General features: G+C 49.4%; 4 protein-coding genes across 18 annotated transcripts; all 4 read left to right on the forward strand.

Moving 5' to 3' along the window:
* Positions 1-2,323: 2,323 nt before the first annotated feature.
* Positions 2,324-14,206, forward strand: RASAL3 (RAS protein activator like 3). 4 transcript variants are annotated; one of them, XM_036241987.1, is made up of 18 exons: positions 2,324-2,400; positions 2,530-2,861; positions 5,309-5,439; positions 5,585-5,669; positions 5,780-5,853; positions 6,223-6,293; positions 6,914-7,040; positions 7,127-7,225; positions 7,654-8,196; positions 8,553-8,697; positions 8,972-9,116; positions 9,919-10,155; positions 10,244-10,445; positions 10,553-10,671; positions 11,789-12,179; positions 12,481-12,638; positions 13,157-13,220; positions 13,327-14,206. In XM_036241987.1, exons 2-18 carry the CDS (start codon positions 2,543-2,545, stop codon positions 13,456-13,458), a joined length of 3,042 nt encoding a protein of 1,013 aa, XP_036097880.1. In that variant the 5' UTR covers positions 2,324-2,400; positions 2,530-2,542; the 3' UTR covers positions 13,459-14,206. The 4 variants fall into 4 exon arrangements, with proteins under 4 accessions (XP_036097880.1, XP_036097882.1, XP_036097881.1 ...); XM_036241989.1 differs by having other exon boundaries at positions 5,780-5,841; XM_036241988.1 differs by having other exon boundaries at positions 5,591-5,669.
* A 1,288-nt stretch (positions 14,207-15,494) lies between these two features.
* WIZ (WIZ zinc finger) lies at positions 15,495-40,361 on the forward strand. 5 transcript variants are annotated; one of them, XM_036241078.1, is made up of 13 exons: positions 15,495-15,558; positions 16,878-17,141; positions 21,920-21,992; positions 23,607-25,750; positions 26,784-27,107; positions 31,026-31,196; positions 32,152-32,655; positions 33,695-34,093; positions 34,672-35,223; positions 36,573-37,100; positions 37,297-37,716; positions 38,013-38,208; positions 39,218-40,361. In XM_036241078.1, exons 2-13 carry the CDS (start codon positions 16,937-16,939, stop codon positions 39,375-39,377), a joined length of 5,676 nt encoding a protein of 1,891 aa, XP_036096971.1. In that variant the 5' UTR covers positions 15,495-15,558; positions 16,878-16,936; the 3' UTR covers positions 39,378-40,361. The 5 variants fall into 5 exon arrangements, with proteins under 5 accessions (XP_036096971.1, XP_036096974.1, XP_036096975.1 ...); XM_036241081.1 differs by lacking the exon at positions 31,026-31,196; XM_036241080.1 differs by lacking the exon at positions 15,495-15,558 and having other exon boundaries at positions 16,789-17,141.
* Positions 40,362-42,915: 2,554 nt separating this feature from the next.
* AKAP8L (A-kinase anchoring protein 8 like) lies at positions 42,916-74,212 on the forward strand. Of its 6 annotated transcripts, XM_036239724.1 has the most exons (15): positions 42,916-43,012; positions 48,046-48,120; positions 54,381-54,413; positions 54,653-54,710; positions 54,813-54,893; positions 56,762-57,215; positions 57,311-57,407; positions 57,491-57,561; positions 57,902-57,965; positions 58,873-58,981; positions 60,426-60,567; positions 60,658-60,763; positions 60,958-61,088; positions 73,650-73,745; positions 73,853-74,212. In XM_036239724.1, exons 1-15 carry the CDS (start codon positions 43,000-43,002, stop codon positions 74,141-74,143), a joined length of 1,821 nt encoding a protein of 606 aa, XP_036095617.1. In that variant the 5' UTR covers positions 42,916-42,999; the 3' UTR covers positions 74,144-74,212. The 6 variants fall into 6 exon arrangements, 5 of the variants coding, with proteins under 5 accessions (XP_036095617.1, XP_036095616.1, XP_036095618.1 ...); XR_004956396.1 differs by having other exon boundaries at positions 54,653-54,893; positions 61,035-61,088; positions 73,853-73,969; XM_036239723.1 differs by having other exon boundaries at positions 54,653-54,893.
* Positions 74,213-74,494: 282 nt separating this feature from the next.
* On the forward strand, positions 74,495-93,507 carry AKAP8 (A-kinase anchoring protein 8). Of its 3 annotated transcripts, none has more exons than XR_004956403.1 (15): positions 74,495-74,597; positions 77,029-77,067; positions 78,812-78,844; positions 79,364-79,640; positions 80,077-80,572; positions 81,073-81,199; positions 81,450-81,496; positions 82,646-82,679; positions 84,623-84,710; positions 86,834-86,975; positions 87,344-87,437; positions 87,872-88,002; positions 89,299-89,394; positions 91,591-92,118; positions 93,426-93,507. XR_004956403.1 is itself a non-coding variant. In XM_036239906.1 (15 exons), exons 1-15 carry the CDS (start codon positions 74,579-74,581, stop codon positions 93,440-93,442), a joined length of 1,704 nt encoding a protein of 567 aa, XP_036095799.1. In that variant the 5' UTR covers positions 74,495-74,578; the 3' UTR covers positions 93,443-93,506. The 3 variants fall into 3 exon arrangements, 2 of the variants coding, with proteins under 2 accessions (XP_036095799.1, XP_036095798.1); XM_036239906.1 differs by having other exon boundaries at positions 91,591-91,654; positions 93,426-93,506; XM_036239905.1 differs by lacking the exon at positions 93,426-93,507 and having other exon boundaries at positions 91,591-93,406.
* Positions 93,508-102,483: the final 8,976 nt, after the last annotated feature.

Consider the following 102,483-nt stretch of genomic DNA (forward strand, 5'->3'; position numbering starts at 1 on the left):
CCTGCATTTGTGTTCAGGATGCTTCCCTCACTAAACTGTGAGCTCCAGGAGGGCAGGAATCATGTTTATTTAGTTCCCCATGGCTTCTCCAGCACCTAGCACATGGTAGGAACTCAGGAAACATTTTTTTTTTAATAAAAGAAGGCTCCTATTATACACCTTCTGAAACTGATAATATCATTTTGTTGTACAAATATGGAAACCAAGGCTCAGAGAGAGGAAGTGACTTGCCTGAGGTTACACAGTGAGAGAAGGACCAGCTGGCACTGGAAGCCACTCCTGGGCCAAGATTCTACTGACTCTCATGTTGACTCACTTATTCCTCAGAATAGTATTTACCTACCTCTTTTTTTAAGAAAACATTTATTAGGAAAGTGCATCAATGAATTTTTACAACCAAACACAGCCATGTAACCAGCACCCAGCTTAAGAAATAGACACATTTGCCCAGCCATATGGCTCAGTTGGTGGACTGTCATCCTGTGCACTGAAGGATTGTTGGTGTGATTCCCAGTCAGGGCACATGCCTGAATTGTGGGTTCAATCCCTGGTCAGGCAATGTGTGGAAGGCAGCCAATCGATGTTGCTCTCTCTCTCTCTCCTTTCCTCTCTCTAAGCATGTCTTCAGGAGGGTTAAAAAATAATAGACATGTTTAATTTATGTTATGTAAATTTTGCCTCAATTTTAAAAGCAGAAATAGCACTGGCTGGTATGGTTCAGTTGCTTGGGCTTCGTCCCACGCACCAAAGAGTCATGGGTTCGATTCCCAGTCAAGGGCATGTACCTGAGTTGCAGGTTTGATCCCCGGCCCCGGTCAGGGTTATGCAGGAAGTAAGCAATTGATGTGTCTCTCTTATCTCTCTCTCTCTCTCTCTCTCTCTCTCTCTCTCTCTCTGTCTCTCTCTCTGTCTCTCTCTCTCTGTCTCTCTCTCTCTGTCTCTTTCCCTCCCTCCCTCCCTCCCTCCCTCCCTCCCTCCCTCCCTCTCTTCCACTCTATCTAAAAATAAATGGAACAATGTGTCTTCACCCTGCTGCATTGTGACTAACACCTATGGCCAAACAGCTAACATGGTGCATATCATGAAAGTCCAGGCACTTGGGGATAACTCTACAATGGGCTACATGATGGCCAAAAAGCACCTGGAGATCAACCCTGACCACCCCATTGTGAAGACTCTGAGAAAGAAGATGGAAGCAGACAGGAATGTCAAGGCTGTCAAGGATTTGGTGATGTTGCTGTTTGAGACTGCGCTACTCTCTTCTGGCTTCTCACTTGAGGATCTTCAGACCCACTCCAACCACATTTAGGCATGATCAAGCTAGGCTTAGCACCGATGAAGATGAAGTGACAGCAGAACCCAGTGCTGCTGCTCCTGATCAGATTCCCCGCCCACCCTTGAGGGTGATGAGGATGTCTCTGGCATGGGAGAAGTAGAATGGGAGCTTCTACCTGCAGACCTTGTGTCCTCTGTGGAGTTTCTTCATGGCTCTCCCAGCAGCCCTGAGTGGTCCTAGCCCACCTGGTTTCCTGTGCTGATGTTTAGTGGTTTTTTCCCTCTCCTGTATTTGCCTAAGGCAGGTGGACCTCAAGCGTTGTATTCTCATATTTGACATCAAATTTGGATGTTGTGTATTGTGGGGGGTTTTTTGTTGTTGTTCTGATACTTAAGTGTGCAAAATGAAGAAGATGGAGTTAAAAAAAATCAAAGCAGAAAAAAAAAACCATGGTTAGCTCCCTCATGCCCTGTTTCACTAGCCCTTCCAAAGGAAAATGTCATCCTGACTTATTGCACATAGTTTTATCTGCTTTGGACTTTATATAAATGAACAATACCATGTATAGTTATCTCTTTTTTCTTTTTATTTATTTTTTTGCTCAGCATTGTTTGTGATTCATCTGATTTCAAACATTCATTAGTTTTTTCATTCTCATTGCTGCATGGTATTCCACTGTGGGAACTGACCACAATTTATTCATTCTGTGGTATATGGACCCTTGGGTTGTTGCCAGTTTGGGGCTATTATGAACAGTGCCAGTGGGAATGTCTATTGGGTGAACTGCTGGATCAGAGGAGAGGTGTACAGTCAATGTTAGTCAATCAGACCAAACAGTTTCCAACTTGGGTGAATTGGTCTACACACGAACCAGAGGTGGATGACAGTTCCAGAGGCTCCATGTTCTCATCAGCATTTGGACAACTGAGGCCTCCTGGTCATTGAGAGATTCTGGTTTCTGCTCTGTCACCTCCTCTCCTCCTGCGTCCTGCCCTCACTGTGCCCTGCCAACCTTGTTGTGGGGTGGGGTGGGACAGACAGGGTCACGTGGAGTAGCGTTCAGCAGGAGGAAGTCAGGCAGTGTGCAGACGGCTGTTGCCTCTGGGGCTGATCAGGAAATCAAGGTAAGGGAGGGAGGGCGTGTGGCCACCAAGGGGATTTTCTGGGGGAAGAGTTGAGAGTGGGGAGGGGGCCTAGATGAGGGCAACATGTGGGTAGTCATGATACAGAACTGTCACCCTCTTGTTCCCCAGGAGAATCTCCACCATGGACCCACTATCAACAAGCCAGTCCTCTGAAGACCAGCCGGCAGCCCAATCCCCGCTAACCTCCTATCGCTGGCACATGGGAGGTGGAGAGAAGGGGGCTGGAGGGTTTCACTGGGGCCGCCTAGCTGGCTGGGGGAGGGCACTGAGCCACCAGGAATCCATGGTCAGCAGCCAACCTGCCCGTCGCTCGTTGTTCCGTCGTGTCCTCTCTGCGCCCCCCAAGGAGTCAGGCACCAGCCATCGCAGAATATCCAAGACCCTCTGGGGAAGGCATAAGAGCCCACCACTGGAGCCAGAGCCAGAGCCAGAGACCTCAGGTACATGGCTTCCCCACTCAGAACTTGGGCCAGGCTGGGAGACCGGATGCTTGGGTTTTGTCTGCCTCCAGAGCATCAGCCATACAGACACAGGAAGTTGTGGGGAGTTCAAAAGCCCAAAAGGAAGTGGCTGGGGCCCAGCTGCCCTCTTCCCTCTTTCCCCCTTACCCAGGGCTTGGGGGTCTGGGGTGTGGCCAAGAACCTGTGGGTAAAGGGGTCCAGCCTAGGGAAGAGACAGGCAATAGACTGATGATAGCACTATTCAGATGCCAAATGGTCCTTTGGCCCCAATTAGTCTGTTATAGCCAATGGCCCAGTCTCATTCTCTTGTGCCTGAATATCCATCTCAGCTTCCTCCAGCTCTCCTACCCTCCAGCTTCCATGTTTTCGTTTCTTTACTTTTTGGGGCCTCAGCTTCCCCATCAGTTAAATGGGAATATGATTCCTACCTTGAAGGGTATATAATTTCATTCATTCATTCATTCATTCATTCATTCATTCATTCATTCATTCAAGCAGAGGTCTGTTGAGCATTTACTATGTGCCAGGCCCTGATTTAGGCACCGATGATACAGCAGTAAACAAAAGAGATGTCGCTGGCTGCCCCATGAGGCACACAGTATAGTGGGCATGAATGACAGTAAACAAGTATAAACAATAAAATGACAGCCCTGGCCGGTTTTGCTCAGTGGTTAGAGCATCGGCCTGCAGTCCAGAGAGACCTGGGTTCAGTTCCCGCTAAGGGCACATACCTCGGTTGCAGTTTGTCTGGCTGGGTCATGCAGGTGGCAACCACTTGATGTGTCCCTTTCATGTCGATGTTTCTCTGTCTCTCTGTCTCTCTGTCTCTCTGTCTCTCTCTCCTTCCCACTCTATCTGAACAAAATATGGAAAAATGTCCTCGGGTGAGGATTTAAAAAAAAAAAGGAAAATGACAGATGGGGCTAAGTGTTGCACAGAGGGATCTAGAAGGGTATGAGGAGGATTGGAGCTCTAGAGCATGAAGCACTAGCCCAGTATCCAGTATATTTTAAGTGATCCATTAATAGGGGGAGTTATCATTTCTTCCCCTAATTGTAAAACAATAGGACAGCCCTGGCTGGTTTGGCTCAGCAATTAGAGCATCAGCCCATGGACCAAAAGATCATGGGTTCAATTCCCAGTCAAGGGCACATACCTGGCTTGCAGGTTCTATTCCTGGCCCTGGTCTGGGTCATGTGGGAGGTAACCAATCAATGTGTCTCTCTCACATTCGTCTCTCTCTCTCTCTCTCTCTCTCTCTTCCCCTCCTTCCCTCCCTGCCTTCCTTCCACTCTCTCTAAAAATCAATGAAAAAATATCTTTGGGTGAGGATTAACAATAAATAAATAAATAAATAAATAAATAAATAAATAACAAAATGGTTAACTTTAAAAAAAAAGTACAGACAGGTAATCTGGGAGAGTTGGTTCAGCCCTCCTATTTCTGGAAGCTCATTTAATTCTCACCATTCATATTCTCATTTTTCAAAAGCATCCCTTCAACCCCCTTTCAGGGTATCAGGTATTGTTTACTCCATAGTCTCCAGAGAGCTCTCTGACAAGCAGAACTGATCCTCATATGCTCAAACATGTCCCATGGCTCTTCACTACCTCCAGGATAAAACCCCCTCTAACTAGCACCCAAGGTCCTGAACCAATCTCTTCCTGGACCTTTTTCTCTAGCCTCTGAGCCCCCCAAATCTTTTTGCCCTTCACTTGACTTCCCTGGCCTTGCAATCTCTCAGCCTTGAATCAAGCTGTTCCTGCCAGCATCCCCTTCATCTCTTTCAAAAATCAAACCTGCTGTTCAAGTGCTAGCACAAACTTACTCTCTCTAGGAGGCCTTCTCCAGCCTGCTGCACTACCACCAACCCCAACGCTGACCTTTTTTTGTTCCTTTCTAAAATTTTGAATATAGTCCACCTTAGACTAGTTATTTATGCAAGGAACCAAGGCTGCTGTCCTGTTGTTTAACTTCTTGAACCTACCCACTGTCCTGTCAAGAGAAGAACGCTTGTGTCTGAGGCCCAGCTCAATCACTCACAGGCTGTGTGAACCTGGGCAATCTCAATCTCTCTAGGTTCCAGTTTCCTTCTTGGTAAATGGGGGTTATAATAGTACCTTCAGTGACTTTGGAGGATTAAATGAGAGAAGGCATATAGAGCAGTAAACACAATACAGGTCACATAGTAAGTGGTCTGAGTCCACTACCCAAGGCCAGTGGGGACAAGGCCCAGAAAGGAGCCATGCTCAACAACTACCTGACATGGCTGCTCAACAACTACCTGACATGCTCAACAACTACCTGACATGGTGAGGGGAGGAGGAGGCAAGTAGGAGGTACACCAGTGTGCCTTGGTGAATGGAAAGGGTGGTCCAAGGTTCAGGAAGAACTCTTAGGTTCCCAGCACTTCCTCCTCTAACCAGAGCCTGAGCCAGAGCCGCAGCCCCCTACCCCACAGATCCCCGAGGCTCCCACACCCAATGTGCCTGTCTGGAACATCGAAGCCTTCACTCTGCTAGATGGGAGGCTGGTGATGCTTGGGGGTGAGGAAGAGGTAAGAGAGGAACTATGGGCAAGGGGAAGGAAGGAGGGAAAGGGAGAGGGAAGGAGGAGAAGGGAGAGGGAATAATAAAAAGATGTCTGCCTGTCCCTTGGTCTGCCTGCCTGCCTTCTCTTTCTGACTACCCACTCCTATGGAGGAACAGGGTCCTCGCCAGTCCCGGGTGGGGAGTGCTAGCTCTGAGAGCAGCAGCCAGGTGGCCATGGGGAACCTCAGGGATCCAGGTAAGTAAGCATGAGATGTAGGGAGGGCTGGGGGATTTGGGAGCTTGTCAAGGTGGGGCAGAACCCAAGATGATCGCATCTCCTAACCTTCTACCCCTGAATACCCACAGACCGAATCTCTGGAAAGACTGAACCAGAGGCTGCTGGCCCCAACCAGGTTCACAACGTTCGGGTGAGGCATCCAGTAAGAGGGTAAAAGGGAGAGCAAAGACTTCCAGACCCTTAGAGGTTAAGGGGACCCTTTCTTGGTAATCCTGGGAAGGTCACTGGACCTCTCTGGGCCTCAGCGTCTCTATCTGTCAAATGGAGCTAATGGGAGAAACTCCCTCTCTGGGCTGTTTATGAGAAATCAATAAAGAATGCAGGAAAGCATACAATTGTTGCTTTAGAAATGGGAGCTTTTGTTGCCTTTATCTTGCTAATAAGGACTGAGTTTTTGGTCCCCAAAGCTTGTGGTCCCCGAGACTAGCAGATCCTCCAGGACACCCCAAGGGAAAAGGAGCTGAGGAGGGAGCAAAAGGGTTCTGTCCAGCTGATATCTCTCTCCCCATAGGGATTGCTCAAGCGGCTGAAAGAAAAGAAAAAGGCCAGGTCAGAGCTGGGAGCCAATGCCTCGCGGGATGGGTAAGAGTCTCTGAGAGGCTAGAGGGGCTGGGATTCAACATTGTCCCCTCCCCCTCCTCCTACCTATCATTCTGACCTTCACCACATAACTTCTATAGCCCTGTCTATGTCCTACCCTGTGTTAGGCCATGCTGGGGTCACTGAAAGACCCTAGCATGGAGTCAGTCCCCTATGGAAGAGCAGGAGCAGAGTCTGACACAGTAACTAAAAAAGAGCTATGTCAAAATCTTGGTCTGAGAGTGTCAGGGAAGAGAACTCAGCTGAGATCTGAAGAATGGAAGGAAATTAACTAGGCCAAGAAGGGCAGGGACAGCATTCCAGGCAGAGGGAACAGCATGTGCAAAGGCCAAGAGGTTTGATAAAGACACAAAAACAAGGCCAGTGTGACTGGAGTTCAGACAGCAAGGGATTAAGTGAAGAGAATTGAGGTCAAATGATGACAAGGGCTATACGATACAAGGTCATGCAGGCCATCATGAGAAGTTGGGTTGATCCTAAAAGTGATGGATTCAAGTCCAATTTAGGTTAAAGTCCATTTTGGCCTCTCTTTACCCTTCAGGCTGTAGTGGGTGGTGAGGGGAGAAGGTAGAAATGACACTTTGTCCCTGTCCCCTTCCCAGACCCCCCAGTGCTCTGGGCTCTCGGGAATCTCTGGCCACACTCTCTGAACTGGACCTAGGCGCCCAACGAGATGTGCGGGTCTGGCCACTGCACCCGAGCCTCCTAGAGGAGCCCCACTGCTTCCAGGTAAATGTAGGCAACTCTTCACTTCGTCTCGACCCTTTGGCTCCATGCTTGGTCTCAACCGCAACATGGAACCCTCTCCCCAACAGGTAACGTGGGTAGGTGGAAGCCGCTGCTTCTCCTGTCGCTCGGCTGCTGAGAGAGACCGCTGGATCGAGGACCTTCGTCGTCACTTTCAGCCCAGTCAGGTCAGTACTGCGTGAAGTCAGGGACCTTGAAGCCCCGCCTACAGCCAGAGCCCCACCCCTTTCACCAACTCGCACCACCCCAATCCTTAGACATTTCTGCCCGCCCACACCTGGGCAACCACTCCGAGACCCTCAACATCTAGTACCAGCCCCTTGCACAATCTGGACCTTATTTGCACCCGAAGCCCCACCTATGAGGTAGTAGCCAAGTTCCCACACCACGGCTTCTTCTCCCTACCCTGAAGTCCCCATCTAGCCGGTAGATTACAGAACAGCATGAGGGCTTCTGAGTGGCCATCTTGGGACCCCTGTGGCCTCACTCTTCCCCCAGGGTCCCAGCGATCTCCCTGGGGACATGGGCCCTACCCTTCACCTCTGGTGCCCACCATCGAGCACCCACTTCTCCCCCCTACTGCTCTGGTCCACAGGACAACATGGAACGCGAAGAGACATGGCTGAGCGTTTGGGTGCATGAAGTGAAGGGACTGCCCCGGGCGGTAGCGGGGCCGCCAGGAGTGCGCGTTGAGCTGTGGCTAGACGGCGCGCTGCTGGCGCGCACCGCTCCGCGGGCTGGACCGGGCTCACTGTTCTGGGCAGAGCGCTTCCACTTCGAGGCGCTTCCGCCAGCGCATCGTGTGTCATTGCGGCTGCGCGGAGCGGGCCCAGGGAGCACTGCGCTGGGCCATGCGACCCTGGCGCTAGAGGAGCTGGGCACCCCTCGTGCGCCAGCCACGGGCCTGGAGCGCTGGTTCCCGCTGCTCGGGGCACCAGCTGGCGCGGCGCTGCGGGCGCGCATCCGGGCACGGCGCCTGCGCGTGCTGCCTTCTCAGCGCTACAAGGAACTGGCGGAGTTTCTCACTTTCCACTACGCACGTCTCTGCAGAGCACTCGAGCCGGAGTTGTCCGCGCAAGCCAAGGAGGAGTTGGCGGCTGCCATGGTGCGCGTGATGCGAGCCACCGGCCGGGCGCAGGTGTGGCGCGGGGACCGGCAGGAACCGGGTGACCAGACCAAGTGGCACCTGCGAGGGGCGGGGAGGGGTCTGAGCTTCAGCTATGAAGGGTGGAGCACCTGCAGGGACAGGCCTGAGCTTTAGCTGCGAAGGACCGAGCCTGAGCTGAGCCTCAGTGCTAAAAAGTTTAAATTTCTGCCGTGAGGGGGTGAAGGTCCCCGGTTGTTAGGTGACCCAGCAGTGAAGGCCAGACCTGAGCTGTAGCTGTGGGGAGCGGGGCCTGTGCCCAGGTGAGAGGGATTTGGCAAGGGAAGGGATTCCCCCTGGCTCAGTCTGCATCCAGGCAACATGACACCCCCCCCCCCCCCCATGCCCAGGCACTGGTGACAGACCTGGGAACCGCAGAACTGGCTCGCAGTGGTGGCCGTGAGGCACTGCTGTTCCGGGAAAATACATTGGCCACCAAGGCTATTGATGAGTACATGAAGCTGGTGGCACAGGACTACCTCCAAGAGACGCTGGGTGAGCAGTGTGTGTGTGTGTGTGTGGTGGTGATGGTGGGGAAGCTGTTAGAAGCCTGCTGGGAGGACTAGGGGACCCCACGGGAAATCTGGGAGTCCCTGGGTAACCTCAGTTCTGGTAGTGGGGATGCCTTGGAGGCGGGGATCCTGGAGGGAACTGGGGACTCCCCAAGATGTTAGGTGCCTCCGGAGTAAAATGGAGATTGAGGTGGAAGTTGGGTATGGTGGGTCCTGGTGGTTATGGCCCTGGCCCGTCTGGCTGTGCTGGACTGCAGGGCAGGTCGTGCGGCGTCTTTGTGCCTCCACTGAGGACTGTGAGGTGGACCCCAGCAAGTGCCCAGCCTCAGAGCTGCCCCAGCACCAAGCCAGAGTGCAAAACAGATGTGAGGAGGTCTTCAAGAACATCATCCACTCCTATGAGTAAGAATCAGTACTCCAGCACCTGAGCCTGCCCCTGCCTCCTAGCCACTGCTAGTTGCCAGATAAAATACAGGGTGCCCAGTTAAATGTGATGCAATATTTGGGACATACTTATATTTTAAAATTATTTATTTGTTATCTGAAATTCAAGTTTAACTGTTAGCCTGTAGTTTTATTTGCTAACTCTGGTAACTCATTCCCAATGTTATGCCACCTAACCCTATGTGACTTGGGACACAATTCTTTGTCCTCTAACCATAGGTGACCTGATGTCCTAATTTCATGCCACCTGACCTCAGTTAACATAGGACCTCAATCCTATGATCTCTGATTTCAGGTGATGTGTCCTCTGGCCTTAAGTGACCCAACACCCCATGCAACTGATCACAGGAAACCTGGGATTCCAATTCCTTGACCTCTGACCCTAGGTTAACCTGTATGCCTAATCCCATGTCATCTGAGACATCAATACCATGATTTCTGAACCTAGGTGACCCCATGAGACCATTCAATTCATATCATGTACTCTGTCTGTCACTACAATCTTATGTTATAGCTAGATCTAAGGCTCATGGCCTCTGTTCCCATGTGACCCTGTACCCCCAGCTCCAAGATTACTGATTTCAGAGGTCACCACAGTAACACCACCATAAATCCTGACCCCAAGCATCATTATCCCTGATGTCTCTAATCTTGGAATTCAGAACGCAGGTGACTCCTGGTCCCTGACCTTAGGAGTTTGATCATCCATGAACTTTATGCCCATTCATTCCCCCTTTGACCATTGCCTATTCTGTCCCAGATGGTTCCCAGCAGAGCTGGGCACTGTGTTCTCAGGCTGGAGAGAAGCATGCAAAGCAAGAGGCTCCGAGGCACTGGGCCCCCGGCTGGTGTGTGCCTCTCTCTTCCTGCGGCTCCTGTGTCCGGCCATCCTGGCACCCAGCCTCTTTGGCCTAGCACCAGAGCACCCGGCACCTGCCCCAGCCCGTACCCTCACATTGATTGCCAAGGTCATCCAGAACCTCGCCAACCGTGCCCCGTAGGTGCTGGAAGGCAAGGAGGGGGCATGGTAGGGCCATGGGGGTGGCAGATGCCTGACCTGACCACCCAGTTGGATCCTGACCCAGGTTTGGTGAAAAGGAGGCCTACATGGACTTTATGAATGGTTTTCTGGAGAATCATGGACCTGCCATGCAACACTTCCTGGACCAAGTGGCCATAGTGGATGTGGATGCAGCACCCAGTGGTTACCAAGGCAGCAGTGACCTAGCCCTCCAGCTGGCAGTCCTGCATGCCCAGCTCTGTACTATCTTTGCTGAACTTAACCAGGTATGACCTGAACCTAGAGGTAGGACAAGGGGTAGGGAGGCAAGAGGGCAGGGAACTTCTGGCCCCAGAGAGCTTGCTCAGTATCCTCCCTACATGCCTCACTCTAGGCAACCCGTGACAGCCTGGAGCCCCTGCCCACCATCCTACAAGCCATTGAGGAAGGCCGGCCTGTACCTGTGTCTGTGCCGATGCGTCTTCCACCACCCACAGCCCAGGCCTGCTCCAGGTAACCTGTCTTCCTCCAGTCTGGTCCAGTTCTGATAGGTGGGAGCAGGGGCAGGGTCAAAGGCAAGCTCAGAGTTAGACTAGAATCAGAGGTGAAGGCAGGATTATGTGAAGGCTGGATTGTGTCAGGGGTCAGGGATGGGGTCACATTGGGGTCAGTGTCAGCAACAGTGTTGGATAGAGGTCAGAGGCTGGAGATGGAGTCTTAGGGCAGGCACAGGATCAGATTGAAGTCCAAGATGGGAATTGGTCATTGCATAGGTCAGGGAGAGGTCACATCTGGCATCAGAGAGAAAGTGACATCGTGGTCAGCATTGACGGTCAGGTTTCAATGAGAGGTTGAGGATTGGGTTAAAGGTACATTATCAAGGGTCAGGGACAGGTTCATATTGTATGCAAAGGTCAGGGTCAGATAGCTCAAGGGTATGGGAAGAGTCATGTTTGGGGTCAGAGGTCGGGGACCATGGTCTTTCAAGGGGCAGACAGGGTCAGTTTAATGTCAGAGGTTGGGGTAAGAGGAGATCAGTAAGGAAGGAAGAGGATACCCTTGTGAGCAGAGGTCGATCCCAAGGTTAGATTGGAATTGATGCTACAGAGAGGGTCAAGTCAAGGGTCACACTGTATCAGAGTTCAGGACAAGACTAGAGAAGAGACAAAGGTTAGATTGGGGTGGTGTCGAGGGTCATAGAGAGAACAGTATTCTCAGAAGTCTAGGACAGAGTCAGAAGTCAAAGTGTGACTGGGCCACATAGAAGTAAAAGGATCATGCCCTGGCTAGTTATTCCCAGTGGTTAGAGCACTGGTCCATGGACCAAAGAGTCTCGGGTTCGATTCCGGTCAAGGGCACATACCTCAGTTGCTGTTTGATCCCAGGTCCTAGTCAGGGTCCTGTAGGAGGCAACCAATCCATGTGTCTCTCTCACATCGATGTTTCTCTCTCTCCCTCCCTCCCTCCCTCTCTTCCTCTCTATCAAAAAATCAATGGGGAAAAAAATCGTCGGGTGAGGATTAAAATAAAATAAAAAGATCATGGGTGTGGTCATTTCGGGTCAGAGTTAGGGGTGGGGTCAGCTCAGTGGCCAGTCAAGGGTCTGAGCTCCTCTCCATCCCACCCCCAGCTTTTCGGCAGGGGAGAAACCCGGTTTCCTGCCCCCTCGGGACCTCCCCAAGCATACCCCTCTCATCTCCAAGAGCCAGTCGCTGCGCAGCGTTCATGGCTCAGGAAGCTGGGCCCGGCAGCGGCTAGATGAGGACCGGCCCCCACGGCAGCCCCGGCCAGTACAGCGCACGCAGAGCGTACCAGCTGGCCGCCCCGCTCGCCGCCGCCCGTCTGCAGGACCTCGGCCGAGACCAAAAGGCTCCCTACGCACTGGCCCCGCGCTCCGCGGCCGGCCCTGGACCGGGGCCTCGGCCTCGCTGCCTCGGAAGCCGTCAGTACCCTGGCAGCGCCAGCTGGACCAGCCGCGAGACAGAGACCAAGCGCTAAGCACGCACCGACCCGCGGGCAAGGTGAGGTCCAGCCCAGTTCCACGCATAGAGGGAAAAGACGACACTGGAGGCCAGACAGGTCTGGGTTTAAATACGAGCTCCCTGCGTTGTGTTAACCCGGGCCTAGTCCAATCCTCTCTGAGCCTCAGTTTCTTCCTCCGTACAAGAGAGCGATGTTCAAAAAAGAAAAAAAAAAAAAAGAGCGATGTTGCCCAAGAGTCAGGGCAGTGAGGAGGCAGCGCGCAAGGAACAGGAAGGTCAGGGTCTTCTGAAAGAAGAGGAGGGACGGCGGGTCAGATTACAGTGGCTCCCTCACTTACAGCTAGCAGAGCTGCAGTGCGAGGTGGCCGCCCTGCGCGAAGAACAGAAGATGCTGTCCCGCCTCGTGGAGTCGCTGGGCACCCACATCCGGGCCTTGACCGAGCAGCAGCAGCAGCTTCGCGGCCAACTGGAGGACCTGGACTCCAAGATTGGGGGAAGGTGAGCCCTGCCTCTCCATTAGATCTGTCCCCAGGTGAACCCGCTTACGTAATCAGATCGCCCAGGACCCACTTTCATTTAGGTCCTCCCTCTCAGTCGATCAGTCCCACTCAAATCTCGCCAGGCACGGCCACGCCCCCTAGCAACACCTGTCTAAGACCCATCTCTTGGTCAGCTCAGCCAGTCCCTAAGTGAGCCCACCCCCAGGTCCTTCGCAGGTCTTCTGGTCAGTCTCCATCCCTCAATCAGGCCTTCCCAAACAGACTGGGCCTGGCCCTTCAAGTCTGGGCACGCCCCCATCCCGGTCACTACCCCACCCAGCTCGGGCCAAGCCCCACCTCCAAGGGCTAAATCCTTTCATCCTAGGAGTTCCAGACTCGGATATAGCCTTTTCTAGTTTACCTAGGCCCCGCCCCCTAGTTGGGCAGGCCCGGCCTCCGGATCCCTAGCTCTCCAATCAGGGGCTGGAAGGGTGTTCCCCAACCTCTGAGCTCCTCCCTTGCCCCTGATTCCCACAGGACCTCGCATTTGGATCCAGTGCACAACCCTCCAATCAGTGAGGCCCACAAGATGAAAAGTCTGGTGAGAGTCCCCTGCCTGAACCCTGGGGCAGGTCTGTGCGGTGAGGAACTGAGGTTTGGGGTGAAACCCTCCCCTGGCTCTGAGCCCACTGCCGCTGCCTCCCCAGGAGCACCGCCTGGCTGAAATGGAGAGTTCTCAAGCCCAGCTGAGGGATGCCATCCAGAGCCTGCAGCACCTTCCAAGGACACCAGGGCCCGTGCTCCTCAAAGCACCCTGCATTAATGGAGACACCACCTGAGTTGCCCACTCTGCCCTGCGTGGTCTGAGAGCAGAGAGATAGCTGTTTTAGGGGCCCTGCCTCAGCCCTACATGGCCTACAGTGGAGCACTAGGTGGCAACCAGCCTGGCACTGTGAAGTTGCCCAGTAAAATCTTGATTTCAGTAAAATCGATGGTTTCTTTGTCCCTAACTGTTGCCAATCAGAAAGCACTACCCCAATTCAGCTCTCCCAAGTTCTCCCCTAATTGGAGGGCTCATGAAGGGGGAGATGTAAAGAGATTCGCACTAGCTGTGTGACTTCAGGCCTTCACTCTCTCAGAGCCTCATTGTTCTCATCTGTAAATTGGATCTAAAGGTCCTTACGTAGTACACGACCTGTAGTTTAAAGTACTCAAAAAAAGGTATTCATCATTTGTTAGGCCCAATACCTACTTCTTAATAAAGCTCAGATCCCACCTCCACCAACCCCCAGGCCCCAAGTCAGAGCATCTTCCAGGGCCCCTAAATCCCATACCAGTTCCCTCATGGTAGGGCAAACATGCGTTTGGGAAGCAGATGAAGGAAGGGGCAGGTAGGTGTGGAGATAGTTGAGCTCTATGGGTGTTGGTTGGGTAAATGAGTGAACATTTGAATTATGGGTGAGGGGTAGGGTAGGTGGGACATAGGTAAATGAGTAGGTTAGCATTTGCTAGATGTTTGCACCGGTAGGTGAGTCGTTAAGTAGGTGGCTGGCTGGGATAGGTATGTCTGCCTAGAAAAGGCCCATATCGTACTAGGAAATAAATATTTGAATTAATTGAGTATGTATATGAACATTTGTTGAAGTGTCCTGAGACTCTTGGGCTGAGCAGTGGGGAAATAGCAATGAATTAGACAGGACTCCTGTCCTCAGGGAACTTACACTCTAGGAGACAACCAAGTAAATATGCAATTGATGGATGGATGGATATTTGGGTAACTTGGTGAAAGGTTCTGTGCAGGGAAGAGAGTTGTATGGATAAGGAGGTATTTACTTGGGTGGTGAATGGATGGACAGGTAGCTAAGACATGGATGGGTAAATTGAGTGGATGTTCAGGTGGGTGGATGGGTGTGAGGATTTGGGAGGGTGGCTAGTTGGATAATGGGATCAGACATTGGTTATGTGGTGGATGGCTAAGTAGTAGATGGGAGGTGGGTGGGCATTTGGTTTGAGTGGGCGTTTGGATGGATGGATGGATGGATGGATGGATAGGTGTTGGAGAGGTGGCTGGATAAGTGGTTAGTTGATTGGGTGGGTAGATGTATGGTTGATTAACTGTGTGGATGAATGAGTGGGGAGATGAATGGGTGGTTAGACATGTGGATGGGTGGCTAGGAGAAGACAACAGGCCTATTTATGTGTGCATGATAGGGTAGTCCTGGAGGTTGCAATTCTAGGGGTTGGGTGGAGAAGGGGGGCTTAGCAGTGGGAACCTAGGGCAGGCTCTGGGGGCATGGAGGTGCTGAAGTTCAGTGTGGATAATGTGGAAGGAGGCAGTGAGCTTGTGGTTAGAAGGTAGCTGATAGGGGACTGAAGGCTAAGGATTGGCTGGGTGGAGTCCTCAATGATCTATGAGTGACCCATGGGGGAACTTCTCTGTCCTCTCCCCACTCTTCTGGTACTATTAGCCAGCATTGCATTGGAAGAACCCGTGGGGTGATGAAGAGCCACTGGGGACAGGAGGACAAGAGTGTTGTCATGGTAATAGAGCCTCTCCCTGGACTCTCAGGCCGGGGGCCCTTTAAGGGTGACCTGCCTGGCCACTCCCAATATGGCGCGAGCCCGCTGACCAATCCTCCTCCCGGGGCACCGCTGGGGCGGCAGAACGGCAGGGGAGGGCTGGCGGGGGACGCCCCGGACCTCCCCATCATGGCGGCGCGGCGGGGCTGTCGCGCTTAGGTCACGGCGGCGTGCCGGGGGGGCGGGGCAGCGGGGGGAGAGATTTAAAGGGACAATGTCCCCGGAGCGGTGGAGGCAGCGGCGGCTGCGGAGGCCGCGGCACCGGCACCGGTAGCGGCAGCGGCAGTAGCGGCAGCGACGGCCGCACCAAAGAGGGGAGCTCTGAGCCCCGGCGCCTGGCCGGCGGCGCCGCCTCCCCGGTGAGGCCCGGTCTGGCCTGGGGAGCCCGCGGGCGGGGCGGAGCCGACGCGGGGAGGGGGAGGCCTGGCCGGGCCAGGCGGGACCCCCCGGGGCGGGGGGCGGGGCGGGGCCTTCAGGGGCGGGGCCTAGTTAGGGGCGGGGCCGCGCAGGTGGTGAGAGGAGCGGGGGTCTTGGGGCAGGTGTCCCCCCCACCTCCGCGCGTCCCGCGGGGTCTCCCACCCCGAGATGCACGGGCGGAGGGCGCAGCTCCTGGACCTTGGTACCCCGAGGGGTGCGCTGGCGCGGTGCCACTCCCACCCCTGCGACTCCCGGGGGGCGTCTAGGCTGGAGCCCCCTTACCCACGCTGCCAAAGTGCTCCGAAGTTGCGGTCCCGCCGGTTCCCCGCCGGCATTGCCCACTCGGTGAGCACCCGCAGGTGCTTCCTCCAGGCCTGGGCAGGGACCCCCGCCACGTCTGCCGGTCCACGGACGGGCCCCTTGGGAGCCCCCAGGCCCCCAGGGCAGCGCCTGCAGTCAGGCCTGGAACCCCGGCCCCGCCCCGGTTGCCTGGGCCCGGCCTCCCCACCATCTCCCCAGGGAGGGCGCCTCATTCCTGCCCTTCACTTTCTGCCGTTACCTTGAAGGTATTTATAGGTGTAGAGGACAGCCCCCACCCTTGTGGCCTACTCAGGGTCCTCATTTCTGGACCAGGAGCCCATCCATCCCTATTGCCTGCAGACTAGAGAGACCTTGGGAGGGTGGAATGGAGGAACCCAGGCTGGGGTGTGCATGAGGGGTAATGTTGGGGGAAAGCAAAGGGGATAATCTTGAGACTGTTGTGAGGGTGAAGGTATTAATGCTAGAGAACCCTAAGATTGTATTGGGGGAGGGCTGGAGTGTGAGAAAAGTGCAGGGGTAATAATGGGGGCACTTTAGACAGGTTATAAAATCAGAGTGTAGAAGTGGCTGGCTTGCATGCCAAGGCATGAGCATAGGGTATATGTGTGCATGGAAGTGAGGACACAACTGGGGAAGGTGCAAAAGAGAAGCATCTGTGAGAAGTGATAGGATTAATGCTGGAATAAAACAAGGTGGCTGAGTGTGCATGTGTAAATAGGTAAACTGAGGCAGCACAGGATCTATGTAAAAGAGGTGTTCTCTGTACATGGTGGACAGGACAGGAGTTCTCTGTACTCAGCACAATTTATTTAGCTTACCTGGGCTGGGAGGTAAACTGAGGTACTGGGCTCCAAGGGTGAAGACTGGGGCTTCAAGGAAGGAGAAACTAAGGCAGAATCCCTTTCCTACCTCCCCTAAGCACGTGGCTCTCTGCCCCCAGATCTACAATGCCTCACTGAGCCATTCTGGCAGCTGAGTGGATCCAAGCAGAGAGCATCAATGGATGGACCCCTGGCAGGCGGCCTGGCTGCCCCAGACCGTCCTCGAGGCCCTGAAAGACTGCCTGGCCCAGCGCCGAGGGAGGACATCGAAGGTGGGGCTGAGGCAGCTGAGGGGGATGGTGGCATCTTCCGATCCACACATTACCTGCCTGTCACCAAGGAGGGCCCCCGAGACGTTCTGGATGGCAGAGGTGGCATTTCTGGTAAGAAAGTGGGCCCTGTGGCCCTGGGGTAGCATCCAGCCTAGTTCCCAAGGCTCAAAGAGGGCTAGGTCACCCAGCCCAGCAGAGGCTGAGTTGGGATACAGATTATTCTTGGGTCCAGAGCCTTCTTTTTGCACTCTGCTTAGCTTTGCATTTTACAGTTGTTAAAACAGAGGCCCTGCAAGCCAATGACCTGATGAAGGACCCACAGTGGATGGCAAGGAACTGGACTTAAACTCATATCTGCCTGGCTCCCTCCTCTGAGCTCACTAATTGGGTCCTTGTGTCCAGGTGCCCAGCTTAGAACTCCAAGCTCCCTGCCCTGAGCCCACTTATTCCCCATGGAACAATCTATCCTGGCTCTCTCTTGCTGTACTGTCTTGGCGAGTCCTGCTCCTGAGCCATGAGCCAAAACAGCTTGTGCCCTCTAGTGGCTGGGAGAGATTGGATAGTCAGGGATGCCATCCACCCCTTTGTGCCTCAGTTTACCCAGCAAAAGGGGATCTCATGCTGTCCCAACCTTAAGATTAGTTATTCATTAAATACTGAGCACCTACTGTGTGCCAGTCTCTGTTCTAGGCTAGGGATACAGCCATAAACAAAAGAGGCACAAGTCCTAGCCCTCAGGGGCCTGACATTCTAGTAGGGGAGACAACAAGCAATCAAATAAATAAGGACAGGTAGTGACAGATGCTGTGAAAGTATTCAATAGAGTTCCAGGCCTGTGCCTGGGGGACCTGGGGAAGCCTTTTTGAGGGGGTGGAATTTGAGTGGAGCTTGGAATGAATGGTGGAAAGGGCAAGCCAGGTGGAAGGGATGGCCGGTGTAAAGGCCCTGTGGTAAGGAGGAGCCTGGCATGGCTGGAGAGTGGTGGGGGCAGCACAGGCTGATGCACCAGACACATCTGTCTTCATCTCTTTGGCCTGCCCTGAAGACCTTGGTTTCCAGGAATTTGCAAGCACTCAGTTGGGGGTTTCCTACATGTCAAGCCCTTTATGTGATCATCTTATATCATTCTCAAAAGAACCCTGTGGAGTAGCCTCTGTTATTATTATCCCATGTTAGAGATAGGGAAACAGACCCTAAGGGTTTAAGTTGCCGAAGGCCATAAAGCTAGTCAGTAACCTGGCTTGACAGCCCTCATCCTTAACCTCATCATCCATCAAGGCAGGTGCCCCCACTCACCCTTAGCAATGCTCATGATGCTTAGTTATTTACAGAGCACCTTCTCAGGCTGGGCACTGGGGTTCAGCCAGTGACCAAGCACACACACCATCCTCACCCTCAAGGACCATGCCATCTAGGATCAGGGAGAAAGATCAACCACCAGATGCTATGACACAGTTGCTGGGGAAAGCCCAGTCTGGCCCAGCCTGGGGGGACATCCAGGAGTTGAGGATGAGGAACAGTGAGTTAGGCAGTGGATTCCATATGTGCAATGGCATGGAGGTGACTGGTGGCACCTGCAGGTATTATGCAGGTGGATGGCAGAGTGAGACCTGCAGGGTATCAGAGCTCAGGGAATCTTAGCAATCTCCTTTTCCAAACCCTTAGTAACAGAGGCTGAGAGAGAGGCGGGACTCCATCCCAGGCCACAGTGCTCCCCAACTTCCCTGTAGAGCAGGCTCAGGACCTGGACTGTGGGAGCCCCAGGGAACAGGCTCTGGGGTCCTGGGGTCCTTTCTCGGTCTGGTTCTGAGGTATTGGGTGCTTCCTCTCTACCTGGCAAAAGCCCCAGGTAAGTAGGTAGGTGTGTCCTCAGTCCACCCAGGGAATTAACCAGGATCAAGTGCATGTGCCTGGGGAGGAGGGGAATGTGGCTGCTGGGGATGGCTTTAAGTGGGGTCTCAGCCTGGAATTTGGAGGAGGACCTGGGCTTTGGACATGTTGTTCCCCCCCATCCCCTGCTGCCTTCGCAGCCTACTTTACCCCTCTTCCCTAGCACGGGCACCTGCCCCAGGAGTCTTGTGATGTCTATAAATAGGAATAGTTACTGAGGCTGCTGTTCCACTCTAAAACCTGGGCCCTCACCCAGCCCCACCCCGGGAATGGCTACCTCCAAACTTCTCCACCTGGATATAGATGTGTCCGTCCACTGCCTCCTCTGTCCTCTAGTATGGCTGTTGGCCTGGAGCCCCCCAACTTCCCTGCAGCTACTCACCAATGTTTGGTTTCTCTGGTTGGCCTCCAAGGTGCAGCCAAGGTTTGGGGGGCTAAGATGGTCCAAATGGATTGATGAAGAGTTTGGTGCATACTGGTATTGAGACCAGGGGGCAAGGGGATGAACAATGCATCTGCCCTTGTGGAGCCTCAGGCTGGAGAGTAAATCCGAGCATGGTTTGAGCAGGGGCCTGAGGCTCTGGGGCCAGCTTCCAGCTTCCAAACTGGGATATCTCCGAGCCAGCCCGAACCCCCTAGGCATTCCTACCTCCTTCCTTCCCCACTACTGCTGCCTCTGTGGATGGAACATTTACTGTGCTCTCCTTGGCACCAGTCGCCTGCTGTGTGAAACTGGGTGGGTGGCTATGCCCACTATACAGAGGAGGAAACTGAGGCTTGGAGTGGGAAAGGCATGCCCTTCTGGTCATCACTGGGCCTTTAACTAGGATCTGTCTGACTCCAAAGACTAGATTCTTGGCCACTCTGCCATGCTGCCTGGCTTGGGATTCAAGCTACTCATGGACACTCTTCATGTATTCCCTTTCTCCTTTTCAAACCTCTTGGGGATCCCAGAAGGCGGGAGTCCATGAGGGTCCCTTGGCATGGTGACTGCTGATGGCTGTGTCCTGGGTGCCTCGTCTGACCTACAGGGACTGCTGGATCCCTACTGGCTGGGTGGGCTCCTGGCCTCCAGATGTCTCCGATATGGGGCTCTGCCTGGCCTGCTTCCTTCAAAGTCACTGCCACTAAAAATAGGAACCTCACTGGAGCTTCTCAAAGAGGCCAATGCAGCCCCCTGGCTCATGGCATTCTTAGACAACGGCAATCGCAGAATCATCAAATCTGGGACGCCTAGAATCTCAGGAGCTTGAGGTCCCAGAATATCAGAAGCAGGACGCCTGGACCCTGAGACTGGTGGCTGTGCTTGAGCCTGCTGCCAGTGAACTGGTTGCCCCATCTTGAAAAGCTCATACCTCTGACACTTGTGATCTTGATCCCTTGGCTGGTTCAGGTCTGGCTTTCCCAACTATCACACCGTTTCCAACATCCCACCCATCCCATTTTCCCACCCTGACACTGGCCCTTGCATCCAAGCATACCCCTGGCCTGGCTCTGTTCCTCATCTGTCTACTCCAGGGGTTCTCAGAGGAGCGATTCTGGCCCCAGGGGACAGTTCGGCCATATCTGGAGACATATTTGGTTGTCATTACCGCAGGGGTTGGGGCAGAGATTACCGGCATCTCATGGGTAGAGACCAGGGATACTGTTCAATCAACATCCTACAATGCATAGAGCAGCCCCCACAAAAGAATAACTGGCCCCAAATATGAATAGCACCAAGGGTGATAAACTGCTCTGTACAATGAATTTCTATACCTCCATTAGCATCCTCACCCCTGGAAAGCTGCACAATAGTCATAGCCCTTCTCCCACGCTCAGCACAAAGACCCTCAGCAGTGATCACAACTTTCTGACCCCTCTACTCATCCTTCCCATACTTTACTTGGGTTCCTGACAGTCAGCTCTCACTGTCCTGAGCAAATTTGATGGTGGGGAGTTGGATAAAGATGAGCCCCAGTACTAGTCCTCTTTCTGGCCCTTCAAATTGATACTAATTCAGCAATTACATCTGTTGGGCTCTGGATGGGGTGCAAGTTCCTCCAGTGTGCTAACCATGGCCCGGGCCATTGGTGGGAGCCCCAATTGGCATGTTGTCAGACAGGGGTGGTGAGTAGAAGAGGTGCAGACCAGATCACTCCATGCATTGGCTCCACAGGCGGATAATGGAGAGTTGGCTCTATCTGTGTGAGGGGTCCCAGGAGGGGATTTGATTCTAGGATGTAGGTCTGAAAGGGGGTCTGGAAGTTAGGGATGGGATCTCCATAGCTCAGGCTAGAAGGATCCTCACTCATCATCTGGCTAGTATTGTTTGAGCACCTGTTGTATGCCAGTTGCTGGGTGCTACAGTGAATGAGGCTGAGAAGGTCCCTGCCCTTGGGGGCGCTTACATGCTAGCAGAGGACATAGGCATGCAGTTTCAGAGGACATAGCAGAGGACATAAGCATACAGTTTCAGAGAGTGCTAAGAAAAATGAAATAGATGACAAGAGAGAAAATCATAGGAATTCACTTTAGCAGGTGGCTAGGGAAGGACTCTTCAAGCCGAGGGAAAGAGTTAGCAGGGCTTGAGGCTTCAGGAGCAGTTGGGTGGATTGAATGAGGGGTGAGAGGGAGGTGAGGCTAAAGAGACCTGCAGAGGTCTGACATCACAGGCCCTTGTAGAAGGTGGTTTGAGATCTGGCTTTTATTGTAGGTATGTGGAGCCAGGTGAGTTTTTACCAGTGTGTGACTTTAAAAAATCACCCTGGCTGCCTAGCAGGGATGAGCAGAGGACCATAGAAGGCAGCAAGCCCCTGGCATCCCACAGGAGAGCTAAGGGGATTCCTCCAAGGAAACCCCTTTCAGGGCTCAGGATTGTAGAGGCCAAAGGCCTCTCAGGGGAGAGGGTTGGGGAGCCGGGCCCTTGCAAGGTGCCCGGTAGGGCTTCCAGAGTTGGGGTGCAAAGGGCTCCGGCCAGGGGGACCCAAGCCCCTCAGGGTCTCCCCTCTCTGTTGCAGACGGGCAGCCCCATCCCGGCCTCAGCGAAGCCCTCCCCCGTGCCACCTCCGCCACCCATCGGATCAGCAGCTGGTGAGTGCCACGCTGGCCCTGACCTCAGGGAGGGTAGGGGGGCAAGCAGGATGTACCCAGGCCTGAGAGAAGCCCCGGGAGTGAGAAGGGGACTGGAGGGAATCAGGAGACCAGGCAGGAAAAGGTGACTTCCAGCAGGCAAGCCCCTGGGCATGTGCAGGGGGTGGGGTGGGGAGACTGGGATGAACACAGACAGTCAACTCTCATTATTCCTGCCAGGAGCAGAGCCAGAGGGGCAGGCACCTGGAGATTGGACCCTTGGAGTCCTGTCTCTGCCAGGTGACCGTTAGAATGATGCCAGGCCTCTCTGAGACTCAGTTTCCTCATCTGTAAAGTCCCTAAGATGCATCTCACCAACTTGTCTTGAGGATCTAAGGGATGTTGGGTAGGAAAAGAAATCAACAGCCAAGCTGACAGCAGTAACCCTTTATTTAAAGGCTTGGTGGGTGCCAATAAGTAATAGTCATATCAGGATTAAGAATAGCTCTCTGTTATTGAGTATTTACTGTATGCTGGGCTCTTGGACAGGTTTACCCCACTGAATTTTTTCCATAGCCCTGGGGGAATGGTTCTGTTAATATCTTATGTCACTGATGGGGCTTAGAGAGGTGACCCTGTGATTTCTGGCTGGCCCCTCGGTGTGGTCAACAGCCCCTTGTGGAGGCAGGATCTTGAAAATGAGGGAGATGGATCAAAAACAGTCATAGTAAGAATCCACATTAGTCATGGGCTGACTGGGAGCCAGGCTCGGGCCAAGTGAAGGTTTCTCCAACACTGAGTTGTGTCATCTTCACCCTCACTTCACGTGGTCATGATCCCCTGTTGAAGGGCTGTGGTTAGGATCATTTAAATAAGCACCTGTCATGTGTTAAGTTTTCTTTTATTATGGATATGAGAGAGCTCCTTAGATGTTGCATAAGGGCATGGAAGTTCCTGGTTCTTGGGACTCGTCCCATTTTTAGGACTGGAAAACTGAGGCTCAGTGAGGTGGCCTCACCTTCCCCCTCCCCCAAAGGAGGTCATGGTCACTGGGGCCAGAGGCTGAGTGAGGACTTTGCACCCTTCCTGACTCTGCCCTTCCAAGAGGGGAGATGCCATGTGTGGAGTGGGAGTGGCAGGGGGAGCTACATCCCTGGAGTAGTTCATGCCACAGAGTTTCAGCAAATTTTCTGGAAAGGTGAAACTAAATAAACTAAGTCACCCCAGTTCGAGGAGGACTAATACAAAAGCAGCCTGGGGCCATGAGTCAAAGCCTTGGGCCTTCCTGGGGGACAGATGAGAGTTGACTGTGTCATCAGGCTTAGGAGCGCACCTTTGACCCCTATGTGGTCTCCACATACTCCCCTACTATGCAACGGGGCTAGGCTATATCTATATCTATATGCACAGGTGCATCCTGGGAGCTGAATCTGGCCTTTGGCCCAACAGCTCTAGAACAGTCTACATGTACTCCCCTGACTCCCCACCCTCATCCCCACACTCCTGGCCACTCTGAGGTCGCTCTTGGGCTGAGTCTTGGCCTATCTCAGACTACTGGGAGGACCCCTCTCCCCTGCCCAAGGAAGGGAAACTGAAGCCCATGGCTAACCTGTCCCCATTGGCACTTCCTTGCAGCTGCTGGGATGGAGGCAGCCTGGACTTCCGGACAGGCTCCCCACCACCCCAACTCCTGGGCCACTTCTCTGGCCTCCCTGATGGCCGGGGGCTCTGGGAGCACCCCCTGGTTCAGGAAGCTGGGGAGGGCATCCCATCTGAGCAGAGGTTCGAGGACTCAGTCACTATGAGAACTGTGAAGCCCCACAGTGAGCTCGAGGGCTCTAGAAGGTTCTTGAACCACCAGGGTGAACCGAAGCTCTTGGAGAAGTCACCCCAGGGCCACTCCAGGTTCAACTGGCTCCAAGGTGCAGATGAGCAATCCCTACCCCAGAATGCAGGGCTGCCCCTGGACCTGCCACCCCCACCGCCGCCTCTCACCTCCTTCAGGACAGTACTGGTACCTGTAGAGGATACCACAAAGACTTTGGATGTGGAGGTAGGCACCAGAGAGCACTTGACAGACCTGGAGGGTCTGGCCCAGCCAACTGTGGACTGGTGCCTGCCTAGGTCAGCCACGGAAGTGGCCACTCAAACCTGGACGGTGAACTCGGAGGCATCTGTGGAGCGACTGCAGCCACTGCTGCCCCGCGTCCGGACCGGTCCCTACCTGTGTGAGCTGCTACAGGAAGTGGCTGAGGGGGTGGCCAGCCCGGATGAGGATGAGGATGAGGACACAGACACAACTGTGTTCCCATGTGTGGAGTGCAGCATCTACTTCAAGCAGAAGGAGCATCTTCTGGAGCACATGAATCAGCATCGTCGAGCCCCAGGCCAGGAGCCCCTGGCTAACTTGGCCTCACTGGCCTGTAGTGAGTGTGGCTGGGCCTTCACGGATCCCTGTGCCCTGGAGCAGCACCGGCAGCTGCACCAGGCCTCCAGGGAGAAGATCCTCGAAGAAATCCAGAAGCTGAAGCGGATCCCAAATGATGAGGGCCGGGAGGCACGGCTGCAATGCTCCAAGTGCGTCTTTGGCACCAGTTCCTCCAAAGCCTTTGTGCAGCATGCCAAGCTGCACGTGCGTGAGTCACCAGACCAGGCTGCCAAGGAGCCCTTTGGGGGTGGCAGCCCAGGCCCCGATGCCACTTCCCTCAGCTATCAGCCCTCAGGCCTCAGCTATGGAGCCTCCTCAGGCCTCAATGCTTGCATTTTCTGTGGCTTCCCAGCACCCAGCGAGAGCCTGCTCAGGGAGCATGTGAGTCTTGTGCACACCCGTCCCCAGTGGGAGGAGGATGTTGAGGCATTTGAGGAGGACCCTTCCAGCCAGCCTGGCACCAGCCAGGGTATGTATGCCCGTTTCCCTGAAGCTGCTGAGGACTACTTTGGCATCGCTGAGCCATTCTTGGCCCCTACATGGCGGAAGAACCCTACTGGATATGACCCCAGCCTGGCCTTTGGCCCAGGCTGCCAGCAGCTTGGCACAAGGGATTTCCCACTGTCAAAGCCACTACCGCACAGTGTGAGCCAGACGACCCTGGGAAGGTCAGCCTTTCACTCACCACTAGCATCCACTCCGTATTCCTTACAGCCCTGTAGAAGCAAAAATGCTGTCCATCTGCAGGGGCTCCCAGCCCAACTGGGGGACCAGAGGCACCCCTGGAGTGAAGAGGAAGAGGAGGGTATACAACTGGCCTCGGAAATGGACTTTTTCTCGGAAAATGGGGTCTTTCCATCCCTTGCTGTCCCTGGCCTCATCCCAGAACCAGCCCTGGAGCTGAAGCGGACTTTCCGAGAAGCCCTGCGGGCAGCCAAGGCCTCACCAGCACAGCATCAGCAGCTCCTTGGGATGGTGCCAGTTGTGCTGGTGGCCAAGTTGAGGTCTCAGGTCCTGGCTGTGGCAGCTAGGGCACCCCCAAGGCTGCAGCCCGAGGAGCTGGGGCTGGGGGGCACACACCCCTTGGACTTCCTGCTCCTGGATGCACCACTGGGTGGCTCGTTGGGGCTGGACACAATCCTGGATGGGGACCCAGCAGTGGCACTGAAGCATGAGGACCGGAAGTGCCCCTACTGCCCTGATCGCTTCCACAATGGCATCGGCCTGGCCAACCACGTGCGGGGCCATCTAAACCGTGTGGGCGTCAGCTACAATGTTCGGCATTTCATCTCTGCTGAGGAGGTGAAGGCCATCGAACGCAGGTTCTCCTTTCAGAAGAAGAAGAAAAAAGGTAGGGGGGCTTCACTCCAGCACCTGCCTCCCTCTGAGGCCCCCGAGACACACAGCTGGGCAGCCGAGTCTGAACCAACCAACAACCCTCACTGTAAATCCTCCCATAGTACCAAGCTGGGTGAAGTTGGGGCCTCCCCTCTGGAAAGATCTGGGAGCCGCAGCAAAGGCAACCACTTCGGTGGAGGTGTGAGGATATCCCCATGCTCTGACCCTTCCAGCAGCTAGAGGAAGGAGTATAGGCAGAGGAGTCAGTCCCAGGCAGGGATTTCATTGGTTTCTTCATTTGACAAATATTTACTGAGTGAGGTCCCCACTGTTTTGAGCATTGGGGCGATGGCAGTGAATGAAACACTCTCCTGGAGTTTGCCTTGTCACAGCAATGATGGGACCCTGGCTGGTTTCAGAATCCCTGGGGCTGCCTGTGAGGTATGCAGAGTCCCAGGCACCAAGGTTCTGATTCCAGAGGTTTTTCTCCAACATGAGTACCCTGGGTGGTTCTAATGCTGGCAGACATGGAGACCACTTTGGGAAGTGCTGGTATGGTGTTTGAGTGTGTGTGTGTGTGTGTGTGTGTGTGTTTGCGCGCGCGCATGTGCACTGAGGGTGAGGGACATGGGCGGACAGCCCCAAAATCAGGCAGTTATGATAAGTGTGACTGAGGCTGTGATAGGGGAAGCTCTGGGAATATGAGCTCTAGACACGAGAAGGGTCTTAATTGATCACTCACCCAAATGATTGCAAATCCACAACTGGAGAAGTATTTGAGGGTGGGGTCCCTGATGCTAAGAGCTGTTGAGGGTGGTACCACAGGAGAGAAGGCTTCTTAGAGTTGGGGGGAGTGTTGGGGGGACTCAGAAGCTGACCCAAGCAGGAGCACGATGGGTGAAGGGGAAGGGAGGCATCCAGGTGAGGAACAGCACCAGGTGTGTGATCTTCGGAGGGTAAGCAGTCCTCAGAGAAGAGAGGGCTGGGGCTGGAGAGTTATCCCCTCTTTCCCACCCAGGCAGTCCATGTCCTCTCTCTTTCCACAGTGGCTAACTTTGACCCTGGCACCTTCAGCCTGATGCGCTGTGACTTCTGCGGGGCCGGCTTTGACACGAGGGCTGGTCTTTCTAGCCACGCCCGGGCCCACCTGCGTGACTTTGGCATCACTAACTGGGAGCTCACCGTCTCACCCATCAACATCCTACAGGAGCTGCTGGCCACCTCGGCTGCTGAGAGGCCCTCCAGCCCCCTTGGCCATGAGCCTGGGGGGATGCCTGGTGGCTATCTGTCCACCCGCAGGCCCCGCTTTCCTCTCACAGTGCCCTTCCCACCCACCTGGGCTGAGGACCCTGGGTCAGCCTACGGAGATGGTAAGGGGAGAGAAGGTGGGCCCATGTGGAGCCCTGACCCTTCCCAGGAGCCTGGAGAGATGGGAGGGGGGCAGCCACTCCCCTTTCCTAAAAGTGTTTCAAGTTACTCTACAAAGTATGTTGGCAACTCCACAACCACCCTACCACTTTCAGGTTGCTTGTGTTTTACTTGGGCTGGCCCAGAGCTCCTCCTGGATCCAGTTCCACACCGCTTCCCCAACAATGATTTTAACATGCTTACTGAGCTCTTACTAGGAGCCAGATACTGTTCTAAGCACTTTACAAACAAAAATTCATATACATCCTCATGACAACCCTATTGGGTGGTATGATGAACCCCATTTTACAGATGAGGAAACTGAGGCACAGAGAGCTTAATTAACTTACCCAAGGTCGCACAGCCAGAAGTGGTGGAGCTTGGATTTGAAACCTCAGGCAGGTCAGACTCCAGATCCCTGCTCTTAATAACATCTTCTATCTAGAGCGGTGCCATTTGGTAGAACTTTCTGAGATGATGGAAATGTGTACTGTCCTACAAGGTCACCAGTGGTCACATATGACTATTGAGCACTCGAAATGTACAGGGTTTGTCTGATCCTATTGAGCAGTGTGGATCTAGAATCTGTACTCTAGATTTTCAGTGGTGCCTAATTTGTCCAGCAGCAGTGATAATCGCTCCCATAATTGAGTGCTTGCTGTGTACTAAGGTTTCATCTCATGTATGCCACAAAGCAATTCCGTGGGGCTAAGGATTGTTGTGTTCCTGTTTTACAGATAAGGAAACCGGGTTATCTGCTTTGCCATAGCCACAAAGCTGCAGAGCTAGACTTCTGAACACCATGTTTGGTGGTCTGTGTAGTGAGATGGCTTGGGAAATGCAGAAGTAATATTTTGGCCTGGTGCTGGGCATCATGGAGGGACACAGCCTTGTGGAACATGACTTTTAGAAGCCTTTACCGGACCTCGAGACAGAGAACTGCAGTGAGGAGTAGGTGGGCTTTGGGGAATGGAGAAGGTACCTGAACATGGGGAGGGGTGGGGTGTCCAGGGGCTGCTTGGGGCTGAGGTTTCCTTTGTTTCTCCTGTCTGGAGCTTCCAGAGTCCTACCTCGATCGATATTCTGAGATATGCTGTTCCCATCTTCAAGCCCCCTTACCAGTGACGGGCACTTGAGGGTCCCCAAAAGGGAGGGGAGGGCTATCAAAGCCCTCTCTTCTCCTTGGACAAAGAGCTGACTGAGGCACAGAGAGATGATAGTGACAGGTTGAGGTCACATTTTGGGGAGAGATAGAGTGGGGACCTGACCTCAGGCTTCTTGCCTTTGCTGGAGACTGCCCCCTGGGCACTCAGCTCACACACCTAGCTAGGTTTGTGGTGGCTTGGAGGCACAGCTGGCAGTTCGTAGACTCTAGCCCTGTCCCTTTCTTTGTCATTCTCACAACTCTTACACACCCAGCAGCCAGGTTGAGCTTTGGCTAAGCTGTTTCCACCAGGAGACCAGTGTGCCAGCCTCCTAGTTAGTGCTGAGGAACCTAGCCAACCATCAGAGTGTGAGGAAGCAGCCCAGCACTGCCCTGGCCTTGTCCTTGTGAGGGTGAGCTAGATCAGTCGTTCAATGAAGGGTTGGGGGTGGTGGGCAGTTAAGGAATGGTTAAGAAAATCCTGGGAGCCTTGCTTTGAGGAAGAATGTCCAAGATTAGGGCTATGTCTGGGCGCTAGCCCTACAAAGCTGTCCTTAAAAGCCTCTCCCACCTCTCCCTAGGTGGGCTTTAGGGGGCGGGTGCCAAGTTGGGGGCGGGGCAACGGTCAGATTCTGGTCCCACCCAGCTGTCAAGGAACAGCTGGGGACAATCTGCTTGGTGTTAGAGAGAAACAGGTTTTGCTTAAAATGTGGTGCCAGCCATGTGGGAAGTTCTGTAGGATTGCGCAACAGTGCGGTCAGGATGATGTTGGGGGGATCCTCGCGGTTGGGAATCAGGGATCTTCCAGGATCCTCGACCCAGAGGGGAGACTTCCAGAGAAGGGAATGGAGCAGGTCCCAGGGTAGGTCCTAGGTCCTCTCCGGTGTCTGGGAACCTGGAGGCTGTTAAGGTGAATGCGTGTGGCTGGAGGCTTCCCATCCTAGCCTTAGGGCTGCCGGGTTTGGGGCGGGTGTTGGCAGCCGCTAGGGGCACCGCTTGCGTGCATCCGTGAGCCACGGCGCGGGTAGGGACGATGATTTCGCTCCTGGCGCTCGGCGCTCGGCGTTCGGCCGGCCGCCCTGGGTGCACACCGAGGGGCGGAGCGGAGAGGGATCGGTGGCGGCGCTCGGAGCTCCACTGCTCCTGCCTGGGGCGGCCGCCCCGCGTGCGCCGGAGCCAAGATGGCCGCCTCCACCGCCCAGTGCCGAGTGACAAAAGCGGAGAGCAAGGCGGCTGCGGGGCCGCGCGCAGGGGGCGTCCGGGAGCGCGCGCCCGCGGGGGCGCCGCCGCCCAGCCCCCCAAGCCCGGGCCCCGGGGCTCTCCCAGCTCCGCCGCCACTGACCCCACCCCCACCACCGCCGCCGCCACCGCGGGACGGGCCCAAGGCCGAGTCGGAGCCGGGGCCCGGGCCTGCGCCCGCACCCGCGCCGGGTAAGAGCCTGAGCCGGGGAGGGTTAGGGGAGGGCAAAGTTGGCGTCCTGTCTGCCCTTTCCCGCCCCCGACGCCCACGGTCCAGTCTCTGGGAGTGCCCCTCCCCCCAGCCTCTCCAGTCGCGCGCGGTCCCAGGCCTCCTGTCGCCGCTCTCAGGTTCAGAAACAATCTCCACCGCCACCCTGTGGGTCCCTCGCCCCGTGTGACAGATGCCCTTTGCTCCTCTTGGAGCCCCGAGAGCGCTCCTTGCCAGAGTTCTGGTTTCTCTGGCGCGGAAACCCACTCCAAGTCACTTCAGCTCTGACACGGTCCCTGTTCCATCTGACAGACGCGCCCACTTCACTTTACCCGAAGACTTTGACAAAGTCCTCGGTGTCCTGGCTCTACTTTCCCCCTCTGTCTGCCTTCTTGCTTCCATAGGACTCAGACTGAGTAGGGATCCTCTGGCTCCCATCATAGCACTGAATTCTTCCAAAGCCCCATCTAACACACTGGTGCTTCATCCTCAGAGCCCTCTCCATACTCTAAGCACTAGACTTGGGGCTCAGTGGGCCTCTCAGGCCTCTTTTTGTGAAAAATTAGACCATGAACATGCACCTTTGACTCCCTGTTCTCGTGCACACCCAACCCAGGGAAGCTTACTGGCGTGATGGATGATGCTTCACAAACTTTATACAAAGTTATGTGATTCTTACACTCGTCCCCAGTTACATCCTCATTCTCACCTTATCCCACTTAGAGCTCAGTTTATGCTAACTAGGCCAGCCCAAGACCTCCCAGTTGTCTCTGCAGCCCCAGCTGTCTTGTCTGGTTGGAGATTCCCCACAAGTCCTTCTCCCAGTCCTTGGCTCCTCGCCTCTGCACTGCCTCTCGGGCCTCTGAACCTGGCCTTCTCTCACTGACTTCCCCTTCTGACCATTCCCCACCTGCCCCCCAACACTGACAAATGCTCTCCTCCACAAGTTGTGCCCAGAGAAAGATTTTCTCTAAGATCTCCTAGGATGGGAGTCTAGGCTCAGACTAGCACTGTGTCCCCTAACCTTTTTGTGTTCAGAGAATGGGGTGAAAGTTGTTCCCAGTCTCTGCTGTCAGTGAGCAGCCTTGACATCCCTGCATCATACTGTCTCTGGGGCTTGTGGATGGAGTCTCAACTACCATGGGGTGAGCTGCCCCCAAGAGCGATAGCAAGCACCAAGGATGAGGAATAAGGCTCCACCCACCACCATGTTTCTTGCTGTCAGTCCTTATTTTGGGGGTACACAGCCCATGCCTTACCTGGGCTGAGCTTGTCTTCCCAACCTCGCAGGCCTGGGTTCTGAAGAAAACACCATGGTGGCCATGGACTTGGGCTCCCCTCCGCTCCCCAAGAAGAGCCTACCTGCTCCTGGGGCCCTGGAGCAGGTGGCCAGTCGGCTGAGCAGCAAAGTGGCTGCAGAGGTTTCTCATGGCAGCAAGCAAGAGCTGCCAGACCTCAAGGGTGAGTGGCCCAGGTGGCAGGGCGGTGGTGCTGGCCAGGCTGGTCACACTCACAGGGAGCTCTTGGGCCTGGGGGTTAATGTGGGGCCCCGGGGGTTAATGTGGGGCCCCGGGTTGGCCACAGCTTTCTTTTTGCACCACAAAGCACCAAGGAGATACCAGCTGTCTTCTTTTTTGAGCTGCTGCTGCCCTGGGCATGCATGGCCTTGAGCTTTACCCTCACTGGGCGAGGGAGGGGCATCCGGAGAAGCAGTGGTCATGGTTGTCAAGGGCTCACACTCAGACCCAGTTCATTGGCTGACTTTGACCTTTGTTAGTTAGCTATGTGATCTTCCTCATGATACTGTCTTGTCTGTATGCTGATTCTCAGGTCATTACTGATTAGTGACAAACTCTGCTGGCCCCCAGGAATGTGAAAGATGCAAAACAGACCTGGCTCTTGTCCTTGGGGTCATGAAGTTGGGGAGCCAGAGGCAAAGAAGCAGACAGGCAGGGATAAGGGCTCTGCAGAAGAGGGTGCAGGGTACCACAGAGACTGGCTGGAGCCTTCAACCCAGTGTTTGGGGTATGAGTTGAATGGCAGAGGGTGGCCAGGACTTAGCTCTGGAAAGCATGAGGCTGGCAGGTCAGCAGTTGCGTGAAAACCTATTGCCAGGACACTGTGGTACATTGGAGATCTGAAAGGCATTTCACTGGCTGGACCACTGTAGGGCTCTGCCTCCTGCTTTGTGCCATTGGTCATAACTCTTCCACTCTCTGAGACTCAGTTTCCTTATTTGCAAACTGGATAGGCCAGTTCCCACCTCATTAGGGTCATTTTAAGGGTCATATGGGGTTGACTGAAGCAAAACCCTTATAAGGAGCCTGGGTGAGTGGGACCCAGGGGAAGAGAAGTGGGAGAGCAGGGCCTGTGGGGTCTCACAGCTGGCTCTCCTGGCCTCTGTCTTGCCCTCCAGCTCAGAGCCTGACCACCTGCGAGGTCTGCGGTGCCTGCTTTGAGACACGCAAGGGCCTGTCCAGCCATGCACGCTCCCACCTGCGGCAGCTGGGTGTGGCAGAGTCCGAGAGCAGCGGTGCCCCCATCGACCTCCTCTACGAGCTCGTGAAGCAGAAGGGCCTGCCTGACACGCCCCTCGGGCTGCCTCCGGGCCTGACTAAGAAGTCCAGCTCTCCGAAGGAGGTGGTCGCTGGGGCCCCCCGACAGAGCCTGCTCACCCTGGCCAAGCCCCTGGATGCCCCTGCTGTCAACAAGGCCATCAAGTCGCCTCCTGGCTTCTCAGCCAAGGGCCTGGCTCACCCACCCAGCTCCCCACTCCTCAAGAAGGCACCACTGGCCCTGGCAGGCTCCCCTACCCCCAAGAATCCTGAGGACAAGAGCCCCCAGCTGTCCCTGAGCCCCCGGCCGGCCTCCCCAAAGGCACAGTGGCCTCAGTCTGAGGACGAGGGGCCCCTGAACCTCAGTGAGTGTGGGTCCTGGGAGCCGAGGGAGGTGCCAGCACTGGCAGGGTGGGGGCCTCAGGTTGGGCTATAGGGTCCAGGGTGGGGGCAACGGAGACTGCAGCTCCTGTGTTCTGGGTCAACTGGGTCAGAATGTTGATCACAGTGCTGAGTCTCCTGTTGTGCTGGCCACACTGCATATTTTTACTTGTCTCCCACTTTACTTGGCTATTCTTCCCCTGGAGGCTTGTCTGTGGCTGCCACTTAGGGATAGCTTTTCACCTTATCTGGGCCTGAGGGTTAGGGCAGTAAAAGGAACCAGGGTTCTCCTGGGGCATCCTAGGTCCTGCAGGTAGATAAGTGGGCAACCTGACAGGAGGTCCAGTCCCTGTTTTCACATGCTCTTGGCCATCAGTCCAGTGCAGAGGCACCACTGACTGTGCCGGGTCCAGTCTGCCTGTGGGTCTGGCTAAGTAGGGTGTGGGAAGAAAGCCCTCAGGCTCAGTAAGCAGGTTTAACTTGGGTGACTCTTAGGAAATCAGGCCTTTCCACACATTGTGGCCCCTAGAGCCTAGGAATGAGCCTAGGGTCTTGGTGCCCTGCCCAACAGGGCCCCCCATTTGGCACCTCAGGTTCCAATGAGGCTGCTTCCGTAGTCCGCTGTGCTTTCAGGAGCAGGGCCCTGAGCAGGTGTGCCTTTGGCTGCATGATGCTGGGCAGCCAGGCAGGGCCCTGCTTTGTACCCACCACCTACCCTGCACAGCTCCCATAGCTGGGGGACCCAGTGAAGAAGGCCCGAGGGTATCAGATTAGACCACTGGAAGTGGGTTACAATCTCTAACCCATATCCTTGAGCTCTCCACATTCATCTTGATGCCAGAGGGCAAGACAGGAAGCAGGACTTCCCACTTCCCAGAACCTCTTAAAATCAATCTGCGACATAAGTCTTGGACCCCGGACGGCCTGAGCAACCAAGAATCACACCAGGCCCTCCTACCTCAGTCCCCCAGGGGCGGCCAAGGTGGCGGCCGTGAACCCCCCCCCTGTGTTTTGTCTCCGCAGCTTTAGATAGTGACGGGGGCAGAGAGCTGGACTGCCAGCTGTGCGGTGCCTGGTTTGAGACCCGCAAGGGCCTGTCCAGCCACGCCCGCGCCCACCTGCGCCACCTGGGCGTCAGCGACCCGGACGCCAAGGGATCCCCCATAGACGTGCTCCACGGGCTCATCAGGAGGGTCGGCGTCCAGAATCGCCTCCCACCCGGGCGCGGCGTGCTGGCCCAGCTGGGGCGGCCTCCTCCCGCCTCTGCGGCCCTCTCCTTGCTCCCCCCCCCACCGCCGGCCAAGAAGGCCAAGCTGAAGGCTGCTGGTATGGCCAGCCCATGGGGGAAGCAGGACCTCTCGGCCGCCACAGCCGCCGGCATTTTCTGGGCCTCTGATGTGGAGCCGTCTCCTCTCAACCTCTGTAGGTTCTCGCTTCAGCTGCCTCCCTCCTCCCTGCGGGCCCTGGAGCCCCTCCCGGGGGGGTCGCAGCCCCCTCCCTACTCCCTCCCTCTTGGGGCAGGGAGTAGACAGGGGCCCTTGGCAGTGGGCTGGTTCTGCCCAGAGATCTTGTTGGCAGTCGGCTGTCAACTCCCTCTTGGCCTTTGATCTCCATGCTGTGACCTTCCCTGAGAATAAAGGCCAAGGGTGGGGTGCTGCCTGTTGGTGTGGAAGGTGCCCGTGATTGTCCCTGGTCTGGATGGCACATGGTATTTAGGCTACCATTTCCTGCCTTCCTGCCCCAATCCTTGTCGGGACCTGCAGAGCTGTGGAATATTGGTTCCGTTTTTCTCCACCAGGACCGAGGGCCCATGGCTCTCTGGAGCTTCCCCTTGCTCCTGCTGGGTGTCTAGCCCCCACCCCGGTCCTCAGCTCCCTGACCTGCCCTCCACCACTACCCCAGCCTGTGGGTGTGCTGCTGCCAAGCTGACCAGGAGACCCGCAGGTGACAATGCTGATGGTACCCATGGTGCTAACCACTCCTTTCTTCTCCTGCTGCAGCCTCTGGCCCAGAACCAGCTCGAGACATCCGCTGCGAGTTCTGTGGGGAGTTCTTTGAGAACCGAAAGGGTCTTTCCAGCCATGCGCGCTCACACTTGCGGCAGATGGGTGTGACTGAGTGGTATGTCAATGGCTCACCCATCGATACACTGCGGGAGATCCTCAAGAGACGGACCCAGTCCCGGCCCAGCGGACCCCCCAATCCACCTGGACCCAGCCCTAAAGTCCTGGCCAAGGTGGTGGGCAGCGGAGGTCCTGGCAGCTCCCTGGAAGCCCGCAGCCCTGCAGACCTTCACCTCTCGCCCCTGGCCAAGAAGTTGCCACCACCACCAGGCAGCCCCCTGGGCCACTCACCAACTGCCTCTCCTCCTCCCACGGCCCGAAAGATGTTCTCAGGCCTGACCGCATCCTCCCTGTCCAAGAAACTGAAGCCTGAACAAATGCGTGTGGAAATCAAACGTGAGATGCTGCCGGGGGCCCTTCATGGGGACCTGCACCCGTCTGAGGGTCCCTGGGTGGCGCCACGGGAAGACATGGCCCCCCTGAACCTGTGTAAGTGTGACCCTGGGGTGAGGTAGGGAAAACAGGTCAGGTGGGGAATTACCTCCCCCTTGCCCTCCAGGTACCCAAAAGGCCTAGGGTTGAACTGGAAGGGAGGATACACAGTTCCAGAAGATTAGGGGCTACCTGTATGGTCCTGCTATGCTGAACCCCAACTGAACTGCTATTTGACTCTCCATTCATACATTCAATGATGGCAAAATGATTCTATTTCTTGTGTCATCTTCAATTGATTTGTTAGTGGCTACCAACCAGATTCCCAGGGAGAAAGATTGCAGCGATCAATTAGTAATGTCTGCCATGGGCAGGAGTAGAGAACCACCAGAAGTTGGTGTCTAAACTGTCTTTCTGACATCTGTGGTCACTAAGTGGGAGTCAGGTTCAGGTTAGGATCTCAGCTACCCCGTACTAGCAATATATGACCTTGGGCAAGTTTCCTCTTTTGGAGGATGGAGATCAGCATGGTCCCCACTCTGTATGGTTTTCTGAAGTGATATAAAGCACTTAGCAAGGTGCCACGTTAAAAAAAAAAAAAAAAGCTCTGTGTTTGCAGTAGCTGTAATGTCTCTGTCAGTCATTTCCCTCTTGCACTGTCAGATTGGCTGATGCCCAGCAGATGAGGATGGCCAAGCCTTAGGCCTTAGCATTCATGTGCTGCTTGGTGCTGTTTGGTGTCATGTGCTCTGAACTGCTCCCGCTTTAGGCCATCCCAGTAACACTAGGAGATGGAAGTTTTCATCTCCACTTTGCAGAGGAGAGGAGGAAACTGAGGCTCAGGGAGCAAATGGCTTATCTAGCATCACATGGGGTCATAGTCACCCTGGCATCTGAGCCCTGGATCAAGGGAGTGCTTGCTCCTTAGCACGTAACCATGTCACAGGGAGTCTTCTGGAAACCAACTAGACTTTGAGGTTACAAAACCAGAAAGCCCTGGCCAGTTTGGCTCAGCGGTTAGAGCGTCAGCCTGCGGTCCAGAGGGACCCGGGTTCGGTTCCCACTAAGGGCATGTCCCCGGCCCTGGTTGGTCGTGTGGGTGGCAGCCACTCGATGTGTCCCTTTCACGTCGCTGTTTCTCTCTCTCTCTCTGTTCCTCTCTCTCCCTCCCACTCTACCTGAACAAAAAAATGGAAAAATGTCCTCGGGTGAGGATAAAAAATAAAAAAAAACAAGCAGAAAGACTAGATGTAAACAAGGGCCACTGGAGGAAGATGAGGGAACAGGTCATTCTGGTATGGGGTTGCATGGATGGGTCAGCAGGGCAATTAACACTGGCCTTGAGTTTGGAGGCTTTCTGCCATTAGTCACCTCCCTCTTTTCCCCTCTTTCCAAACCCTCTGCAGCATCACGGGCAGAGCCAGTGCGTGACATCCGCTGCGAGTTCTGTGGTGAGTTCTTTGAGAACCGCAAGGGCCTATCCAGCCATGCACGCTCCCACCTGCGACAGATGGGTGTGACTGAGTGGTCTGTCAATGGTTCGCCCATCGACACACTTCGGGAGATCCTTAAGAAGAAGTCCAAGTCGTGCCTCATCAAGAAGGAGCCTCCAGCTGGAGACCTGGCCCCTGCCTTGATTGAGGATGGGCCCCCCACAGCGGCTCCTGGGTCGGTGCAGCCCCTCCTGCCACTGGTGCCCATGGCTGGCCGGCCAGGCAAACCAGGAGCTGGGCTGGCCCAGGTACCCCGTGAGCTCAGCTTGGCACCCATCACTGGTGCCAAGCCCTCAGCTACCAGCTACCTGGGCTCAGTGGCAGCCAAGCGGCCCCTGCAGGAGGACCGCCTCCTCCCTGCAGAGGTCAAGGCCAAGACCTACATCCAGACTGAACTGCCCTTCAAGGCAAAGACCCTTCATGAGAAGACCTCCCACTCCTGTAAGCAGTGGGTGGCAGGGTCTTGGGAGGGCATCTGCTGGGGCCTGCAGGGCTGGGCACTGCCAAACGCATGCCCACCCTTAGCAGGGGTCAAGGCCCCAGTGGGAGGCGGGACTGGCTCCGAACCTGGGCTGCGACTTTTGGGTACCCTTGCTCCCTTGGGACTGGGGCTCAGCAGTGCCCCCTCTGTCTGCAGCCACTGAGGCCTGCTGTGAGCTGTGTGGCCTTTACTTCGAAAACCGCAAGGCCCTGGCCAGCCATGCTCGGGCGCACCTGCGGCAGTTCGGTGTGACTGAGTGGTGCGTGAATGGCTCACCCATCGAGACGCTGAGCGAGTGGATCAAGCACCGGCCCCAGAAGGTGGGCGCCTACCGCAGCTACATCCAGGGTGGCCGCCCCTTCACCAAGAAGTTCCGCAGCTCTGGCCATGGCCGTGAGAGCGACAAGCGGCCTCCCCTGGGGCTGGCACCTGGGGGCCTGTCCGTGGTGGGCCGCAGTGCTGGGGGTGAGCCAGGGCCGGAAGCGGGCCGGGCAGCTGACAGTGGTGATCGGCCTTTGGCAGCCAGCCCACCGGGCACTGTGAAAGCTGAGGAGCACCAGCGACAGAACATCAACAGTGAGTGTTGGGGGCAGAGGGTCATGAGGGTGTTGGACACCGGCAGGGTCCACCCACTGTTCCCCCAGGTTTTCTACTGTGCATCTGCCCTGGAGTCACTTCCTCAGTTGCTCACCCATTCACTTATCCATCTGCCATCCCACCTGTCACCAGGGCCAGGCAGCATCCAGGCACCAGCTGGCCCATCTTACAAATCCCCACAGTAATTGCCCATTATTTGCTGAAGGCAGAAACCTCCCCCAGGGGCCTTGCCCTCCAGCTTATCTCCTATCCCTCTCCCCTCCACCCCAACTCAGAATTTGAGCGCCGACAAGCCCGCCCTGCAGATACCTCTGCGGCCAGGGGGGGCGAGGAAGCCAATGACCTGCAGCAGAAGCTGGAGGAGGTGCGGCAACCCCCACCCCGGGTCCGGCCAGTCCCCTCCCTGGTGCCCCGTCCCCCCCAGACGTCACTGGTTAAGTTCGTCGGCAACATCTATACTCTCAAGTGCAGGTATGAGGTCCCTGGGAGAGGGAGGGAAGGAGGGAGGCTACCTGCCTGGGCTTGGCCACCCAGAGCCTCTGAACAGAACAGGGGCTGCTCAGGATTGGGAGAGGGAACCTCAACAATGCCCTGGGGTGGGCTGGGCTTGGGCTAAGGGCTCCTCACAGACAGAGACACCTCAGAGCATGAGGCTGGGACCCTGAGCTTTGTAGCCAGTGAGACCTTGACACTTAGCAGCTTAGTGACCTTGGGCAAGGACTTTCTGTTCCATGCCTCAATATTCCCACCTATATAATTCCCACCTTACAAATGGATTTGTTATGAGGATTAAGAGTTGAATGTTTATAAAGCACTCAGACTGTGTCTGAAACACAGTAAGTTCTCAACAAGTGTCTTCCTGATTAAGAAAAAAATAGGTCTTAGTTCATTTTTACCAAAGTCTAGGTGAATGTCAGAGGCTAGGAAACTGGGAGTCTGGAATGAGAGGGCTGCCTCAGGCCACACAGGACAAATCAGAAGTAGGATTCAAACCTAAGTCTCTCTAGCCACAAGCTTGGGTTTGAGGCTTCTGTGCTGTGAGACCTTCCTTAGGGTGTGAGAGCTGGGAGCTGGTGGGTTTGGTGCACGAGCAGGGAAGGTGCTTGTTAGTGCCTGACCCTCCTTTCCCCAGCTTCATCCTTCTATACTGCAGCCTGGCAGGGCAGGATCTGCTTCTCTGCTTTCTCCAATCAGAGCACATTCTTAGTCAGATGGTGGAGATGCTTGGGAAGCCAGATGGCCCATACTCAGCACCTGCGCCAGCAGACTGCCCTGAACATAGAGATGGGGCTTCAGGGGACCTGGCCAGTACCCTGTGATGCGTAGAGGTCGCTGTTCATCAGGGAACATCTGGCTTCTGGGCTCCTTTCCCTCAAATCCGGGGCTTGCTCTGTCAACGCTGAGCAACAGCAGGTTTGCTGGACACTCACGGTGTAGCCAGGGCACTGGCCACTCCTCCCTCTCTCTGTCCCCCACGCAGGTTCTGTGAGGTGGAATTCCAGGGACCTCTCTCCATCCAGGAGGAGTGGGTGCGGCACTTACAGCGGCACATCCTGGAGATGAATTTCTCCAAAGCAGATCCCCCGCCCGAGGAGCCCCAGGCCCCGCCAGCACAGACAGCGGCGGCAGAGGCACCCTAACACAAAAGCATTCCAGATCTCTCTCGTGCCACCTCTGTCTCCTCCTCCTCGGTCTCCTCCTCCCTCTCTTCCCTCTTTCTTTTCCGTTCCCAAAGGAGCAAGCCAAAACCTCAAACCGGCACCCTTGGGGGCCGGGCACACTACAGCCAGGGCGCCCCTTCCCCAGCTCAAGGACTCTGGGGCCAAACCCAGGGCATCTTCCTTCAGGCCACACCTACCCAGTCCAGCCAGGGCCAAGGCCAGGTGTCTGGTGGCAGGTGATCAGGTTATGGGAAGAAGGCCAGCACTCCCCAATGTCTAGCAGCCAGGTGGGGGTTCTATTTGCCATCTGTGGCCATTTGTAAAGACCCCAAAGACCCCCTCTCCTGGTTCCCTCTTGCCCCATGAGTATCCTCTTACACGCACGCACATGCAAACACATACACACACACACGCATGCACGCACACACTTCGTGACACCCGGGATCTGCCCCAGCCCCCCAGTTCCCGAGTCAAACGACCACATCATGCCACGGTGCTTGCTCAGGGGAAGGCATGCTCCCTTTGTGGGCCCACCTGGGCCTGGGAGCCCCCATTGAGCCCACAATGCCACGGAAATCCTTGTTGGCTGCCCCCCCCAGAGGGGCCTTCCCAGCTGGGAAGAGCTCAGAGCTGACAGCTGCCTCCTGCCATGTCCAGGTTCCCCAGAGCCTCTGGGGGCTCCGGGCCCTGGAGGGGATGGGGTGGGACTCTCCTCCCCCATCCCCACCCCCTCCCTCTTTTCACTGTTCCTTTCTATGTATAGCTCCCTAGACCTTTCACTTTTTTAAAAACGCATTTGTGTAGAGAATAAGGAACGTGGATCTTTTTATTTTGTGATCCTGGGCCAGCTAGAAACCGGGAGCTGATCAATCTTTTAACTTTTTTCAGTGGCCACATTTTGGTTATTGATGTACCTAGAAGTATGTAAATTAGATTAAATTTCTCTTCTGGAAACACCCTGGGGCAGGCGGCCAGCGTGTGTTTTTCTGTCAAGTGGACAGGCTGGCATCTGCTGGCATCTGGGGCTGGGATCAAGCTGCCTCCACCCAGAGCCCCCAGAGGTCCTAGGTTTTCCCTTTGGCTGCCAAGCCAGTCAGACCTAGCTGGGGATGAGCTCAAGTTTCCAGCTTGTTGACCCTCTATGGCATGGCCGGTGGGGGCTCTGGTCGGCTGATGAAGCAGCTCCTATGTGCAGAGGAGAGGAAACAGGGCTTTGGGCAGCTGGTCCAGGAAGGGAGCCAGGATGGAGAAACAGTTGAGGCCCAAAGGCTCTCGAGAGTCAGGAGCTGACCAGTGAGCATCTGGGGGAGGAAGGAGTGCACCGCCGCCAGGAGCCTTTAGAGAGCTGGGACTGGCCTGCCCTCAAGACCTGTCGGGAGATACATGCACCCTGAACCCCAGTAACAGAGAAAGGGAGCTGCTGGCTCCTCTGCAATGTTATTTATTTTCTCGCTCTGCAAGTGTTTATTGAACATTTCTGAGATTTTAAGAGATTTTGTTGGCTGCTCCTTCTTGTTTATTGCATGTGGTTTTTTAGCTCATCGTTTTCAATGAAACGGCCAAGGGCTGGAAAGTGGGAATGACCTCAAGGGGTATAGACAGAAGAGGCCTCCTCAGCCCCAACCCTTTTACCCCAGCCCCCACCATGTACCTGACTGGGGATGAAGGGCTAAGAAGCTGTGACAACGTGACCACAGGAGTGATCTTGGCCTGCACACTTGGCTTTTCTGCTCATGGGAGGTTAGGACACACATCTTGCCCTGTGGAGGAAGGCTTCACCACTGCTGTCTGTCCCACTCTGTGGGTGGGTGTGTCTGAGACTTTGAAAGCAGGGAGGTTATCTCTTGGATAAGAGCTGACCTAAAGGTACTTCTTTCATCCTTTTATAAATTAGTTTAAAAAGTATAAAAGTGCTGTAAGCTGGATATAAAAAAAGTTCAAATGATGCAAAACTTACATGGGAAGCCCTTCTTCATCCAAATTGTGTTGTAATAGCTGTGTGAGTCTTTGAAAGGGTCACATACAGTTCTTACCACAGAGTGATCTTTTTCTAAACTTCTGAGCACACCCCTTAAGTTATTCTGACTCTCTGAGGCAAAGGGTTAAAATGTTAATTATTAAATAAGGGTAAAATGATGGCTGTGGTATGTGCTATGAAGAAAGCTCCCCAGGAGATGTGTCCAGGGGACAGCTTGGTGGACAGGCAGGCAGGTATCCCTGAGGGTGACAAATGAGCCGAGCCCCAAAACTAGAGTGCACATTCATCAGTTTTATGTGCTTCACATACGGAGTTTCTCAGTACATCATAACCCTTGTCCCACCTGGCAGCAAGTTCTGCAGAATCCCCATTGGGGGGGGGTTGTTTTGCTAAAATTTTATGGAGAATTCCAACCCTACAAAGGTAGAATAGTACAACGAACTCTCATCTACTCATCAATTATTAACTTATAACTAGTCTCTTCAGTTATAAACTCTGCCTCCGCCCCCTCCCTATCTGTATTATGACAGAAAAAAGTGTAAAAGTCATAATTGCGTGGCAATATGAATTTTCACAAATACATGTTAATGACTGTTTTCAGTGTCTGCAGCTCTGCCAGACACTGTCTTAGAAGTTATGAGATGTCTCTGACACTGGATTGCACATATCCAGTGAGGGTGCTGAAGACAGAGCTGGATCCTGGTGTGGCCACGGCATATCTCTAAAGTCAGAACAACCAAGAAGATTTTAGAGGGGTCGTTCCAGCTTTAACACTTAAGTGTCAAGGACCTTGAGCAAGCCATGAATTCCAAGTCTCGGTTTTCTTATCTTTTAAATGAGAATTTTAAAAAACACACAAAAAACAAGGTCCTCGCAGGTGTGAGGAAACATTCGAGATGATAAACAATACATCTGCTACATATATAATATAAATATGCTATATAAATATATTTGTTATTGTTATGTAACCATTGATAACATTTATTTAGTACGCCCCGCCCTGGACTGATTACACATTATCTATTATGTATATTATCTCATACGTTTGAACCTGTGCCCAGCATCTTGTTTGGTGTTTAGTTGTAATTTTCATTCCAACATGGCTTTACCATGCTCATTTGAAGAAGCTGATGGCCAGAGACATTAGAAACAGCCCAGATTGGCACGGCACCCGGGTGGCGGAGACAGGATTGGAACGCTGCCCAGCGCTGTAGACCCAGCTCCCTCTGGCGGGCCTCGGGGGCACAGACTCTCCACCCACCCGGCCACCCTTGAGCCTCAGGTCTTTCCGTAGTTCATAGCTCCGCCCCTTCGAGCTCTACAGGACACCACTTCCAGACCCGCTTATCTTAGCCAATCACCGCGGGCTTGAGATAACGGAAGGCAGTGGTAGGGCGGGGCTCTCATGAGATTGGCAATAGCCTCAGCCAAGGTATAAGGACACTCTGAGATAGACAGCGTGATGACCCAATAGACGTGAAGTCAGAGCTGGGCGTGAGCCAATACGGTCGGGAGGCGGGGCTCGATTGTGTGTAGCAAGATCCCGGGGGTTGCCACGGCTATCTCCGCGTCCGACGTGCAGGACATCTGCCGAAATTCTCGGGTGCAGTGTTCGCCGCTATCATGAGCTACACAGGTGAGCCCGCCTGGGTCCGGAGTCAGGCTCGGGATGGGGAAGGACTGGGATGTGCCAAGGCCGTGCCGGGCTCGCCCGCACCTCCCCCGGGGCCTGGATACCGCTCTTTCTGCGGTCACAAAATGGCGCCGCAGACGGGTCCCCTCAGGTTCGCGCCCCTCAATCCTCGGCTTCTCGGTTTTCTGTTGCTTGATTCTCGCGTTCCAGCTCCCGGGCTCGCGAGGTTTTGGTTTCTGTCGCCCGTGGCCGCGGGGTCCGAGGTCTTTTCTCTCACCACCTCCGTCTCTGGACTGGCCTTTTCGGACCTCGCAGCCTCAGGTCGCCTTTTCTCAGGCCTCGGCCCTTCCGATGAGTGGGTTTAGCTGCCGACGCCGTTGCCGCACCCTCCCCCACGTAGTGTCCCTGCAGGATGCCGCAGCTCCACTCTCCCGGTGCCGGCCCGGGCTGGTAGAGGCACCAGGCCCTTGGGCGAGGAGTAGATATTTGGAGGGTTTGACTGAGCGGGGCATCTTGTGTCCTGAGAGACAGCCTGAACCTTGCATGAAATGGCTCGTTTCCATGGTAATTCATTCACCATCTGTCAGAGTCATCGTCGCAGGTGCTGAATAGGTACTGGAATACTGGCAAGAATTCCTCAAACAGTTTATAGGGAGAGGCAGACCACAGCAAACAAACAAATGAATGTAGGATATATTCTGAGGTGGTCGGTACCCTGCGGAAGTTGTTCTATTACTTGGGGTAGTTGGAGACCTGTAAAGAAGTGACATTCAAGCAGAGACTGGATTAGACATAGTAAGGGAGTTCAGAGTATTTGGCACAAGGAGCCCTTGACTTAAAGGCCCAGGGGTAGGAGCTGCCTGGCTCCTTTGAAGTTCTGCCAGGGAGGCCAGTGGTACTTGAGCAAATCGGAGGGTGGATGATAAGATAAGAGAGGGGGGCCTCAGATATGCGTGGACAATTGTAATTTATCTCCAGATGAATTGGACTGCTGGGTTTGTCTTGGTAGTAACCAATGAAGCTGCTCAATCAGGAGCCATAGACTAGGCCTCCCCCTTTCAGGTGGGTATTAGGCTGAGCATGTGTGGTTGCCTGGTAACCAGCATTCTACTCTGGAATACTGGGAACTAGGAATGGAACCTGAGCCAGAGGCTCTGCAGTAGGCTGCTTTATGTTGGCCTAGGCTTGGAGGTGGTGCCAGGTCTCCTTCCTCTGGCACCTCGGTCAGGAGCTTGGCAAGAACACCAAGCAGTCATCCCTTAGCCCTGTGGTTCTCAACCAGAGCCAGTTCTATCCCCGCCCCAGGGAGGTAGAACATTTGGCAATGTTTGAGACATTTTTGGTTGTCATGTCTGGTGGGAGGGGTGTCATTCAGTGTATAGAGACCAGGAATGCTGCTAGACATCTTACAGTACACAAGATGGATCCCCTACCACAAAGAATTATCTGGCTTGGAAGTCAGTAATGCCAAGATTGGGCAGTCCTGTCCTAGCATTTCTGTAGCTTTCCTGGTTCAGGAGGAAAGTCAGTAAGGTTGTTACTGACATTAATTGAGATGTAATCTTTTTCACCAAGCCTTACTGAGACCTGGAAGACAGTTCTGTGGTGGTTAGGAGCAAGACTGCTGAAGAAACCAGAACATGAATGGTTAGGTGCTATGGGGAACTTAAAAATGGGGCATTTATATTTATAGACAAGGAAACTGAGTTAGAGTGGTCACTAATGGCCGAGTCTGAATTTTAACTCCAGATCTTGTAGGCTGTAACTTTGGTTTGAGTGGGTACGGAGTTAGTGAAGCTAATGAGGTAATGATTAGTTTTTCCTGGATTTTTTTTTTTTTAATCCACAACCGAGGACATTTTTCCATTTTTTGTTCAGCTAGAGTGGGAGGGAGAGAGAAGAGAAACATTGATATGAAAGGGACACATCGAGTGGCTGCCACCTGCACGACCCAACCAGGGCCAGGGACAAATTGCATCTGAGATACATGCCCTTAGTGGAAACCGAACCTGGGTCTCTCTGGACTGCAGGTCGACACTCTAACCGCTGAACCAAACCGAGCAGGGCTCCTGGATCTTGATCAACTGAAAGCCAAAATTACTTTATCGTGTCTTTCACTTTTAAGAAACTAACCTCTAAAGTGAAAGGCATTTTAATCATATCTCAATTATTTTGCCTTTAAGGAGAATTTCTGGAGGCCTTGAAACAAATGTCAGCATTATTACTTATATAATGTGATTAAAATAATTTATCTTTCTGATAACTTGTCCAGCTTTTGAACTTAGTTTATGTATGCTTGGGAAAGGAGTCTTTGTCTCTGGCACTGAGGGGAAAGATGAAAGCAATGGAAACACAGGACAGAAAAATCCAGAACCAGGCCTTAAAACAAAGTTCTTAAATGCTACCAATTTTTTTTTTTTTTTTTTTTTGATAGAGTGGGAGGGAGAGAGAAAAAAATAAACAAAACAAAACATCAATTGGCATGACCCCGACTGGCCCAAGATTGAACTGGTGACTCTCCTGTCCGTGGGCTGATGCCCTTAACTGCTGAGCCAAACCGGCCAGGACTACTACCAATTTTTTTATGGGAATATTTATTATTTTACAGTTACTGTGTGTTAGGAACACACAAGTGGTTAAGCTGAATGATTCTGGCTTGGGATCTCTTATGAGGTTACATTTTGGATGTTAGTCTGGACTAGAGTCATCTGAAGGCTTGACTAGTGCTGAAGGATTCATGTCCAAGGTGACTTAAACTTACATGGCTAGTAGGGTGATGCTGGCTGTTGGTTCCTCACCATGTGGACTTCTCCACCGTCCTGCTAAAGGGGCCTCACAACATGGTGTCTAGTGTTCCCCAGAGTGAATGATCTAAGAGAGAACAAGGGGGAAGCCTCGGAAGTAATATTCATTTTTGCAATATCTTATTGGTTACTTTAGCTACTTGTATGAGTTTGTTAAGGGGCAACATAACTAACATAATGGCAGAAGTTAAGACTCACTGGAGGCCATGTTAGAGGCTGGTTATCACCAAATAGTATCCTGTTTCAGAAAGAAAAGGAACAAGATAAAACTGAGAAGCTTTGTATGTTTTTGTGTAAAAAAGATGTCAGAGAGACTGGCCAAGAGGAGAGGGCTATGATGCATAGTTACTGTAAATCCACGGTCTGACCCTTAGCTTTATAGAACCAAAAGCTTGCTTATTTGATTTTTCACCTAGAGCTGGTCAGGTTGGTTCATGAAACCAAGAAGAGAGTGATTTATAACCCTGACAAGAAAGAATTTACTCACAATTAGAGCATAACTGATTAATGAAAGTCCTGCCCAGAATGTTAATGTGGGCAGGGACAGAACTAGAGCAGAGGTTGCCATTGAGCTCTTAAGGTTGTGTAGATTGTCTTTCCTTTTTCCCAGGGGAGAAAGAACCAGGGCCCCTTTCTCCTGAATAGACATAGAGTTTTTGCTCTGCAGCTTTCATACTGTGTTCCGTTATGTATTGCTGTCAGCCTGTGGTAGGTTCCAATTGTAGCTGCAGTACTTACAAACCACGTTACCTAACATTACCTAAAGTCTGGTGCCATTTTGCTGGTGGCCCGGTTGCTGAACAAACAAGTTTCCAGAAGCTACTTGAACAAGCTGTAGAAAACAGGTATTGGGTGCTTTTTTATACTTGTGAGCCTTCCTCACAGGTTAATTATGTGAAGAATGCTTTCTGTTTCTTGATGTGTTACATCATTGCTTAGAATTTAGGTATCTGGGGAAGCTGCCGGGTTCCTGGAGGGGATTCATTTGAATGTGCCCTCTTTAATTAGGGAAGGTTAAAAAGGTTGGGTTTGAATACTTTTTGGCTTTCCTTTTCCCTGGTACCTCTTCTCAGTTCCCTTTACTGAAAATTAAAGATAAAGTGGTAGTCCATGGATCCTTGTTTGAAACCTTTGGCACTGGGTGTGTTTTGGAATTCTAGTTTGAGAAAAGGATATTCCACAGCACCCACACTGGGATGTGTACTAGCACCCAGTAATTAAACACATTATTTCTGTACCAAGTGGGGTAAAGAAAGATCATAATTATCCTCACAGATCATTTTTTGTACCACATTTGAGGAGAATACTTCGTTTGCAGACCTTTTTGGACTGGAATTGCAGGGTAAAGGATCTTGGCCCTGTCCCCTTTGTTGGCTGTGGTGAGGACGAAATGAAATAATGCAGAAGCTCTTAGCACCCTGCAGGGGAAATACCTATTCAATGTTGGCTGCTGTTGCTGTGGTTTTAAGAGATGAACTAGAGAAAATGTTAACAAATATGTGAATGCTTATCCTTGGTATATGCTTTTGTTGTAAATAAGTTATTGGAGGCACTGGCTTTTATTTTTAGGTCATGAGTTGGCCCTGATGGGAATAGGCAAATACTGCTTCTTAATGGTGTCTGTCATAATTTCAGTGCTGTGGGTAAATCATTAAAGATTTTTTAAAAATGTAGTATTAGTATTCATCATAGTCTGTTACCATAAGCATTTAAAAGCAGTAGTTTCTGGTAGAGGTTCAAGTTTTCCTTGCTTGGTACTAATTTATTTTAAGTTGTGAAATAGTTTGAGAGTTGAGAAAATAGGAAATAATATGTATATTATATGTAATGTTCATTCCATGTAAACATTCTAACCCAAGTAATTACATTTAAGAGGTAATTGTAACATGTACATTTTTATGGGAAAATTGAAAATACAAAACAGTTTTGGTTTCAGGTTTGGGGGAAGGGGGGAGTATTATTTGTCTAAACATTGTTAAAAAATAAACCCCGTCCTTGGGTTACTGGTTTAAGTATTTGAAAATTGTTATCCAGTTCTTCTGATATAGCAAGTTAAACATAGCCTGCCTTTCTATTGGTTAATATGTTCTGGAAGTGTAATTAAAGTGTTCAGAAGCTAGAATTTAGGCTTTCCAGTGAGGGGAGGGCCTACCAATCTATACTAAAGGGTAGTCTTAGGTCATTGGCAGATCGCTTGTTTGGAGAAATTAACCACACTGTGCATATGTTTAGGCTTTGTCCAAGGATCTGAAACCACTTTGCAGTCAACGTACTCAGATACAAGTGCTCAGCCCACCTGTGATTATGGTAAGTGTGGGCCCCTGGGAACCAGAGGTTGACTGCTCTGCCTTCTAGTACCAGAGCAGTCTGGTGTCTTGTTAGTTGCCTTTGGCCTTGCTGTCACCCTGTCTTGCTTTTCTAAATCCAAACTTGTATAAAATGATGTAGTGGGCTGTTTGAGTAGTAGCTGGTGTTCCCCTCTTTGAGGCAATTATGAAGAGATGTCTGTGTTATTGAACAAGTTGGAAGTCTGGGGACTGGAAATTATTGGTTTATTTGACCCTTTAACATTTTGTTAGAAGTCTGTGTTAAAGGTCTGGTTTCAGAAAATCTTGAGGGTCTGGAAAGGAGAGTGGCCAAAGTTCAAAGGATTGGTATGAGTGGAAACCAAGCCATTAACTTAGCCCCAAGGTAGTGTATGGGTCCGCTTGCCAGAGAGTCTGCCTGTCTGAATCCAGCCAGCTTTTATTTATGTATATATATATATGTATGTATTTTTTTAAATCCTCACCCGAGGATAGTTTTCCATTTATCTTCAGATAGAGTGGGAGGGAGGCAGGGGGAGAGAGGGAGAGGGAGAGGGAGAGAGAGAGAGAGAGAGAGAGAGAGAGAGGCACATCGATGTGAGAGACATTGAGAGAGACATATTGATTGGTTACCTCCCTCATGACCCCCACCAGGGTCAGGGACACTGCAACCCAGGTATGTGCTCTTAATCTGAATAGAACTTGCGACTCTATAGAACTGGTCTGTGGGCCAACATTAACTACTGAGCCAGACCTGCCAGGGTGAATCTAGCGAGCTTTTAAAAATGTCAGGCTAGCCCTGGCCGGTTTGGCTCAGCGGTTAGAGTGTCACCCTGCGGTCCCGGGTTTGGTTCCCGCTAAGGGCATGTACCTTGGTTGCAGTTTGTCCCTGGCCCTGGTTGGGTTGTGTGGGGGGCGACCACTCGATGTGTCCCTTTCACATCGATGTTTCTCTCTCTCTTCCTTCCACTCTATCTAAAAAAAAGGAAAAATGTTCTCAGATGAGGATAAAAAAAATAAAAATGTCAGGCTATCTCAAGCCAGGCAGCTTCTCGCATGTAGGGTTGAGGTAAAATCTCTGATTGATTTCTCAAGTGTGGACAGAAACACTAAATCTAATTCAGGAGTAGCCACCGGACAGGGTCCATAGATATTCTCTCAGCATGCTTCAGCAGCTGTAACTGCCAGTGAAGTGGGTCTTTCCATGTTGTATGACCCTAGATGTCTTGACAGAGAAACCTTTTTGGAATTAATAAGGATAATGCCTTCGTTGCTGAGATGGGTAGTTTGTTTTACTACCAAGGTCTGGGGAAAGACTAAGCCTACATGGTGACATTCCCTCAGGAGTCACTGAGTAAATGGACCTAAGTAAGCTACCTAAAGTTTTAACAGCTATTCCCTGTAGGAGAGGGAGATTTACAGTGTTTTGAAGTTGAGTAAGGAGTTATCAGGTATTTCGTAAGTAAGGAGAAACTTGGTCTGCATGGCTTCCCTCTCCTGCCATCCTTGCCTCACCCCTTTTAATCAAACATAGTACTAAATTGCACATCTTCTTTTTTGAATAGTTTTCCCTCTGGTTTACATATTCTGGGAATAAGCATTTTATTAGATGTGCTCTTTGCAAATATTTTATCCTAAACTCTGGCTTTGTCTCTTTATTCTCTTGTCAGTGTCTTTTGAAGAACACAAGTTCTTCATTTTGATAAGTCCAATTTATTAGCCTTTAATAGATTGTGATTTTAGAATCACAAGAAATTTATGGTATCTAAGAAATTTATGCCTAACCCAGGGTTGCAAAGATTATTGATTTTAAGGGGGGGAGGGGGAAATCATCGATCAGTTATGTCCCGTATGCACTCTGACCAGGGATCAAACCCGCACTGTCTTGAGCCACACTGGCCAGGAAAAACTGGAGATTCTGTTTTATTTTGTTTTTAGAGAGGGAAGAAAGGAGAGAAAGAGAAAAACATCAATGTGAGATACATTGATCAGTTACCTCTTGAACGTTCCCCAACCAGGCTTTAAACCTGATTCCTAGGTATGTGCCCTCAGAATCAAACCCTCAGCCTTCTGGTGCATGGGGCGATGCCCCAACCAACCAAGCCACACTGGCCAGGCCTCTAACCTTCCCACTCAAAAATCTCATCAGGATCATCAGGAATTTTTATAGAAATGGACAAACTGATTCTAAAATTTATATGCAAAAGCAAAAGAACTAGAATATCCAAGTCAATTCTGAAAAAACAAACAAACCTGGAGGACTCACATTACCTGATTTCAAGACTTAATATACAGTAAACAAGACCGTGTAGTACTGGTGGAAATTTAGATACATCAATCAATGGAACAGAATCACAGCCCAGTTACAAAGGTAAAGAACAGTCCTGAGCTATACTGCACGCCTTGTAGAAATATTAACTCAAAATGGATCACAAAATAAATGTAAAACACAAAACTGTCTTGAATCTATAGATTAGTTTGGGAGAATTAACATCTTAACAATACTAAGTTTTCTGATCCATAATACTCCATTTATTTAGATCTTAGATTTCTTTCATTAGTGTGTTGTAGTTTCCAATACAGATCTGACATACATTTTGTTTTATTTACACTTAAGTATTTCTTAGTGCTAAAGTAAGTGGTACTTTTAAACTTTTTAGTTTTCAGTTGTTCATTGCTAATATGTAGAAATCGGGTTGGTTTTTGTTTTTTTTTGTTTGTTTGTTTGTTTTTTTTATCCTCACCCGAGGACATTTCCATTTTTTGTACAGCTAGAGTGGGAGGGAGAGAGAGGAAGAGACAGAGAGAGAGAAACATCGACGTGAAGGGACACATCGAGTGGCTGCCACCGCACAACCAACCAGGGCCGGGGACAAACTGCAACCGTAGTACATGCCCTTAGCGGGAACCGAACCCGGGTCTCTCCGGACCGCAGGCCGACGCTCTAACCGCTGAGCCAAACCGGCCAGGGCTCGGGTTGGTTTTTGTATACTGACTGTAGTAAACTTTGCAGAGCTCACTTATTCTAGTAACTCTTGTAGATTGCTTGATTTTTTTTATGTAGACAATCATGTGAAAGTATAGTGGCAGATTTATCTATCCTCACCTGAGGACATTTTTCCATTTTTGTTCAGATAGAGTGGGAGAGAGAGAGAGAGCTAGAGAGAGAGAGAGAAACATCAACATGAAGGGGACACATCGAGTGGCTGCCTTCACACGTGCCGTTAGCAGGAACCGAACCCGGTCTCTCTGGACCACGGGCCGACACTCTAACCCCTGAGCCAAACCGGCCAGAGCTGTAACAACATTTATATAACATTTTGAAAAACAGTTAACCAAGAGCCCACCGTTTTAATATTTAACTTTTATCAGCATACCTATCTTAGGTAGTTGAATAATTTATAGGTGGACAGAATTGTGTATCTTGCTTTATTTATCTTATTGTAGCACATTTTTTTGTGCCACAAAAAGCTTAATAGACTTGATTAGTTTGGGAGAATTAACATCTTAACAATATTAAGTTTTCTGATCCATAATTTTCTATTTATTTAGATCTTAGGTTTAAATGAGATATTTCACTGAGTTTTTTTATTTTATTTTATCTTTTTGTTGTTGTTGTTGATCCTCATCCGAGGCTATTTTTTCCATTGATTTCTTTTTAGAGAGAGTGGAAGGGAGAGAGGTAGGGAGAGAGAGAGAAACATCTATGTGAGACAGACATCAATTGGTTGCCTCCCACACATGCCCCAACCTGGGGCTGGGAATCGAACCTGCGACCCTATGGTGCAGGGGCAGATGCTCCAACCACTGAGACACACTAGCCAGGGCTGAGTATTTATTTTTGCTCTATAAGTATTGCTTACCATGATCATCTCCATGTCTTTTCTTTTGTTTGTTTCTTTTTTAAAAGTAATATGTCCTACCCTGGCCAGTGTGGCTCAGTGGATTGAGTGTCGTCCCGTGGACTGAGAGGTCCTGGTTTGATTCCTGGTCAGGGCACATGCCCAGGTTGCAGGCTTAATCCCCAGTAGGGGGTGTGCAGGAACAGCCGCTAGATGTTTTTCTCTCGTATCAAAGTTTCTATCTCTCTTTTTTCCCCTCTAAAAAATCAGTAAAAAAAAACATTTTAAAATAACATGTCCTTAAAATTTCCTTGGTTAACAATGGTTTTACCTTTCTGGGGATGGAAGTGAGTTTGGATGTTCTTTTGGAAGGGGCAGGTCTGGGGGCAGGACGAGGTTATATTCAAATGCTATGTTGTGGACAAAGACTTCTCCCTGGGGAGCCCCTTAGGGAGTCTGGGTTGCTCCAGGCATAGCAAATGGCACAAATGGAGTACTTATCAGTGCCGGTTACTGCTTCCTTCCCTTGTGCTACTTCACTATTCTTGGTGGGTCCTCAGCAGCAGAGCCCCAATGGGTTTGCCTTGACTCCCAGTCCTGTCTCCTTTTACAGATAGTTAGTGTCCACTGTCCCTGGTGCAAACAGCCACATGACCAGGCTCCTGTATCTTCTGGGACTAAGTACATTATTCTTTTTGTGTGGCTTTGCCAGCCTTTCTTCCTACCCATCACTCATTATATGATTTCCCACTCCTGGCTGTCCATTGCTACTAACTAGTTAGTAGTCTCTCTCTCCTTTAACATATAGTGCTCCAACCCTGAGCAATGCCCAGATCTGCCAGTCTCTGCCTTGTGTGCTCAGGATGATAGTTGTTGAATAAATGACTGTATGAGAAGCCTCTGCTTTGGTTTCCCCAAAGAGGATTTTTGCTTTGTGAGCTCTTTTATGTTCACATTCATTAAATGTAGTGGTCATCTAAAGTCCCTCACTGGCTTTTGATGCCTCCTTATTTTGTTTGTGCACTGGATTGAGGCAGATCTCAACCCATCCAGCATTCTCCCTGGTTCATCTTCTCAGTGTGTGTGTTCTTGCTGTGCTTTGCTGGATTCTGCCGTTCATCTTAATGCTATCTCACTGAACTTTGGTCCTGCCCTGAAATGAGCATGGTAGAGAGAATCAGAAGTAGATGACTCAGCTCTCACCAGAGACACTGGGAAGTGGGTGTCTTTTCATGGACTCCTCTGGGGAGGAATCATGTCTGCTTGACTCAGTTCCCACTTGGCTTCATACTTTGTCAGCTGTAGGTGGCTTTGTGTTCCTGAAGGAAGGACTTTTTCTCATGTACTATGATAAACTGCAGCACATTTAGTTTATAGTCCAGACTGAAGCTGTGTCTTGTCCTTCCCTCTGATGATATGTTCCAGCACAACACACACAAATTTGTTGTTGTTAATCTTCACCTGATGATATTTTTTCCATTGACTTTTTTTTTATCCTCACCCGAGGACATTTTTTCATTTTTTGTTCAGATAGAGTGGGAGGGTGGGAGAGAGAGAGAAACATCGACGTGAAAGGGACACATCGAGTGGCTGCCACCCGCATGACCCAACCAGGTCTGGGGACAAACTGCAACTGAGGTACATGCCCTTAGTGGGAACCGAACCCGGGACTCTCTGGTCTGCAGGCCAACGCTCTAACCGCTGAGCCAAACCGGCCAGAGCTGACTTTTTTTTTTTAAGAGAGAGTGTAAGGGAGACAGAGACAGAGCTTTCAATTTGTTCCCTTCTATATGTACCCTGACCAGGGCCAGGGATTGAACCTGCAACCCACGTACGTGCCCTTGACTGGGAATTGAACCTGAGACCCTTCAGTGCACGGGCCAACGTTCTAACCACTGAGATACACTGGCTAGAGCCACAGTTACACAATTTAAGGGCTTAATGGCTCTTTCTGTTAAGGTGGACATTTGAGGGACTAGGGTGATAAGTTTCTCTACTCCAGATGTCTTTGTTGGGCAATTTGAGTGACATAATTCAGCATAGATGTGGACTCAGTGCTGAGCTTCTTGTACTACAGAATCTGTATGGGGCACTGGGAAACATTCTCCTTTTCCTCTGATTGGTGCTTAGTCAGGAGTAGGGCAGTCTTCTAATTTTGGCTCCTAAAGAGTATAGGAACCAAATTCCTTAGCTGAGAGTGTTTTGAAGGGGAGGCTCCTTGAATAGCAGATGGTGGAGCTCCAGGGCAATGAGTGGCCTTGATCATTTATGTGGTGCTGTCAAGCTCCAGGCTTCTCAATTAAGGGCTGGTTAAAGTCTCCTGCAGGCAGTCAGATTCTGGAAGTCATTGACATCATTTGTTCTTGAATTAAGCTCTCATTGTATTGTAAGATCTAATTACCCATTTATTTTTTTGTAGGATATGGAACTTGGAACTCTGGGACGAACAGAGGCAAGTATCATTTCCATGATTGCTGTCCTCTCCCTTGGTATTGAACTGGTTATGTGTCTGGGTGGATGGGTGCCTTTGGGGGCTCTGGGACGGATACTTGTTCACAGGACTCATTAGGTGGCTAGTGTCCTCAGATTGTCTCTGTAACAGACAACATTGTTGTCTCTGTATTTGTTTCTCTTTCACTGTCTTTTTTCTCCCTGCCATCTCCATCTGTCTCTCTCTCTCCTTCATTGCAGGCTACGAGAACTATGGTTATGGCTATGGTTATGGCCAGGATAACACCACCAACTATGGGTACGGTATGGCCACTTCAAACTCTTGGGAAATTCCTAGCTCTGACACAAATGCAAACCCTAGTGCTGTGGGTAGCGCCAGTGCTGATTCCATTTTATCCAGAATTAACCAGCGCTTAGATATGGTGCCGCACTTGGAGACAGACATGATACAAGGAGGCGTGTACAGCTCGGGTGGAGAAAGGTGAGTGGGCGCCTGCCTAGGGGCCGAGGTGCTGCAGGGGCGCTCCTGCCTGCTGCCTGCTGGCTTCTCCCTCTCTGAACTGCCTCCATGTCTGCCTCCTCCCTCCTTATTCTATTGCTGGGGCTCCCAGAGACTCTGCTGGGATCCAGTGCACTGCCCATCTCTGGCTTTGCCCCCCTACCTACCCTTATTGCTACTGCCTGGTGACCAGCCTCTCCCCCAGCTTGTAGGGGAAAGAACAACTTCAAGCCAGGCTGGTTTTACTGTACCCTCCAAATGGCTCTTAGGAGCTGAGTGTTAAGTGGTCCTTCCCTCTGGAGACAGCCATTTGGAATTTGGAGACTTTATATCCTGCCCACAATCAGAGCAGGACAAATGGGGTTGAGTGTGAAAAGTTGGATGAGCCTTTGGAGCTTACCACATTAGGCTGGGCCATTCCCATATAAGGGACAGGCAGATGCGCACACTTCCTGGCTGCTCTTCAATGTGTGACAGACATGCACCTGTTGAGCCTTGGAAGTGGCCTCTGAAGAACTGTCCCTGTCCTCATTCTGCAGGTGAGGCACAGGCAGGTCACACTCTTGCCAGAAAGCACCCAGGAGTAAGTGGTAGAGCTAGGCTTGGCACCCAGACCTGCCCTGCTCCACAGCATCACTCTTTGGGCTTTTGTTATTATCTGAACTGATGCTGGCCCAGGAGTTCTTGGGCCCTAGCCAGAGGCTTTAGTGAGAGTGACATACGTATTTCCAGCACAAGTGGAGTGGAGTGGCCTAATGGCTTCAGTTGACAGATGGGGGAGAGCAGAAAGTAAGGAGGGGCCTGGCTGGACACTAGTGGGGTCAAGTGAGAACCCCAGGGATACTGGGAGACAGAGGGACTTGCTTGTATGGGTTTTGTAGCAAGTAAAAAGTGGGAGGATCCCCAGGCACACCCCCTGTCCTCATGCCTGATAACCACCATGCTTGGAGCTGAGATTGCAAAGGTCAGGAGGGGCTTGGTTCTTACCTTGGTAGTCATGTGGACCCTGTGCTGTTGCCTATGCACCATCTTGCCACAGCCTGGAGCCAGGGAATGGGTGGGGGATGGAATGGCATTTGGGTAGCACTGGCCACTTCTTGTGCTTGTGAGATGAGTGGGATCTGGGCCCCTGTGGGGCTATGGGCTGCAGGTGCGGTTAGAATGGCTCTCTATGGTGTCCTGTCAACCCCCATGGGAGGTTTGGCCTACCTTCCCTTTTGCTGTGTAGGGCTCAGTGCCCTAACCTCTTCTACCTTCACCCACCAGGCTCCAGGTTGATATAATAGAGCATTTTTTCCTAGTCCCAGGGCAAGCTCAAAGTGTTTTTCCTGGGAAACTCTCTCCATGTCCCCCTTCTCCTTTTGGGTAGCGAGGGGCTTTGAAGGGGTTTGGGGGTTCCTCCAGCCATAGGGATGAAATCAACACAGGTTTCTATGGGCGTTAACCCATTGGACAGGCAGTGCATATGCTGGAGGATGTTGGGATGCTCTGCTCTGCCACCCTGCCCAAGGAGAAACCTTGGGTGTTGTGGCTACCACTACCACAGACATGTACATGTGCTTCCAAAGGGTTAAGGGCTGTGGGGTGTCTGCCCCTGAGACCTACTCTACCTGTCATCAGTCCTTAGGGTCCCCAGACTGGTGAGTGTCCACATATAGGCTTGGGGACATTAGCTGGGGCTGAGGGGCCCTTCCTACTTCTAGAACTCTGTTCCTGAGAGGCCTTTTACCTGGCATTTCTGAACATTGAGCCTCTTCAGCAGCATGGGTAGGTGTTGAAGGGAGGTTTGGGGAGAGGCAAAAGTGACAGGACCTAAGGTTCGCCCTGATGCTTGCCACCTGCCTCTGCAGATATGATTCCTACGAGGCCTGTGACTCAAGGGCTGTCCTGAATGAGCGTGACCTTTACCGGTCGGGCTACGACTATGGCGAACTTGACCCTGAGATGGAAATGGCCTACGAGAGCCAATACGATGCCTACCGAGACCAGTTTCGCATGCGTGGCGGCGACACCTTTGGCCCACGGGCTCAGGGCTGGGCCCGGGACTCCCGTAGTAGCCGGCCAGTGGCCTCAGGCTATGGGCGCATGTGGGAAGACCCCATGGGGGCCCGGGGCCAGTGCATGCCTGGTGCCTCCCGGCTGCCCTCCCTCTTCTCCCAGAACATCATCCCGGAGTATGGCATGTTCCAGGGCATGCGTGGTGGGGGTGCCTTCTCAGGCAGCTCCCGCTTTGGCTTCGGGTTTGGCAATGGCATGAAGCAGATGAGGAGGACCTGGAAGACTTGGACCACAGCTGACTTCCGGGTGAGTGGAGGAGGCCTTCGTTCCTGGCTCCTCACTGGGTGGAGCAAGGGCCCCAGAGCCACCTGCCCTGACCTGGCTTCCTCTTTCTGACCTAGACCAAGAAGAAGAAGAGAAAGCAGTGCGGCAGTCCTGATGAGCCAGACAGCAAAGCCTCCCGGACTGACTGCTCAGATAATAGTGACTCGGACAATGGTGAGCCAGGGCATTGGTTACTGCCCCTGCCCCATACCCCATGCCCCCTGGGCCTCCTGGGCTCAGCATGCCTCCTCTTCCAGATGAGGGCACCGAGGGGGAAGCTGTAGATGGCACTGAAGTTGCAGACGCTGTGGAAAAGGGCTCCAGAGTGGTAAGTGGCTCCAGCCCTGCATGCACGCTCTGTTTGTAGGGGTGCCAGTGAAGAGTGGGCTGCCTGAGCCCCTAAGCCACAGAGCAGGGTTTCATAGGCTGGCCTGAGGCAGCTGTGCATGTATGCATGATCAGCATAAGGAAACAGGGAACTCTGGTAGAGGGAGCGAGGCTGTGGGGAGGCTGTTCAGCCAGAGGCGGAATGAGCCCTCAGTGCAAGGGCTGTAGGGAAGATGTGAGGCACTTGGCCCAGTGCCTGGCACATAGCAGGGCCTTGTTATTTAGAGACATTATGAACAACTATATATACTTGATACTGGGTTTTTGAAACTGTGTCTTAGGAAGGAGAAGATGATGAGGGAAAAGAGGAGGGGAAGGAAGACCGCAAAGAGGATACAGACAAGGGTGAGTATTCTGAGTGGCCTGGGTGTTGGGACAGTTCTTCTGGGCTCATGATGGGAGGCAGCCAGCTGAGGGCAGGGTTGTGGCAGAGACATGGCCAGCTCGGACTTTCCCTTGTGGGGCTGGCAGGGGGCCTCCTCTTCCTCTGCCCCTTCACACTCTGTCCCTGTTCTTCCCAGACGGAGGCTGTGAATGGCAGTGGTCCCTGCCTAGAACATTGGTTTTGACTTTAGGTGGGGGCAGCAAATAAAAGTATGGGTAAATCCCAGGCACATCCCCTGCCCTCGGTCCCTTAATAACATGAAGTCCAAGTCCTCAGTGGCTGGTGTCTGAGCTGGGACCCTTGGTGCAATTTTTACGGCTCTGGTTTGCGTGTCCTCTCCCTTAGTGTCCTCTCCAGCCCCTGTGTTGGGAGTCCGTGTCCCCCCACCCGAGTGATGAGCGCCAGCAGGTACCTAACAGTAAATCCAGCCTTAGCCCACTATTGCCGCGGTGCCCAGTGGGAGGGTGGGCAGGGCCATGTGAGCTTTGGGGTCTTTGCCCCTGGGGGCTGCACTTAGGCCCCAGCTGCAGCCTCCCTGCATCCCACCACCCAGGCTCTCCTCATCAAGACAGCCTCTCTTTGCCTTCCAGTCTGCCTGTGGCCTGCTCTGTGGAGTGTGGGTATCCTAGAGAGTGGTGCGGTCAGCAAGTGTCCTACCCTTTTAAGGCCAAAACCTAGGCCAAAACTGTTCCCTCTCCAGTCCAGGGTACCCACCTGCTCGATGCCAGAGGCCTTGCTCAGACAGCTGCTCTCAGAATGGACCCCTTGGAGTAGATGGCAGGTGATGCTGCGATGCAGCCAAAGGCCACAGGGCCTGCCCTGACCTGCTGGAACTAAGCTGGTACTGGTGCCCCTTTGTTCCCTTAGGATCTCTGAGCATCCAGGATGAGAGCAGCCAGACCAAGCACAAGTTACAGGCAGGCAAGAAGAGCCAGGACAAACAGAAGAAGCGGCAGCGAGACCGCATGGTGGAAAGGTAACCACCTTCCCTGTACCCCTTTGGGGCTGCTACCAAGAGGTCAGGGCCATAGCTCTGCCACCTCACCACCCTCTGGCCTCCCTTGGGAGCTGCCACCTGTTTGGCCGTGCATGGACCCTGCTTCCCACCCGGCCCAGCTCCCAAGGCCTGGCTCGTTCCCTGTCCCTCTGTGGCCGCCTGGTGACCACTGGAGTCTTTGGCCTGAGATCCTACACTGCTCAGCACCGTTGCCCAGAAGCTCTGGCGCTCGGTTACTTGGCACAGGAGTCCGGAGGTGCAATGGGGGCCTGATGCCCCTGCGGGAGGGGGCCAGCTCATCAGAGATTCGAGGTCCAAGGTGCCTGTGCCACCCCAGCTAGCTGCCAAGAGGCTGCCGCCGTGCCCAGGAGAGATGGCAGCACCTGTGGGCTTTGGCAGCCTCGGGCCTGCCCTCTGCCCTGTCCGCCGGCCCCCGTCAGGCCGGGCCTATCTGCGGCTGAGCCCTTCACGCCGCTTGGTCGGGTCTGTCTGCCCTTAGGGCTCCCGTACTGGCGCTTGCCTCCTCCTCCTCCGCCTCAGACTCTTGCTCTTGCTGGACCTTCCTCAGCCTCGCCGGCGCCCGGCCCCTGGGCTCTCCAGAAAAAGCTGACCCCGTGGCCCAGATAAGGACGTCCGGCAGAGGTAGGGACTCGCCCCAAGGCCTCGGTGGCGGCTGGCCTCCTCCGTCCCTTGCCACGGCGGCCTGCTCCAGCCCAGGCCCTAGACCCCGGGCTTCTGCTGTGACCACCAGGCCCAGACAGAGCACCTCGCTCAGGTGACTCCAGGCTGCCCTCTGGCAGGCCGGGCAGGCATCCTCCTTCCAGCTCAGACTGGTCTCTTCTTGGAAGAGGAAGATGAGGCAGCGGGTGCCCAGGCCTGCTTGCCTTCCATCCCTCCCGACACCACCCCTGAGCACTCTTGAGTAGAGGATGGGCTGGGCCTTTCAGTCCCCCGGCCCCAGGAGGAAGATGCAGCACTTTTTCTGGCCCTGCCTCAGGACTGCGTACTCCACTCTGCACCTCAGGGCCACTTGGCTCATGCCAGGGCATTCTTCCTTCTGGTTCCCAGCTGGGCCAAGTACACAGCTCCTGCCTAGCCTTGGTAGAGAAGCCTTCTGGCTACCTTCCAGCGACTCCTTGCCTGTTGTAGCAGCTGCTGCCTCAGGCTTCAGCAGGCTTCAGTCTCCTGCCTGTGGGAAGGAAGAGCTCCTCCCTGTCCCCTACGTTGCAGTAACTGCAGCCTGCAGACTTTCTGCCCTTTCTACTCCCGACCCCACTGATCCCAGCCTGTCCCTGGCTGGGACTGCACTTCAGAGGCTCGTGAGCAAAGCCTATTTCAGGGCTCGGAGCTGGGTTGGGTGAGACAGCAGCACTGTTCCATGGAACCATCAAGGCCTCAACCCTTCGTTTTCCTCCTGTGGCAGGATCCAGTTTGTGTGTTCTCTCTGCAAGTACCGGACCTTCTATGAGGATGAGATGGCTAGCCACCTCGACAGCAAGTTCCACAAGGAGCACTTTAAGTACGTAGGCACCAAACTTCCCAAGCAGACAGCTGACTTTCTGCAGGTGAGCCTTGAAGTGGCACCGGTGCTCTTCTCTTCTCAGTTCCCTGAGCAGCCCACGTGAACCTTGGTCTCTCCTCCGTGTCTCTGGCAGGAGTATGTCACCAACAAGACCAAGAAGACAGAGGAGCTCCGAAAAACTGTGGAGGACCTTGATGGTTTGATCCAGCAGATCTATAGAGACCAGGATCTGACACAAGGTGAGGAGGTTCCATCTCACTCCTACTGGCAGGGCCTCAGCCTGTCCTCTTCCGGTCATGACTCCCCTCGTCCCCCAGAGAATGTTTGTGAGAATAGCCTCAGGCTCATGTGAAGTGAGTAGCTAGGCTGGTGTTTTTCACAAACTTCTGGGTCACCTAATATTAGTGGCAACACTCTCCTTTTTCCCCTACAGAAATTGCCCTGGAGCATTTTGTGAAGAAGGTTGAGGCAGCCCACTGTGCAGCCTGTGACCTTTTCATTCCCATGCAGTTTGGGATCATCCAGAAGCACCTCAAGACCGTGGATCACAATCGGAATCGCAGGGTGAGTGACCATCCTGTTGGGGGGTCCTGGTGTTATAACCTTCCTTCCAGTGAGGGACTGCAGGGGTCAGGTAGATATAGACATTTCTGGCCCAGTGCAGTCTCAGAGAGAAGTATTAGAGTTAGTATTGAACTAGAGAGTTTGGGCACCTGGTGTGGGAGAAAGGCTGGGGCCAATGACAGGCTGCTACACAGAGATGTGCCTCCTTGGGAATGAAGAGAAGGGTGGGATAGAAGAACTGTTTAAGAAAGCAAACAAGCCCTGGCCAGTTTGGCTCAGCGGTTAGAGCGTCGGCCTGCGGTCCGGAGAGACCCGGGTTCGGTTCCCGCTAAGGGCACGTACTTCGGTTGCAGTTTGTCCCCGGCCCTGGTTGGTCGTGCGGGTGGCAGCCACTCGATGTGTCCCTTCACGTCGATGTTTCTCTCTCTCTCTCCCTTCCTCTCTCTCCCTCCCACTCTATCTGTACAAAAAATGGAAAAATATCCTCGGGTGAGGATAAAAAAAAAAGAAAAAAAAGAAAGCAAACAAGGTCAGCATGAGTGAGTGACCAGGAGTCTGGAATGTCTCAGATTTCTGGCTTGAGTACCTGGTGGACAGTGGTCCTGTCATGACGGGGAGGGCAGTATATGGTACAGGTAAAGGAAAAAATTTGGCAAGAAACTGAATAAATTCTGTCTTAATTTTTTTAGTGGATCCTCAGTGCTTAGCACAGAAACCAGAGTAGGTGGGTTTTTTGGGTGGGGAGAGGCAGTTGGTTGAATGGGTGACATGCCAGGTTGGACGAGGCTGTTTGAGATCAGGTAGAGTTGGAGGGGGCTGTGCAGTAGGGAGAGAGCTCAGAGGACCAGGCCTGGGTTAGAGAGAGGCTTGGCTGCCATTACCGTGGAGGAGGCCGAAGGGATTTATGAGCAGGTGATAGCAGTCAAGGGGAGCACAGGAAATAGCTTTTTAAAATCCTCACCCAAGGATATTTTTTCATTGATTTTCAGATGGAGTGGGGGGGGGGGAGGCAGGGTGGAGAGGAGAAAAAAACATCAATGAGAGACACATCTGCCTCCCACATGACCCCAACCAGAGCCCGGATCGAACCACAGCTGAGTTACTTGCCCTTGACCGGAATCGAACCTGCAACTCTTTGGTCTGCAGGCTGACACTCTTAACTACTGAGCCAAACTGGCCAGGGCCAATTCAATAATTTTTTTTTTCTTTTCAAATTATAGTTTACATTCAGTATGATTTTGTATTACTTTCAGGTGAACAGCATAGTGGTTTTAGACAGTCCTATACTTTACAAGGCATTTCCCCTGATATTTCCAGTACCCACCTGGCACCATACATAGTTATTATAATATTAGTGACTTTAATTTCCTATGTTGTACTTTATATCCCCATGACTATTTTGTAACGATCAATTTGTACTTCTTAATGCCTTACAATTCAATAGTTTTTAATATATTTACAGTTGTGCAGCCATCACCACAATCAATCATAGAACATTTTCATCACCTCATAGAGACCCAGATCCTTTATCCATTACCCCCTATCTCCCAATGCTTCCCTTAGTCCACCATTAATCTAATATCTGTCTCAGTATATTGGCTTATTCTGGACATCTCATGTAATTGTAATTACATAATATGTAGTCTTCTGTGATTGGCTTCTTCCACTCACAGAAGTTTTCAGGGTTCATCCACATTGTATCATGTACCTGAACTTTATTCCTTTGTATGACCTAAAAATATTCACTTGTATGGATATACTACATTTGGTTTATTCATTCATCAGTTTGGGTATTTGGGTATTTGTTTCCACTTTTGGGCTATAATAAGTAATGGCCAATGTTATTACATTTGTGTGCAAGTTTTTATGTGGACATATGTTTTCATTTCTCTGGGGTATGTGTCTGGTCAAATAGTAATTCTTTAACTTCTTGAGGAACTACCACACTGTTTCCCAGTGGCTATACCATTTTATATTCCCATCAGCAATGTCTGAGGATACTGAATTATCTATGTCTCTCACCAACACTTGTTATTATCTAACTTCTTGATAGTAGCCATGCAGGTCTAGTGAGTATGAAGTGGTATCTTTTTTATTTTTTATTTGCATTTCCCTGATAACTGACTAATGATGTTGAACATCTTTTAATAGGATTTGTTGGTCATTTGTCTATCTTCCTTGGAGTTGGAAATGTTTGTTCAGATCCTTTGTTCATTTTTTAATTGTGTGGTCCTTTTGAATTTTTTAATATATTTCAGATACAAGTCCTATATCAGATATAGAATTTGCAAACATTTTCTCCTTTCTGCAGGTTGTTTTTCCACCTTCTTGATGTGTCTTGCAGCATAAAAGTTTAATTTTTATGAACTCCAATTTACCTATTTTTTTTCTTTTGTTGCTTGTGCTTGGAGTGTTGTATCTTAGGAATTCATTGCCGAATCCAAGATTACAAAGATTTACCCGTTTTCTAATACGAGTTTTATAGTTTTAGCTCCTATCATTTCAATATTTGATCTATTTAAGTTAATTTGTGTACATGGTGTGAGGTAAGGGTCCAATTTCATTCTTTTCCAGCTGGAGATTCAGTTGTCCAGTACCATTTGTTGAAGAAACTATTCTTTCCTCATTGTGAATGATCACGGCACCGTTGTCAAAAATCAGTAGACCATAGCTACGTGGGTTTATTTCTGGACTTTCAGTTCTACTCTATTGTTCTATATATCCTTATGCTTGTACCGCATTGTAGCTTTGTAGTAAGATTTGAAATCGCGAAGTGTGAATCCTCCAGTTTTGTTCCTCTTTTGTCAAGATTGTTTTGGTTATTCTGTGATCCTTGAGTTTTCCTGAGTTTTAGGATCAACTTGTCAGTGTCTACAAAGAAGTCAGCTAGTATTGTGATAGGATTGTGTCCAATTTCCATATCAAGTTGGGAAATACTGCTATCTCAACAGTATTGTCTTCTGTTCTATAAATAAGGATGTCCCTCCTTGTATTTAGATCATCTTTAATTTTTTTATTTTATTTATTAATTTGAGAGAGAGAAAGGGGAAAAAGAAAGAGAGGAAAAGAGAGAAACATTGATTTGTTGTTCCACACGTTTATGCATTCATCGGTTGATTCTTGTATGTGCCCTGACCGGGAATGGAACCCACGTATCAAGGTGATGTTCTAACCAACTGAGCTAACTAGCCAGGGCCTTCTTTAATTTCTTTTAACAATGTTTTGTAGTTTTCAGAGTATAAAAGTTTTGCACTTTTTTTGTTAATTTTATTCCTAAATATTTTGTTCTTTTAATACTATTGTAAATGGAATTGTTTTTTCTTTATTTATTTTATTAATTTATTTTTGTTTCAGATGTTTCTCCTTTTTCTCCATGGAATTGTTTTTTTTTTTAATTATATGTTTAGGTTGTTCTTTGCAGTGTGTATAAAAATACAATTGAGCCTTGGCCGGTTTGGCTCAGCAGTTGAGCATCAGCCCACGGACCTAAGTTAGGGTCTTGGGTTTGATTCCTCGTCAAGGGCACGTACTTGAGTTGCAGGTTTGATCCCTGGCCCCAGTTTGGGGTCATGCAGGAGGCAACCAGTCAGTGTTTTTCTCTTTCTCCCTCCCTCCCTTCTTCCACTTTCTCTAAAAACCAATGGAAAAATATCCTCAGGGTGAGGATTAAAATAAATAATAAGCAACATCAGTGTAAAATACTGGAATGAAAACTTTTTATATGCAGATAAATATGCGTATATTCTCAGAAAAGGTGAATGGTTCCAACAAAATGTTAATTAATTGAATTTGGTAACTGGGTTGAGATGCCAGATAACACAAAAAATGCTAGTTTTTCTCCACTTTGTAATAACCAGTTAGAAACGTAAATGGGGGGGGGGGGTCTACTCATAATAACCACAAAATGTATGAAATAACTAGGAATGTAGATTGAAGAAAGTTATGGGATCTTAAACTTCAAAGACATGAAACAAGACCTGAGTGCATGGTGGAACAGACTGTGTTCTTAGGTGGGAAATTTAATAGCAAAACACAACAGAAACCAGTTCTCCCCACATTAATGTAGATAGTGCAATTCCAAAGTCCAGGGAGGGGTACTGGCTGAAATTATTTCAAAGTTTCATTTGTAGAGGTTAGTTTATACAGAAAGTAGTACAGTGATACCTCGGTTCTCGAACGCCTTGACTTTCGACCAAATCGGTATTCGACCAGGAGATTCGAGAAACTTTTGTCTCGGAATCTGAACAAATATTTGGAACTCGAACTTCCGAGATGAGCCGAGTTGAGCCGAATGGCGTTCATTCGGCCCAGCGCGCCTTGCTTGCGTCATCAGTGTGAGTGCAGAGAGAGAGTCACGCTTTGTGGAGTCACGCTTTCCTATTGGTTTCATTGCTTCGGTTCTCGAACATAATTCGTTCCAGGAGGACGGTCGAGAACCGAATTGTTCGAGAACCGAAGCAATGAAACCAATAGGAAATAATGGAAACTGGATTAATTCGTTCCAAGCCCCAGAAAATGCCTATTTACTGGCCTAATTTGTATATAATATGTAGAAAAACATAAGTCTCAACAAGAAATAAAAGTGTACAGTATGTATTAAAAAAAATAAAATGTACTGTAAAGTACAGTAAATTGTGTTTCATTTACTGTACCTGTACCAACCTTTATTGTCTTGAAGGGGAGTCCTCTTCAATAAAAACAGAGGGTAACTGCTCTTCGGGTGTTTCTGTTCTCTGTATCTTTTGCTGAGGAGAATCAGAATCTTTCTCTGCAGTTACTTGTCTGATTTCTTTACGGAAGAATTTTTCAATTGTTTGCTGTTTTTTTCTCCTTTCAGAAATTTTGCGGAAAGTGGACATAACATTGTCATTAAAAATGTTAACTGCTCTATTTGCTACCACTTTATCAGGGTGATGTTGTTCAACAAAGTTTGCGATTTCTGCCCATTTTGCACACATTTCATGAATAAGGCCACTAGAAATATCCTCCACTCTCTCCTCTTCTTCAGAAGAAATTTCTTCCACCATATCCTTCTGCTGCTGTTGTTGTAGGTGCATCAGTTCCTCGGCTGTTAACTCAGCAGCGTGACCTTCCACAAGTTCGTTGATGTCATCTTGTTGAATGTCAAGGCCCATGGTCTTTCCTATGGCCACAATATCATCAACTACAGCAACATCTTCATCAACGACAGGAGCTGACTCAGCTTCTAAACCCTCACTGTCCTTTTCGGGCCATAGTTTTCGCCATGCCGCATACAATGTGCGATGAGTGACATTACTCCAAGCAGTGTCGATCAAGTTTACACAATTTAGGATATTGAAGTGTTCTTTCCAAAATTCCCTCAGAGTTAACTGTGTGTCATTTGTCACTTCAAAGCACTTCCGGAAGAGGGCCTTTGTGTACAATTTCTTGAAATTGGATATGACCTGTTGCTCCATGGGTTGCAGAATAGGGGTTGTATTAGGGGGTAAGAATTTTACTTTGATGAAGCTATAGTCATCAACTAGATCTTCCTCTAAAGCTGGGGGGTGAGCAGGAGCATTGTCCATCACTAATAGACATTTTAAAGGCAATTTTTTTTCTGCCAGGTATTCCTTCACTCGAGGTGCAAAAACTTCACGCACCCACTCTGTAAAGAATTGTCTGGTAACCCAAGCTTTGGTGTTAAACCGCCACATCACAGCCAATTTACTCTTCATTACATTGTGCCTTTTGAATGGCCTGGGATTGTCTGAATGGTAGACAAGCAAGGGTTTTACCTTGCAATCACCACTTGCATTTGCACAAAACAAAAGAGTAAGCCTATCTTTCATAGGCTTGTGCCCTGGTAGCGCTTTCTCCTCTTTGGTTATGTAGGTGTTGGCTGGCATTTTTTTCCAGAATAATCCGGTCTCATCGCAGTTGAACACCTGCTCAGGAACAAATCCTTCTGCCTTGACATAGTCACTAAATTCTTTAATGAAGTTATTAGCAGCCTCCTGGTTTGCACTAGCTGCTTCCCCATGCCTAGTGACGCAATGTATGCCACTTCTATGTCTGAAATTCTCAAACCAACCTCTGCTGGCTTTAAACGTGAAAGCACCTTCACCACTTGTACCAGGTGTTTCTTTGTTCAGATCACTGAATATTTGTAGTGCTTTCTCACAAATAACGACCTCATTGATGCTGTCACCTGCTAACTCTTTTTCTTTAATGAAAATAAGGAGCAGCTTCTCCATTTCCTCCATTATCTGAGGCCTTTGCTTAGTTATCAACGTTACACCTTTGGCAACATTGGCAGCCTTTATAACAGCTTTATTCTTAAGGAAAGTAGAGATGGTTGATTTTGGCACGCCATACTCAGCAGACAGATCCGAAACACGTGTGCCCTGTTCATATTTGGCAATGATTTCTTTCTTCAGCTCAATAGTTGTTCTCACAGCTTTCTGCTTACCTTTGTCTGCATTACCACTTCTGGCTTTCTTTGGACCCATGTCTAAGGGTTAAATTCAGTGTAAAGCGTGACTCTCTCCACAAAGCGTGACTCTTTCTCTGCACTCACACTGATGACGCAAGCAAGGTGCGCTGGGCCGAATGAACGCCATTCGGCTCAACTCGGCTCATCTCGGAAGTTCGAGTTCCAAATATTTGTTCGGATTCCGAGACAAAAGTTTCTCGAATCTCCTGGTCGAATACCGATTTGGTCGAAAGTCAAGGCGTTCGAGAACCGAGGTATCACTGTACTGAGTTAAAGGCTTTGCTTTAGCAGATACAACTAACTGCAAGGCCACTGCAATTAAAAACAAAAAAGTGATAATGACACAGTAATAAAACTAGAACCAGAATAGAGTTAGTCTAGTAAAGGATCCTAGTGTGTTTTGGAACTTAGTATTTGTCAAAGTCAGTACAGGTCCTTTATCTGAAACTCTGGGGCCAGATCTTTTTGAATTAATATTTTAGATTTCAGAATTGCTACATGGTATGATCATTAGGATCTGGGAAAGTTCCTTGTAGTTGAACCATCAATAATTCTTCAAGTGACTTGTATAAGTAGGATAAGTAAAGATGGTATAAAAACATAATGTCAGCTCATGTTTTGCCACCAGATAAGTTTTAGGGGAAAAGTTGCGGGTTTCAGTTTTGTAGGTAAAGGATTGTAGATCTCTATGTCAACACAATGGGGAAAACTGCTATATCTTATAAATTTCTAGAAAGGAAAATTGGCTCCTACCCCATACCATATATTTAAATTCCAGAAATCTTAATTGTAAAAGACAAAAGAAAAAAATTTAGAAGATTATTTGTTTACTTTGATGTTAAAGGAAGCCTTCTGAGTAAGCCGGGAAACCCAGACCACATGAAAACGCCGGGCAGGTGGCCAGTGTGCATGTCAGCACTCAGATTTGCTGGTGGGCAGGGACATGCCATAGGAAGCAGCAAAAATATCCCAAAGTGATAACATCTGATGGTGACGGGGGGGGGGGGGGGGGGGGGGGGACAGGGGAGAAAAGTACATTGTTTTTTGTTTTTGTTTTTTTTTGTATCCTCACCTGAGGACATTTTTCCATTTTTTGTTCAGATAGAGTGGGAGGGAGAGAGAGGAAGAGAGAGAGAGAGAGAGAAACATCGACATGAAAGCGACGCATCGAGTGGTTGCCACCCGCACAACCAACCAGGGCCGGCCGGGGACAAACTGCAACTGAGGTACGTGCCCTTAGCGGGAATCGAACCTGGGTCTCTCTGGACCGCAGGCCAACGCTCTAACCGCTGAGCCAAACCAGCCAGGGCGAGACAAGTACATTATTTTAGTATAGTTGGAGGAAGCATGATTTACAACTTTTTTGTAAAGTACTCAGGCACTCTGCTTTGGTGAACCTGTTTGGTAGAATTAAAAGCACCAGTGTAGCCCTGGCCGGTTTGGCTCAGCGGTTAGAGCGTCCGCCTGCGGTCCAGAGAGACCCGGTAAGGGCATGTACCTCGGTTGCAGTTTGTCCCCCGCCCTGGTTGGTCGTGCGGGTGGCAGCCACTCGATGTTTCCCTCTCTCTCTCTTCCTCTCTCTCTCTCCCACTCTGTCTGTACAAAAAATGGAAAAATGTCTTCGGATGAGGATTTAAAAAAAAAAAGCACCAGTATAGAAGTCCAGAAGAACTGTGATTCTGGAACAAACTTCATTTGTTCCAGAAGGCTGTTGGAGAAGCAGTTTGTTTGAAAACTGAATCGTTTTTTCCCATTATATGTAAATTGAATTAATTCATTCCAGACCCAAATGATTCTGTTTTAACCTTTCTTATATACAATATATGTCTAAAGTTCTGTTTAGTCTATAAGCAAACACTTTTCTTAAATTTATCAAACCATCCCCTACTGGCCTTAAATGAATCACTCATTCTAGGGGTGTTTTTTAGGAGGTCAGCATTCTGCATCTTCACTTTTTCACGCCATTGCCTCTGAAATGCTGTCACTGGCTAATTGCTTTTCATTTATCCAAATCAACATCAGTTTTTCTATCTCTTCAATTGCCTTGTAATCATTATTTCTTTCACACCATTAGCAACATTAGCACTCTTTTTTTTTTTATCCTCACTTGAGGACATTTTTCCATTTTTTTTGTTCAGATAGAGTGGGAGGGAGAGAGAGGAAGAGAGAGAGAGAGAGGGACATATCAAGTGGCTGCCACCCGCATGACGCAACCAGGGCCCGGGACAAACTGCAACCGAGGTACATGCCCCTAGCGGAAACTGAACCTGGGTCTCTCGGGACTGCAGGCCAATGCTCTAACTGCTGAGCAAAACCAGCCAAGGCACGTTAGCACTCCTGATGGCCTCTTTATGTTTTAAAATTTTGCTAATTGAACCCTGACCAGGTAGTTAGTTGGTTAGAGTGTTGTCCCCATATGTCAAGGTTGTGGGTTCAATCCCCAGTCAGCGCACGTATAAGAATCAACCAGTGAGTATATCAATAAGTGGAACATCAAATTGATCTTTTTCTCTCCCTTCCTTCCTTTCTCTAAAAAATAAATAAAACTGTGCTGATCATACATTTCCACCACAACAAAGTAAAAAAAAGACAAAAATATTCACAGCACAATTTCCTGAGATATTAACTACAAGAAGTCGCCAGTTTAGCTGTAAACTGATTCAGACTGGTGCAGTCCCTCCTTTGTTTGTGGCCTGATAGAAGAGATGCTTTTTGTCATGCTGATGTAAGCATGAAAGTGTTGTCTAGTTGAGAACTGAATTGTTGAGATGGGAAACTTTTGAGAACCAAGGTTTGACTTTATTTGTTTATTCTGGTGCTGTTTGGTTATTGTAGCAGAAATCTAGAAACAATGTCTAAGTGTTCCTCAGTTGGGAGACACTGTGGTGTGTACATCTGTGCTCCTCATGGGAGGCAGAGAATGTGATGGCACGTGAGAAAGACTTGGAGAGGAACTGGTCTGTTGTATACTAATTGTGCATCTCTAACTGGTTTTATTTTGTGCATGCTTGAGTTCTATTAATATATTCCCCAAAGTGCCCTGGCCAGTTTGGCTCAGCGGTTAGAGCGTCGGCCTGCGGTCCGGAGAGACCCAGGTTCGGTTCCCGCTAAGGGCACGTACTTCGGTTGCAGTTTGTCCCCGGCCCTGGTTGGTCGTGCGGGTGGCAGCCACTCGATGTGTCCCTTCACATCGATGTTTCTCTCTCTCTCTCTCCCTTCCTCTCTCTCCCTCCCACTCTATCTGTACAAAAAATGGAAAAATATCCTCGGGTGAGGATAGAAAAAAAAAAAAAATATATATATATATATATATATATATATTCCCCAAAGTGATGGAGAAAATGTGTTTAAAAAAAAAAAAAAAAGTCAAAGGCAGGGAAAGGAGTAGAAACAGCAAGTGAAACATGATGTGTAAAGAGTTAGCTGGGGTTCAATAGGAGTCCAGGAGGTGGGGTTTCCCCCAACAAAAATGGCTTTATCAGTTCCTTTCTGCTTATGGCTTTATACATGCCTTACCTTCGGGGTTTTTTTTTCTTTTTGGTTAATCCTTACCCGAGGATATTTTACCATTGATATTTAGATAGAGTAGAAGGGAAGGAGAGAGAGACATTGATATGAAAGAGATACATCGATTGGTTGCTTCCTGCAAGACTCTGGAGCTGGGATCAAACCTGCAACCCAGGTATGTGCCCTTGACTGGGAATTGAACCTGAGACCCTTAGGTCTGCAGGCCAACACTCTAACCTCTGAGCCAAACTAGCCAGGGCTACATGCATTACCTGATGGTGCGATTTTCCTGTACTCTCACCACTGAGGAAATCACCTAGCAGTATGGTGTAAATTCTCCCAGACAAGAGATTCTGGCAGCTGTATAGACAGTCCATCACATATCTTCCTCTGGTCCACAGACAGATGCTCTAACCGCTGAGCCAAACCGGCCAGGGCAACCATCATACATCTTGATTACGATGCAAGGGGAGAGAGGAGCCCTCTTTTAAGGATTGCATGATGTTCTTTTGAATGTATGATCTGTTCAACCACTTCTCCACTTAAGAACATTTAGGTGCTTTCCAGTTTTTCACTACTGTAATCACAGCATGCATGGTTCCAAATCTTTTTTTTTTTTTTTTTAATATGTTTGTTTTATTTATTTATTTATTTATTTAATCCTCACCCGAGGACATTTTTCCATTTTCTGTTCAGGTAGAGTGGGAGGGAGGGAGAGAGAGAGAAACATCGATGTGAAAGGAACACATCGAGTGGCTGCCACCCGCACAACCGACCAGGGCCGGGGACAAACTGCAACCGAGGTCCGCGCCCTTAGCGGAAACCGAACCCGGGTCTCTCAGGACCGCAGGCCGACGCTCTAACCGCTGAGCCAAACTGGCCAGGGCTATTTATTTTTTTATAGAGAGAGGAAGGGAGAGGGAGAGAGAAATAGAAACATCAATTGATTGGCTGCCTCCTGCATGCTCCCCACTGGGGATTGAGCCTGCAACCAAGCCATGTGGCCCGACCTCGGAATTGAACCGGTGATCACCTGGTCCATGGGTCCATGCTCAACCACTGAGCCACACTGGCCGGGCCACAATTCTTTTTTTTTTTTTTTTTTTTAATTTTTTTTTTCCCCTTTATTGATTTTTACAGAGAGAGGAAGTGAGAGGGGGAGAGAGAAACATCGATGAGAGAGAACATTGATTGGGCATGTGTCCTGACCGGGAATCAAACCAGTGACCTCTTAGTGCATGGGTTGACGCTCAACCACTGAGCCACACCGGCTGGACCCAATTCTTAAACTTAGGATAGATTCCAAGAAGAAATTACTAAAAAAGTTTTACTTTTGATACATTCTATCAAACCATTTTCCAGAAAATATAAGTGAACAGTTGAGCCTCTTGCCAACAGGGTATAAGTGCCTTTTTTTCTTTTAAATCCTCAACCAAGGATATTTTTCTGTTTATCTTCAGAAGAGTGGGAGGGAGGGAGGGAGAGAGAAACGTTGATATAGGAGAGACACATCGACCGGCCGCCTCCTGCACGACTCCGACCAGGGCCGGGGAAGAAAAGCAACCGAGGTAGGTGCCCTTGATCAGAATCAAACCCGTGACTCATTGATCCACGGGCCAGTGCTCTAACCATTGAGCAAAACCGGCCAGGGCAGAAGTGCATTTTTTTTAACTTTACCGTTTGAGTGTAATTCTTCATCCTGGGAATTCTATGGATTAAAAGATGTATATCAGTTAAATATACGTTTTACATTTGTATTCCTGCTATTATATCCTCTCCATTTATCCTAGAGTTCTGTGCTTAGCCTGGCCAGTGTGGCTCAGTGGATTGAGCATTGACTCATGGACTGAGAGGTTCACATGCCTGGGTTTCATCCTTGATTCCTAGTAAGGGTGTGTGCAGGAGGCAGCTGATAGATCTTTCTCTCACACAAACATCGATATTTCTCTCTCTCCCTCCCTTGCTCTCTCAAAAAAAATCAATAAAAACATTTTTTAAAAAACGAGCTCTGTGCTTATTAGGGCAGCTGGCTCTTTGTTATGGATTACACATTTGGGTCTTAGTAGGTTTTTATTTTTATTTAATTTTTTTTGGTAGTCCTCACTCGAGGATATTGTTCCATTAATTTTTTTAGATAGAGTGGAAGGGAGGGAGTGGGGGGAGGGAGAGAGAAGGAAAAACATCTATGTGAGAGAGAGACACGGATTGGTTGCCTCCTGCACGATGCCAAGACCCTTCTATTGCAGGCCAATGCTCTCTCATCATTGAGCCAAATCAGTCTGGGTTAGTAGGTTTTTAAGTATGTTCACTGCTTATAGTTTTTATGGAAGTAAATCAAGATTTCTGCAATACAGCTGTAAAGACGTATCTTTAATCTGATACATAAAGTGAGTATGGTGTAGAAAAACGGAGCATTTCAGCAATGATAAAACAGGCTCCAATGCTTGGATGGTGGCTACTTGTACTCAAGGTACACTTACAAACCTACCCCAGGTGGAGGTGCGTCTTGCGGGAGGCATCCGCCATCTGGCAGGTGGGGGTCTTTTGGCTACACCAAGAAGCCTCTCCAGCCCCGCCCCTCCTGCCCCTATCCGCAGCTTATGATGGAGCAGTCTAAGAAGTCCTCACTCATGGTAGCCCGCAGCATCCTCAACAACAAGCTCATAAGCAAGAAGCTGGAGCACTACCTGAAGGTGAGGCACAGGCGCCTGGAGCAGGCCCCGGGTGCATCCCCAGCCCTGATCCTCGGTCCTGGTCCTGCGAGTCCTTTCTCTCTTTAGCATCCATATCCTTTCCACAGGGTGAGAACCCTTTCACTGACAGCCCCGAGGAGAAGGAACAGGAGGAGGCCGAAGGTAGCGCCCTGGACGAGGGACCACTGGTCGAAGCAGAGAGTGTCGAGAGCACACCAGTACAGCCCGCGGTGCTCCCGGAGCCGGCCGCCAGGGCCCTGTCTCTCCCACCACTGCCCCCAGGGGAAAACGAGGAGGCTGTGCCCCTGCTAGGCGGGGCACTACAGCGCCAGATCCGCGGCATCCCAGGCCTCGACGTGGAGGATGACGAGGAGGAGGGCGGCGGGGGTGCCCCGTGACCAGGATCAGGGCTGGGGGGCAGAGTCTAACGCGACCGAGGCTGGAAGCCAAGCTTAATAAAGTTATTCTCATCCCACCTCCAGGCTTGTGTTTGGGCGACGCCAGCTGCAGGTGGAAGCCGGGACCTCGCTGGGGGTCGCTGGTGTGCGTGATCCGAAGTGGGGGATGGTGGGGTGGAGAAGGGTGCGCCTGCGCGCGGTGAGGCACCGCGGCCCGACCTAAACTCCCAAGATGCTTTGAGCGCCGGGCCAACCAACCAGGAGGCCAGCTGGGGCGGTGGAGGCGGGCTCATTGTGAAAGCCAGGCAATGGTATCGCGCGGAAGGAATTACGTATGTGCCTAGTCTTCCAGTAGCGGACGGCGGGAGGTTCGTTGAGCGCATGCGTCCGGTATTAGCCTAGAAAAAGGAGCTGCTGGCGGGCAGAACCGAAGACATGGAGCAGGGCTACGGAGGTTTGTACGGGCAGTTGGGAGCAGTGTGGAATGGGCAGATGCTGTTCGGGTACGTCACCGCGCAGAGGGCCGCAGGACCGGGGACTACTCCCGAGTGCGGTTACCGCAACCCGGTCGTGCGGAGACGGACGGGGCGCGCGCCCGCCGCTCATTGGACTGCAGCGCCGTCGCTCCCGCGACGCTGCGTGCGGATTGGATGGTGGCGCCTGAGGAGGCGGGCGGAATTCGGCTTCACGGCACTACGACGGGCTTCAGGGGGCGCCTTGGGCTGTCCGGGCCGTTTCTATCTCTCAGCCCCGGCGGGGTGAACCGCCTTGCCCACCGCGCCGCTCGCGGGCCCGCCGCCTTCCACTTCGGAAGACGCCACAAAATGGCGGCGCTGGAGGGCGGGGCCACTGCCCGAGTTCGTGGGGCACGGGGTCGTCTACCCTGGTGGCGGAGCCTGCCCCGGGATCCGCGGGGCTTGGTGGGGGCCTCCGCACGGCGCGCGTGGCAAGGGGCGCCTGTTTCGGAATGCGCCTGGGCTGCGCGAGGTTGGAGTTTCCCCCGCCAGCTCCCTTGTGCAACGCGGCCTGACCGGGTGCGGCCTCTGGGGCTCAGCCTCGGGGCTCAACAGTGGATCTGATTCGGGCCGGCCTAGGATGAGACCTTGAGGGTCAGATGCTGGGTGTTTTCCTTGTGCAAAATTGAAAACCTGATGTGCCCCGAGGTGGTGAAAGAATGGTGGCTCTCTTTCAGGCATTCTCTTAGGATGGCCTGGAGGTGCTAGAGGGTTTTGTAAAAAGGTTTTGTGCCCTTTCCCTACTTGGGTTGCAGGGCCTATGCCCCCAAACTCTACTGGGAAGTCCTTGCTTTGTACTGGGAGCCGAATTTGCCCATTGAGAACAGTTGGCCTTAACCAGGTGAAGATCTCAGTCCAAGTATATGAAGTTCGAGAAGCAGGCCGTCTGATCATGGAAGCAGCAGCTAGAGGAGTTTGTCTTGAAAGGTGGTAGTGTTAGTAAAATCCAGGCCGCAGGAATTGCAGAAGCAGAGAGGTTCTGAGGTGCATGGGTGTGTCTGGGGCCCAGCCTGGCTCTTCAAGTCTTTTCTGCAGCCTAACTGGGTCTCATCATTCTTTGCCTGCCTTCCCGCCAGATCTTTCAGCCAATAATTTTGCCTCACCCAGGCCCTTAGCTTGGAGAGGTTCCCCCTTCCTCCCCCTTACTACTTGCTAAAAACCTTTCAAGCTCAGTTTAGATGCTGCAGCTTCTATGAATTCTTCTGTAGCTTTTCCTCCTGGAGTTGTTTCTTTGGACTCGCTGAGTCTTGACAGTTGCTCCCTGACCCATTTCCTAGTTTCATGATCTTGGGACAAGTGACTTAGCCTCTCAAGCCTTGACAAGAAGAAAAAAAGTACTTATCTCAAGGGGTACTGTGAAGTTTTACGTGAGTAACGTATGCCATTTTGTTAGACTAGTGCCCCACAGTGAAGCAGTCAGTGCCCAGCAGTTGGTCACTTGCTGTTAGAACTTCCACTCTGCTGTTCTCTGCACAGATATGGAAGCTGTGTGATGTGGGGAGGGTGTGCTCTGCGGAAGGCAAACTTCAGTGTGACTTTGGGTTAGGTACCCTAACCTGAGCCTTAGCTCCGTGGTCTCTGAACAGCATTCCATGAAGGTGGCTAACATGTGCTCAATACCTGATGTGTGTCTATACACAGCAGGCAGTCAGCTAGTGGTTTGGGTTGTTCAGGTAAGGGAGATTGGATATATTCTTCGTAAAGGTGAAGTCATTTGACAGGTGTAAATAGCTGCTTGTGCCCAGCTCTGTGCCACATCCAGGGTCACAGAGATAATGAGGGGCCAGACAGATGCTGTTATTGGGGTCTGGAGGGGCAGGGGAGCCACCACAGAGGGGAGCACAGTCTGATGCCTTAGAGTCAGGATGAAGCTAGGGGTTTTAAGACTCACCAGAACATTGGAGGATTCAAAGCCATATAGAAGTGAGGCCTAGAGAGGCACAGTTGTCTCCAAATTCCAAATTTTCTTCCTGGTTACAGGGCACTTATGGCTGCTTAGGTGGTGAGTCAAGGAGGGGAATGGGACTGTGTCCTAATGCTGGGTTAGCTGGCGGCTCTTCCTGTGTCATCCTCAGTTGTGGGTTGAGGTTTAGGCCAAGGTCCCTCAGCAGGCAACAGACAGAGCTGGCTCAAGGCCCATTCCCCTTCCCTCTTTTTTACTGTTTTGACCTCAGGCAGGTGCAGTGTGATGATGCAATCAGCCAGCTGTGGGATGACCTTTAGAGAGGCAATGTTGTGATTATGTTGCCTTGTAAGGCTGGCACTGAGCTCCTTTGAGGTTGTCCCTTTAGGTTCTTCAGAGCACCTCTGAGGCACCTGTTCTCTGATGTGATGTGTTAGAATCCTAACTCATAGGTCTTCTTTTCGCAGGCTATGGGGCATGGAGTGCTGGACCTACCAACACCCAGGGTAGGTGAGAGCTGCTTTGCAGAGAGGCATGGACATTCGGGACCCCTGAACAAGGCACCAGACTGACAGAGCTGTTCCTGAGGCTGCACGGGGGGACAATTGTCTGTGGCCTGGAGAGGGATATGGGGGAAAGGGGTACAGCCCAGGGGCCAGGCAACCTTTTCTATAAAGGGCCAGATAATAAATTTTTAGGCTTTATAGGATACATGATCTCTAGTGCAGAAGCCACCATATATAATCTATAAACAAATAGACATGTCTGTCTTCCAATAATATTTACTGAAGGATGCTGATATTTGCATACATTTCACATGTCTCGAAGTAGTCTATATCAGCAGTTTGTTACTTTAAGTAAATAGCTGAGGGTGTAATCAAAGACTTTTTAAATTAATGGACTTTATTTCTTAGTAGTTTTAGATTTATAAGATTAAGCAGATAGTATGTAGAGTTTCACATGCTCACCCTACTTTCACTCCTACCCAATTTTCCCTATTATTAACATCCTGCATTTGCAGGCTACATTTATTACAATTAAGCCAATGTTGATACACTGTTTTTAACTATAGTACAGTAGTTTACATTAATATTTCCTCTGTGTTACATAGTTATATGGGTTTTGACAAGTGTGTGAGTGATGTGTTTCATGTCATGAAATATTTTTTTGATTTTTCTTTTCTTCCCCAACCATTTAAAAATGTAAAACCCACCTTGTCTGGTGTAGCTCAGAGGTTAGAGCATTGGCCTGCTGACCAAAGTATCTCAGGTTCAATTCCCGGACAAGATCATGAACCTGAATTACAGTTTCATCCCTGGTCCCTGTTGGGGTGCGAGCAGGAGGCAACCAATTGATGTTTCTCTCTCCCTCCCTCTCCCTTTCCCTCTTCCTCCTCTTTCTCCACTTTCCCCCTCTCCCTCCCTCCCACTCCTTCTCCCTTCCTCTCTCTAAAAGCAAAGGAAAAAATATCCTTGGGTAAGGATTAACAAAACAAAAAACCTGTAAAACCCATTCTTAGCTTGTGGGCTGCTGTACAACAAGCAGTCAGGTGATGGGCTAGATTTGGCCTAGGGCCTGTTTGCTGAACCCTGCTCTGGAGTCCAGATCGTGGCACAAAAATGCATTTAAGGGATGAGAATGTGCTCTGGTTACAAGGTTTCGGCATCATCTGTTCTAGGGTATGCGAAGGTGGCTTCCTTTGTTTTCTGAGCCTGGGAATTTCCCCTAGCTTCGCCCATCACCGAGTTTCCCAGGAAGAGAACTTCCTTGTCACTTAGACACATAATGTCACCTTGCTCATTGAGTTGGGGGTGTGATTTTCCATTGGTGCATTCTTCATATTTTTGGTGGTGTCTAAGCTCTGGCCCCTAATGAGTACCGGTACTTTAGAAGGGCTCTGCCTGGGGACCTGGCCCACTGGCCTTGGCTTTTGGCCCATATTGGACGAGCTTCCTAGGAAGGCTGCAGTGCCCTTTCTATTGTCTTGAGGGAGACTGGGCTTGCCTAGGATAGAAGCCCTGATTATGTTTAGCTGAATGTTCTGGAAGAATTGAGTTTTACAGCTAGTGGGCCCAGCCTTTCCTGGCCTTACTAGGCAACCAAGGGTGCCTCCCAGAGTGCTGCCACAGCCACCTGCAGCCCTGGCTCTGTGGATAGTGAACTGAGGTGACAACGGTCCAACATCTGGGGAGTGTCTCAGGTGTCTACATTCTGCAAACAAAGCTCTTGTATGTTCTTGTTTCCTCTAAGGTACATACGGAACTGGTGTGGCCAGCTGGCAAGGTAGGCCTTTCTGAGGGTCAGTGGGTGGGCAAGGGGGCCTCTGGTCACCTACCTAGAGGATCTAGGATGCAGGGACCCCCATCTCCCCTCCTAACTGTGCTCATAGCTCTCCTAAAGGCTTGGCAGGCTGGACCTGAGGTGCTGAGGGGGCCTTAAGGGGAATTTGCAGGAGGTGAGGGGATTGTGGTTCTGTTCTGGGAGCAGTATCTCCATGGTGAATCTGTCGGCTACCCCAACTGCCACTGCTGGTCTCTCAGCCGCCTCTGGCTTTGGATGGGAAGCAATTCTTAGAATCTGATGCAGAAAATCTGCTCAGAATTGAGGTCTCACCCCTGCCCTTTTTCCTGATGCCTTTGTGAGCTGTACAAAGGCAATGTGGGTACGCAATATAGGTGATGCCAGCAGCACTTGGTCCCATGATTTTTTCTGTTGGCAGTGGGTGCGCCTGCCTGGATGTATCCACCATGGACCAGCCTTGTGGCTTCTGAGGTCTGACTTGGCTCTTCTTCCCCCTGGCAGGTTATGAAAACTACAATTATTATGGTGCCCAAAACACCAGTGTTACCACAGCAGCAACCTACAGCTACGGTCCAGCCTCCTGGGAGGCCACCAAGGCGGGTGATGGCCTGGCAGCTGGGGGCCCTACCATGCATATGGCTTCTTATGGCCCAGAGCCATGCACTGACAATTCGGATTCACTCATTGCCAAGATCAATCAGCGTTTAGACATGATGTCCAAGGAAGGAGGCAGGGGTGGGAGCAGCACCGGTGAGGAGGGCATGCAGGACCGGGAGAGGTAATTACAGACCTGAGCCCTTCCCTGGGGATCTGAACACTATGTTTTATGCAGATGGGAGTGGGCAACTGCTCTCCTGGAAAGGCTCTTCTCCAGCTCCCTCCTAAGTATGGGTAGATGAGTTGGACCTTTGTTGGGACAGAGGCATTATAATTGGACTTGCTGGTTTCCTCATTGTTGGTGTGGCTAAACTATGCCAGATTCCTTATTTCTGCACCAGGAGCTTAGCAGAGCCTCCCTGTTTTTGTGGCCAATGGCTTGTGCCTTTATTCATCAGTGTTTGGAGGGGAGTATTGGTCTGTTTTGCCTCTGAGCATTTAGTAGGGGTGCATGGTGGTTTGGTTTGCTTTGCTCTTCTGAGGGTAGGGAGGTCAGCTTTGCAGGAGGTTTTGAGGTTGAACCTAGAGCATGAGTGATGGTTGTGCTTTATTTGCAGTTCCTTCCGCTTCCAGTCATTTGAATCCTACGACTCCAGGCCTTGTGTGCCCGAGCACAACCCCTACCGCCCCAGCTATAGCTACAACTATGACTTTGACCTGGGACCTGACCGCAATGGTGGCTTTGGCAGTCAGTACAGCGACTGCCGGGACCCCGTCCGTGAGCGGGGCTCGCTTGATGGCTTCATGCGGGGCCGGGGTCAGGGCCGCTTTCAGGACCGGAGCAATCCCGGCACCTTCATGCGCAGTGACCCTTTCGTGACATCTGCTTCCTCGGATCCCCTGTCTACTCCCTGGACTGATCTGAACTACGTGGGCGGGCGGGGCCTAGGAGGCCCCTCCCCCAGCAGGCCTCCACCTTCTCTCTTCTCCCAGTCTGTGGCCCCCCAGTCCATGGCCCCCAGCTATGGAATGATGGGCATGCAGGGTGCGGGAGGTTATGACAACTCTGTGCCCTACAGATGTGGCCAGTCACAGACCCGGATAAGGGATCGGGTAAGCCCTTGCAAAGTTCTAACCTGCCTTTTTTGTTTTTCTTTTTAAACAGCTTTATTGAGGTAAAATTTATAGATTGTAAGATTCACTCATTTTTAAGTGTATAATTTGACTTTTAGTAGAAATGTATAGAGTTTTGTAACCTTCACCACCATCTAATTTTAGAACATTTCTATCAACCCAGAAAGAAACTTCTGTCATTAGCAATCACTCCCTGCTTTCTCCCCAGCCCTTGGCAACCAGTAATGGACTTTCTGTCTCTATGGATTTGCCTCTTTCTGACATATCAGATGAATACAACATGTCTCTTAACTTCTTACATTCAGCATAACTTTTTGGGGGAGCGGGGGAGGGCGTTAAACTATGTTGTCTTTCTTTGCCTTCAGAAGAGACCTTGTCTTTCTTTGTCATTTAATCTTACAACCTCTTCAGTCTTCATTTCTCTGGGGTATCGTAATTGCCCAGGTAAATGGTATATCAGGATGTGCTTGTGTCTGTAGCCCAGGTGGAGAGGGTTTGACCGCTGCGTCCCAGACGGCATGGGCAGGAAACGGAAGCAGTTGCAAATCTATGATGAGCCGGATGCTAAACAGGCCCGGGCTGACAGTGAAGATTTTTCTGAAAACGGTACGCCCTGGGGATGGAATACATTAAATTTTTGGTGGGTAAAGGATGAGTGAGTTGCATGCTTAGTGCTCTGCTTGCCTTGTCTGTACAGTGGACACGCAAGGACTCAAGGGTGCTGTGTGTCACCTAAGCTCCCACAGCCCCCACTGTAGTCAGGATACGTTCTGGTCACTGGACAGTGCGCTTGGGAGGGTGAAAACAGTTGAGTCAGCCGTTGACGGGCTGACTTTTCCTATTTTGTGTCTTATAGATGATGGAGCTGGTGACTTCCGATCGGGAGATGAAGAATTCAGGGGTGTAAGTCCACCTTCACTGGTCAGTCTCCTTGTCTCTAGTGCAGGCTTTCTTCCTCATTTTAGCGTCTTTCTCACAGAGGCGGGAACTGCTGCTATGGTAGACTTGCCTTTACCTTGTAAGTGGATTTAATACCCTGACTTACAGCTAGGTCTCTAAGAGTGTTCCACTTGCAACAATCCTTCCCTTCCTGAAAAAATTCCCAGCCCTTCCCAGCCGCTCCTGTGTCCTTGTAGTGATGTACCTAGCTGCATACGTGGTAAGTGCAGTGGCTGTGCAGGCTGAGGTTTCCAAATGTGTACTGCAGCTTTGTGCTGGTGCTGAGCTGCATCCACGTCATTCATTCCTTGCAACCAGTCATGGTAGATGGGTGTTTAAGGCTGTCTCTTAGCCAGGACCATGCATGAGGACCTGGAGAGCAAACCTTTGCCATCCCCTATAAATTCTGGTCCAAGTCCAGGGTAGGGCCCTAGATCTGTGTGTAGGAAGGCTTTGTACAGATGCTTTTAATGATCAAGTGGGTTGGTGGAAGGTGGGATAATACAGTGAATTTTCAGCTTTTCAGAAGGTCTTACTCACCCCTGTTTTGCTTCAGTCTTGAGTCTAGGAATCTCTTTGTGCCTGCCCATTGGTAATTTAATCTTTGGCTCAATGTCTAAGGAATGGGCTCCCTTCCTATTTTTAGTAAGATTATCATTTTTATCTATACCTGATTTTTTACAACCTTTGGTAAATACAGAAAACTGGGAAACTTGATAAAGCCCATTTTCAGTAAAGAGCACTGTAAGTAGCATCCTACAAATTGGCGTTTCTGGACATACAATTGATAAATGAGCTCCTGGCATTCCCATGTACAGAACTGTGCAGGTATGCATTGTCAGAGGTCATTCTTTGGCTTTAGAAAGAGCTGAAGGGAGGGTCAGTGTCTTTAATTTTAAAAAAAAGCAAGTTAGATATTACAGAATCTCAGAAAGCAACTAGTAGTGACAGGACACATTCAGGCTCCATCCCATGGCCCTGGGCCTTGTCCTAACACATTATGATTGGGTTCCTGGTGGCACAGTAACCACTAGGTGGTGGCAGGAAGCTAGGCTGGTGTGGAGAGTTCTGGAAACCACCTCACTGCCCAACTTCGTGTGTGTCCTTTTTCAGGAGGACGAATTCTTCGACTCCGGGAGGCAGAGAGGTAGGCATCGCCCATTGTCCCTTTGAGCTTTCCTGTGTCTGCCCAGCTGTCCTGCACTCACTGCCCAACTCTCAGCTGAGCTGGGCTTCTGAGCAAGCCTGGGGCTTGAATGGAGGGGCTGATGGCTCAGGGCAGAAGAGGGGTCATGATTGCTAGGTGGGCCTTGGCCATGATACTCACCTCAAGGCTTTGCTCCATTGTTTAGAGCAGCACTTACTGGAAATGGATCTGTTGGCCTCGATCAATGCAGGCTTTGGAGAGAGATGGGGAAACTTACCTGTGGGTGTTTGCAGTAGCTTGCAGTGGTAATGAAGAGTCTCAGAAACTCAGGAGAGAAAAGGAAAAGGTGCTCTCCAGCCCTTCTTCTCAGTTACCCTTTCCCAATGCAGGTCCCCATACTCTTTTCTCCTGGACTTCATTCTTTCCAGTTTCCTGGGTTGCCAGCCCAGGGCCCTGCTCTCAGCCTCTATGGCAGGGGTACTGGCAACTGTAGTGCATGTTGCTGCATGGGACAGAGTTCAAACAGCTGCCTGGAATGGAAGCTCAGGGCATGGGGGAGTCCTGTCAGGTAAACCCAGGCCCAGAGGCAGTCATTGCTCATTGCTCAGTAGGTCCTGTCAGTTTCAGTGCCAGAGACGTAGGGGTTCAAATTCAGCGGCAAAAGCATAGCCAAATTAAACCTCTTGGGGTGGCGGGCATGGAGAAGCAGCCTGAGACATGGTGGTCTTGAGCTAACCTAAAGTCCACTTTTCCTGTTCCTGTGAGTCTGTTCATAGCTATTTCCCCCAAGAATCATAGGCTGGCTCTGCTTCCCTCAATTCTGAAGGTCCCTGGCTTAGTTACTCCTTCCCTTATGTGTTCAGGCTTAGCCAACCCTCTGAGGTCCTCTCACCCTGTTTATTGAAGCAATTATGTTTGTAGCATGGGACCACACAGCATTGAGCAGCTCATGTAATGGGGAAAATGCTAAAGCAAAGGTGACATGTTTATTGCGCGCAGGTCCTGCTACCCACCCGGGATGACTTTGCTATTAAACAGCAGTAATAGTTTCAGGCAGTGACCTCTTGCCAAAAATCCCACACGCCCTTTTGAGAGGCTTCTGAGCAGCGCACGCCGGTCGCCATCTTCGTGGGACAGTCTCGTGACTGGCATCAGGGGTAGGGGTTACAGTTCAGATGCTTATCCAACCTTTTTTCAGTGTCTGGCCCTGGCTCTGAGCCACGATAACCTGGCCTGGCCTCACGCTGGGATGCTGGGATGCACAGCTCTCAGAGGAGCTCCTGTGCTGGCCCCAGGGGATGGATGGAGGACCAATAGGTCTCTTCCCACTTCTCTTTCTAGGATTGCTTCTCACATAACTCTGGGAAAGCCCTAGACAGTTTTTGTGAGTGGAAGATAGTTTGGGCCAGCAAGGACTTACAGACCTGCTGAGACCCTAGTTCAGAGGAGGCCTATGGGATGGTTGTCATGGTCCACCTAGAGGTGGGACGGAGGGAGGTAGAATAGCTTGCTTTATTTTCTGAGGCCTAGCTGCTGCCTCTTTACCTAGGAAGAACTGCTTCTCTCTCTCTTAACTGATGTTGGGAGAAGACCCACTCATAGGGCACTGGATTGGACAAGCAGGATAGGGAAGGACAGAGAGAGCAGGTGGGCCACAGCATGAGTGGGATGGGTGGGCCATGTCCCTGGCCCATCCCAGCCTTATCAGGCCGTGGGGGGAGTGAAGTATCTCCCCTGGGAACTCCCAAGGGTTTTCATCCAAGCTCATTCTTGTTGAGAGCCTTTGACAGCCCCTTGGTGCCTCAGGGTATCCTGACCCTGCTGTGTGTGGAGGCAGTAGCGGGGCACAGGTATGGTGGCCAAGCTGTGGCCCCATCAAGGCCCTGGTGCTCAGCTCCTTTGTGGGCTCTGCAGAGGGTCTTGAAGGGATTTCTCTGTTGCAGGAGAGAAGGACGACGAGGATGATGAAGTAAAGAAGAGAAGGGAAAAGCAAAGGAGAAGAGACAGGATGCGAGACCGAGCAGCTGACAGGTGAGGTGGGAGATCAGCTGGACCTGAGCACTGTCAAAGCGCTCCTGAGTTCATCTGAATTCACTCCATGAGAGCCTAGTTGGAGTCATATCCTTGTCAGAAGGTCCTTATGGCCCTCATGTGCCCAACGGAGGGCTTTATTGCCCTCCTACATACCTGTGGGGAATTTCCGTGTCCCTTGTCTTGTGTCTGTCATCCCAAACAAGTGATCTTCATTAAGCAGAGCTGCTAAGAAGGTGCTCTGGTGCATCGTCCAAATCCAGATCACCTCTAGAGTTTGACTTAGCAGTTATGCACGTGCAGATTATCTTTAAATAGAAAAAAGGAGCACAAAATCACAAAGCCCAAAGAGTGTTGGTGTGACCACTGTGTGCACCTCTCTCCCTGTTCAGTGATTAAATAGCTGCTGACTAGAAATGGAAACCACTGGTGGCCATGGAACATTTGGTTGGCAAGGTCTTAACCACACATGGCTGCTTCTCTATGCATAGGTTCCCTTAATGATTTGAGGGGATATTCCTTGCTCTTAAGGCTCACTTGGGGTAGTTGTTTTCCTGTGCAAAAAATACTCAGCAAAAGGGCTAACAGAGGCAGGGAAGCCAGGAACTGAAAAGTAGGAGCTTTTAAGTGCTACAAAAATTCATCAAAGCCCTTGTTAAAAAGATGAGTAAGTAAATGATGGCTAAATTTGATCTATTTTCATTCCATATGCAAACTGAGGTGACACTTTTTAAAAAGAATCTTTAAAAGATTTTTTTTTTCATTATTGATTTTAGAGAAACATTGATGAGAGAGAATATTGTTTGGCTGCCTTCTCATGCCCCCCACTGGGGATCGGGCCCACAACCTGGGCATGTGCCCTGACCAGGAATTGAACCGGTGACCTCTTGGTGCATGGTTTGATGCTCAACCAATGAGCCACACTGGCTGGGCATTTAAAAAGAATCTTTAGATTCCACCTTAGTGACTGAGGAGTCACAGAGAAATTAGTAATTCTTGGAGCAGTTACATGAAGATGCAGCCAGGAAGCATATTTCTTTCTAACAGTTCTACATACAGGACCTGGGTGATTTTTTTTTTTTTCACTCCTCTGTCAGGGTATTGCAAAAGCTTATGCTTGTCTAGGGATCCAAGCCAGGTGTTGGAGGCCGGTAGAACTCTTTGAGTTGGCAGAGGGGGGAGTCCTGAGTACCATAGGGCCTGTGCTCTTACCCCTGAGGATCCAGAGTTTCCTGGGCAGAGCCAAGGGAAGCAGCACTCCACTGTGAGAGTGTGGAGGTCTGCAGGCTACTCTCCCCTCACCTTACAGCATGATTGCATTTGTGAGACTTTAAAAGCACATGACACATGAGTTTTTAATCCATGAAATTTAACATAATGTGCCTTTACGTTGAATCCTGTGGGAGAATTGTTCTTAGGTCATGTGAATTTTTAATTTTTTTTTAGAGAGAGAGAGAAAGGGAAAGATAAAACATCAATGATCGATGTTTGTGAGCGAGAAACTGGTCAGCAGCCTCCTGCATGCCCCCTACTGGGGATCAAGCCTGCATGCCCGGAAATCGAACTGGGACCTCTCGGTCTATGGGATGATGCTCAATCCACTGAGCCACACTGATTGGGCAGAATTTTTTTGTTTTAATCCTCACCTGAGGATGACATGCTTGGGGGGGGGGGGGCGGTGGAGAAACGTCAATTGATTGCCTTCCATACGTGCCCCAACCTGGAATCAAACCTGCAACTCAGGTATGTGCCCTGACTAGGAATCGAACTGGCAACCTTTCAGTGCACAGGACAATGTTCAACAAACTGAGCCACTCCGGCCAGGTAGGTCATGTGAATTTTGAATTGTGCCAGGCCTTTAGTAATTCCTCCATCACATAAAATGGAGTAACTAAGGCCTTTGGGCCAAAAAGATTTGTATGGTAGTAAATTGCCACGTGAATCATTTTTCTGAATATTTTCAAGGTTGTACTCCCATCCTTAGGATGAGGAAACTGGGAAACTGCTATTCTTGACTCCCTGTAAGAAGTCAGAAGTCTTGGTTCAAAAATTGCTTTCCCATAACCAGAGATGAACTGGTTATTCCTGTATCACTGTTCTTGTTTTTTGTCTTCCTTCTCCAGGATTCAGTTCGCCTGTTCTGTGTGCAAGTTTCGTAGCTTTGAAGATGAAGAAATCCAGAAGCATCTGCAAAGCAAATTTCACAAAGAGACACTGCGGTTTATAAGTACCAAGCTACCTGACAAGACGGTGGAATTCCTTCAGGTAAGGCACACTTGGACTCTGTCACAGTGTTTCCCACTGATCCTACATGTGTCAGATCCCTTGCAGGGAAAGGGAAGGGAATTAAGAGGTCTAAACTTGGTAAAGATTTCTGTTTCCAGAATAACAGTCTTTCTAGTCCCCATGTCAGAGGGACAGCTAAGAGCTCTAGCCATTGTAGTTCCCATTAGTCCTACCCACAGAGCTGCTCTCATAGCCACCTTCCTACCCTTGGGACTGCTGAAACAAGGCTGTCATCTGATAGGGGCTGGGCAGCCACTTAGAGCGAGCTGCCTCTGGTGCAGTTGAGAAATATCCACATGTGCTACCCTTTCCTGATTTCATTTGGTGCCACCTCCCAACCCCTCTAGGAATACATTGTAAACAGGAATAAGAAGATTGAGAAGCGGCGTCAGGAACTGATGGAGAAGGAAAGCACAAAACCAAAACCAGATCCTTTCAAAGGTGAGTTGTAATCCTAGGGGACGGTGCTGTTCTACATGGTGCCAATTTGGTGCAAAGCCAGCACAAGGCTGCTGAGGATGTGACGTGAAGACCTGTGGGAGGGTCACTTAGCAATGGAAAGAGGCCCTCAGGTATGGCCTAACGTAAATCTCAGCTCTACAGGCAACTTATCAGGGTGATGTGAGGTGCTCTGCAGTTATTTACTTGGACCAAAGGATGAAAAAAGTTGGAAGTAATAAATGCCCCAGTGTAGAGTCTGGTTGTTCTGACCCTACACGCCTGCTGGGAGGTTGATGATGCCTCAGATTCTGTCCTAACTGAATCCCTAGAGAGGGCTGCAGGGAGAAAATATGGGCCTTGTTGGGGGCTAGGAGGAAAGCATCACATGCATGCTGTCCCATATCCCATATGACTTGGGTTTGTTTTATCAACAGGGATTGGCCAGGAGCACTTTTTCAAGAAGATCGAGGCTGCTCACTGCCTGGCTTGCGACATGCTGATCCCCGCGCAACACCAGCTCCTCCAGCGTCATCTGCACTCTGTTGATCACAATCACAACCGTCGGGTGAGTCCCCTTCTGATGCTGGCTGAGGGGTGAGCCTTCCTGGGCTGCCAGTGGGAGGTCCAGAACCTTCTATATTTTATGGGGAATGCTAACATCTTTAGGGGCTCTTGCCATATTCCATGAAGTCTGTCACTTCATCAGTTAATTGTACAATACATTCTAGTTTTTGTTAGAATGTAAGAAAATGTGTTTCTTAGAATTTATTAAATACATAGCTGAAATTGTCCTGGTTTGAGAATGTTCCCTGTAAACCACACTAATCATTTCCCCAGTTGCTGAAAAACTTAAGTTTTCTGTAAACTGAGGCTAAGGGCCATTCAGAGCTGAGTGTCTTGGAGGACCCATTTGGTCCTTACTAGCTGATGGGGCCTGAGGCTAAAAATTTAGTTCGGGCTCAGCAACTTTTTCTATAAAGGGTCAAATTGCAAATGTTTTGAGTTTTGCAGGCCATAAGGTCTCTGTCCAACAAGTCTGCCATTGGTGGGCAAAAGCAGCCACAGATACTAAGTGAAGGACTGGATGTGGCTGCACTTGACTGTAGCTTGCTGATCCCTGATTTAACATCTCTGACCTTAGTTTACCCAACAATGAAATGGAACTCTCAGTACATGCCTGCCCATATCCCAGGTTGTTTTTTTTTTTTAATTTGTTTTTCATTTCAGAAAGAAAAAGGGGGAGAGAGAGAAAGAGGGAAACATTGATTTTTTTGTTTCACTTATTTATGCATTCATTGGTTGCTTCTTGTATGTGCCCTGACCGGGGATCGAACCTGCAACCTTGGCATATCAGGATGATGCTCTAAGTAACTGAACTACCCAGCCAGGGCTCCCCATCTCCATTTTATTAAAGTGCAGCCAGAAACACTGTATCAAGGGATTGCTGTATGTATGTCAAGCTGCTTTGAAGCCTTCATACTTTTGCTATTGAACTAACTATAAATATAACTCAAAACTGAAAAGAAAAAGCTTACTCCTTTACCTGCTTAGTTCACAAAGCTTCTAATCTATAAATGCTCATTTCATCCTTACTTATGCACATGGTGCCTGGACATCAGAGGTGTATCTGTGCTTATCAGACTTTTCTATACTGTTTCACGGTGTCAGTTCTGATGTCTCTAGTGCCTTTTTTCTCTCACTCTTGGAGTCTGGCATTTTGGGATTTGTCTCATTGAAGAAAGATGTTAGTCATTTCTGCATATGGTTGATCTCAGAGCAACTCGCTGTAACCTGGCTGGTGTGTTCTCCTGCTCTTACATATGTGCCATTTTTAAAAGCCCATGTTTGGTTCCCTTTGCAGTTGGCTGCTGAACAGTTCAAGAAAACAAGTCTCCATGTTGCTAAAAGTGTTCTGAACAACAGACATATAGTGAAGATGCTGGAAAAATACCTCAAGGTTAGGAGTCCAGTGGATGGGAAAAGCTTTTGAAATGGAGAATGAACTATGGGTGTGGAACTGTATCTTGAGTGCAGTATTTAGCATTTCTGGGTCTTTTTTTTTTTTTTAAATCCTCACTTGAGGACATTTTTCGATATTTTGTTCAGATAGTGTGGGAGGGAGGGAGAGAGAGAGAAACATGGACGTGAAAGGGACACATCGAGTGGTCATCACCCACACGACCCAACCAGGGCTGGGGACAAACTGCAACCGAGGTATGTGCCCTTAGGGGGAACCGAATCTGGGTCTCTCCAGACCGCAGGCCGACGCTCTAACCGCTGAGCCAAACCGGCCAGGGCAGCATTTCTGAGTCTTTTGAAGAATTGAGGGATGTTGGAATGTATCAGGCTTGGGAATTCCACAACTGTGGATTTCCTGACACACAGTGCTTACCTGGGAACTCTAGGATGTGGTTCTACTTGAGTAATCTGTACAATGGTGCTGATCTCTCCATGAGAAACCTTACTATCCATAAAATACTAAGCAGTAGTAGCCAAGGTAGGTAATTGTCCAAGAAGAAGCTAAGAAGTTTTGCTGGCAGATCCAACTGACAATGAAATGGAGGATCCAGGGAAAGGAGCCAGAGGTGCCACAACCACTGAGCCATAGTGACAGGAGCAGAGTAATAAAAAGTCCCAAAGAGCATGCCTGGGAGAGAAGTTGGAAGAGCCCCTGCCTGGTTACTCCTTGGGAAGCCCATTTTGTTAAATGCTCAGCCCCATGACTTAAACATTTGAGGTTGGTAGCCAAGCTCTAGCATAGCCTGGCTAGGACCTGTTTACCCTCTCAGTTATTAAATGTTTCAGTATTTGACAATTCATTCTACCTAATAAAGGCACAGAATCTAAATACAGCAGGTCCTCAAATAACATTGTTGTTTTCAATGTCATTTCATTGTGTGTTGATGAGATACCACAGGTATGTTGACAATATTGTTTATATCAATTAGTCTGTGGCAAAATTGCTGTGCTTATACATTGAATACATTTATCCACAGTTCCAAGAATCTGTTGATGATATTAAGTGAGGACTTACTGTAAACAATTTAAGAACCATGACTGGTCAGTGTTTTACCTTGTGGCCTAAACAGATTTAAAGTCTCTGGAGTTAGGTGTAGACTCGAGCTTCCAATCAGCATATTTTAAAACACATTTCCTAATCTGGTAGTGATAATATTTAGTTTTCTTTTTTAAACTAGAGACAGTTTTAGAATACACTTGTGAGAATTTTGGCTTATGAGAGAATCTGATTGTGATTTGACTCCTGACTGATGTTTAATAGCTTTGTGACCTCTGGCAAGTTACTGATCTTTGTTTCATTTCCTGTAAATTGGGGATAATCCTCATGCCATAGCTCTGAGCCTAAATGAAACTAAAATTTAAAATAGTCTTAACTTCCTGTTATGAGACTAAAACATTTTTGGTGAAGATACTAGGTCTTTATGAACTTCTCCTCATGGTTATATGCTGGAATAAAAAGTGCAAAATAGTTCTGGTGAAGCTTTTCAGAGATGTCTTTTCTGAATCTGTATGCTCTGAGAACATGTAGGATTAAGCCACCCGGTGTAAAGTATTTCTATTGCCCAGGCCAGTGTGGCTCAGTTGGACGGAGCGTTGTCCCATGCACCAGAAAGTCATAGGTTCAATTCCCAGTCGGGGCACATGTCTAGGTTGTGGGTTTGATCTCTGGTCAGGGCGTGTTGTATATCTTTCACATTGATGTTTCTCTCTCCACCCCCCCACCCCAATCAAATAAAGTATTTCTCTTGTTGACTGCTCACTGTGAAAACATGAGCTCCCAGTAACCTGGGTCTCCTTCCATCTCTCATTAGGATAGTTCTTTAAATTTTATTTTTTTCATTTTTTTTTCCTTTATTGATTTTAGAGAGAGAAGTGAGAGGGAGAGAGATAGAAACATCAATGAGAGAGAGAAGTGAGAGGGAGAGAGATAGAAACATCAATGAGAGAGAACATGGATTGGCTGCCTCCTGCATGGCCCCCACTGGAGATTAGGCCCACAACCTGGGCATGTGTCCTGACTGAGAATTGAACTGACAACCTCTTGGTGCATGAGTCAACACTCTACCACTAAGCCACACCGGCCAGACTAGGACAGTTCTTTAGATGGCACTGATCTGTGTTTCTTCTTGGCCAGGGTGAAGACCCTTTCACTAATGAAGCCATTGATCCAGAAATTGAAGGAGTTGACAATTTAGGAGGTGAGGATAAGGAAGAGACACCTGAGGAGGTGGCTGCAGAAGTGTTAGCTGAGGTGATTACAGCAGCAGTGAGAGCAGTAGAGGAGGAAGGAGTGCCCACTCCAAAAAGTATTGAAATGCTGTCTGAAGGGAAAGGTCCTGTGGACACAGCAGAGGCCACTAGTGGTCCCCATCCTGAACAGCTGCTGGAAGCAGACATACACTGTGGAATAGCATCTGTGAAGGGGAACACTGAAGCAGAGGCCAGAGGTGAAGTTGCCCAGGCTGGAAATGAGGTTGCGGAGGCTGAAGATGAAGCAGAGGCAAAAAGCATCATAGCAGTCAGTGTTCCTGCCCTCGCTGCCATGGAAGCTGAAGTGGAACAAACTGATGCAGAGCCCAAAGATGTTATTCTCACAGAATGATTCTCTTCTCCCTGTTTCAAGGGATGTGTTTGTGACTCATTGCTCTTTCTCCTTTGGTTTGTAAGTAGTACTAGGGTGTGTGTTATTGGAACATGCTGAAAACATTTTGGTGGAGAGACCTGGCCATTTACTTCAGAAAAATGTACCTCATGGGCTTGTCTTATAGAGTTGTGTGGCTTTCTGCCTCGGTTTGAAGGCTGCAGAAGTACATTCCCCCAAGCAGCTGTGACCTCTCTACACTGCAGTTGGAATAATAAAAATTGGGCAATTAGATTTTGATGATACTGTGCCTATTAATTATAGCCAATGGCCGAATGCCCTTCTGTATTATTATTTTGTCTGGGAGCAGCTTATTATTACTAGGATATATCTTGCTTTATAAAGATTTTTTTTTAAGTTTTAAAAATTTGCTTTGGCTTCAGTTTTTGATCTCTGCTGTTGTAATGCACAGAATGATGTAAGATTCTCACAAGATGTATTAGAATCTTAACATGATGGTTCTGTCACATCAGTGAACTCCCAAAGGCCTGATGAATCTGACATAACTGCACCACTGGAAGCATACCCAGTGGCCCCTTAAGAATGAGGAAATTTTGCCTAGGGCATGGTTTCCCAATCTTGAATCCTTTGGTGAATCACCATCAGAATTTATCTTGTATGTGTTCCACTTCTGCATCATTCAGGGGTTTTTCTTTAAATTGAATTACTTCCTCTTAAATATATTTAAAAAGAAAACTTGATGTCATTCCCGTGAATGGAAAACCAATATAAATCACCACAGATAAGACACTATCTGTAAAAATGAATATAATGAAATAAACATTTCATTTTAAATAAGTACTCATCCTTTGGAGGTTTCTGAGTCTGTGAGAAAGGAAGGCTAGCATGTGTTAAAGTGTAGTAAGCACCAGTTATATATTCATGTAATCAAAAGAATTGGAAGAGACCTCCCTTTTGAAATGATATTGCTGGGCCTATTTCTCTATTAGCTCTTGAACTGTCACATTTGAGGAAACATTGGCCAGTGGGAAATTATTTAAGTGGCAGTAAAAATATTTGATGAGCATCTGCTCTGTGATAAAAATAAGATATGAGCACTGCTCTCGAGATTACTGGAGATATGAGATGAATATTTATGAAAAATCAATATTGGAACTAAAAAATAAACTGTTCAATAATCAAGAAAATGGTGCCTCTGAATTGTTTCTGTTCATCATTCCTTAATACTACATAGATTAGTTGCAGGTTCAACATGCCCGTTGAAGCTTATTCTCTTGAGGCAAAAATGTTAGTGACATTGAATATCAATAATCTGAAAAAGTATAACAAAACTATGAAATTGCTTTGTTTTGTTTTTCTTGTAAAAGTAATCCAGGGCCTGTGATGAAATCTATCTAAATTTGAGTGAGATTCTTCCACGCTCCCCACCAACCATTTTATTTCTAAAGGTAGGTTGAACCAGGCCATCATTCCCCAAGATGGGAGTAACTACTTGAGTTGCACAAAGGAATGCCCTTATATTGCCTGAGATGACAGAAACAAATTGCAAGCTTCCTCAATGGGAACTAATATTTACCAGTTATTTCCCAATTATAGAGAATTCTGAGGGGAAGGTTAAGGGTCACAACGTTGACAGTGTAGGGAGGGATACCCAAATTAATACACAAGTCTGTGAGATTCCAATGGCCATGAACTTTCCATAGAGTACCTTTATTAAAAAACAGGTTTACAAAAGGCCAAGAGACATGAAGAAATGCTCAACATCACTAATCATCAGAGAGAAGCAAATTAAAACAACAATGAGGTATCACCTCACACCTGTGAGAATGGCCGCCATCAACAAATCATCAAACAAGTGTTGGCAAGGGTATGGAGAAAAGGGGACTCTAGTACATTGCTGGTGGGAATGCAGACTGGTGCAGCCACTATGGAAAACAATATGGTGTTACCTCAAAAAATTAAAAAATTGAACTACCATTTGACCCAGTGATCCCACTTCTAGGAATATACTATAAGAAGCCTGAAACACCAATCAGAAAGAATATATGTACCCTCATGTTCCTAGCGGCACTATTTACAATAGCTAAGGTCTGGAAACAGCTCAAGTGTCCATCAGTACACGAATGGATAAAAAAGCTGTGGTACATATACACAATGGAGTACTGTGCAGCTGTAAGAAAGAAAGATCTCTTATCCTTTGAGACAACATGGAGGGACCTGAAAAGTATTATCCTAAATGAAACAAGCCAAGCAGAAAAAGACAAATACCACATGATCTCACTTATTTGTGGAATATAATGAACTTAACAGTCTGAGGAATAGGGTAGATAGACCCAGAGACGTGGAAGTAGGGTACAGACTGACAATCTTCAGAAGAGGGGGTGTTGGGGGGAGGGAAGAGATAAACCACAGAACTTACATGCATCTACACATAACCAACGGAAATGGACAACAAAGCTGGGGACGGGGTTGGGGGGATGGGGAGGAGGGTGTCAATGGGGTGAAAAAGGAGAAACATCTGTAACAAAAATAAAGTTAAAAAAATAGATTAATTAAAAAAATAAATAAAAACAAGTTTAGTGCCCTGGCCAGTTTTGCTCAGTGGTTAGAGTGTTGACCAATAAGTTGCGGGTTCAATTCTGGTCAAGGGCACATACCTTGGTTGCAGTTCATCCTGGCCCTGGTTGGGTCATGCAGGAGGCAACCAGTCTCTCTCACATCCATGTTTCTCTGTCTCTCTCTCCCCCTCCCATTCTAGCTGATAATGGAAAAATATTCTCAGGTGTGGATTAAAAAATAAGAACAGGTTTAGTGAACATGGCAATCCCTGCTATCCAGGCAAAAAATATTCAGAAATGGCAACCTAATTACACTTTCATGTAATCATATTGCTAGCCTGTGTTATTTCATTGGGATTTAATGAAATGAATACAGTTGCTGAGGGGAAAACAATACAATGTAATGAGCAAGGTGCCTGTTCAAGAGTACGTATCATTAGTAATAAGTCCAAAATTTGATTTTGGACCATAAATTTCCACTGCCTGATAATGTGGCTGAAAGTGATCTTTGCTCACCAGAAGTACAGCCAGTAGTGATTACACAGGCACAGTAGAGTTCAAGTAGAATTTTAGAACATAAGTGGAGTATAGAAGAGCTATTTAACATTTTATTTTTTTACAGGAACTTCCTTGGGGGGCTTAATAGATGGGCATGGAAAAAACACATGGTGTGCCTTTGCACTGATTTAACACTGATGGCTCCAGTACTTGAGAAAGTATTGGGCCACTTTCCTTCATCTTATACAAGGACACTGAAGCCTATCAAGATTGTTTTTTAAAAGAAGAAACAAAACGTTTTTATTGATTTTTTCAGAGAGGGAAGGAGAGAGAGGGGAACATCGATGTGAGAGAGAAACATCAATCTGCCCCCTGCACGCTCCCTACTGGGGATCGAGCCTGCGACCTGGGCATGTGCCCTGACCTGTAATTGAACCGGGATGATGCTCAATTCACTGAGCCACACCAACCAGGCACCAGTAACACTTTTCATGCTTAACCTCTAGGCTTTCAAATCACCAGTCTAATATGGGAGTCAAACTAGAAGTTTTCTTGCAGTGCTACTCATTTTCTAGTAATACATTCAGAAGTTTGTCCATTTCAAGTTCATCACTAACCATTTCTTATTCACTTCTCTCACTCAGTTTTCCTTATAGATGATTCATTTTTCTCCTTAAAGATTGAAATATATTTCAAATATATGCATGGGTATAGAGTGAATAATTACAAAGCTAATGCACAGTCAGAAAGTAGAACACTTTTCTCAGTCATGTAAGATAAAAAAAGTTCTAGAAAAAGTTCTTGCTGTACATGTGCTCATAGGTAACAATACTGTGCACTTAAAAAATCAATTTTGGGCCCTGGCCAGTTTGGCTCAGCGGTTAGAGCGTCGGCCTGCGGTCTGGAGAGACCCGGGTTCGGTTCCCACTAAGGGCGCGTACTTCGGTTGCAGTTTGTCCCCGGCCCTGGTTGGTCGTGCGGGTGGCAGCCACTCGATGTGTCCCTTCACGTCGATGTTTCTCTCCCTTCCTCTCTCTCCCTCCCACTCTATCTGTACAAAAAATGGAAAAATATCCTCGGGTGAGGATAAAAAAAAAAAAAAAAAATCAATTTTGGCCCGAATGGTGTGGCTTAGTGGTTGAGTGTCAACCTGTGCACCAAGATTCGCTGGTTCGATTCCTGGTCAGGGCACATGCCCAGGTTGGGGCCAGATCCACAGTGTGGGGCATGTAGGAGGTGGCCAATCATTGTTCTCTCTCATTGATGTTTCTCTCCCTCTTTCTTCCTCTCTAAAATCAATAAAGAAAAAAATAATAATAAATAAATTTTGAAAAAAATAGAAGACTGATATACCTCAGAACTTGACCCCTCATCCCTTCCCGATCACTCTTTCAGGTAACCAGTGGTCAGTACTTGCTTGTTTTTCTTTATAGTTTTACCTCCTTAAAAAGTTCACTCTATTTTTACCTATTCTTCTCAAACAATTCCAAAATATTCAAGAGGAAAGAAGACTTCCAAGCTCTTTTTATGAGGCCAGCAAAATCCTAGTCCCAAAACCAGATAAACACACTACAAAAGAAAGAAAGAAAGAAAGAAAGAAAGAAAGAAAGAAAGAAAGAAAGAAAGAAAGAAAGAAAGGAAAGAAAAGAAAGAAAATAAGAGGCCAATATCCCTGATGAATACAGACACCAACAACCTCAACAAAATTTTAGCAAATCGGATCCAGCAATATCTCAAAAAAATACACCACAACTAAGTGGGATTTATCCCGGGATGCAAGGCTGGTACAATATTTGCAAATCAATAAATGTGATACACCACAAAAATAAAATGAAAAATAAAAATAATATGATCATATAAATAGATGCTGAAAAGCATTTGACAAAATTTAGCACCCATTTTTGATGAAAACTCAGCAAAGTGGAAATATAAGGATCATACTTCAACATAATAAAGGCCATATATGACAAACCTACAGCCAACATCATACCTAGTGGGCAAAAACTAAAAGCATTTCCCTTAAGAACAGGAACAAGACAGGGATGTCCACTTTTGCCTCTCTTATTCAACTTAGTATTGGAAGTCTTAGCCACAGCAATCAGACAAGAAGAAAAAATAAATGGCATCCAAATTGAAAAGGAGGAAGTGAAACTATCATTCACAGATGACATGATATTGTACAAAGAAAACCCTGAAAACTCCATCAAAAATCTAATAGGTTTAATAAACGAATTTGGCAAAGTAGCAGGATACAAAATTAATATCAAGAAATTGACGACATTCTTATATACCAATAATGAACTCACAGAAAGAGAAACTAAAAAAATCCTATTTACCATTGCAGCAAAAAAAAATTAAGATACCTAGGAATAAACTTGACCAAAAATGTAAAGGATCAGTTGGCAGAAAACTATAGGACATTGAAAAAAGAAACTGAGGAAGATATAAAAAAGTGGAAGTATAAACCTTGTTCATGGACTGGAAGAATTAACATCATTAAAATGTCCACACTAGCCAAAGCAATCTGTAGATTCAATGCAATCCCCATTAAAATACCAATGACATATTTCACCGAAGTAAAACAAATACTCTGAAAGTTTATATGGAACCAAAAAAGACCCCGAATAGCCACAGCAGTCTTGAAAAAGAACAAAGTAGGAGGAATGGATCACAATACCAGATATCACAATACTGTATACTAAAAAAGCCACTGTTAACGAAAGCCATTGGTTTTTTGTTGTTGTTTTTTATCCTCACCCGAGGACATTTTTCCATTTTTTTGTACAGACAGAGTGAGAGGGAGAGAGAGGAATAGAGAGAGAGGGAAACATCGATGTGAAAGGGACACATCGAGTGGCTGCCACCCGCACGACCAACCAGGGCTGGGGACAAACTGCAACCGAGGTACGCGCCCTTAGCGGGAACCGAACCCGGGTCTCTCCGGACCGCAGGTCGACACTCTAACCGCTGAGCCAAACCGGCCAGGGCACGAAAGCCATTGTTAACAAAAGAGCCTGGTACTGGCACAAAAACAGGCATATAGATCAATGGAACAGAACAGAGAACCCAGAAACTGACCCAAGACATTATGCTTAATACTTGACAAAGGTGGCAAGAGGATAGGTACATGCAAAAAAAAAAAAAAAGAAACTAGACAACCAAGTTACATCATACACACGAATAAACTCAAAATGGATAAAAGAAATGTGACTGAGTCCATAAAAAGCCTAGAAGTGTAGGCAACAAAATTTCAGACATCACATGCAGCACAATTTTAACTAATATAATGCCTAAGGCAAGAGAAACAAAGGAAAAAATACATGGGACTACAAAGAACTAAAAAGCTTTTACACAGCAAAAGACACAAGCATCAAAATGGAAAGGGAACCCGCTGTATGGGGATGCATAACTGCCAATGATGCATCAGATAAGGGGTTAATTTCCAAAATATACTCAAATCCACAAAAAGAAGACAAAGAATCTGATTTAAAAATGGGCAGAGGCAAGGAGAAACATCTGTAACAAAAATAAATTAAAAAAAAAAAAAATGGGCAGAGGACCTAAATAAGATACCTCTCCAAACAGGACATACAAATAGCCAAAAGACATATGAAAAAATACTCAATGTCACTAATCATCAGAGAGATGCAAATGAAAACGACTATGAGGTATCACCTCACACCTGCCAGAAGGCTGCCATCAACAAATCAAACAAGTGCTGGTGTGGAGAAAAGGGGACTCGAGTACACTACTGGTGGGAATGCAGCCTGGCACAGCCACTACGACAAACAATATGGAGCTTCCTCAAAAATGAAAAATAGAATTGCTGTTTGACCCAGTAATCCCACTTCCAGGAATATAGCCTAAGAAGCCTGGAACACCAATCAGAAAGAATATATGCACCCCTATGTTCATAGTAGCATATTTACAATTGCTAAGATCTGGAAACAGCCCAAGTGTCCATCAATAGATCAGTGATAAAAAAAAAAAACTGTGGTACATATACACAGTGGAATCCTGTGCAGCTGTAAGGAAGAAAGACCTCTTACTCTGAGACGAACTGGAGAGTATTAAGCTAAGGGATATAAGCTAGTCAGAGAAAGACAAGTATCACATGATCTCATGTGAATCTAATGAACAAAATAAGCTGATGAACAAAATAGAAGTAGGGATCTGACTGACAAATCTTAGAGGAAGGGGTGGGAGGAAGAGATAAACCAAATAACTTATATGTATAACCACCATTGGTTATATACAACAATACTGTAAAGGGAGGGGGATGACAGGAGTGGTGAGGAGGGTGTAAATGGGGGAAAAAGGAAAAACATCTGTAACAAAAATAAATTAATTTCGAAAAAAAGAAAAAATTTTAATCATTCAGCAGCTAGCACTTACTTTTTTCCCCTTTATCTTTATTGTTGAATGTATTACAGATGTTCCTTATTTTTCCCCCCCATGGACACGCTCTTCCCCACTCCCGCCCTCCTCCTGCCTTTTCCCACACTGTTGTCTGTGTCCATTGGTTATGCATATGTTCTTTGGTTTATTTCTTCCCACCTCCCAACCCCCTTCCCCTTGAGGTTTGTCAGTCTAGCAACCAATTTGTACTTCTAATCCCTTCACATTTTTCACCCATTCCCCCAACCCCCCTTCCATCTATCAACCAACAAAATGTTCTCTGTATCTATGAGAATGTTTCTGTTCTGCCTGTTCATTTTGTTTGTAGATTCAATGGTCAATAGATATGTATTCATTGCCATTTTCTTTGTTCATGTATTTTATCTTTTTCTTCAAAAAGACCCTTCAACATTTCATATAATAATGGTTTGGTGGTGATGAACTCTTTTAACTTTTTCTTGTCTGGGAAACTTTTTATATGGCCATCGATTCTAAATGACAGCTTTGCAGGATAGAGTAATCTTGGTTGTAGGTTTTTGCTTTTCATCACTCTGAATATTTCTTGCCACTCCCTTCAGGCCTGCAAAGTTTCTTTTGAGAAAGCTGACAGGCTTATGGGAACTCTCTTGTAGGTAACTAACTGCTTTTCTCTTGCTGCTTTAAAGATTCTCTGTCTTGAAACTTTTGCATTTTGATAATGATATGCCTTGGTGTGTGCCTCTTGGGGTTCATCTTGTTTGGAACTCTGTTTTTCCTGGACTTATATGTCTGTTTCCTTCACCAAGTTAGAGAAATTTTCTGCCATTATTGTTTCAAATAGGTTTTCAATTTCTTGTTCTCTCTCTTCTCCCTTTGGCACCCCCACCATGCGAATGTTGACAACTTGAAGTTGTCCCAGAGCCTCCTTATATTTTCATTATTTTTTGGATTCTTTTTGCTGTTCTGATTGGATGTTTTTTGCTTCCTTATATTCCAAATCGATGGTTTCCTTCTTGGCTTTACCTACTCTACTATTGATTTCCTGTAAATTATTCTTTATTTCAGTTAGTGCCTCCTTCATTTCTGACTGGTCCTTTTTAATGCTTTTGAGGCCTTCACTAAGTCCACTGAGGTTCCCACTAAGTTCATTGAGCATCTTTATAAGCAGTATTTTGAACTCAGCATCTGTTAGGTTGCTTATCTCCATTTCCCATAGTTCTTTTCCTGGGGTTTTGTTCTGTTCTTTCATTTGGGACCTGTTTCTTTGTCTCCTCATTTTGGCTGCCTCCCTGTGTTTGTTTCTGTGTATTACTTAACAGAGGTATGGGGCTATCTGAGACCAGATGCTGCTTGTTTGAAAGAACTTAGGAAAACCTGAAGCAGGAGCCATCCTGTGGTTAAGCAACCGGTAACAGCTTGAGTGGGCCTGAAAGTTGGATGGGGCGGGACCTCAGGGAATCACCAGGGTGGGGCAACCAGTGTGAGCCAGGTTTTTGGAGTCCCAGATGTGGAGGCTGTCTGCCGCCCCAGGGAAAGGCTCACCAAAAGAACAAAGGCCTCTCTGACAGCACCTCTGTCCAGGAGAAAGCCCTCTCCAGCCCTCGCTCCAATGCCAAACAGCTCAATTCTTCTCTGTATGTCTCTTGAGCTGCCTCTCCTCCAAGCTTAGAGGGAAAGAGTCCCAGTAAGTCCGTGTGCAGGCCCTTTAAGAGGAGCTGCCTGGGGCTCCAGCCGCCTCAGCCTCCTGAGCCTCAGTTTCCGCTGGTTTTTCCAGCCAGAAGTCATGGGGACTTCTTTTCCTGGCACTGGAACCCTGAGCAGGGTGCCTGATGTGGGACAGGGACCTCCCAGACCTCAGGGAGGACCTTCACAGCCGAGGTGTCCTCCTGATTTTTATCTGCCACACATGAGTGTGGGACTAGCCTGTCCACTTCCACCCCTCCTACCAGTCTCGATGTGGCTGCTTCTTTAATTCCGTAGTAGTAGGACTTCCATCCAGCTTGATTTCAGGCGGTTTTGAATGATGGCTGTTCTGTAGTTTAGTTGTAACTTTGATGTGGTTGTGGGAGGACGTGATACCACGTTTACCTAAGCGGCCATCTTGACCGGAAGTCGCTAGCATTTATTTAAAAAAAACACACACACACACACAAAGATTTCGGTTTGCCCTTGGCCCTGGTTGGGGTCATGTAGGAGGCAACCAGTGGATCTGTGTCTCTCTCAAGTCGATGTTTTTCTCTGTCTGTCTGTCTGTCTCTCTCCCTCCCTCCCTCCCTTCCATTCTATCTGAAGATAAATAGAAAAATATCCTTGGGTGAGGATTAAAAAGAAATAGAAATACTAAACATTTTAAGATGGCATAAGATCAGGATTGGTTGTAACTGAAGTTAATATTTCCTTGTATGATTTGATAATAAATATACATCAATTCTTTAAAAAAAAAATAAAGTAAAAATAAGCAGATTAAGATTAAATTTAATATTTTATTTAACCCACTATGTAAAAACTTATTTCATGTGATCAATGTAAAAAGTTAGTAACAAGATATTTTATATAGTTTTTCATACTAACTCTCTTAAAGGCAATTTGTATTTTACACTTGCAGCACATGTCAATTTGGGCCAGCTACATTAAAGCACTCAATAGCCACATGTGGCCAGTAGCTATCAGATACCTTAGGTATAAACACATCAAAGTGGTTACTCTGATGGGGGAAGGGGAAAGGGAGGATGCTTTATTTTTCCTCCATATTCTTTTGTATTGTTCAATTAAAATGGTTTCATGTATTAGTTTATTAAAAATAAATAATACCAGTCAGAATTATATTGTATAACATCTCATATTTCATTCCTTAATGTTTTTAGTCATCTTTTCTGGGTTTCAATATTTCAAACACAGTAGTAGTAACAAGAGAAAGTAAAAAAGAGTTTATAAAAATGTGAACCGTTAAGTAATGAAACTACTAAACTGATTCAACTTGATGAACATTTTC

Source organism: Molossus molossus, unplaced genomic scaffold, assembly GCF_014108415.1.
Source record: "Molossus molossus isolate mMolMol1 unplaced genomic scaffold, mMolMol1.p scaffold_m16_p_4, whole genome shotgun sequence".
In the NCBI taxonomy this organism is placed as follows: Eukaryota; Metazoa; Chordata; class Mammalia; order Chiroptera; family Molossidae; genus Molossus; species Molossus molossus.

Coding starts and splice junctions, on each gene's coding strand:
- RASAL3 (XM_036241987.1), top strand. CDS start 2,543: ATGGACCCACTATCAACAAGCCAGTCCTCTGAAGACCAGCCGGCAGCC. Junction 2,862..5,308: donor GCCAGAGCCAGAGACCTCAG/GTACATGGCTTC, acceptor TCCTCTAACCAG/AGCCTGAGCCAGAGCCGCAG. Junction 10,446..10,552: donor TCTTTGCTGAACTTAACCAG/GTATGACCTGAA, acceptor GCCTCACTCTAG/GCAACCCGTGACAGCCTGGA.
- WIZ (XM_036241078.1), top strand. CDS start 16,937: ATGGATGGACCCCTGGCAGGCGGCCTGGCTGCCCCAGACCGTCCTCGA. Junction 27,108..31,025: donor TGGGTCAGCCTACGGAGATG/GTAAGGGGAGAG, acceptor CCAACCTCGCAG/GCCTGGGTTCTGAAGAAAAC. Junction 34,094..34,671: donor GCCGTCTCCTCTCAACCTCT/GTAGGTTCTCGC, acceptor CTCCTGCTGCAG/CCTCTGGCCCAGAACCAGCT.
- AKAP8L (XM_036239723.1), top strand. Junction 48,121..54,380: donor TCAGCCCACCTGTGATTATG/GTAAGTGTGGGC, acceptor ATTTTTTTGTAG/GATATGGAACTTGGAACTCT. Junction 58,982..60,425: donor CGAGACCGCATGGTGGAAAG/GTAACCACCTTC, acceptor CTCCTGTGGCAG/GATCCAGTTTGTGTGTTCTC.
- AKAP8 (XM_036239905.1), top strand. Junction 81,497..82,645: donor GAGATGAAGAATTCAGGGGT/GTAAGTCCACCT, acceptor GTCCTTTTTCAG/GAGGACGAATTCTTCGACTC. Junction 87,438..87,871: donor AAAACCAGATCCTTTCAAAG/GTGAGTTGTAAT, acceptor TTTTATCAACAG/GGATTGGCCAGGAGCACTTT.